At 44.2% G+C, this 115,659-nt stretch overlaps 1 protein-coding gene and 1 pseudogene across 1 annotated transcript; both read left to right on the top strand.

Moving 5' to 3' along the window:
* The first annotated feature begins 19,298 nt into the window (after positions 1 to 19,298).
* Positions 19,299 to 74,445, top strand: ampd1 (adenosine monophosphate deaminase 1 (isoform M)). Its single transcript, XM_043717000.2, has 15 exons — positions 19,299 to 19,427; positions 22,101 to 22,275; positions 27,490 to 27,655; positions 34,262 to 34,427; positions 40,880 to 41,099; positions 42,177 to 42,306; positions 50,194 to 50,388; positions 57,185 to 57,316; positions 59,417 to 59,580; positions 60,739 to 60,865; positions 62,876 to 63,039; positions 66,361 to 66,481; positions 68,254 to 68,427; positions 70,869 to 70,979; positions 72,942 to 74,445. The coding sequence occupies exons 1-15, from the start codon at positions 19,406 to 19,408 to the stop codon at positions 73,098 to 73,100; spliced, it is 2,226 nt and encodes a 741-aa protein (XP_043572935.2). The 5' UTR covers positions 19,299 to 19,405; the 3' UTR covers positions 73,101 to 74,445.
* Positions 74,446 to 110,513: 36,068 nt separating this feature from the next.
* LOC148145158 (uncharacterized) lies at positions 110,514 to 111,368 on the top strand (annotated as a pseudogene).
* The last annotated feature ends 4,291 nt before the right edge of the window (positions 111,369 to 115,659 follow it).

The following is a 115,659-nucleotide window of genomic DNA, read 5'->3' as shown; positions in this document are numbered from 1 at the left end:
ATCACACAACAGCAGGTTGTAGTCCAACAGATTTAATTGGAAGCACACTAGCTTTTGGAGCGCCGTTCCTTCATCAGGTGGTTGTGGAGGGCTCAATCCTAACACACAGAATTTATAGCAAAGATTTACAGTGTGATGTAACTGAACTCTGCACCGAAAGTCTTGTGATTTACACATAAAAGAAGTGAAACTATCATGGTATTTGAACAGATGAAAGACTCAACAGACAATCAAGGTATTTCTCAATGTATAATTTCAGTTACATCACACTGTAAACTTTTGCTATAAATTCTGTGCCTTACAATTGTGTCCTCCACAATCACCTGATGAAGGAGCGGCGCTCCGAAAGCTAGTGCTTCCAATTAAACCTGTTGGACTATAACCTGGTGTTGTGTGATTTTTAACTGAATTTTCTTGTTATCTGCACTATTAAAATGAGCCAGTAGAAGGAGCTTATGTTCAGCTCTGTGGCCAGGACCATGTCCCTTGTGCCTGCAGCTAAGACCAGATGAGGTTCTGCACTTCTGTTCTTGGGCTACAGGAATGGGCTGTGTAGTCTTAGTGTCCCACAATAGAGTATAAATTGAAACTTCTATAATTTCCATAAGCAATATACCAGGAAGGTCAGAAATAGAAACAGAAATGCTGGAATGTCAGACATTAGGAAGCAAATCAGGGGTTATGTGGTAAAGATAGGAAAGTGAAATTGAGAATTATGTTAGATTAGATTCCCTATAGTGTGGAAACAGACCCTTCAGCCCAACAAGTCCACACTGACCCTCCAAAGAGTAACCCACCCAAATCCATTCCCCTACCCTATATTTACCCCTGACTAATGCACCTATCACTATGGACAATTTAGTATGGCCAATTCACCTAACCTGCACATCTTTGGATTGTGGGAGGAAACCGGAGCACCCGGAGGAAACCCACGCAGTCACGGGGAGAATGTGCAAACTCCACACAGACCTGAGGCAGGAATCAAACCCAGGTCCCTGGTACTATGAGGCAGCATTGCTAACCACTGACCAACCGTGCCCATTATTGACCACCCATTATTGAATTATTATTAAATGGCGAAGCAGATTTGATGGGCTGAATAGCCTGCTTCTGCTCCTACATCTTACAGTCTTATCTGTGAACAAGGCGAAAGTTAATTTTTTTTATTGCCCACCTACTTAGTATTTCCAGCATTTTCTATTTTGTCCGAATACGCTGCATGTCTCACATTGATGTTACAGATGTTGTGGTGTTTTGATGTAACAACAGATTTATATCTGTGTTGCACCATTAACGTAGTAATATGTCTCTAGGCAATTCAGAGGGGCATTACCACAAAAAACATCACTGAGCCACATAAGGATATATTATGACAGGAGATCAAAAGCTTGTTCAAAGAGGTGGAATTTAAGGAGCATTCTTAAAGCAAAGGTAGATGGGGAGGTCTAGGGAGCGAAGCTGACAACTTCGGGCCTTGATGGGAAGGATGTAGAAGAGTTTGGAATTGGAAAATACAGCAAACTTGAGAGTTAAAGAGCTAAGGAGTGATATGGACATACAATGAATCATAGATACCCTGCAGTGCGCTGGAGGCCATTTAGCCCATCAATTCTGCACTGACCCTCCAAAAAGCATCCCACCCAGATCCACCCCATTCCTGTATTTGCCACAATTAATCCACCTAGTCTGCACATCCCTGGACATGACAAGATCCACCTAACATGCATATCTTTGGACTGTGAGAGGAAACCGGCGCACCCAGAGGAAGCCCGTGCAGACACAGAGAAAATGCAAACTCCATGGTTGCCTGGGTCCCTTGTGCTGTGAGACAGTAGTACTAACCACTGTGCCATAAACAGGTTGAGGCCATGGAGGTATTTAAAACAAGGATCTTCATTTATTTACCAAAACAAAAAAAGCTCCAAATCACAAAATTAAAACAGCGTAGTCCAGCAGATAGATTTTCAGAGCAAGCAGGACTGCACTGCTGAGTCCTTGAGGATCAGATTTGGAGAGCTTGTGGGTCCATGGCTGCAGAATAGACACTTGCTAAAGAATTATAACAGCAACAATTTGGAGCTGGTGTTCTCAAATAGGAATAAAGAGACACTTTTTTTCATTTGTTCGTGCATGGGATATGGGTGTCACTGACTCACGATCATTTATTACCCATTCCTAGTTGCTCTTGAGAAGGTGGTGGTGATCTGCTTTCTTGAACCACTGTACTCTTTATGATGTTGGTAGACCCATGATGCTGTTAGGGAACATTTTGTCCCAGCAACACTGAAGGAACTAAAAGATCAAGTTAAACTTCACTGTTACCCTAGCAAAGTGAGATAACTTTGCTATTGGCAGCATCTATCAGTTGACAAATAGACATTTGCCTGTTCTGCTTTAATCTGAAGAGCATCCTAAAATGCAACCTAAAAGATTTACAATCTTATAAAGCAAAGAGCAAAAGACCAGGTGCATTTGACTCCTTGGCTGCCTTCAACAGTCAACTCACCCTCCTTCCTTCAACTTCTCTTCAGTTCTTGATTGGTTCCATTCTTAGTGCTTCAATCACAGCCAGACCATTTCCACTACTGGCTTTTCCTCCCCACATTGCAGGCCAATGCTGCCAAAATTTGCACAAGCTCCATCTTCCGTCTCCCTGTTTTCCCAGCCAACACAGTTGACGAACTGCAGATGTGGAGTCAGTGTCCATGTGCATACCGATATATCCAACACGTCTTGACACTCTCCCTGCCTCTGTGCCATTATGAACCTTGACGTGGAGGTGCTGGTGTTAGACTGGGGTGGACAGAGTTAATATTCGCACAAGTTATAATCCAACATGTTTAGTTAGAGTACCAGCTTCATGAAGGAGCAGCACTCTGAAAGCTAGTACATTCATATAAATCTGTTGGACTATAATCTGGTGTTGTGAGATTTTTAACTTTGTCCATCCCAGTCCAACGCCAGCACCTCCACATCATACCTCCCACAACATTCCAAACTTAAAGTTTCATGTGAATGTAGATTCACCTTGGACCCCACCAATTTAACCCTGTTTTAAAGTTTTTCTAAAGATGCCCATTTCATCTGTATTTCAGTCCACCTGGAGTTGCAAGCCTTGAATTGCCAGCTGTGATTCATTTTCACATCTGATTCAAAAGATTATGGGTCAAATCCCACTTCAGAATACAATAAGAAAGGCTTCCAATGCAGTCCCCAGCTGAGGGAGTGCCACAATGCCAGAGAATCCATATTTTACATGGAGTCATAGAGATGTACACCATGGAAACAGTCCCTTTGTCCAATTCATCCATGCCAACCAGATATCCCAACCTAATCTAGTCCCACTTGCCAGCACCTGGCCCATATCCCTCCAAACCCTTCATATTCATATATCCATCCAGATGCATTTTAAATTGTACCAGCCTCCCCCACTTCCTCTGGCAGCTCATTCCATATATGCACCACCCTCTGCATGAAAAAATTGTTCCTTAGGTCTCTTTTATATCTTACCCCTCTCACCATAACCTCTAGTTCTGGACTCCACCACCCCAGGGAAAAGACTGTCTATTTGTCCTATCCATGCCCTTCATTATTTTATAAACCTCCATAAGGTCACCCCTCAACCTCCAATGATCTAGGGAAAACAGCCCCAGCCTGTTCAGCCTCTCCCTGTAGCTCAAATCCTCCAACCCTGGCGACATCCTTGTAAGTCTTCTGAATCCTTTCAAGTTTCACAACATCTTTCCGATAGGAAGGAGACCAGAATTGCACGCAATATTCCAAAAGTGGTCTAACCAATGTCTTGTACAACCACAACATGACCTCCCAACTCCTGTACTCAATACTCTGACCAATAAAAGAAAGCATACCAAACACCGCCTTCACTATCCTATCTGCCTGTGACGCTACTTTCAAGGAACTATCAACCTGCACTACAAGGTCTCTTTGTTCAGCTACATTCCCTAGGGCCGTGATACACATGCTATATATTGGCAACTGTGCTAGAGATGTTACAAACAGTGACTCCAATATCTGTACCTGTCGAATTAGATGCATCTCAGATCCCAGCTGTTTTCTTAGATAAATTTGAAAGATCCTAAGACACTATTTTGAACAAGAGCATAACATTAGCCCCAGTGTTTGGACCAACATTTATCCTTCACTCAATATGACAAAGGAAGGAGGTAATCAGGTTCTCGTCACTGTCATTCAGGGGAACTTGCAAAGTGCAAACTGACTGCTTTGTTTCTGTCATCAATGACTGCACTCAATAGATCGCCTTTGGCTGTAAGGCACCTTGAGGCATTCCACAGCTATGAAGGATGTTATATAACTGCAAGTCTTTCAGTTGTTTTGTCATCAATGCTATTACTAGTCTAAGCTCCTAATCCAATGTGCTTCTGACCAGCCTCCAATCCTCTCTAAAATTCAATCTATTCAATATACTGTTGCCTGTATTCTATCATTCACCAAAAGTAGAAAGTGAGGATTGCAGATGTTGGAGATCAGAGTGGAGAGTGTGGTGCTGGAAGAGCACAGCAGGTCAGGCAGTATCTGAGGAGCAGGAGAATCAACGTTTCAAGCATTAGCCCTTCCTCAGGGATGAGGCTTGTGGGTCAGAGGGCTGAGAAATAAATGGGAGGGGCCACAAGCCTCACTCCTGATGAAGGGCTTATGCCTGAAATGTTTATTCTCCTGCTCCTCGGATGCTACCTGACCTGCTGTGCTTTTCCAGCACCACACTCTGATCTCCATTCCCGGCAGTCCTCAACCTCGACATCATTCACCAAAAGCCTAATATTTAATTACATGTTCTAACACTGCAAACCTTGCCTGCTAACTTTCTGTTCTGACTCTCGACCTTTTGCACATGCCACATCTCTTTACCCTGACATCAATCCTGGCTGATTCTGTTACCCAAATCACACACTCTGGAATTCCCTCACTAATCACCTCACTCTATTGTTTCCTTTACCTGCTCTGCTGCTTTCAACACTGTCAACCGCTCAATCTTCCGATGGTAACTGCTTTTCTGTCCAGTTCTGCGGACTTGTCCTCACTGTTTAAGTTAAAGTACATGGAAAAGGGGGTAATATATGGGCATAGATCGAGAATTAACTGACAGACAGGATACAGCGAGTGGGAATAAATGGCACTTTTTCTGACTGTCAAGCAGTGACTAGTGGGGTACTGCTGCAAAGATCAGTGCTTGGGCCCCAGCAATGTGTATAAATGACCTGGATGCAGGAATTGAATGGATCATTTCCAAGTTTGATGATGACTCAAAATTGGGCGGGGTTGTGAGGAGGATACAAAGAGGTGATTTAGATAGGTTGAATGAATGGGCAAACACATGACAGATATTGCACAATGTGGATAAATATGAAGCTAGGCCCTTTGGTGTAAAAACACAGAAAGGTCGAGTGTTATTTGAGTGGCCATATACTGGGAAATGTGGGTGTACAAGAGGATCTGGGTGTCCTTGTACGTCGGTCAATAACAGTAAACATGCAACTTCATGGAATAGTATGTTGCCTTTCATTGCCAGAGATTTAAGTTCGGAAGTAGGAATGTTTGACTGCAGTTTTACACTGCCTTGCTGAGGCCACACCTGGAGTATTGTGAGCAGCTTTGGTCTCCCTACCTAAAAAAAGGAAGATGGAGCAGAAGCAGGCAATTCAGCCATTGTTTTTGTGTAGTGTTGTATGTGGGTCTGAAAGGGTTTGGATTGAGGAGTGCCATACGCACCTCACAATGATGATGTCATACAGACCTCTAGGCAGAGCAGTCGAGAATCTCGAAGGATGAGACCTACTATCTGAGAGAGACTCATTTTTATTAAACAAGGATTTCAAGGGACACGGGTATAGGACACGCTCCCCATATGGAGTTAGGCCACAGATCAGCCATGATCTAATTGAATGGGACAGCAGGCTCAAAGAGCTGAATGAAGACCAAATCACTGAATAAATTCAAGAAAGAGATCAGTACATTTCTATAATTTAAAGGCCTCAAAGGGTATGGAGGAATATAGCCTGGATAGAGGTTCAGCTTCATCCTATTGAATGACAGAGCAGGCTAAGGGCTCAAATGATGAAGGGTCAAATGGCCTTATTCTACTTCTCATTTCTATGCTTCAATGATTCAATGGTTCAATCATGGCCAGACCATTTCCAGTAATGACAATAAAGAACTTTTAAAATATATCGCTTTGACCAAGCCTCCAGCTACTTTTCCTCATTCCTCATTTAACGAGACAATTTGGTGGATTTAAGAGTGAAATATGGTGACGAGCAGCGAGATGTGATTCCTGTATTCTTGTAAAGGCTATGGTTCAAAGTCAGGCAAGCTGTAACAGCAGCTCCGTCTCACTTAGCAGTCCCATGTCCAAATGCAACAAGACGAGCACAACATCCAGGTTGGGGCTGACAAGTGACAAGTACATATTCATGCCAGGCAAATGCCAATAATGACCATTTCCAACAAGAGAGAATATAAGCATTGCTGCTTGACACTCAATGGCATTACTGTTACTGAATGACCCACTATCAAATTCCTGGGGGCAGCTATTGACCATTGCTGAACTGGACTAGCCACGTATGTACTGTGGCTAAAAGAGTAGGCCAAAGGCTAGAAATCTGCAGGGAATAACTCAACTCCTGGCTCCCCAAAGCCTGACCACCATCTACAAGGCACATCTCAGGTTGTGATGGAATATTCCCCACTTGCCTGGATGGGTGTAGCTTCAACAACACTCAAGAGGCTTGACATCATCCAAGACAAATCAAATGCTTGACTGGCATCACACTTACTCCCCTCACCATCAATGCTCAGTCACAGCAGTGTGTACTGTCTATGAGGTGCATTGCAGTAGTTCACCAAAAATCCTTAGACAGTGCCTTCCAAACCCATGACCACTTCCATGTAGAAGGACATGGCAACAGATACATGGGAATACCACCACCTGCAAGCTCCCCTTCCATGCCACACACCATCCTGACTTGGAAATATAGAACATAGAACATAGAAAAATACAGTGCTGTACAGGCCCTTTGGCCCTCGATGTTGTGCCGATCCAAGCCCACCTAACCTACACTAGCCCACTATCCTCCATATGCCTATCCAATGCCCGTTTAAATGCCCATAAAGAGGGAGAGTCCACCACTGCTACTGGCAGGGCATTCCATGAACTCACGACTCGCTGAGTAAAGAATCTACCCCTAACATCTGTCCTATAGCTACCACCCCTTAATTTAAAGCTATGCCCCCTCGTAATAGCTGACTCCATACGTGGAAAAAGGTTCTCATGGTCAACCCTATATAAACCCCTAATCATGTATACCTCTATCAAGTCACCCTAAACCTTCTTTTCTCCAATGAAAACAGCCCCAAGTGCCTCAGCCTTTCCTCATATGATCTTCCTACCATACCAGGCAACATCCTGGTAAACCTCCTCTGCACCCGTTCCAGTGCCTCCACATTCTTCCTATAGTATGGCGACCAAAACTGCACACAATACTCCAGATGCGGCCACACCAGAGTCTTATACAACTGCAACATGACCTCAGGAGTCCGGAACTCAATTCCTCTATCAATAAAAGCCAGTACGCCATATGCCTTCTTCACCCCACTATTTACCTGGGTGGCAACTTTCAGAGATCTGTGTACATGGACACCAAGATCCCTCTGCTCATCCACACTACCAAGTATCCGACCATTAGCCCAGTACCCCATCTTTTTGTTACTCTTACCAAAGTGAATCACCTCACATTTAGCTACATTGAACTCCATTTGCCACCTTTGTGCCCAGCTCTGCAGCTTATCTATATCCCGCTGTTTAGATTGCAGACAGATGGGTGACAGTGAGGGGGACTGGGAGGAAGCAGCCAGTGCAGGGACCCCCTGCGGCCGTTTCCCTCAAGAACAAGTATACCGTTTTGGATACTTGTGGGGGGGACGACTTACCAGGGGTAAGCAATGGGGTTCAGGCCTCTGGCACGGAGCCTGTCCCCGTTACTCAGAAGGGAAGGGTGGAGAAGAACAGAGCAATAGTTATTGGGGACTCGATAGTTTGGGGCACAGATAGGCGGTTTTGTGGGGGCGAGAGAGACTCACGTTTGGTATGTTGCCTCCCAGATGCAAGGGTACGTGACATCTCTGATCATGATTTCCGGGTCCTCAAGGGGGAGGGGGAGCAGCCCGAAGTTGTGGTCCACATTGGCACCAACAACATAGGTAGGAAGAGGGCTGAGGATGTTAGGCAGGCTTTCAGGAAACTAGGTTGGAAGCTCAGAGTTAGAACAAACAGAGTTGTTGTCTCTGGTTTGTTACCCATGCCATGTGATAGAGAGTTGAGGATTATGGAGAGAGAACAGTTTAATGCGTGGCTACAGGGATGGTGCAGGAGGGAGGGATTCCAGTATCTGGATAACTGGGGTTCTTTCTGGGGAAGGTGGGACCTCTATAAACAGGATGGTCTACACCTGAACCTGAGGGGCACCAGTATCCTTGAGGGGAGGTTTGCTAGTGCTCTTGGGGGGGTTTAAACTAACTCTGCAGGGGCATGGGAACCCAGACTGTAGTTTTAGGGTGCAGGACCTGGAGTGTAGGGAGGTTAGGAACATGGCATCAATCTTAAAGGAGGGTGCCTGTAAACAGGAAAGTGGCTTGAAGTGTGTATACTTCAATGCAAGAAGTATACGAAATAAGGTAAGTGAACTTGCAGTGTGGGTTGGTACCTGGGATTTCGATGTTGTGGCTATTATGGAGACATGGGTAGAACAGGGACAGGATTGGCTGTTGCAGATTACAGGGTTTAAGTGTTTTAGTAGGGTCAGAGGTGGGGGTAAAAGAGGGGGAGGTGTGGCATTGCTTGTCAAAGATAGTATTACAGCGGTGGAAAGGACGATGGATGAAGACTCGCCATCTGAGGTAGTTTGGGCTGAGGTTAGGAATAGGAAAGGTGAGGTCACCCTGTTAGGAGTTTTCTACAGGCCTCCTAATAGTCCTAGAGACGTAGAAGAAAGGATTGCGAGGATGATTCAGGAGAAGAGTGAAAGTAATAGGGTGGTTGTTATGGGGGACTTTAACTTTCCAGATATTGACTGGGAAAGCTATAGCTCGAGTTTGTTAGATGGGTCAGTGTTTGTCCAATGTGTGCAGGAGGGTTTCCTGACACAATATGTAGACAGGCCAACAAGAGGTGAGGCCATACTGGATTTGGTTCTGGGTAACGAACCAGGCCAGGTGTTAGAATTGGAGGTAGGTGAGCACTTTGGGGACAGTGACCACAATTCGGTGACTTTTACTCTAGACATGGAGAGGGATAAGTGTGCACTGCAGGGCAAGAGTTATAACTGGGGGCGGGGAAATTATGATGCGGTGCGGCACGACTTAGGATGCGTGGCTTGGAAAAGTAGGCTTCAAGGGAAGGGCGCAATTGATATGTGGAGCTTGTTCAAGGAGCAACTATTGAGTGTCCTTGATAAATATGTACCTGTCAGGCAGGGAGGAAAGGGTCGTGTGAGGGAGCTGTGGTTTAATAAGGAATTGGAATCCCTTGTTAAAGGGAAGTGGGCGGCCTATGTAAAGATGAGGCATGAAGGTTCAATTGGGACGATTGAGAGTTATAAGGTAGCCAGGAAGGATCTGAAGAGAGAGCGAAGAGCAGCAAGGAGGGGACATGAAAAGTCCTTAGTTGATAGGATTAGGGAAAACTCAAAGGCTGTCAAAGGTATGTCAGGAATAAAAGAATGACTAGGGTAGGAATAGGTCCAGTCAAGGATAGTAGTGGGAAGTTGCGTGTGGAGGCTGAAGAGATTGGGGAGACACTGAATGAATACTTTTCGTCAGTATTCACTCAGGAACAGGACATTGTTGCCGATGTGAATACTGAGTCACAATTAATTAGAATGGACGGCTTTGAGGTATGTAGGGAAGAGGTGTTGGAAATTCTGGAAAGGGTGAAAATAGATAAGTCCCCTGGGCCTGATGGCATTTATCCTAGGATTCTCTGGGGAGCAAGGGAGGAGATTGCAGAGCCATTGGCCTTGATTTTTATATCCTCGTTGTCTACAGGAATAGTGCCAGAAGACTGGAGGCTAGCAAATGTGGTTCCCTTGTTCAAGAAGGGGAGTAGGGATAACCCTAGTAACTATAGGCCAGTGAGTCTCACTTCTGTTGTGGGCAAAGTCTTAGAGAGAATTGTAAGGGATAGGATTTATGAACATCTGGATAGGAATAATGTGATCAAAGATAGTCAGCATGGTTTTGTGAAGGGCAGGTCGTGCCTCACAAACCTTATTGAATTCTTTAAGAAGGTGACCAAGGAGGTAGACGAGGGTAAAGCGGTAGATGTGGTGTATATGGATTTTAGTAAGGTGTTTGATAAGGTTCCCCATGGTAGGCTACTGCAAAAAATACGGAGGTATGGCATTGAGGGTGAGTTGGAGGTTTGGATTAGGAATTGGCTGGCTGGAAGAAGACAGAGGGTAGTAGTTGATGGTAAAGGTTCATCTTGGAGTCCAGTTACTAGCGGTGTTCCGCAAGGATCTGTTTTGGGACCATTGCTGTTTGTCATTTTTATAAATGACCCGGAGGAGGGGCTAGAAGGTTGGGTGAGCAAGTTTGCGGATGATACGAAAGTCGGTGGAGTTGTTGACAGTGAGGAAGGATGTGTCGTGTATATGGTTGTTCTTTTACTGACATTGAGTCAACATCCTGGAATTCCTTCCATAAGGACATTGTCAAAATGTGTTGTGCGGAAAAAACTCGGCCGGTCAAAGTAACATTTGAGGAGCAGAGTGGGTCGACATTTCAAGCATAAGCTCTTCTGCCCTTGGATGCTACCTGACCAGCTGGGTTTTTCTAGCACCACACCTTTTGACTCTGATCTCCAGCTTGTGCAGTTCTTACTTTCTCCATAAGGACATGGATGGCAGCAGTTCAAGAAGGCAGTTCACCACCACTTTCTCAAGGACAACAGCGGATGGGCAATAAATAAAGGCTCAACCAGTGACTCTCAAATGTCATGAATGAGTTTAAAAATATATATACTTTACTGATTGTAGACATGTTGTGAATGGTTTTGCAAAGTTTGACACCTTTGGTAAGTGTGGCTTTCAATTTTCCTCCTATCCATTCCTTCGGGCCTTCATCCTGAATAAAGTCAGTATCAAACTACTTTGTCCAGAATAAATGAGAAAATTTCATTTCACTTTGCATTTTTTTCCTGCAACACTGGTGCATGGAAATATAGTGAAAGACAAAGGATTGAAATACTCCAGTGTATCTCGACAAACCAGGGTTTCGCACTGAGAAGCTGTGCTTTTAGTATGGGTCCATCAGTTCTTTATACATACTCAAACCAGACATTTAGGTGACTTTTAACTGAATGTGTATTAGCAGACTGCACATGGTGGTAGGACTACAGAGTTTCATGCTCTGAGCTGTGTAAATTCCAGCCTTCTAACAGAGTCCTTTGACTTGTCTACTGAGGTCACAATTACATCACAGTATTCTGCTGAGGCTCATGTACACTTTGATTAAACCCTATCTCTGGCAGTTGTACAGTCCATTCGACTGCCAGATCCATGTTCCTGGAAACCATCCTGGAAAGAAATAGTGTGAAGTGTTCTTAACAAATCACCCAGTATCTCTGCAGTGTATCGCAAACCAATGAAAAGAATAACTCACAATTGATAGTTGTTGTTATGTGCAAAGACAATTTTGGATTTGATGGCTAGTTAATCGCGCTGCTTTTGCATTCCACAGGAAATGCAGTTTGGTAATTAGGATATTTGTTCCAAAACTCCACATCAACACAAGAACTCTGGGTAATGCATTTGAAATCAATACACAGCAGGTGCCCGAAACGTTGATTTTACTGCTCCTCGGATATTGTCTGATCTGCTGTGCTTTTCCAGCACCACTCTAATCTAGACTCTGGTTTCCAGCATCTGCAGTCCTCGTTTTTACCTTCAGATTTCTATACTCATTAACTTCTGAGCTGTTTTTGTGAGCTGCTAATCTTGATTGCTTTGTGCTAATCTAAAAAAAATCCAGGTGTCGATTACCCAGGGACAAAAAAATATAATTATCAAATCATTTTAATCTTTATGCACAGCGCCGGATGTCCTAACAGGTTAGGACACCAAGATCTATAGGTCAGTATCAATACATCTCTTCCAGATTCTAGACTAGTTGGTCTTAATTCATTCCTGATTGCCCACAATATAAAATGTTAATGCAGTAAAATGTCCGCTCCAAAATGCTGGAAAGTAGGACCAAATAAATTGATCTCAAGGAGCAATGTTTTCTCTGGAGAGTTGGCTAAGATGGAAGCACAGAGAGTAATGTACTCACTGCTATCTCCATCACCACGAAAGTGTGGGACGGGGTGTCACCAGGCTAAAGTTATAAATCATGACAAAAGTATCACATGAGCTTCAAGTAATTGAAGATGGGAAACAAATCAAAATCCCAAGATAGCTATAAGCAGCTTTAATCATCACCATGCCATGGAAGCACCTGTCAGTCTTACTTCAAGAACATCCTCAGCAGCAATTTCAGTCATGTTAGAAATATGATAGAGGAAGACGTACATTCCTATAGCACCTTTTGTAACCTCCAGGGCATGTTACACCCAACTTAAGTAGGTTTAACATGGTGCCACTGTCGCAATGTTAGAAATGTTCCTTTTCAAAGGTAGGTTCGTATATAAAGTGGTTTCTTGTGTTTGAAAGAAAGCTTTTCCCTCTTTTCTCGACATTTGCTTCTCAATCGATATCACCACCCAGCAGGCCCTGTCAGCAAATGCAGACAACAGGTCAGAGCTTTGCTGTCATACCTGCATCACAGGCTGCTTGTACTGACTGACAGCCTCATGAGAAATGGGTATGGGGTGGCAGAAGATTACTCATGCCTTGTGGAGCTGTATCTAAGCAGCAGTCAAGTGCCATCCGAAGTGGAAGAAAAAGATCAAAGGTGATAAATTAACATATTGCTCCAATACTGGAGAAAACCTGAGCCCTTTGTCAACATCTGGACTTAAACTGTAAAAGTGACAGACTTGAAAATCTCAAGGGTACAACCGATGACTTGGGATCAGGAATACGTTCTTCAAACCTTTCCACCAATCATGACTGATCTGTTTGTGATCTCAACGCCGCCTTCCTGTCTGTCCCCATATCTCTCGACTTCCTTATCCATTTCAAAATGCAAAGCAAGGCTCTGGATAAACTTTGTAAACTTCACTTAGAACTGTGAGCAGCAAGCTGATGCATCACTCTGAACATTAACCAGCACCAGGAGTCCAGCTGGGAAAGAAAGAGCAGCCTGGGAACCAGATCCTGTCAGTCTTCTGCCTAGTTCTATAATTATCTCCTTAATGTTGGGACCAGTTTGGAGTTGGGGACTCAGCAATTTAAGTAAGCAGACAGAAATGGGTCTGTAGTAAAACCTTTACAACCTACATCTTAAGGGCTAAGTCCATTTTCATTCATTGTCCTAAGTGCCAAGAAACTGGAAAATACAAGAAAATTGTTCATGCCAATTGCTAATATTACAAACTGACAGTCAGTACTTTCAGGGTTATTTCCAATGGTTGGTTCTTGCTAACAAAGATTGCTGTGCTGGTATCTTGTCTATCCCTGATTTCCACTGCTCCACCATTAACTGTCATGCCTTCACTGGCCCAAATCCTAAACTCAAAGATTCTCCCTTTAAACCTCTCTGTCTCATTCTGATCCTTTACTTCACTGCTAAAGGTCTATTTCTTTCACAATGCTATTGGTTGAGAAGTCCTAATGTCTTCTTATTGGGTTTGGCGTGAAATTGGATCTGGTAATGTTATAGTGAAACACTTTGAGATGTTCTACAATGTAAAAGGCACTTTATAAATTCAAGTTGCATTGTGTCACTGATTCAGTCATATTCTGTTAGGTATGTTGAAGAATCTTCTATAACCCAGTTCAGTGCAGATACATTCACTGTCCGCTGTGTAATAATGTTTTTTGCATAGAATCCCTACAGTGTGGAAGCAAGTTATTCAGCCCACCGAGTCCACACTGACCCTCTGAAGAGTTTCCCACCCAGACACATCCCCCTACCCTGTAACCCTGCATTTCCCTTGGCCAATCCGCCTATCTGCACATCCCTGGACACTATGGGCAATTTAGCATTGGTCAAACTGCCCGAACCTGCACATCTTTGGACTGTGGGAGGAAACCAGAGCACCCAAAGGAAACCCACAAGACACAGGGAGAATGAGCAAGCCCCACATAGACAGTCGCCCGAGGGTGACCAAGTATGTCATCAAGAAGCCCAAGGAGTATTGAAAAAACTGAGAAACAGGGAAGAAACCTGTCACTGGTTGGAGTCATACATAATACATAGGAAGATGGTCATTAGAGGGGAACCAACTCAATCCAAATACACCACTACAGGAGTTCCTTAAGATAGTGTTCTGCCATAACTATCTTCAGTTGCTTCATGAATGATCTCCCCTCTAACAAGGTCGGAAATAATGATTGCATAATATTCTGTACCATTCACAACTCTTCTGTGCTGAAACAGTCAAGGCCTGCACAACATTCAAACTCACACTCGTGACAGGCAAGTAATATTTGAGGCAAAGATCATTTCTAACAAAAGAGAATCTAATCACCTTGCCTAATATTCAAAGGTATTTCCATCCCAAACATTCACATCCTGAGGGTAACTATTGACCAGAAACATCATTGTAACAGCCCTGTTAATACTGGGGCCACACTGGCACACTGGCAGGTCAGAGTTTGGGAATTCTGCACCAGAGAGCTCACCTCCAACTTTCCCGAAAGCCTGTCCATCATCGACAAGGCACCTCACCATTTATAAGGACCTAGGCTCCTAATGAATGCATTACTATAACTGTAACTGTACATAGGTATTAGTCTCAATTAAGGAGATTCCATTTGAAAGACTGTGATGTTCCCTCAGCTACGCAGTTCTCTGAAGCATTGCCGAAGATTATGCTGTGGGCTACAAAGGCCCTCTGTAGTAAGGTAAGCATGGGTTAAAGTGAGAGGAGCTGCAGAAATATGTAAATTCTCTGTCATGGATATAGTGCTGAAAAAGACTCAATACCCTCATGAGGGCAGGAATCATAATTATTACTGAGATGCCAACACCCTTCAGTTTGACTTCACCAGCTTTCTGCCTACACTCAGTCCAATGTGCCTTGTAGCTCCATTCATTATCCTCTTCCCAAGTACTTAAAGAGTTAAATAAAAGCATTTGTTTAATTAACTCCCTGTTTTTTGTCTATCACACAGTGGAAGAACACTTGGGAAAAGGTTGAGTATGGAGAAAGTGAGCAATGCAGATGCTGGAGATCAGAGTCGAAACGTGTGGTGCTGGTAAAGCACAGCAGGTCAGGCAGCATCTGAGGAGCAGGAGAATCGATGTTTCGGGCATAAGTCCTTCATCAGGAATGTGGAGGTGGGGTAGGAGGCTGAAAGATAAATGGGGTTGGGGGATGGGGGTGAGGTTTGGGGCTGAGGGAAAGGTATCTGGGAAAGTGATAGTGATAGGTCGGAGGGGAGGGTGGAGTGGATATTTAGGAAGGAAAATGGACAGGTAGGACAGTTCAAGAGGGTGGTGCCGAGTTGGAGGGATAAGTACTCCTTTCAGGTAACAAAACCACTTAGTTGAAAGGCAATGAGGAACAGGCAGCAAATGATATTCTCATCAGTGACATCTCCAATCCATGGGAGAATAAAGAATCAAACAAGCCCTGCACCACACTGAAGGATTGGAGGAGTCTGTCTCCACATTCAGTGCCAGAATGTACCAGAGCCTTGAACTGATGTCCACTTGTGTGAAGCAGAAAACACACAGGGTGTTTACCATTGAAACAGCAACCCTAGTCCTGATACCTTCCCGATCTCAGTCCGTGCCACACTGGCTGCCTCTCCCCACGATGGCTGAGCCTACTCTGGGCAGGTACAGTGAGGTAGTTCTTGGAGTCTTTGGACCTCACAGGTTGCTAAACCGAGGCCATGTTCTCCATGAGCACCTCGGCAGTCAGAGCAAGGAGACAGGCAGCAGAAACTGGGATGGTAACAAACTCAGAGTAAAAGGGCAAGAAAGACCTTCACCTGGGGAATCACTAGGGTGTTGAAACAATCTGCCAGCATCATGAAAAAGGGTCAAGAACCATAAATATTACTTAAGTCTCCTTTGGTCAATCATCTCCATCGTTGCCTCTGGCCTTGCAAGTGAGTAGCAGCCTTGAGTTAAATTGTAGAGTAGAAGGTGAAGACAAACAGTAGGTGTCAGTAAGTAGAGGAATTGCTAACTGTGGGAATGCTATGTGTGGGGGCACGGGTGTTGTGTTGGTGGGTCAGCGCGTCCATCATTATATGCTGCCAAACCTCAAATTGTAAGGTCTTCCTGGCTATTTCAGACAGTTAGCTGTGAGGCTGGTAGGGATCCTAACAGTGTCCAGATCTTCCTTGCCATCCTCCCCTGGAGAAGGTACTGCAGTTTTCACCTCCCTCATCCTGCAGCTTCACTCCTCTCCACTGTGCCACGTGGCACACCCCATTATCATCCTACAGAATCAGATCAGTGCATGCTGCTGGGTGCCCTCAACTCTGAGCAGACAGCTGAACTACTCCTTCAGTAAGATCTCTCACTCTATAGCCTTGTGGTGCCTCCTTTGGTGCGGTGGGAGGAAGTCAGGGAAATGATGGCTTAGTGGTATTATCACTAGACTATTAATCCAAAGACTCAGGTGATTCTCCTGCGGCCTGGGTTCATACCTTGCCATGGCAGATGGTGAAATTTGAATTAAGGATCTAATCACAGAATCCCTACATTGTGGAAGCAGGTCATTCGGCCCATCAAGTCCACCCTCTGAAGAGCATCCTACCCAGATCCATGCCCCCTACATGATGATCATGAATGAATTGTTGGGGAAAAGCCCATGTAGTTCAGTAATGTCTTTGAGTGAAGGAAACTGCAGCCTTTATCTGGTCTGGCCTGCATGTGACTCCAGACCCACTACAACATTGTTAACTCTTAACTGCCCTCTGGGCAATTAGCATCTAGGGAACAGGAGAATCGACGTTTCGGGCATTAGCCCTTCTTCAGGAATTCGGGCTAATGCCCGAAACGTCGATTCTCCTGTTCCCTAGATGCTGCCTGACCTGCTGCGCTTTTCCAGCAACACATTTCCATCTCTGATCTCCAGCATCTGCAGACCTCACTTTCTCCTCTGGGCAATTAGGGATGGGCATTTAATGCTGGCCTAGTGAGTGATGCCCACATCCCATTAATGAATTAAAAAAAGATCATCAGTCCCATTTTGAGTATTTTTTGTTTCCAGAGAACCATTGGGAAGATTTGAATGGCATTGAATCCTGACAGTTTCCTGGATATCTTGCACAGATGTATATGATAATATTCTGCTGGTTACATGCTAGTTAGCAATAATGGGATTGTTTTTGATGAATGAAATTCCTGGGTGATCTGAGGCTTTCTAGGTTGTCTTTTTGGTGCAATAATCTGTGATTTCCTGGACAGGGGGAATCTAACCATTGCAGAAAATCTCACAGTCCTCTTCTTCTCACTGGCCTCAGGAGTTAAGAAAGCGAGATGTAAATGATGGCCTTGGCAAAGATGCTGGAAAATGTGATATAAAAGCACAACTCAGTGGATGCTGAAGACCTGAAACGAACACAGGGAATGCTGAAGAAACTCAGCAGGTCCGGCAAGATCTGTGGACAGAGAAACAGAGTTAATGTTTCAATCCGATACAAATCTTCTTCTGAAGAAGAGTCATTGGCCTCAAAATGTTGACTCCTTCTCTCTTCACAGATGCAGCCAGACCTGCTGAGTTTCTCCAGCACACTTTCTGCTTTTATCTGGAAGATGCAGTGGTTAGAAAAGATTGCAAAATCTTACAAGTGGCACCAGACTACCGGTGATAAAGTGTGGTGCTGGAAAAGGGCACAGCAGGTCAGGCAGCATCTGAAGGGCAAGAGAATTGCCCTTTAGTTCTAAGGAAGGGTTTTGCCTGAAATGTCAACTCTCTTGCTCCTCAGATGCTGCCTGACCTGCTGTGCCTTTTCCAGCGCCACACTTTATCAACTCTGACTCTCTAGCATCTGCAGTCCTCACTTCCTCCTGCCAGACTACTGGTGGAAGGAGTTAGAGACAAAGAAATTCAGGGCCGTGCTGACCTGGCCAGCTCCTGGCTGTGTGTGACCAATTCTCCATTCTAAGGATACCTTAATATAGGTCAAGGTGAGATATGAGGTATAAGCCTCCCTAGACCAACACAGCTAAGTCAGAACACTGATCTTTTGACACCCAGTCGGCAAACATTTCTCACTTAAATAGGGAGGCAGATGTCTAGGTTCACTATTTAAAGGCTTTGCACCCTGTAGGTCATTAATCCTCTCTTGCCCTTTCATTGCCTTGACCTCAGTGAGTTTCAGCCAACTCCCTCTGCCAGCAGTTAAAGTTAAATGGCAGAGTTGAATTTTCTTTCTCCTTTTGTATACTTAGATCACTGAACCTCCCTTGTCCCACTGGAATTACCCAGTACCTCAAAAGGTGAACAGGTCAGCTGTCAGTAGACTTGTTGTCAGGATCTTGGCATTTATAAAATCAAGCGTCATACAGCATGGAAGCAGGCCCTTCGGTCCAACCCATCCATGCTGACCAGATTTCCCAAGCTATACTAATCCCATTTGCCTGTAATTGGCCCAAATCCCTCTAAACCTTACCTTTCCGTGTACCTGTCCGAATGTGATAATTGTACCTGTCTCTCCCACTTCCTTTGGCAGTTCATTTGATACCCACACTACCCTCTATGAAAAAGTTACCCCTCAAGTCCCTTTTAATTTTTTCCCCCTCGCCTTAAACCAATATCCTATAATTTTGGATTCCTCTACCCTGGGGAAAACACCTTGGCTATTCACCCTATCCACGCCCCTAGTGATTTTATAAACCTCCACAAACTCTCCTTTGCAAGTTAAAAGATTCCCCCAGAAGTGTCCGTCTGCATTTGCACTCAACTCTAATTGCAATGGTTGGAGCTAAATTCTTTATTTGGGATCAATTTCTATAATATGCCTATGATTGAGAAAATCTAATAAAATAATTTTCGAAGCTGAGGACAGTAACCCAGTAACTACATAACAGTATCTATCACACAACATTCATCGACAAGGACACTCCTCCAGAAATAGTTACATGTATAAATACTCCTAACCTTTTATAGGAGAGGAGCAGGCAAGTTCAAGCAGCAAGCGAAAAGCAGACCAAACGCAGTGTAAGAACGTCAGATCAACATTGAATCCCATCTACTGCTGTGTTCTGCCTCAGACAGAGAAATCTCTGTGAACTACACACCAAGATGTCGAAAGTCAAAAAGCCAGGTACAAAACATTCACAAGTTCTGTGAGCTAATAAAAATAAAATACTGCGGATACTGGAAATCTGAAATAAAAACAGAAAGTGCTGGAGGAACCCGGCAGGTCTGGCAGTGTCTGTGCAGAGAGAAAGAGATTAAAGTTTAAGTCTCTTTGATGGCAGAGATTAGTCATACTGGACTCGAAGCATTAACTTTATTTCTCTCCACTCATTGTTAGATCTGCTGAGTTTCTCTTTTATATCTGTGAGCTAATACACCACTGTATGAAATTAAAAATGATGTGAGCTGGTTTTCAGACACATGGAAGAGCATCTAATCTGTTGCTATAATCATGTGGGGTCCAGGTCCATATATTGATCAGTTAAGTAGGAAATTAAAACCAATGCGTTCTGATCAAAATGCTTCTGTGGACAGATTCAATTGGAATCAGGGAATATGACTAACTTTTCATGTTATCTCTCAATATATGTTTGACATCTTCATACACTTTCCCTTCCTTTGGGGAACTGTTGGAAAGATTAGTAGGCTGATTTTCGACTTGTCCAAATCATCATGAGCATTCTTTCCACAGCCAAGAGAGGCAGGAGTGTGGAGCTACTTGTTCAGAGGCAGGGGTTCTATCTACTCAGACATTCCTGCTCAATAACTGATCCCTGTCGGAACAAAAATATATTAATCTTGTACTTTAAGGGATCTCTTATTTTTTTCTAGCTATATATTGGGTTGAAAAGTAGTTATATGTTCCACAGAATGTGTTATGAGGTGGTCATTCAATTTGGAAACTCAGAATGTGGCAAAATATAATTATTCTGCCAGGCTTTGGGGCAGCACGGTGGCTCAGTGGTTAGCACTGCTGCCTCACAGTGCCAGGCACCCAGGTTCGATTCCAGCCTCAGGTGACTGTCTGTGTGGAGTTTGCATGTTCTCCCCGTGTCTGCATGGGTTTCCTCCAGGTGCTCCGGTTTCCTCTCACAGTCCGAAGATGTGCAGGTTAGGCGAATTGGCCATGTTACATTGCTCATAGTGTTCAGGGATGCATAGGTTAGATCAACATTGAATCCTATCTATTGCTGTGTTCTGCTTCAGACAGAGAAATCTCTGTGAACTACACATCAAGATGTCGAAAGTCAAAAATCCAGGTGCAAAACATTCACAAGTTCTGTGAGCTAATAAAAATAAAATACTGCTGATACTGGAAATGTCAGGTAATGGGTTTGGGTGGGATACTCTTTGGAGGGTTGGTGTGAACTTGTTGGGCCAAAGGGCCTGTTTCCACACTGTAGTGATTCTATGATTTCTATTATTAAGGCATTGAGGTTACAAACATTGAAAAACACTGGTCATTATTCTGATTAATTCGTGTGTGAGAGTGTTGGTTCTATAGTCTATTAACAACAATTAGTTGGCTTTTGGACTGGACAGAGATCTATAGATTATTGGATCTTAAAGACATGAAATGATATAAGGATGGTATGGTATAGTGTTGCAGTATAAGATATGCGATGACCTAGTTGAATGATGCCACTGTCTTGATGGACCCAAGTGGCTGTTCCTAGCTCCTATGTAAATTTACTTTCCAAAGTCTTGCCTTTGACTTGATTCAAGGTCGCTGCATATGAGTTGGAAAGAGTCCAGAAAGCAGAACATAGACTTAAATAGATTATAAATTGATAACCTAGAGGGAATTTGTGTGAGAAAATCATGAAGATTAGCATTGGAAGATGAGTCAAAGCAACGAATTTTTACTATAAGTGAGTTAACAACTGAAGAAAGAGGACAGAAAGGAAGATTCACTTTCATTTTCAGAGAAAATCATTAGAAAATGTTCATAAAGAATGATTCATAGGCGAGACCATGGTCACTGTTCCTTTTCAATAAAGTTACGCTTAGCCATTCCAATATTGGACTTACTGAGATGCAACTGCAAGAGGACACTACACATGGTTTGCAGGGAGCCATCAGAATGAGAGATATAACTGAACCAGGATTCCTAAGGGAGAGTGTGATCCTTGAAAGTTTCCATGCCCAGCTGGCTTACCATCATTATTTCACTGGCACTGACAGAGATTAGAACCGGCTGAAACACAGAAAACAGCAATTAATACGACTGCCCAATTAGGTTGATTTACAGTGTCAAGCAGGATTGGTCTTGTTGATGAATATGGATATTTAGAGTTAGGCAATTTATTGTTAACTAATGTCACAAATGACATGTCCATTCAGTGCCAAGTGCAAAAAGGATGGATTATGCTGGGGTCTTTATACCAAAGTAGGAACAAAAGCTGAATTTTCCTGTTTCCATCTGATCTCCAAACCAATAGGAACATGGTTGTGTATTTTCTTTGTCCTAACTCTGAATAACTTTGTCATTTATAAAGCCTTCCAATATTAGTGCTGCCTTACAAAGACAAACCAATCACGACCACCCAATTGTTTTATGATACCTAGTACATGCCTCTGATTGACAGGTTGTATTCATTCTTAAAATAAATTCTGAAAGTATTACAATTCTATACAAAAAGTCTTAGTTTTTGTTTAAAAGCTGTCCAAGTTGAGTCGTAATAGGAATAGTCCTATATCTCTAACTTTTAATGGTGACTCCCTGCTACTAATAGTTTAATGCTCAGCAATTAATTACCTTTGTCATTTTAAGTAACCACCTGACTATCTTTTTCAGAGTTTGATGAAGAAGCACGGACCTTGGCTGAGAAGGTCTTCGCCCATGACGCTAAAGATGAAGATGAAAGAGATGAGATTTCGCCATTTGATATGGCTGACAATTGTCCAATTGGGCACATTGAGATGCAGCACCATTTAATTGACAGGAAAGCAAAGGAATCCACAAAGAAAAGGTTCTAAAATGCAAAAATTGCATTATAACATTTATACTTTGTACTAAATGAATCATCCTATGCTGCTTAACAACAGCAATTAAAATTTGAGTCAAAAAGTGTGGGGCTGAAAAAGCACAGCATGACAGGCAGCATCCGAGGAGCAGCAGAGTCAACGTTTTGGGCATAAGCCCTTCATCAGGAATGTCTGTTAAAATTTGATCAAGTCACAGAAGGCGATGGTAGGATAGGGGACCAAAGTTTGTGGGGAGCAACTTAAAGGGGCAGGGAGAGAGTTCAGAAGGGAAATTTTGTCGTTTGTTCATGGGTTGTGGCCATTGTTGGCTGGGTCAGCATTTATTGCTCATTACCAATTGCACTTGAGAAGACGGTGGTGAATTTCCTTTTTGAAGAACTGCAGTCCCTTTGATGTAGGTTGACCCATCTGTCTGTTAGGGAGGGATTTCCAGGATTTCAGGAATTCCAATATATCTAGACAAGGCATGTGGAAGCATGATCCACAAGTGGCAGAATCCTCAAAATTGGGAATGGAAATGGCTGAAATTGGAAGAGGATTTTGAAGGCTTGTGGAGTTTTAGAGGTGGTTACAAAGACAGAGAGGGGCTGAGGTTATGGAGAAATTTGAAGATAAGGATGAAGCATTTCGTATCATGCGTTGTGACTGGCTTACCAAAACCAGGAAGGAAGCAAATCAAGGAACAGGATTTACTACTGGAGGATAGAGTTGGAAGGTTGGAAAATTGTATTGACCAGTTCTGGTTGCCATACTATCAAAAGGATAGAGAGGCACTGAGAAAGTGCAGAGAAGATTTATATGAATACACCAGTAATATGTAAATGTACAAATCAGGAGTGGATTGTCAGGCTGAATATCTTTTCTCTTAAATGAAAGAAAAAGGAATGATCCCCACTAGAGGTCTTTAAAATTAAGGTTTTTTTCTTGATAGTTTGTATAAAGTGAGAATACATCCTCTTGTGAGGAAGAGCATAACTGGAGGTTGTAAATGTAAGATGGCCTCAAAAGGAGTTGGAAGCAGATTGTGTTTTAAGGCAGAGATGGATCGAATCTTCATTAGCAAGGGCAGAATGGATATTGGAGTTAGACAGAATGTGGAGGTATCAGATTATGCACAATCCCATAGAATGGCAGAGCAGACTCAAGAGGACAAGTGGCATACTTCTGCTCTTCAAAGGTTTTTTTTGTATATAGGATGGTCACCAGGAAATCCGGGAGGGATTTCAGAAGAAACCTCTTTACCCAACGAAATAGCAGCAAGCTAGAAGTCACTCCCATACGAAATCATTGAATTGAATGGTATTGATGCATGTAAGAGAAAGTTAGCCATATGGGGAGTAGGGAATGGGGCTTACAATGCTAGATTTAGATGAGGAAAGCTGGGAGAAGCTCAAGTGGAGTATCAAGACAGGCATAGGCTGTGTGGGCTGAATGGCCTGTTTCTGTGTTGTACTTATATCCTGTACAGACCGGAAGCTACTGTAGATCTGTAAGTATAGGGTTAATGGATGAACAGGGTTTGGTGCAAATTACTGGTGATGAAGATTTGAATGAGTGTATGTTTATAGGTGTAGAGACCAGCATTAGAATGACCAAGCCAAAGGGAGCAAAGTCTTGGATAAAGATTTCAGCAATGGGTGCCCTGAGACAGGCAAGGGATTGGGCAATGTTGTGGAGCTGAAAATAGGCTTGATGACTGAACCACTGGCTGGAAGCTCATTTGAGGATCAAACACAACATCAAGGTTGTAGATAGTTTACCTCAGCTTTAAGCAACCACCAGGGGGTGGGACAGAAACGGTAGTCAGAGAATAGAGTTTGTGCCAGGATTAAAAATACAAAAGTTTTGGTTTTCCTGATGTGAAGACATTACTTTGTAGATTGTGGAATCACTTGGCGTGGAGGTGGGAAGCGCATTCGGAGCTTAAGGCATGAGGAACTCTACCCAGTCTCCCAGCTGCTTGTCCAGTGTGATACAGTAAAACATATGTGCCTACAGGGGAGATAAAATCTGATATGCAATAGGAATTTATTATCCACATTTGACATTATTAAATATTCTATCAAGTTCACATGCATATTTTTATTTGTTTATTTATAATTCCCAATGGCTGAAAGGAGAGACGTTGTTGCAGCAGGTTGTTGATGACCAAGACAACTGCAAGAATACCAAGTTACAGATGATGACAACAATTTATATTACACGAGAAAAGGATACTGATTGGTTGGCAAATCTGATTGGCTGAGGCATTGCCATAGAGAAACCAATGAGAAACTATAGGCTTCCCAAGTTTCCGGGTAATTCAAAAATGATTCAAGACTTGAACATATTCCTTTTGCTTGCAGAGAATGGGTCCTTGCATATGAATGTATGTTACTTCGTGCAAGAATATATTAGCCACATTATGAGCTGGGCTGATTATCATCAATTGGTTTTTAATTATAATTATTAGTTCATTTTGTTTTATTTGTTAATTTCTGCTCAGTCTTTGTATTCAGTTGGAGCAACAGGTCAAGCACATAGCTTCAAATACTATTATGCAGTGCCTATGCTAGTGTTATTTTTCACGAGCTCATCACTGCCTTTATGTCCAATCAGATCAAATAGGGGAGGCAATGGCCTAATGGTATTGTAGCTAGACTATTAATCCAGAAACTCAGCTAATGTTTTGGTGACCTGGGTTCAAACCCTGCCATGACAGATGGTGGAATTTGAATTCAGTAAATAATCTAGAACTAAGGATCTAATGATGACCGTGAAACCATTGCCAAGTGTTGGAAAAACCCATCTGGTTCACTAATGCCCTTTAGAGGAGGAAACTGCAATCCTTACCTGGTCTGGCTGACATATGACTCCAGCAATGTGGTTGACTCTTAACTGCCCTCTGGGGCAATTAGGGATGGGCAATGAATGCTGGCCTTGCCAGAGATGCCCCCACCTCATTATTGAATTTTTAAAAAGGATGTTCTGTCTCTCACACAATTGAGAAATGTTATTTATGAATTTCAATGTCAGTATGATGCCAAATATGTAGTTCATCAATGACTGGCTGATTGAACCAAACAGCATGCTTCGTGTATTGTTTATAATGAGTAGAATGCAGCCAATGATTACAAAACCCAAAACAAAGCATTTAGTGTTAGGTTCAATTCTGTGGTTGGGCAGCATTTGAATAATAATCCTGAGCATGATGTTAGTTAAAACAATACCCAATTAAAGGTAATAATTTAAGTTTGTCATGCGGTTTATTTTCATATGCTGGAATCAGCATACATTCATATGCAAGAGACCCTTTCTCTAAATAAAATAAAAATCTTCGAGCTTTGTGACTTTTTTGAATTAGCCAGGTGCCTAGGGAGTCCTAGGGTCCCATTGCCTCCTCCATAGCAATGCTTCAGTCTGTCAAAAACAACACACCAATGACCAATGTGTATCATTCTCTCTTATCATATAAATGACCAAACTTCAAATGACCATGGCTTTCTTGCACTTGTGCTGATGAAGATGAGATGAAAAGCTCCCACTAATGAACAATATTGAAGTTCTGTACAAGCAAACCACAAATTTCTTAATTAGTAGTTTAGTTGTTCTCCTCTCTACAGTGGGATTAGTTTAGTTTCAAAAAGTAAAATTGAAGCAACTGAGATAGCAGATGTTGACTTTGTAAGATGGCCCTTGATTTGAATACTAGTTCCTTATGGCCTTATCGATTATATCTCACCTCCTTCTTTGTTTACAACTTATTCTTTTGAGGGTTGGTGGAGACAGGAATCACAAGTCATTGGTGGCTTCCTGTTATTGGGCTCAATTCATTTAGAAAGTGAAGGGAAAGATCTTGCAATTATTCAGGCCCCTTTTTACCTCCGTGAGTTTTCTGAAGTGATTTGAGATGAGTATCATCTTAAAATCAACTGCTGCTGATCTGAAGACAAATTTAGAAGCAATTTGTGTATATCAGGTAACCCACGTGGCAAATGAGATAAGTGACCTGTTATTTCAATGTTACTGCTTGAGAAGTGAGTGCTTGCCATTAATTTCACCCAATTTCCCTTGAATAATTTGATCTGTTACTAATGTTGGAACAGTAATGCATTGTGCCATTATACTTTTGATTGGTTTTTTGAAAGTAAGTTGTCCTGGACCAGACCAGACCTCCTCAAAATATATTAAGAAGGTTGCCTAGACCATAACGTTTTCTTATTTCAAAAGTAAATGTGAGGTCCTGTGTACCAGATGCAATATGACTGGTCAACCACTCAACATTAAGCGAAACACAATTTATTTAAACACTATGTTATAGTACAACAATAGAAAGAGGAACTTTTAATAACAACTCTATTGGAAAACGTGGCTGAATAATAGATACAGTACTTATTACTAATAAACTGTTTCCAATATAGCAACATCCCATAAACACACTCGTTAGCAAAAAGGCAAGTTCAGAGATCAGGTTTTCTCATGTGCAATGCCGCAGCAGGAAGAGAAATTCCAGTTTCCAGCTGTAACCGAGAAGGAGGTGGGGGTGGGGAATAGCTTCTACTTCTTCAAAATTCCAGCAGCTTTCATTGAATCTAAAAGCTTAAAGAAAAGCTAGAAATCCTAGTCTGTGAGAGCTGGCCACATCCAGCCAGGCTGCTTCTATTATTCCAACTTTTTAAAAACCCCAAGGCCTCACAAGCTGTTTATGTTACTACAGACTGATTGTCACCTCTTGTTCAATCTCTTTCTTAAAAGAAACCAGAACAAAACTCATCTCTTAAAGTAGCAGCATCATCACAAACTAAGGTCAAAATTGTTTGAAATTGAGGTTTAAGTTCCAAACAGCCAGAAACCCTATGGTACCTTTCCCAAGATAGCCTTCTTGATTTCTAAGATGACACACATTATTGTACGAATATTACTGCTAAGTTAAATTCTGTCTTTGCTTGAGACCCATTTTCCAGCAGAGGTGACTGGGTAGAGATCTATGACCCACTGACTGGAGTAATGAATCCAATTATAATGACCTGCCTGGATCCTCATTGGCTTCAGCACCTAACATTCAGGAATACATGTCGCATGACTCAGCACAATTGCACATACCAATTAAGCAATTTCTGGGAAACGATTTTTAGCAAAACTGTTTCTGGTGGAAACCAAGTTTCAATCTTTATTCTAATGAACATTGGTACAACTCTTGGATTGTGTCTTCCTGTTAGGTTGAAAATAATCATGAGAGGAAAGGCAATCGCTACAGCAATTCCAGTTCTCGAGGACCCTGCAATGGCACAGCCTAAAGAATCAGCTAATGAGATGGGGCTGCCCTCGTACACAGATGTGCCAGAATTCCAAAGAGTCACTATTTCTGGAGACTACGCGTCAGGGGTAAGGTTAACCCTGCCTCGTTGATTGGGGCTTTAACCTAGCACCATCCCCTCCCCATTGCAGAGAAGGGAATCTCTGCAATCCAGGATGTATAATGGGCAGGACTGGGTAATAAGGGGAAGATTGGCTTTGGAAACCTCAGGAAGTTGATGATAGAGGAAGGATCTTTAAATGCAAGAAGAGAGCCAAAGGAATGTAAGAGAGAAAAACATCAGAGTATGCACTGATAAAGTTATGCAAACAAGCCATACTGGGTTGGACAGCGTCTAATCAGCACTTCCATTCACTAGAGCTGCTATCAGTAAAATTCACCATGAAGCTGTCAGATTGTTCTAAAGTCCCCCATAGCTGTAGCAAAAACAGAATTGCTTCATTTGTGAAATTGTATATATGTCTCCGAATCAACCTGTTGCTATTATACACCTTTAGAGTAAGTAAGACTTGAGCCCAAGCCTCCTGTCCTAGAGGTAGGGATGCTACCCTCATTACAACATCTTCTTGTACTTATATGTGACTCCAGTCTCACACCACTACTAAGGAAACAGCCTCAGTTAAAAATTACAGATTTTTAAATTATTGAATTCAAGATTCACTACAGTGGAATTGAATCCCTAGGGCACTAATGACATTACCACTACACGATCAGCCCTCGTCTAATTGCAGCAGCTGAGAGAACTAATTCAAAGTAATGAATTACTTGACCTCATCCTCGTGAATTTAGTTGTCACGAAGGATCTTTCCATGAGAGAATTGGCAGAGGTAATCAGTGCAGAGTCCTCATGGAATCCATGCCCTGGAAGACACCCTCTATGATTTTGCAGTACAAAACTGTGTATTCTTGAGGTATTGTGGGCTGTGAGTACCAGCAGAAATGACTTGCCTGATAATCTGTAACCTCATTTCTTGGCTTATCACTTAATTGTCAACAAACCAGGTGATCAGCCCTCGTGTGGTGAGGAAATGTAGAAAAGATTGTCTGGAAGATCACCAGATAAAACTGAGAATGAGAATGTGGCAGGTGAAGAGAAGTTGGAGGTTGGTGTGATGAAAGACAAAAAAAAATGGTCTTGTGAACAGTTTGGTGAGAAACTAAAACGAAATGCTGGAAATACTCAGCATCTGTGGAGGGAGAAATAGCACTAATGTTATCTATCTGTGACCTTGCACCAGAACAAAACATTAACAACAGAAATTGCTGGGAATCTCAGCAGGTCTGGCAGCATCTGTGGAGAGAAATCAGAATTAACGTTGTGCCTTCAGTGACCCTTCCTCAGAACTGTTGCTCAGCTCTGAGGAAAGATCACATGACCTAAAACATTCGTTCTGATTTCTCTCCACAGGTGCTGCCAGGCCTGCTGAGATTCCCAGCAATTTCTGATTCACAGCACCCGCAGTTCCTTCTGTTTTTATTTAGCTAAAAAAACAGCCTTCTCAGAGTTAAAGCAACATATGACAAAAGTAGCGGTTATTTCAAGTTTTCCTAGAATTATATAAAATTTACAGTACAGAACTAAATTATTTGAGCAAAATAATTTCTGGTCCTGAATGGTATTTCCTGTACTCAGGAGCGACCTCACACTATATTCCATCTCATCCTATCAACATACCCTTCTATTCCTCTCCCACCCCGGTACCTGCTTAGCTTTCCCTCTCCTGTAACCAGGTGATTGCATGTGCTGAAGAACTTAAAGGGCTGGCTAACTTTAATATCAAAATCACACAACACCAGGTTATAGTCCAACAAGTTTAATTGGAAGCACTAGCTTTTGGAGCACTGCTCCTTCATCACTCCCTGATGAAGGAGAAGTGCTCCGAAAGCTAGTGCTTCCAATTAAACCTGTTGGACTATAACCTGGTGTTGTGTGACTTTTAACTGCGTCCACCCCAGTCTAGCTCTTCCACATCATAACTTTAACATTGCAGTGTTAAACCTGAACATTTATGTTCAGGGGTATAAACATTTGAGGGATCAGTTATTCTCTTGCATTTGTTCAGCAGCAGCCTAATCGATCCCTTTGGCGGGGATGTTAAAACTCTCACCAGATTTGTGCTTGATCTTTCACAAGCATCAATTCCATTCAGAGGGGTGTGAAACCATGCCTGGTATTTGGGATTTGGATTATCGCCTGCTTTAAGGGAGCCGTGAGTCACTGGTTAGCTCAGCTGCCTGAAAACCGGTTTGCAAAGCACTATGGATTTAGTTTCTGCCCTGGCAGAATAGTAGCCTGCCTCCTCAGCTGAGGTCTGGTGACCCTCAGGTCAAACTCACCATCAGTTGTCCCTCTCGAGTGGGGCAGTGTGTTGCAGGACAGTTAATAACTTCAAGAACAGTTGAGCTTTTTATATTGGATACTTGGGATAGTCACATCTATTCAATGTGGAGATTTCAGCACGAGTCAGAGTTCACACTGTAATAGAGTCTTGCTAAGGTCTGCCACCTATTTTAAGTCCACAGCTGAAGCAGCTGGCTCTCCATTATGAGGTGCCTCTGTCAGCTGAGGATGTTTCCATGCTTATATACTCCTGGATCAGGACACTAAATACTGCTCTCTCAACCTGACATTGAATTCACAGCCAACTGTGAATAGTTGGCTGATATAGTTGCAATCGATAACAATAAAAATAATTGACAAAATGCGAACTAGTTGATAGAAAACAAAAGCAAATGATGTTGATCCATTACAATTTATCCAAGCATAATTTGGTACTATACATCCGCAGGCATTGCTGAGTCATATAATCTATGTGCACACTTTAAATGTTCATGGCCTATTCATAATCATTCAATGTAAGAAGCAAAATACTGCAGGGGTTTGCAGTGGTGAAAGGTGCGATGGTATGGTGGCTCAGTGGTTAGTACTGCTGCCTCACAGTGCCAGGGATACTGGTTTGATTCCACCCTTGGATGGCTGTCTGTGTGGAGTCTGCACATTCTCCCTGTATCTGCGTGGGTTTCCTCTGGGTGCTCCAGTTTCCTCCCACAGTCCAAAGACGTGAGAGTAGGTGCTTTAGCCACTGGAAATGCAGGGTTATGGAAAAAGGATTGGTGTGGACTTGATAGACTGAATGCCCAGTTTCCACACTGTATGGATTCTGTGATGATCTGAAATAGGAAGAAAACAAGTCAAAAAAACTCAGGTTAGGCAGTGTTTATGGAGATAAACAGAGTTAATATCTCAGGCTGATGAATGTCAATGTTTGATAAGCACTGATGAAAGGTCATTAATATGAAATGGCAAATGTTTCTCTCCATCGATAATGCCTTACCTGCAGAGTTTCTTTTGATTAGCTTTTTTATTGTTCTTGACCTGGAATATTGCGACCTGGACTAAAAATAATGAATGATCTAATACTGATCATCTTAAATAGTGTGATGTGGGAAATTAGTGCAGTAAATGAATGATCAAATCATTTGAATTAAGCAACTTTAAAAGTAATCTACTGAGAAATTGAATTGTCTTTTTATGTATTTGAGTTTTAGAACAATCAGGTTTGTCTGATATCCTCACACACATTTGTTCCCATTTGGGGAATGTTGGAGAAACTCTGGAAGAATTCTCCGGCTGACTCTCAGCCTGTTGAACCACATCATGAATATTCCTTGTTTGGTCAGTAAGTTTCCGAGTGGGGATTGAACCCATTTCTGGCTCAGAGGAAGAGGCACTACTGACTGATCAGTAAAGATTCAAACACACCTTAGTATTTCTCTTATAGAATTAGCTACAAGGTTCTTTCCTTTATTTATTTATGAGATATGGGCATTACTGGCTGGAGACTTTGTTGCCCACCCCTTGTTGCTCTTGAGAAATGAGCTGCTTTCTTGAATAGCTGCAGTCCATGTACTGGATGTAGAGCTACAATGTCTTTAGGGAGGGAGTTCCAGGATTTTGATCCAGCAACACTAAAGGAACTTTGATATATTCCCAATTCAGGATAGTGAGTGGCTTCGAAGGGAAGTTGCAGCTGGTGGTGTTCCTATGTTTCTGCTGCCTTGTCCTTCTAGATGAAGATGGTCATGGGTGTGGAAGGTGCTGTCTAAGGATCTTTGGTGAATTTCTATGGGGCATCTTGTAGATAATACATACTGCTGCTACTGAACATCAAATTTCTTGTGTGTTGCTGGAGCTGCACTCATCCAGGGAATTGGGCATTATTCTATCATATTCCTGACTTGTGGCTTATCAATGGTGAATAGTAAGTTACTCTGGCCTACTTTTGCAGTCATAGTATTCATATTTCAGTGAATATCAAGGGATATTCTTTCTTATTGGAAATGGCATCACCTGACAGCTGTGTGGTGTGAATGTTACTTGCTACTGGTCAGCCTGAGATACTTGTCCAGATCATCCTACATTTGGATATGGTCTGCTTCAGTGCTGGAGGGATCACTAATAGTGCTGAACATTGTGCAATCATTGGCGAACATTCCCACTTCTGACCTTATGATGGAGCCAAGGTCATTGATGAAGCAGCTGAAGATGGCTGGGTCTGTGTGAATATAGCATCAAGAATCCCAAGCAAAATAGGAGTCTTTGGGAAAGAATGGGAAATCTCTGTACTGGTTGGAGTCATAGCCAGCACATAGGAAGATGGTCATGGTTATTGGAGGTCAGTCATCTCATCTCCAGAACTTCTCTGCAGGAGTTCCTCAGAGTAGTGTTCTAGGCGCAACCATTTTCTGCTGGTTCATCAATTACTTTTCAACCTAAGGTCAGAAATGTGGATGTTTGCTAATGTTTGTACAATGTTCAGCACCATTTGTGACTCCTCAGATACTGAAGCAGTCCATACAACAAGAAGTGGAAAATAACATTTATGCCATAAGTGCCAAGCAATGACCATCTCAAATAAGAAAAGATATAACCACCACCCCTTTTGACTTTCAATGGTGTTATCATCACTGAATACCCTATTATCAATTCCTTGGAGGTTACCATTGACCAGAAACTCATTTGGACTCACCACATAAACACAGTAGCTACAAGAGCAGGTCAGAAGCTAGAATTACTGTGGCAAGTAACTCACCTCCTGGCTCCCCAAAACCTGTCCACCATCTACAAACCACAAGTCAGCAGCGTAATGGAATACTTTCCATTTGCCTGGATGGGTTCAGCTCCAACAATATTCAAAAAGCTTGACACCATCCAGGACAAAGCAGCCCACTTGATTGACACCATATCAACAAACACCCACTTCTGCCATCACAGAGGCTCAGTAGCAGCAGTGTGCACCATCTACAAGCTACACTACAAAAGTTCAGCAACGATTCTTAGACAGCACCTTCCAAACCCACAACAGCTTCCATCCAGAAAGACAAGGGCAGCAGATACATGGGAACACTATTACCTGCAAGTTCCCCTCCAGGCCACTCACCATCCTAATTTGGAAATATATTGCTGTTTCTTCAGTGTCAAAATCGTGGAATTCCCTCCCTAGGGGCACTGTGGTCTACCTACTGCATGTGGACTGTAGCAGTTCAAGAAGACAGCTCACCAACACTTTCTCAAGGAGCAACTAGGAATGGGCAACAAATGCTGCCAGTCAGAGATGTTCATTTCCCTTAGTGAATAAATAAAAGGACTTGACTTCAGTCAAGTCTAAAGGGAATAAAAAAATTAAACAAGTTTAAATTTTCTTGAATTTACTAATCAATACAAGTTATAATTTCCCTGCATAATATTGTAGGTTTATAAATATGCTAGCTACTGCCATAAATATGATATGATTGAAGTGACCAGAGTGGATAATGATAGCACCCAAAGCAACCCAAATAATTACAAAGAAATATTGTGAATCTGCACACAATAATAATGCAATATCATTCCCAATTGGCTGATACCTCATAGAATAAGAATATACAGTATAATGTGGTTGTTCAGCATATAATGCCTATTCCAAATACATGAAAGAGCTCTAATTAGAACCACTCCTCTACTCTCTCCTGTATTATAGAAACTGCTGCCGTGGCAAGAGTTTCTCCCCTCTCATAATTTTGAAAATCATCTTCAAATCTCCCCTTAACCTTCTGTCCTCAATGGAGACCAATGCCCTCTTTAGTCTTTCCACAAAACTGATGTACCCCTCGTTCCTGGTACATCCTAACAAATCACATCTGCATCTGCATCTGCTCCAAAGGTTTTGAAAGGTTTAGGTGACATTTCTTTTTGAGTCTTGTCCATTTTTAAAGCCTTTGTTTACTGTTAGTTTGACAGGGGGCTATATTGATTCAAGGTGAAAGATGATTGTAGAAACTCAGGGGCCATGGGAGACTCCAAACTCCTCATGAGTCATAGAATCATAGAATCCCTACAGTGTGGAAACAGGCCCTTTGGCCAAACAAGTCCACACTGACTCTCCAAAGTGTAACCCATCCAGACCCATTCCCCTACCCTATTATCCTATATTTACCCCTGACTAATGCACCTAACCTACACATCCCTGAACACTACGAGCAATTTAGCATGGCCAATCCACCTAACCTGCACATCCTTGGACTGTGGGAGGAAACTAGAGCACCTGGAGGCAACCCACACAGACATGGGTAGAACGTGCAAACTCCACTCCACTCCAAACTCACGAGTTTGATTATTTACCATTTATGAACAGGTAACTGTTGAAGATTTCGAACTTGCCTGCAAGGGCCTGTATCGAGCTTTGACCATTCGGGAGAAATACATGCGGCTATCATTTCAGCGATTCTGTCGGACCACTGCACAGTTTCTGCGGAACATGGAAAATGAGCAATGGAAAGAGGAGAATGAAGTGCACCCAGGTAAGGAGAAGAACACTTGAAGAAAGATTCTCACTCACTCAGACTGTTTGTCTTGTTTCAGACTCTGATCCAACCATTTTCATTGCACGTCTCTGACAAAGCCAACTCTTGCACTGTTCTCAGATCACCAAAAGATCCATATGCTTTTATAGAAACATGGGAAATAGGTGCAGGAGGAGGCTATTTAGCCCTTTGACTCTGCACCACCAGTGTGTATGATCATGGCTGATCATGTAATCTCAATATCTCACTCCCGCTTTCTCTCCATACCCCTTGATCCTTTTAGCCACAAGGGCCATGTCCCTCTTGAATATATCTCACAAACCGGCCCCAACAGCTTCCCATGGGAGAGAATTCCACAGGTTCGCCACTCTGAGTGAAGAAATTCTTCCTCATCTTAGTCCTGAATGGTTTACCCTTTATTCTTAGACTGTGACCCCTAGTTCTGGACTTTCCCAACATCAGGAACATTCTTCCCACATCTAGCCTTGCACAGTCCCATCTGGATTTTATATGTTTCTATGAGATTCCCCCCTCGTTCTTCTAAATTCCAGCGAGTACAAGCCCAGTTGATCCGGTCTTTGCATGTCAGTCCTGCGATCCCGGGGATCAGTCCAGTGAACCTTCACTGATCTCCCTCAATAGCAAGAATGTTGTTCTTCAGTCAGACTAGGGGACCAACACTGCACACAGTACTCACCAAGGTCCTGTATAACTGCAGCAAGAGATCCTTACTCTGATACTCAACTCCTCTCACTATGAGGGCCAGCATGCCATTAGCTTTCCTCACCACCTGCTGCACCTGCATGCCAACCTTCAGCGACTGTTCCCCCATGGCACTCATTGATACTATCAGTAATGGTTCACTGCATTCTTAAACTGCAAAACATGATTGAATGACAACACCGAGACCCAAAGCAGTGGGAGAGAGGCTGAGATTATCCAGAAATAGTCACCATAAGCTTCAAAATTAGAAGATGAGAATGGTTGAGGAAGAGGAGGGGTTAGTTTCAGACTTTTGACAATCTGACAAGAACTGGCCTGTTTTAGATAGCATTCCACAGATAAAGAGAGATGATTTATTGAATGTTTATTATAATTTGGTGCTATTTATCTAAATTAATCCAGTTGTAGGGCCTTTACTGCTCAAATGGGGGACATTTGGTTTACATACTAAGTGCCACCCCTCTGTAGATTAATTCAGTCAGTCTGATTCTTGGCCCCTCCTTCCCATCCTAATAGCCCAGTATGCTTCTTTCTCTGTCCAATTACCTTTTCTAATAGTTCACCACCTCTGTTTCTACCACCCCCCCCCCCCCCCCCCCCCACCATGGGCAGCAATTCCAGTTCATTTTCACATGCTTGGAGCCAATCTGGTAAATCTTGTCTGTGCCCTCTCCATGAGCTTCACATCCTGCCTAGAGTGTGGTGAACAGAACTGAGTGCAATACTCAGATTGAGGCCTAACCAGAGCTTTATAAAGATTCCGCATATCTTTCCTATATTTACACTCTTTGTATCTATTTATGAATATTTTGCTAAACACATTTTCAACATGTCCTACCATCTTAAAATATCTAGGTGTCTGCCAGGTGTCTGTGATTATTTACACACTTCAGAAATGCTTTAAAAACCCTTGAGAAAATCTTTAGTCTAGATAGCCTCTCTCTAACACTTCTGCCAAAATGTGTCACCTCACACTGCTCTCTATATTAAACTCAATCTGCAGTTTGCCTGCCTAGCCTGGTAATCTATCCATATGTGAGAGTCATTAATTGTACCAAATATAAGTGGCAGACTAGAGTAGAACCAGCAACTGGGAGTGTGGAGTTCAATTAAATAAGGATTTACTTCAGTGAAGCTAATGAAAGAGTGGATTATGTGGTAGGTAGATTCTGCGGGGAGTGGTATATCAAAGATTCTTTAGCTATTAGCCATGCATTCTTGCTTTGCTATGATGATTTTGTCCATTATACCTCCTTCTATATATTGACGCCCTTCGTTAAATTACAAACCTGGATCGTAAACTTCCTTGAACTGTCTTCCAAATGTAATAAATCCAATGATCAGCCATGAATCTATTGAAAGGCAGAGCAAGTTCAATTGGCAAATGCCCTTCATCTTGCAACTTGTATGTTCATGTAAATATGTTCTTTAATCTTCCTTCTTCACATGGCGATCTAATCCACCGCCTCTCCCTTATCTCACATCGTTCTTTTGCCTTTTTTTGTAACAGTGGTGGTCACTATTGCACATACCCCTCACGTGTGGCAATTTTGATGAGGCTGAAATGATTTGAGATTTATTTAATGGGATCAGGAAGGCAGTGCCTAAGAAACAGGGGACTTACAGGAATGTATGTGGTACTACCTAATTCTATGATGTCATAGTTCTTCAGCTGAAGTTGTTTGTAGGCAGAATATACCCATATTCCATTGATAGATCCGATTTTCCAATGTAAAGTGTCCTTTCATCTCTACATTTAATGTCATACGGTTTTCCCTCAATACAAGGGTTAACTGATGAAACATAGAAAGTAATAGAGGGAATAAAGATAGATTTTTGGACAGTTCCATGTTAGGTTTGGAGCTTAGGGGCAGGAGCTCATATCTAGGAATCTATCAGTTGGAAAAGAATTCATCAGAAGGACAAGAACTTGGTCAAGTTTGTTGCTGTATTGACTGCTTTGGAAATACTTGCTCTGGGGGTGAATTAAAATGTTACTCATCAAATCATTGGTCTTTCATCAATTCAGCTAACTGTCTTTCTCTATCAGCTTTTCTCATGTTACATGTAAGTCCATGCTGGTTGTTGTAGTTCTGTTCGCCGAGCTGGGAATTGTGTTGCAGACATTTCGTCCCCTGTCTAGGTGACATCCTCAGTGCTTGGGAGCCTCCTGTGAAGCGCTTTGGATGTCACCTAGACAGGGGACGAAACATCTGCAACACAAATTCCTAGCTCGGCGAACAGAACTACAACAACGAGCACCCGAGCTACAAATCTTCTCACAAACTTTGACCATGCTGGTTGATCAATTTCTCCATATCCATTTATATGAACGATTTCCTATGTGTAAGGTGATTTATAATCAGATACTAATCCTCTCCATTTATCTGGGCTGGCAATGGAGTCAATATAAGCTAGTATGCTTGACATCTCTGGCTGGGTTCTTCTTAGCTCATAGAATCCTTACAGTAAGGAAGTAGGCCATTTGGCCCATCAAATCCACAGACCCTCTGAAGAGCATCCCACCTAGATGCACCCTTCACCTTATTCCTACAAACTGGCATTTCCCATGGCTAATTCACCCAGCCTGCACATCCCTTGACACTATGGGGCATTTAACATGGTGATTCCAGCCAATCTGCACATCCTTGGAATGAAGGAGGTAACCCACACAGACACAGGGAGAATGCACAAACTCCATACAAACAGTCATCCGAGGGTGGAATCAAACCTGGGTCACTGGTGCTGTGAGGCAGCAGTGCTAACCACTGAGCTACTGTGTTGGCCCAATGGAGCTCTGCTCCATTTTGTGGCTATTCTTTTGAAAGACAATTCCAATTATTCATGAGAGTGCTGTGCTGTTTTATTATCTCTCAACACTTTAAAATATGATATAAGCCAAAATATTTTTGGAGCTGGATCTTGGGATGTGAAATATCAGTTAGCAGAAGGATGTCAGCACAGCAATCTTGGTGTAAACATGTGAGCTGCCATTGCTCAAAGTGTTTACACTCTGGATGAGATGATTTGTGCTATCAGGGACCTTCTGTAAATATCCTTGACCTTGAGCTCCAAGCCGAGACTTGGGCCCGATGCACGGAATGTACCAACATCCTTGTCCCTGAAAACATTACACTGTTTAAAAGCTTCTAAGACTCAGTGATTGCCAACATTACTGGGTGGAGCATCACAGCCAACTCTCCCTGATCATCTCTCCTGACTGAGCTGACTATCACCTGAAAACACCCCGGCCTCCTGCCAACACAACTGCCCTTCACCCCACAGCCCGAACTCAACTACCCCTCTTGGTCCTCAGATATCAACCACCTCTCCCACACCCTGGCTGGCTCGATGACCAGACACCCAGCCACCTGAGGTAACATGAGATTCGTGTCAGTCATGATCACATGGCTGACACATGTCAAAGAGAAGGCACCAGTCTCGAATGAACATATGAAAAGAGAGATCTTAGGCACTACACTAGAGAACTGTATTTGAGAAGCTCCTATATACAGATGCATAAGAAGGAATGTTACAGTATAGAAGGAGTTCAAAAGCCTACCTTGGAGTTAGAGATAAGGAGCAATAGGCACAGGTATAGGAGCACAACACAGCCCAGAGATAGCCCAGATAGATATCTCAATGAGAGGCAGCAGCATTGGCTAAAAGCACAAAATAAATCACTACCTTCCTCACCCATTTCATTTCATTCAGCCGCTCACTCATTCACTAACTCACCCACACACTTACTGAAAAACTTCGACCTTTAAAAACTTACCTGGACATAGCAGCTACCTTTTGGAAATGGGGGGACATGCTCTGCTTTCTGACATAGAGTCATAGAGATGTACAGCATGGAAACAGACCCTACATGAGACGGTGCAGAAAATATTTACAAGGATGTTGCCAGGACTGGAGGGTTTGAGCTATAGGGAGAGGCTGAATAAGCTGGGGCTGTTTTCTCTGGACCGTCAGAGGCTGACGGCTTATCTTATAGAGGTTTATAAAATCATGAAGGGCATGGATAGGGTAAATAGGCAAGGTCTTTTTTCCAGCGTATGGGAGTCGAAAACTAGAGGACATAGGTTTCAGATGAGAGGGGAGACATTTAAAAAGACCCGAGAGGCGGTAATTTTTTCACGTAGAGGATAGTGTGTGTATTGAATGAGCTGCCAGAGGAAATGGTGGAGGCTGGTACAATTTAAAAGCCCATCTGAATAGTACATGAATAGAAAGGGTTTAGAAGGATATGGGCCAGATGCTGGAAAATGGGACTATTGTCAGATTGGGATGTCTGGTCGGTATGTACAAATTGGACTGAAGGATCTGTTTCTGTAGTGTATGATTCTATCACTCCATCTCTTACTGGGCCCAATGATCCCCTCCATGGAGAGGCTGTACTGATCATTTAGTGCTGCAGGTGGGATCGAAAGTTCCTGTTGTAAACTTGAAAAAGGGATGGTTGTAGTCTTCTTCATGGATAGAGTCAATGCGTTCAACATCAATGCACACAGGAAGATCTGGGCCTATATTTGGGTCTAAAAATGGATTCAGTATAACCACTGGACTATTTTGTGTACTCTGGATTAGGAATTATCCTCAATCATAGAGTAATAAGAGGAAATAGCATAGCCAGAGGCTGTTGAGACTATTATGTCTCAGAAAGACCTATCTAATAAGTTCAATACCTTTTTCTTTCCCCATAGCACTGAAAAGTATTCCCTCTGATCATAGTTTTATGGAATTGAAGCTTGGGTAGAATGACTGGCAATGATGTACTGTCTTTATTTCAAAACATGAACATCACAGGGTGTTTGTAGGTGGTGGCGGGCAGTATGGCTATAGTTGCATTGTTAAAAAGAGATCAATAGTGTCAGATTCAGAAGTGGTATCACCACAGCAATATTAATAAGCTGGCAAGGCAAAGAGGTTGGAAGTTAGAGACTAGTGATGAAGGAATGGTGGATCTCTTGGCTCAGAGTCTCGAAGCACAGTCAGCATCTTTCACTTGTAATTCCAAAATATGTTCTCTAAAAGATGCTGACAAATGGATGTGCATGTAAATTATAAGCTGTCTGGAGAGATAGAGACAGAGAGAACTCCATGGAATCTCAATTTTCAAACAACAGCTAGCCAAACTGGATAAGACACAAAGAAAAAGTGAGGACTGCAGATGCTGAAGATCAGAGTCGAGAGTGTGGTGCTGGAAAAACACAGCAGGTTAGGCAGCATCTGAGGAGCAGGAGAATCGATGTTTCGGGTATAGGCCTTTCATCAGGAATGAGGCTTGTGGGTCAGGGCTGAGAGATAAATGGGAGAGGGGGGTGGGATTGGGGGGAGATAGCTGGAAAAGCAATAGGTGGATAAAGGTGAAGGAGCAGGTGATAGAAGGGGAAGAGACAAGGCAGAATAGACTGGACTGTGCTTGCTTGTGACTACAAAGATAATGAGAGTGTTGATGGCACCCTGCTCAATAGCAAGGGCACATATCCACAAAGGAAGGAGGTCTGTCTTAAGTCAGTCTTGTTGCAACCAACCAAGGGGTGAATTAATAGATAGGGAGTCAGTTTGTCTCTCCTTACTCAGAGGCTCATCAATTTGGAATATTCTGTCTGGGACTGTAACAAACCAGGGAGTCTTTCTGGGGCCTGGCAACCTTTATCTTGTGCTTTGTATCTGGAATTTTGTTTGGACATGGACTACATATTTTCATTATTTTGTTTCAGTATTTACTCCACCTTTAAAGACAGGGGGAGACCCTTTCAGTCCAAAGGATTTTCCTGAAAACCTTGGCTACGTGTGTAAGATGACAGACGGAGTGATCTACGTTTACGCAAATGATGAATCAGTCAAGAGAAATGAACCCAAAGACTTACCATATCCAGACCTGGCCACCTTTATAGATGACATGAACTTTCTAATTGCATTGATTGCTCAGGGGCCTATGTAAGTCGCAATATCACTGAATACTAACCTTGTGAATTAAAATTCGTGGGAATTTGGTTTTCCTAATGGGTTGTAAAATCAAGGCACCACTCTACACCCATAACTCCATGTTTAATATTGGCACACTCGCTCACCATAGGCTAACCATTATTGTTCAGTTTTCAATGTCCAGATTTTTACACAATCAAAGGGATCCAGAACAATGTAACAATGGCTGGATGTGAATAGTGAGTCTATATCATAGGCTCCTAGCCTTCACACATCATCACCCCTCCCCATTCCCAATTTTCCTGGAGTCAGACCAGCTTCTTCAGGATTCCTGGTTCATAGATCTCAGAAGAGTTGTGAACCATTGTCTGGATTTGGGAACGTTTGAAAAGTAAGTTCAAAAGAGCATGATCACATCACTGCTATTGCCCATATTGTGCCTAGACAATTCAATACAATCTCCAGACCCTATCACACTCATTCACTGGGGAACCAGCAGTATCCAATGGGACAGGGTGAAAAATGGTTGCCCAATATGATTAGGCAGGATATGGTAACATTAACCCCAAGCACCCAGTTCCTGGAACTGAGTTTGATTTAAATGCAGAATTTTTTGTATTTTTATTTATTCACTGGATGTGAGCATCACAGGCTAGAACAGCTTGATTGCCCATCCCTAATTACCCAGAAGGCAGTTAAGAGTCAACCATATCACTGTGGGTCTGGAGTCACATGTAGACCAGCCCAGGTAAAGATAGCAGTTTCCTTCCCTAAAGGACATTAGTGAACCTCATGGGTATTTTGGACAATCAGCAATGGTTACATGGTGATCATTAGACTTTTATTTCCAAATTTTTACTAAATTCAACTTCTATTATCTCCCAAGGTAGGGTTCAAACTTGGGTCTCCAGAACATTAGGGTCTCTGGATTAACAATCCAACAATAATACCATTAAGTCATCGCCTCCCCATTATTGTATTAGTCCTGTTGGGTCACATGCGATGGAATTTGTTTGAGAACAGATTCTGTTTTATTTTGAAATGACTGGACTGAGATGGATTTTTTTTTCTCTGGGTTCCTTGGTTTAGGAAAACATATGCCCACCGTCGCTTGAAATTTCTGAACTCTAAGTTCAACCTGCATGAGATGCTGAATGAAATGGAAGAGATGAAGGAAGTGAAGAGTAATCCTCACAGAGATTTCTACAATGTCAGAAAGGTGGAGTGTTTCTTGTTATCTTGGCATGTATTATAAAAGTGACACGAGCGCCTTACACTATTTCTGAACTATTTTTATTTTATCTTCCCAAACTTCTGATTGGGGCACTCAAAAGCAAATGTGAAACTGAAATGGAAGTGTGGAAAAAAGGATGTGAAAGAGAGACATGTACAGAAGCTAGGCAGGTGTCAACATGAAGAATAAGATTAGATTCCCTACAATATGGAAACAGGCCCTTTAGCCCAACAAGTCCACACTGACCGTCCAAAGAGTAACCCACCCAGAACCATTCTCCTAACTACATATGACTAATGGTGCAGCATGGTGGCTCAGTGGTTAGCACTGCTGCCTCACAGCACCAGGGTCCCAGGTTCAATTCCAGCCTCGGGCGACTGTCTGTGTGGAGTTTGCACATTCTCCCTGTGACTGCGTGGGTCCCCTCCAGGTGCTCCGGTTTCCTCCCACAGTCCAACAATGTGCCAGTTAGGTGAATTGGCCATGCTAAATTGCCCATAGTCTTAGGTGTATTAGTCACAGGGAAATGGGTCTGGGTGGGTTTTCTCTTCAGAGGATTGGTGTGGACTGGTTGGGCCGAAGGGCCTGTTTCCACACTGTAGGGAATTTCATCTCATCTAATGCACCCAGCACTATGGGCAATTTAGCATGGCCAATTCATTTTTGTGGATGACATCAAAATTGGTGGGAGAGTTGACAGTAAAGAAGGTTATCTAAGATTACAAAGGGATCTTGATCAATTAGGTCAATGGGCTGAGGATTGTTAGATGGAGTGTAATTTGGATAAATGCGAGATATTGCATTTTGTTAAATCGAACAAGGCAGGACTTATACAATTAATGGTAGAGCCCTGGGTAGTGTTGTAGTATAGTGAGACCTAGGGGTTCAGGTACATAATTCTTTGAAAGTTGTGTCACAGGTGAACAGGGGTGGTAAAGATGATGTTTGGCATAAAATAAAAGCAAATTACTGCGGATGCTGGAATCTGAAACCAAAAGAGAAAATGCTGGAAAATCTCAGCAGGTCTGGCAGCATCTGTCAGGAGAGAAAAGAGCTGATGTTTCAAGATGCTTGGTTTGTTTGCCTTCATTGCTCAGACCGTTGAGTATAGGACGTCATGTTGAGGGTTGCACAGGACATTGGTAAGGCCACTTCTGGGGATCTGTGTACAATTCTGGTTGCCCTGCAATAGGAAGGATATTAGAGTCAAGATTAGAGTAGTGCTGGAAAAGCACAGCAGGTCAGGCAGCATCCGAGGAGGAAGAGAATCGACATTTCAGGCAAAAGCCCTCCATCAGGCTAATGTCCGAAACGTCGATTCTCCTGCTTCTCAGATGCTGCCTGACCTGCTGTGCTTTTCCAGCGCTACTCTAATTTTGATTCTAAGTTCCAGCATCTGTAGTACCCACTTTCGCCAAATAGGAAGGATATTGTTAAATTTGAGACAGTTCAGTAAAGATTTACCAGGATGTTGCTGAGACTGGAAGGGTTTGGGTTATAAGGAAAGGCGAAATAGCCTATGACTCCTTTCACTCGAGTTTAGAAGGTTGAGGGATGACCTTAGAGGTATGTAAAATGATGAGGGGCAAAGATAATGTGAATAGCAAATGTTTTTTCCTTAGAGTGGGGACTTCAAAACTAAAGGGTATAATTTTAATGTGAGGAGCAACATTTTCATACAGAGGGCAGTTAGTATATTGAATGAACTGCCATAGGAAGTGGCAGATGCTACTACAGTTATAACGTGCTGTACATCTCTATGACTCTATGACTATATTTGGATAGATACATGAGTAGAAAAGGTTTAGAGGGATATAGGCCAAATGCAGGCAAGTGGGACAAGTTTAGTTTTGGAAACGTGGTCAGCATGGACATGTTGGACCAAAGGGTCTGTTTCCATGCTGTAGGACTCTATGACAAGACAAAGGGAAGGAGGGAATAGGAACAGATAAAAATACTGAAAGATGACAGAACGACAAAAGTGTCAAGAGAGTGAAGGTGAAAAGTGACAGAGAATAAATGATGGGAGCAAATTAAGGGAAGAAATGAGTAAACAGGTTAGTTTCTGAGTGGCAGCCAGTGATTGCTGAGGGATCACAGGGGCCAGCTATTGACATATAAATGATTAGATAAGGGAACTAAATGCAATATCTCCAAGTTTACAGATGACACAAAGCTAGATGGCAGGGTGAACTGTGCAGAGGATGCAGAGATGTTTGGACAAGTTGAGTGAGTAAAGTTCTTCAGGCTAAAGGGTTCAAAGTATATTGGGTGAAGGTGGGAACAGGGTGCTGAGTTGGGTGATCAGCTATGGTCAAATTGCATGATGGAGTAGTCTCGAAGGGCTGAATGGTCTACTCCTGCTCCTGTTTCCTATGTTTCTATGTTTAAAAGTGAAGGTGGAGAGAGGTAGATGGATAGGCCATGTTTCAGTTTCTCCCTCTACAGGTTTTCTTCTGTAAAGTCCTAATGGATGTTTTGCTGGGTAGATGTGTTTTGTGAATGTAAGTTTAGCACTGAGCCTGATACTGTTGAAAGAAAGTAACATGCTGTCGAAGCTTTCCATCTTGTAGATATCAGGGGAGAATTGCAAGAATACCAAATCTCAAGAGAATAACACATTCAAAGTTTGTGAGAAGATTTGTAGCTCGGGTGCTCGTTGTTGTGGTTCTGTTCGCCGAACTGGGAATTTGTGTTGCAGACGTTTTGTCCCCTGTCTAGGTGACATCCGCAGTGCTTGGGAGCCTCCTGTGAAGCGCTTCTGTGATCTTTCCTCCGGCATTTGTAGTGGTTTGAATCTGCCGCTTCCGGTTGTCAGTTCCAGCTGTCCGTTGCAGTGGCCGGTATATTGGGTCCAGATCGATGTGCTTATTGATTGAATCTGTGGATGAGTGCCATGCCTCTAGGAATTCTCTGGCTGTTCTCTGTTTGGCTTGTCCTATAATAGTAGTGTTGTCCCAGTCGAATTCATGTTGCTTGTCATCCGAGTGAGTGGCTACTAAGGATAGCTGGTCGTGTCGTTTTGTGGCTAGTCAGTGTTCATGGATGCGGATTGTTAGCTGTCTTCCTGTTTGTCCTATGTAGCGTTTTGTGCAGTCCTTGCATGGGATTTTGTACACTACATTGGTTTTGCTCATGTTGGGTATTGGGTCCTTTGTTCTGGTGAGTTGTTGTCTGAGAGTGGCTGTTGGTTTGTGTGCTGTTATGAGTCCTAGTGGTCCCAGTAGTCTGGCTGTCAGTTCGGAAATGCTCTTGATGTATGGTAGTGTGGCTAGTCCTTTGGGTTGTGGCATGTCCTCGTTCCGTTGTCTTTCCCTTAAGCATCTGTTGATGAAATTGCGGGGGTATCTGTTTTTGGCGAATACATTGTATAGGTGTTCTTCTTCCTCTTTTTGCAGTTCTGGTGTACTGCAGTGTGTTGTGGCCCTTTTGAACAGTGTCTTGATGCAACTTCTTTTGTGTGTGTTGGGGTGGTTGCTTTCGTAGTTCAGGACTTGGTCTGTGTGTGTGGCTTTCCTGTATACCTTTGTGGTGAATTCTCCGTTCGGTGTTCTCTGTACCATCACGTCTAGGAATGGGAGTTGGTTGTCCTTTTCTTCCTCTCTAGTGAATCGGATTCCTGTGAGTGTGGCGTTGATGATCCAGTGTGTGTTCTCTATTTCTGTGTTTTTAATGATTACAAAGGTGTCATCTACATATCTGACCCAGAGTTTGGGTTGAATTTGCGGTAAGACTGTTTGTTCTAACCTTTGCATTACCGCTTCTGCTATGAGTCCAGAGATGGGTGAGCCCATGGGTGTGCCATTGATTTGTTCATATATTTGGTTGTTGAATGTGAAGTGTGTTGTGAGGCACAGGTCCAGTAGTTTGAGTATGCCATTTTTGTTGATAGGTTCACCGTCCTGTTGTCTGTTCTGTATGTCCAGCAGGTTGGCTACTGTTTGTCTGGCTAGGGTTTTGTCGATAGAGGTGAACAGTGCCGTTACATAGAATGAGACCATGGTTTCTTCCTTGTCAATGTGTATATTTCTGATGATGTTCAAGAATTCCTGTGTTGATAGTATAGAGTGTCTGGATCCACTGATCAGGTGTTTCAGTTTCTGCTGTAGTTCTTTAGCCAGTTTGTGTGATGGTGTCCCTGGTAATGATACTATGGGTCTGAGTGGGATGTCTGGTTTGTGCACTTTAGGTAGTCCATAGAATCTGGGGGTGTTGTTGCTTTCAGGTTTCATTCTTTGTAGGTCAAATCTGGTTATCTGTCCGTTGTTTTGTAGGTTCCTCAGTGTGTTGTTTATCCTATTGGTGAGCTGTGAGGTGGGGTCAAACTCCCTCTTTTGGTAGGTGTTGGTATCTGCAAGTAGTTGTTGCGCTTTTTGGGTGTACTCTGCTTTGTCCAGGATGACCGTTATTCTGCCTTTGTCTGCTGGTAGAATGATTATGTTCTTATCGTTTCTGAGTGAGTTTAGTGCTTCCCTCTCCTTGGTGTTGAGGTTATGTGTTTGTCTTTTCCTTGTTATCAGGGGTACGATACTTTGTCTCACTATTTGTTGTGTCTCTTCTGTCAGTCCATTGTTCCTGAGGGTGCATTCTAGTGCTGCTAGGAAGTCTGCTGTCTTGGCATCTCTGTGGTTGTAGTTGAGTCCCTTTGGCAGTATTGTTCTTTCCGTGTCTGTGAGCTGTCTATAGGAGAGGTTTCTAACCCAGGTGTGTGTTGTGGTGTCCTTTCTGTTGTGTGTTAGTTTGGCCAGTTTTTCTTTTAGTGCCTTTTTTTTTTGCGGTGTGTCGTCCTGTCTGTCCTATGGTGACAGCCCGTTCTATGGTCCGGGTCCATTCCTGATTGGTGGTTTTTGAAATTAATGATTTTTGGCGTGCAATTTCTTGTCTGTATTTGTGAAGTCTGTTGTGAAGGTCTGTAATCATTACCTGGATCATCCTGAATCCGTTCTGTTTGGCTGTTTCCCTGGCTTGTGGATTGTTGACTGGTGGTCTGTATCTGACACATGGTGGAAGGATTCGATTCTTTCGGCATTCATGCAGGAACCGGAGTGGTTCGTAGGTGGCGCTTAGGCGGTTAGCACAGGATTCCCATTTCCTGGCTTGTCTTCGCGTCTCTCGCCTGTAGGTGTTCAGGTGCTCGTTGTTGTGGTTCTGTTCGCCGAGCGGGGGATTTGTGTTTGTTCTAATCTTTCTAATCTACCAGGGACACCATCACACAAACTGGCTAAAGAACTACAGCAGAAACTAAAACACCTGATCAGCGGATCCAGACACTCTATACAATCAACACAGGAATTCTTGGACATCAGAAATATACATGTAGACAAGGAAGAAACCATGGTCTCATTCGATGTAACGGCACTGTTCACCTCTATCAACAAAACCCTAGCCAGAGAAACAATAGCCAACCTGCTGGACATACAGAACAGACAATAGGACGGTGAACCTATCAACAAAGACGGCATACTCAAACTACTGGACCTGTGCCTCACAACACACTTCACATTCAACAACCAAATATATGAACAAATCAATGGCACACCCATGGGCTCACCCATCTCTGACTCATAGCAGAAGCGGTAATGCAAAGATTAGAACAAACAGTCTTAACACAAATTCAACCCAAACTCTGGGTCAGATATGTGGATGACACCTTTGTAATCATTAAAAACACAGAAATAAAGAACACACACTGGATCATCAACGCCACACTCACAGGAATCCGATTCACTAGAGAGGAAGAAAAGGACAACCAACTCCCATTCCTAGACGTGATGGTACAGAGAACACCGAACGGAGAATTCACCACAGAGGTATACAGGAAAGCCACACACACAGACCAAGTCCTGAACTACGAAAGCAACCACCCCAACACACACAAAAGAAGTTGCATCAAGACACTGTTCAAAAGGGCCACAACACACTGCAGTACACCAGAACTGCAAAAAGAGGAAGAAGAACACCTATACAATGTATTCGCCAAAAACAGATACCCCCGCAATTTCATCAACAGATGCTTAAGGGAAAGACAACGGAACGAGGACATGCCACAACCCAAAGGACTAGCCACACTACCATACATCAAGAGCATTTCCGAACTGACAGCCAGACTACTGGGACCACTAGGACTCATAACAGCACACAAACCAACAGCCACTCTCAGACAACAACTCACCAGAACGAAGGACCCAATACCCAGCATGAGCAAAACCAATGTAGTGTACAAAATCCCATGCAAGGACTGCACAAAACACTACATAGGACAAACAGGAAGACAGCTAACGATCCGCGTCCATGAACACCAACTAGCCACAAAACGACACGACTAGCTATCTTTCGTAGCCACACACGGAGATGACAAGCAACATGAACTCGACTGGGACAACACTACCATTATAGGACAAGCCAAACAGAGAACAGCCAGAGAATTCCTAGAGGCATGGCACTCATCCACAGATTCAATCAATAAGCACATTGATCTGGACCCAATATACCGACCACTGCAACGGACAGCTGGAACTGACAACCGGAAGTGGCAGATTCAAACCACTACAAATGACGGAGGAAAGATCACAGAAGCACTTCACAGGAGGCTCCCAAGCACTGCGGATGTCACCTAGACAGGGGACGAAACACAAATTCCCAGCTCGGCGAACAGAACCACAACAGAATAACACATATACTGCATGAGGTTGAGGTAGCGATTGGTACCAATCAGGCTCCACTTGACAACCAATCAGTGGCGTCTTCTCAAGCATCATAAATTGCCTAATCAGCTTTCCACCACTACTTACTACTGCAACAGTATGAACCAAAATCACAAGCAGCATCCTCTATATCTGTGACATTATTCCTCCTCATCGTCTTCTGCATTTTTGTGACATTTGGTTGGCTTCACGTTTCCCTTTAATACTTTACCTCAATTGTCAATCTCAATGGTTACACAGTTACAAATCCAATCATTACCAGAGTAGCTCTATGTTTTTTATTGTCCCAACCTGCGAATGTTAGCTCAGAATTCCTCTAGAGATTCTGTCTCCTCAATGCTTGGCTGTGCTTCTCTTTAATGTGCGGATTGTTGCCACCTAGTGATGTTCTGGGTGTAGGGATGGTATCCACATGGGCACTGACAACCTAAAGTTCAATCTCATCACACCTCTTTTCTATATTATTATCCTTCTCTTCAGTGAGCAGTGTGGGTCGGATCATCAAGCATACTGAAGGTCGGGTTAAACTGATTTTGATTAAGCAGATACTGAAGGATTGCAGTATAGGGGTGCAGGCAGGAAAGTGAACTTGAAATTATAATCAAATCAGCCGTAATATAGGTGAAATGGTTTTACTTTTGCTCCTTTTACGTTCTTATATAAACCCTCTGTGTTTTAGGCTGCCCGTCTGGAATTCCACATCCTTAAAAAAGTGCCATTCTGTCCAGTTAACCATGAGTACACTACCCCCATAACGAGTCCCACATTCTTGTCCCCGCCTCCAGTCTTTGCCCCTGCCATTCTGCAAGCCTACAACCTCAATAATCCATTCCAACCTCGAACAGAGTGCATACTGGACGGCATTTCTTCATGAGCCTCTTTGACACAAAGACCATTGAGGGATGGTTGGCCCCTTGTTCTCGTGCAGAAATCACTAGCTCTGCTGCAAATATTGCTCAGTCATTTTCCTACTCCACTCATGTTTCATCAAGTCATCACTTCAAACCATTATGTCAAGTTTTCTAAGAAAAAGGTACCAGCTAATTTCTAAGTTGACATCCAATTCTTCACCCTTTTAGACCTTGCAGATATTGTGCACTCTGACCTTCAAACTTTAACACATGACAGAAAGTCTAACAATTGCCTATGTTACTTTCTCTCTTTTCAGGTTGATACACACATCCACGCAGCAGCCTGCATGAATCAGAAACATCTCCTACGCTTCATTAAGAAGTCCTCGAGGGTTGATTCAGATCGCATCGTCTGGACTTCCAAGGACAAGAAGCTAACCTTGAAAGAGCTCTTTGATAAGCTGAAGCTGAATGCCTATGATCTGACAGTTGATTCATTGGATGTGCACGCAGTAAGTGGGCTCAGTTACAGTTAGGGTCTTCCCATATGTGTTTGATGGAGTGTGGGTTAGGAGGAAGGATACAAGACAGAAGGCTATACTTATGATTGACTCCCCCTATGCACCAATCACTTGTGAGTGGTTGGAATGTGGAATTTACCCTGGATGAATACTTTTGAGAGTGAATGGCTAAGGCAGGGGCCTTAGAGAACAAGCTGTCCAAGCTCTGTTTTGGAACTTGGCTTCTTTTGGACATGATCTATCCTTCATGGACACTGCCTTTGTGTTTCCTTTGGAGATGGCATTTTACGAGACAACTCTTTGTGTTTCTGAACCTATTTACTAGCTTGCTTGATTTTCTGTAATGAAGTAACAGTAACAATGCAACTGATATGGAGGCATAAGTTCATAGGTTTATAAGTTCACAAGATACAGGAACAGACATAGATCATTCAGCCCATCGAGTCTGCTCCACCATTCGATCATGGCTGATATGCTCCTCACCCCCATTTTCCTGCCTTCTCTCCATATCTCTTCAACCCATTACCAATTAAAAACTGTCTAACTCCTCCTTAAGTTTACTCACTGTCTCAGCATCCATTGCACTTTGGGGTAGCGAATTCCACTGATTCACAACCCTTTGGGAGAAATTGTTTCTCTTCAACTCTGTTTTGAATTTGCTACCTGTTACCCTAAGACGGTAACCTCTCATCCTAGAATTTCACACAAGAGGAAGCATCCACTCCATATTTATTTTATTTACACCTTTTATCATCTTGAATACCTCAATTTGATCTTCCCTCATTCTTCTAAGTTCCAGAGAGTACAGGCCTAAACTATTCTATCTCTCTTCATTCGACAAACCCCTCATCTCTGGGATCAATCTAGTGAACATCCTCTGAACTGCCTCCAATCTTCACTCAAATAAGGGGACCAAAACTGTGCACAATACTCCAGATGAGGTCTCACCAATGCCTTGTATAGTTGCAACAATACTTCCTTACTAATCCTTTAGCTATAAAAGCCAACATACCACTCATTTTCTTTATTATCTGCTGTACCTGCATGTTAGCTTCCTGTGACTCATGAACGAGGATACCCAGATCCCTCTGCACCAGAGCACTCCAAAGTCTCTCCCCGTCTCGATAATTTGTCACTTTCCCATTTTTCGACCAAATGCATAACCTCACACTTATGCACGTTAAACTCCATCTGCCACATTTTAGCCCACTCTCCTAACCTATCTACATCCATTTGTAAGGTTTTTATTTCCTCATTGCAATTTACCATCCCGCCTATTTGTGTGTCTTCCACAAATTTGGCCAGAGAGCTTTCTATCCCTGTATCCAGGTTGTTAATGTAGATTGTAAATAGATGGGGCCCAAGGATCAAACCCTGTGGCACCTCATTAGTTACTCTTGCCATCCAGAAAAAAACATTTATCTCAACTCTCTGTCTTCTGTCCGTCAGCCAGTAACCTATCCCAGCTAATAAATTACCCCAATCCCAAATGATACAACCTTATGAATTAACCTTTCGTGCGGCACCTTATCAAATGCCTTCCATAACTCCAAATATATTACATCTGCAAGATCCTCATTATTCGCTTTGCTTATTACATCTTCAAAGAACTCTAGCAAATTAGTCAAACATGACTTGCTCTTCGTAAAATCATGCTGACTCTGATGGTTAGTGTTTTGACTTTCCAAATGTCCTGATCATGCTTCCTTGGTAATTGATTCCAACGCTTCCCAACAACAGATATTAAACTAACTGGTCTATTATTTCCCATATATTGCCTCCCTGCCTTTTTAAATAAGGATTAGCAGTTTTGCACTCCACTGGAACCTTTCCCATGTACAGGGAAATTTGGAACATTGTAACAAATTAATCACTATCTCCACTGCCACTTCCTTTAATACCTTAGGATGTAGGCCATCGGGCACGGGGGACTTGCCTACCGTCAATCTTAATAGTTTGCTGAGTACCTTTTCCCTGTCAATGTTGAATGTTCTAAACTCTACCCTTTCTATTGCCTCTGACTTGTCTGTTCCAGCAGGAATGGTACTATTGACCTCAAACATGAAAACCGAAGGAAAGTATTGATTCAGCATCACTATCATTTCAGTGTTCCCTACTATAACTCTCTGGTATTATTTTGCAAGGGACTAACATTCACATTAGCGACTCTCATCTCTTTCATATACCTATAGCAGCGTTTACTATCCTTTTTGATATTTTTGTGCTAGTTTTCTTTTGTAATTTACCTTAGCACTTTTTATTAATTTTTTATTATCCCTTTGTTTATTTTTGAAAGTTTCCCAGTCTTCCAGCCTACAACTGGCTTTTGCAATATGGTATACCTTAGTTTTCTTTATACTTAGATCTTTTTTACTCCCCTTACCATCTCTCTTTCTCACTGGGATCTATTTTAGTTGTGAGGAATTGAGCAGCTCCTTAAACAACTGCCACTGCTTATCCACTGTCTTACCTTTTAGCCTTCCTGCCCAATCTACTTGGGCCAAATCTGTTCTCATGCCGATGTAATTTCCTTTGTCTAATTCTAGAACACTAGTATGGGACTCCACTTTCTCACCCCCAAACTGAATTTTGAATTCAAGCATACTGTGGTCACTACTCCCTAGAGGATCCTTAACTATGACATCATCAATTAATCTCTCCTCATTACACAATACCAAATCCAGATACCCAATACCACAATACCAAGGCTGCTTCCTGGTTGGTTCCACAACATACTGCTCCAAGAATAAAATCACTAATACATTCAATGAACTTTGCCTCCAAACTTCCCTTGCTAATTTGATTCTTCTAATCCATGTGCATGTTAAAGTCACCCAAGATTGTCGCTGTACCTTCCTTGCAAGCTCTAATATTTCCTGATTTACACAGTGCCCCACTGCAGAACTACTGTTTGGGGACCTATAGATTACTCCAACCAAGTATTTCTTCCCTTTGCTAGTTTTTATTTCTATCCAGACTGATTCCACAGCTTGGCCTCCCATGTGTATGTCATTTCTCATTACAATACTGATCCCTTTCTTTACTAGCAAAGCTATACCACCTCCTTTTCCTTTCAGTCTATCTTTTGGAAATGTTGAGTACCCTTGGATTTTCAATTCCCAGACCTGGTTTCCTTGTAACCGTGTTTCAGTAATTGCTACTAAATTGGATCGTTTTTGGAAGTCCATGGACTTCCAGTTAACAAGGCATTGACAAATAAGAATCCCTTACTGCCTAGAAAGAAACTCACCCTCATACCTCTTAGATGTATAGGCCTCACCAGATTTCTTGTACGATTCTGGCACTAATCTTGCCATCGCTCACATTATTTATAAGGTTCTACCTATACTCTGAATTTTCAGCATTCAGCATGTGACAATCTACAGGTGCATTGGACTCGATCCCCTCCAAACCATGGAAGTCCATGGACTTCCAAAACAACATATCACATACCAGGCTTGCCATTTATTTACTAAATAAAAAGGGATGATGACAACGTGGAGATGCAATTGGCTGAGTAAGTGGAAACAGAGAGTCATGTAAAGCAGTTGTTTTTCAGATTGGAGGAAGGTATATGGTCAATTAACATCAGCAAAAATAGAATATCTAGTCTTCATCACATTGTTGTACATAGGGGTTTGGTGTGCACAAATTGGCTGCCATGTTTTAAGAGTACGTCATTCCCTGTAAATCCCTTTGAGATAATGATGTAAGTCTTTATTGTCATAAACTGTAATAAACTGAAACACCTTAAAGAGTGACAATTGGACTGTGTCACATGTATTCAAGGTACTTATGGATGGCAATGTGTTTCAAATTAGAGGGTACAGGTTTAATGTTTAAATCTTTTTCCACTAATGAAGGTCCAGTGGAACCTAACTCCAGTTTTAACATTGCTTCCTATGAGAATCAATGTTTCACAGAGATACAATTGATAAAGCAAAGAGCATAGAACTTAGAACAGTGCAGCACAATATAGGTCTTTTGGCCCTCGATGTTGTGCTGACCTTTTATCCTACTCTAAGTTCAAACTAATGTACACACCCTTCATTTTACGATCATCCATGTGCCTATCAAAGAGTCACTTAAATGTTCCTAATGTCTCTGACTCGATGACCATTGCTGGCAGTGCATTCCATGCACCACCACTCTCTGTGTAAAGAACCTACCTCTGACATCTCCCCTAAACCTTCCTCCAATCACCTTAAAATTATGCTCCCTTGTGATAGTCATTTCTGCCCTGGGAAATAGTCTCTGGCTATCCACTCTATCTATGCCTCTCATCCTCTTGTACACCTCTAGCAAGTGACCGCTTATCCTCTTTGTTCCAAGGAGAAAAGCCCAACTTCCTCAACTTTTCTTTGTAAGTCATGCCCTCCAGTTCAGGCAGCAGGCAACAATACAGCTGATGCCATTATTAGAGCCACTGATGTGACCAGTTCACATTTTGTTTTTATTTAATGTTGACTGGGATTTTGTGATTAATGGTGAAGAAAGGGTTTTTGCAGTTGATCTTGACCTCAGCTGCAAGCTTACCTCATGATGCTGGTTCAGGAATTCAGCACCTAGGAGGGTGGATAGCCTCATGGTGTGGGTCACAGTGTATCCATGCAGTAATCTGTGGCCCTGCAGCGAAAGGATGACGATGGGGCTGTGACAGGAAGCAATAAGCATGATATCATTCAAAACCAAATGGCTCCAGCATTTGTCATGTTAAAAAGTAATTGAAACCAAAAACTCATGGGATTTTCTTTTTATTCACTTGGGTGATGTGGATTTTGCTGGCATTTGTTACCCATACCTAGTTGCCCCTTGAGAAGGCGGTGGAGAGCTGCTTTCTTGAACTGCTGTAGGTTGACCTATAATGCCCTTAGGGAGGGAATTCCAGGATTTTAACCCAGCAACAGTGAAGGAACGAACATTCCAAATAAAGATGTTGTATGGTTTGGAGGGGACTCACAGGTAGATGCATTGTCTTGCATCTATTGCCCTTGTGCTCTAGATGATAAAGCTCTGGGATTGGAAAGTGCGATAATAGGCGAATGTCTGCAGTATATCCTGTAGATGGTACACTCTGCTGCCACTGTCCCCCATAGTGAAGGGAGTGAATGCTGAAGGTGGTGGATAGGGTGCCAGTCAAATCAGCTCCTTAGTGTTGAACTTCTTGAACATTGTTGGAGCTGCCCTCATCCAGGCAACTGGAGAGTACAAAATCTGAAATTTATGCATATTTTTAAAAGTTACATAAATTACTTCAAAAAGCCATGTGCATTAAGCATTTAAAATGTCATAAATCTTGTTTAAAAGGTTACTTACAGTAAAACATCTAAAAAGCCTGATGTCCTATTAAAGTCATTCTGAAGATTTGAGAAATCTGATGAATCTTGTTGCGTTTATTTGAGCAATTGAAGTGATCTGCTGGAAAGTTGAAAAGCCTACCCATGCCTGATGGTAAAGTTCCTTCTGGTTCCAGTGTCCTTAAGTCCATGTGAAATGGGAGGAGATTCCTAATGCTTTGAAATACTAAGTTAAAAACTCATACAATACCAGGTTATAGTCCAACAGGTTTAATTGGAAGCACACTAGCTTTCGGAGCGACGCTCCTTCATCAGGTGATATCAGACTATCACCTGATGAAGCTAGTGTGCTTCCAATTAAACCTGTTGGACTATAACCTGGTGTTGTGTGATTTTTAACTTTGTCCACCCCAGTCCAACACCGGCATCTCCAAATTTTGCAATACTAGACTGAGAACTTTTCAGTCAGAGCAATTCACCACAAGTGGGCAATCAGACCAGTTTCTTACTATCACTGTTTCTTTCATTTTAATCTGAATGTTGATAACTGATAATGCAAGGCCTCCAGAGCAGTATCAGTTGGCATGCTTACGAGCTGCAGTGCAACTCTGAATGTTGCTGAGCTCACCACCCTGCAATGATGGTGAATGCTAAAAGCTTCACTGTGATTACCTTTGCAAATTCCACCTAATTATTCCAGGAATTATCAGTGTAGGAGAGTACTACAGCAGTTAATTTTTCTGTGCAAACAACAGACCAGTATGGGCACAGAAGGTGTAAGCGCTCAGCAGTCCACACAGTAACTGTGAAGAAATAAATGTTGCTTGGATAATGTTTAATGTGGAAGAACCTTCCAAATCATTTGAAAGGAAGTCAGGTACATGGTTATTAAATACATACAGACCTTGTGAATGATTCAGTTATGAACAGGCTGTGTCTTTTTAAGAATGAAGCTTATAGTTATGTATACCTAATGAGTATTGGAAACAGGCCCAAAACTATAAAAAGCAATGATTAGGGTCATTTCAGTGGATTGAATCCAACAAATTGCGATCCCCTCTGAGATAGGTGAATTTTAGTTACATCTCATGAGACTAAGGGAGCTGTGTTTATAGCAGCTGTTGATAACAGTTTGTGTTTAGGTTCAGAAGATTAGATTTTGTGAGCCAGACTTGGCATTGCATAACCAACCCACGTCTGGTCCACTGGTTACATCAAAGTGAGAATTCAGATTGACAGACTGCCATAAAGGCTCAACTGGTTCAGGAGTGTTCTTTAGTGAAGAGATCTTTGCCTAGATTGGCCAGCATGTGACTCTAGTCTCAACACCACCCTATAGAGTAGCTTAGTAACATATTCAATCAGACCAACTAGAGACAGACAATGAATGCTGAATTTGTTAGTGATGTCCTCATCTGGAGAACAAATAATAATATAAATGTAGAATATAAAATGCAGGAACTGACAAGTTTGATATTACCTTTAATCAGGGCCGTCAGACCTTCCAACGCTTTGATAAGTTTAATGCCAAGTACAATCCAGTGGGTGCCAGTGAACTCCGTGATCTTTACCTGAAGACAGAGAATGCCATTGATGGAGAATACTTTGCTCACATCATAAAGGTAAAGTTGTATCGATTTCATAGATTTCTTTCCACCCCGATGTCTGTGTCCTCTGCTGCTCTAAGTCTCACTCAACAAGAGTTCTCTGTTTCCCAAAATATCAAACTTTGATGACCTCATTTTCAAGAGCCAATATGACATCTCTCCTCCTGTCTGTGAAAGCTACCACACTCTTTGCTCTTTGAACTATGACCTCTTTACATATCCCTCCTCCCTTCTGGCTACACCGTCAGTAGACTCTTCAACTCTCAGCTCAGCTCCCAGGCCTGATCATCAGAACTGGCGATGGGGACTGAGACTGAGCAAACTGCCCTGTAGTTATGTGTTTTTAATTTATTTTCCTGTTTAAGATAGTAAATTGGCAGTTCTCTGGGACCTTTCCAGAACCTACTTGTAAGGGGCTGATTTAAACTTGGCCAAGTTGGTATCTATGGGCAATGACGGGTAACATGATGTACCTATAATTCTGATTGAAAATGTGTTGCTGGAAAAGCGCAGCAGGTCAGGCAGCATCCAAGGTACAGGAGAATCGACATTTCGGGCATAAGCCCTTCTTCAGGAATGATTGCCAATTTGAAACAGAATTGGATGCATTATGGCTGCTCTGATCAGTTTCAATGGCACAGATATTGAAAGGGACCAAATGAACAGACAGAAGTTGTAAATTATTTTGGGGGATGCCAGAGGAATACTTCTGGGTACCCAGAATTCCATGCAGCTTCCTCTTCCTTATCCCCCTAGAATGGGCCATCCGATATTGCACTGGTCTGAATCCGGCACAGTGTGTTGAGAAAGCCATTTAGGAGTGAACAGTTTACCAGTTCAATTTAAATGTAGAGTGGGACTCTCTCAACTTAACATTGATTAATCAATCACCTTCCATGACCAATCTGATAGTTACCATTCTACCCCAATGTGTGAAGGTCATCTGTGATGGCACCCAGGGTCAAATAGCCCATTACCACTCAAAGGTCAGGCTGATATAAGGAGTAACATCTCTTGGGGAAGTATGGGATAGCTGCTGGATATCAGCAGCCCAGTGTGAATTGGTCATCAAGAGGGATGGACAGGAAATTAAAGACAGATAATCCTCCATATTCATCTGTAGTACAACCATCTTCCAATAGTCCAATTCTTCTCCAAATTCTTAAATTTTAGAGGTGCATTTACCTCATGAAAATTGGTGGGCAAGCTTTTCTTTGTTTAGTTGCAAAAAGACAATTGATGTTGCTCAGAGTCCAAAAATTACTCTGGAATTAATACTGCTCTCTGCATTTAAATTTCATTACCTAACAATTCTCTGTGAACCTAGAGTCTGAGTTGGGTTTGCAATTCTTCAGTTTATTCTTAAATTCCAACATTTGGACAATCTTCTCTGCTCCTCATTCTGTCTGTTTAAGAAGGTAACCAGTTGATGTACAGATTCAGATGATTTCTGAAAGCAGCCAGACTGGGATGACTGGGTCATGGAGCCAGACCCTGAGGGCCAAATGGTCCATGCTGACCAGGTTTCCCAAATTAAACTACTCCCTCCTGGGAATAAAGCTCAACCTACCACCCCTGGTGAGAAGCCCAGATTTTATGCCATGCAAATATCATTCCCCACTAACTTTGATGGAAACTCACATTAAGAAGATGTCCAAAGATGTGCAAGTTAGGTGGTTTGGCCATGCTAAAATTTGCCCTTTGGTGTCCAGGGATGTGCAAGTTAGATGGGTTAGCCATGGTTAAAAACCCCATGTAGAGTCACAGAGATGGGGTGGAGGGGTAGATCTGGGTGGGATACTCTTCAGAGGGTTGGTGCAGACGCAATGGACCGAATGGCTTTTTTCTGCACTGCAGTGATTCCATGATCCTAAGCAAGGTGGAAAAGTCGTGCTTGTTTGTGATGGCTTCCTGTTGACAGGATTGTGTTAAAAGCGCAGTCATTAATGTCTTTCCTCCCTGCTGTGGAAATGACTGTGACTGGAGGTACTCAATGGCAGAAACAGCTCTTGGTACATCAATGTGTGTTTCTGCTCCAAACCATTAACTTTCACAGTGTCCTGAGATACAACTATAGCTGCCACTCATACTAATGTTGTCTCTGTATTGTTGCAGGAAGTGGCATCAGATTTGGAAGATGCCAAGTACCAACACGCAGAGCCACGTTTGTCCATTTATGGGCGCTCACCAGATGAGTGGTCTAAGCTGGCATCTTGGTTCATCAAGCACAGGGTCTTCTCTCCTAAAATGAAATGGATGATTCAGGTCCCCAGAATTTAGTAAGTCAAAAGCTGAACCAGAAATGAGTGGCTTAAGAGTTTAGTTGTGTTGTTGGCTGGACTCTGATAGAGACAGGCTGCTGATGTATGGCAAACTGAAGGGAATGGAGTGTCCACAGGGCACTCTGAAGGGTTACAAAACAGGAGAGAAGCTGAGGTAAATTGGAAACTTGAGGTTTCTCTGTTGATCCCTGAATTTTTGTTTGCAGTTAGAATTGTTGGGTTTATTTAAACAGTAAGTTCTGGGCAATTTGAGTTCTGAGTTCCACAACTGCATGACTCAATGGAGGTCAAGACAGGTTTTCTTGTTTTGATCCATTCTTGGCAACTCCAAAACAGAGTGATTTGGAAGGGAGGGAGGGAAGTGAAGTGTGGTGTAGAATAGACTTTCACGAAAGGTGTCCCATCATCTTGGAATTCTGAACATGGAATATCAGGCCAATGGGAGGCTGGGATTAGTGTTCTCAATAGTGAGGCTGCCATGCCTTGGGTAGTCACTTGATTGTACTTTTATTTTCACAAGATATGGGAATTACTGGCAAGTCCAGCCTTTGCGTCCATCCCTTGTTGCCCTTGAACTGGATAGTTTGCTCAGTTTCAGAGCCTAACACAATTAAGATCAGCAGCACAGCTCTCTGTCTGAAGTCAACATGTAGGCCAAATTAGGTAAAGTTGGCAGTTTTCATTCCTAAAGGGCATTAGGGAACCAGATGGATTCTACAATAGCTGGCAGATTACCCAGATAACTGTCACGGTCACCAGGTTCCATTTCCAGATTTATTTATGAATTGAACTTAAATCGCACTTAATTCCTAAAGCAGTAACCTGGGCCTTTGGGATACTAGCTCAGTAAGATTGCCACCATGCCACCATCTTCTCAAACTGGAAAGAAAGTCTGGGTGGCAGAAAACGGACAATAACTGAAGAGGATTCCCCATGTGAAGGAAAACGTGGAACAATATTTGAAATATCTTGACAGTTCCAAATTGGCAATATTGCAAAATGCAATCAGTCTGCAGCACCGTGAAGGGGTTACTAACTTCCTCCAATGCTTCTGAAAGTCCTGAAGTTTCTGCTGATTTGTACCTATTTTGATTTTTTGTACCAAATCTGCTTGCTTTGTTTCTCATCATTTTTGTTTTAACTCTTACTTTTAAGTGATATTTTCAGAGCCCAAAACTTTGTCCCACACTTTGGAAAAATGCTTGAAAACATCTTCATGCCAATCTTTGAAGCAACGGTGAATCCTCAGGATAATATCAAGCTCAGCATCTTCCTGAAATATGTGAGTGAGGATCTCCAAACCAGTAAGACCTGTTGCCCTTTCCAAGGGCTCTGTAACGTTGTACATGATAGAAGCCTCTGATGGAGAGTCAGCAGCTCTTCATTGATTTCAATGGACATGAGGAAAGAAGTAAAGATAACTCCCATTTATCTATCACAACCCCCCCCCCCCCGACAATATTGTACCCAAGTGAATGTTACCTCAGAAGTTTTGAAATACACTGCACTGTTACTTATAAAACTTTCTGATTCTCCTCAATTTCGAAGCCTTTACTATATATCGTCACAGGGACAGTCATTCCATTATCGCAGCAAGCAAGTGTTGTGTGGCATCTTCTCTATTTGTACTTCAAATTGTTTCACATGAAACAAGTCCTGAGCATTGTTCATCTCTCTGAACCAAATTGCATGCACGCTAGCAGGTCATTGTTGTCTGGCGGATTAAACTTTGTGGATTTGTCTACATAACAACAGTCATTACACTGCCACCGAGCAAACAGTCACGTTTCCCAACCAGTGGCTCAGTGGCTCTCAGCCAGAAGGTCATATTCAAGTTCAAGTCCCTCACCAGAATGTCGAGCACAAACTCAAAAACTGATCTAGGATGACATCAGAGGAGGGGAAACGGCGGGGGAATGTGCCTGTCAACTTCCCAGCTTCCTCGGATTCTCTCAAAGCAGGCATGGTCAAGGGCTATTGCCCCATCCTGAGTTTAACTGAGCCCCGTAAAAAGCTGATTAATGTATATTTCTGCTAAAAACGGAAGGGAGTGTACAGCACAGGCCAGATGCAGTTTGTTGCCTCCATGTGAGGTCAGCGAGTGGGTGAGGGGTGTGCCCTCCAGATCAGGCATCTTTTCTCCCTTGCATTATCTCCATAGAGGCAAGTGCTACCCCTCAAATCTGCTCCTTTGGCAGGTCCTTGTTGGTCCTTGCAAGCCCTTGCTCTGTTTCTGTCTTTCTCCATTGCTGCTAATCTGGAGAGTTGCAGTACCAGCAGTATCCATCACATCCAGTGGGAGTGCTGAGACTGAAATGCTGTTGGCCAACTGACTGGCTGGTCACTCTGGGAAGCAGGATCTTCAATGCAAAGGGACCGATGCCCCTGACGCCAGGCAATTAATTACCCGATGGGCTTGCAATACCATCTGTGCGCCTGATTGTCAGCACATTTCCCAACCAGTGGCTCAGTGGTTAGCACTGCTGCCTCACAATGCCAGGGAACTGAATTTGTTTCCACCCTCGGGCAACTCCTCTGTGTGGAGTTTGCATATTGTCCCCGTCTCTGTGTGGGTTTCCTCCAGGTGCTCTGGTTTCCTCCTACAGTCCATAGATGTGCAGGTTAGGTGGATTGGCCATGCTGAATTGTCCATAGTGACGAGGGAGGTGTAAGCTAGGTGGATTAGCCATGGCACATGCAGAGTTACAGGGATAAGGTAGGGGTGTGGGTCTGAGTGGGATACTCTTTGGAGGGTTGGTGTGGACTTGATTGGTCGAATGGCCTAGGGATTCTACGAATTTCAGCCCTCACAGTGCAGTCCTAAGGGAATACTACAAAGAATACTACAATGGTTTGATACAAAATTAAACCATTTCCATCATATGGTCTCTCTGATGGATTTAAAAGATTCCATGCTTCTATTCCAAAGAAGCACAGAGGAGAGTTGTAGCCAATCTACAAAAGTAGATTATTCAACTGTTATTGCATTGTTGTTTGTGGGAGCTTGCTATGTGTAAATTTCCTGCCACATTGCCTACTTATAACAGTGACTACACTTGAAAATATTTACTTTGATATAAAGACACTGAAGTTGCTATATAAATGTTGGATTTGCTTTCTTTACATCAAAGTGATTAGTTTGATATGAAGGGGCTTGGGGTGGTTACGATAGATGGTGTTCAGGCAGCATGTAAATGCAAGTCTTTATTATAGAAGTGGAGAATTCTATACGATTGATAATTATTTTATGCTGGCTAATGAACTTCATCTCATCCTTTCCTAAATGCCCCAGATCACCGGGTTTGACAGTGTTGATGATGAGTCCAAACACAGTGGCCACATGTTCTGCTTAAAGAGCCCCAAACCCCAGGAATGGACAATGCCGAAGAATCCTTCATATTCTTACTATCTCTGCTATATGTATCTCAACATCATGGTCCTCAACAACCTCCGAAGGTAAAACTCTTTCACCAGGCATGAGCTGCAGTAGGAGACTGAAACGTACTGCTACATTTGTTGACTATTTATGCGCACAGAGAACATTGATTAATTGCTCACAGAAACACATCATTACGTCACCAATTACTTCCACCTCTGTAACATTGCCCATCTTGCCGGAGATACTGAGGTGGAAGTAAGTGGTAATGTAATGATGTGTTACCTCGAGACATGACTGTTCCAGTGCTTTCTAGGCCTCCTCCTTTCCACCCTGTGTAGATTTGAGCTGGTCCTTTTCTTAACTTTCACCATATCCTATTACTTCTACCCTTACCAAATCTATACTGACTCCCAATGGTCGTGCATCAATAATGTAACTATGCGACCAAAAGAGTGGGGATATGAGTTCAACTCCTACCGTAAAAGTTGGTAAAGTTTAAATTCAATGAGTAAGTCTGGAATTGGAAGCTAATATCAATAATAACAACTGTGACAATTGTCATTATTGTAAAAACCCATCTAGTTATACAGTACAATACAGCACAGGAACAGGCCCTTTGGCCCACCGAGCCTACACAATTCTGAATCCTTATTTAGACCATGTGTGGTTTCTAACCCTCTTTTTGCCTCATGTTCACGTGCCTATCAAAGTGTACCTTAAACTTTGCTAACGCGCTTATTTCCAGCACTTGCATTGTCAGTGCATTCCAAGCACCCACCGCCCTCTGCATGAAAGATTTTCCCCACATTCCCTAAACTTTCTCACCCTCACCTTGAACCTGTGCTCTCTTGTAGTTGACAAAGCCTCTAATTATCCAAAAACCTCTGACTATCCAAAAGCCTTTGACTATTAGTTCCCCAATACCTTTTATGGAAGGAAATTTGATGTCCTTATCTGGTCTGGCCTATATGTGACGCTAGACCCAGAGCAATTTGTTTTTTATTCCATAACCCCAGGTATTTACTAAATGAATGAAGTTATAAGTTTTAACTCAAAGCAATTTGCTGCACAAAAAATTGAAGCGTTAGTATTAACCACTACACTCTAAGTGTTGATTACATTAAAGATATTAACATTACAATGTACATAGTTACTTAATTTCTAAACCAAACTTCCTTCCACACCTATTTCATTGACGCCCACAAAACACGAGTCAAACATTCATCAAAAGATGGAAAATTAACTATTTGGCCTGAATATTGTTTCAATGCTTCATGAAAGGGACATGATTTCCTTAGGCTTCTGTTTACTTCCAAAAAGATTTGTCCTTTTGGGTGGCACAGTGGCTCACTGCTGCGTCACAACACCAGGGTCCCAGGTTCAATTCGGGCCTTGGGCGACTGGCTGTGTGGAGTTTGCACATTCTCTCTGTGTCTGCGTGGATTTCCTCCCACAGGCCAGGTGAATTGGCCATGCTAAATTGCCCATAGCATTAGTCAGAGGGAAATGGGACTGGGTGGGTTACTCTTCAAAGGGTCGGTGTGGACTTGTTGGGCCAAAGGGCCTGTTTCCACACTAGGGAATCTAATCTTAAAATCTCTCACAGTTAATCGCAAGCATCTTAATCATAGCTACACAGGCTCACAGCAATCCTGGTTATGTTTTTAATTCTGGAGTCTTTGTATCTAGAACTCTCTGTTTAGCTATCCCACAAACCCAGCTTAGTTAAGAATTGTTTGGCGAACAAGAGGTTTTAACCAGTTACTGATTTTCATGAACTCTGCTGGAACAAAATGTCCTTTGCTCTGTAGCCAGATTAATCTAAGCACTTTACAAACCATTCATCCCTACTCTTATCAATTCCTAGATTAGATTAGATTACATTACATTACAGTGTGGAAACAGGCCCTTCGGCCCAACAAGTCCACACCGACCCGCCGAAGCGCAACCCACCCATTCCCCTACATTTACCCCTTTACCTAACACTACGGGCAATTTAGCATGGCCAATTCACCTGACCCTGCACATCTTTGGACTGTGGGAGGAAACCGGAGCACCTGGAGGAAACCCACACAGACACGGGGAGAATGTGCAAACTCCACACAGTCAGTCACCTGAGGCGGGAAGGAACATAATTCCTAAGGAACATAATTCTTAAATTCCATTCCCCCCAACATTAAATATAGATACCTTGCCAAAAGAACATGGATTTAGGATTTCCTCATTATTCTACCTTTTAGAACGTGGCTTTATTTGATTATAATAATTGAAGAATTCTTATGATCTTTCTTTGAGGTGGGTAGGTGTGAGACAGTAGTTGTATTTGAGGATGGAATGTGTCAGAATATCATCACCTGGGATATTGTTCTGGCTGATTTTCACATCAGTGTTTCGCTATCTCCCCCATTCCACTTTGGTTTCTATTAGAATTTCCAGATTAAACACCGAGTACATATTGTGTGGAAGTGGTACAATGATGAAGTGAAACAGAATCTTGAATCGCTGAAGACATAAGTAAAGATCCCAGCGCTGAAAGGAATTTGTACAATGTAACAATTCTCTTCAAAATTGCTGAAAAGGAGAACTTTCACCCTTGTGTTAACCCAAATGTCAGACATATCCTTGGAAGGTGGTCACTCATGTTTTAAGTGATAATGGGTTCCCGTGGTTTACTGGTATAACTCAGCCTATCCATTGGTCCCAGGCAAACTGCTGAGTTTTTAAAAAAGCACATTAACAATGCTTTTGGAACAAATGCTTGTGAAATAAAACTCCCTCATTAGAGTAAGGACCATTTGTAGCTTGGCAGTTACATGGAGTGTTTTTACCACCCAAAAACATATGCTGGATGACAATGGTTATAAAGATTTTAATTGAATTCATTTTTTTGACCTTGAGCTACAACGTGATTTGAGCCCATATTCCCAGAACATTCACCTGGGGTTCTGGGTGATTAGCTCAGCGACATTGCCACTAAACCACAACCTCCACTTAATCGAAGTGTCAGCATAAATTAAATTGAGTGATGGTTGGCAAGGAAGTGAGCCAATTAAAAAGAATTAAGGGATTTATCCAATTCCTTTCTCATTCCAATTTGGCTGACTAAATTTTAAATTGCTATGTCAAAGACATTCAGTCCCCAGGTGGCGGCGTTCCCTTTTGAAAACTTCATTGAGGCTCGAGCTGCTATTTTAACCTGAATCCCGAGGTGGGGAGCAATGGGGAACAAGAGAAGCAGGAATATATCTGAATTATTGGGACTGTATTACCTGGCCAAAAGTGATAAATGATATCCTTATACGTTCAGAAAAATGATCAAAATGGATTTTAACTCTGTGAATGAAAGGGTTTTGATGCAAGTTAATATTAATGGTTGTGTTGTTGTCTCTTTCTTTCAGGGAGAGAGGGTTAAACACTTTCTTGTTCCGTCCACACTGTGGTGAAGCTGGAGCTGTGACACACCTACTGACGGCCTTCATGACAGCGGATAACATCTCCCACGGACTCAATCTGAAAAAGGTTGGGATGCAGTGAGATACAGCCATTGGGGAATGAGTGAGATCATGATGGTTTGCAGGGAATCCCAAGAAATGGTCTTTCCTCAATTTCCCAACTGGAGCAATCCATTCCTGTAGGCTGGCTCACTCTCATAGAATCCCAATGGTGCAGATAGAGGCCATTCTGGTTCTGGAGTGGATTCAGAGGAGGTTCACGAGAATGGTCCCAGGAATGAAAAGCTTAACATATGAGGAATGTTTGAGGACTCTGGGTCCACATTTGATGAAGTTTAGAAGGACGAGGGGGATCTAATTGAAACATACAGAATACAAAATGGCCTGGACAGAGTGGATGTTGGCAAGATGTTTCCATTGGTAGGAGAGACTAGGACTAGAGGGCACAGCCTTTAGAACAAAGATAAGGAGAAACTTCTTCAGCCAGAGAGTGGCAAATCTATGGAATTCACTGCTACAGAAGGCTGTGGAGGCCAGCTCATTGAGTATATTTAAGACTGAGATAGATAGGTTCTTGAGTATCAAGGAGATCAAGGGTTACGGGGAGAAAATGGGAGAATGGGGTTGAGTAACTTATCAACTATGATTGGCAGAGCAGACTCAATTGGCTGAATGGCTTAATTTCTGCTTCTAAGTGTTTTGGTCTTATGGTCATTCAACCCATTGAGTCTGCACCCACCTTCCGAAGAGCATCCCATACTAACCCTGTAACCCCACAGTTAATCCCCCTAACCTGCACGTCTTTCGACTGTGGGAGGAAAGCAGAGTAGAGACCACACACAGACACAGGAAGAACATGTAAACTCTACACTGACCAGGGATCGAGTTGAACTGGGCACTGTGAAGCAGCAGTGCTAACCATAACACCCCACCATGATAGGGCTTATAGAAGGCAGTGCAATGAGACAGCTAAGCTGCTGAGGTAAACAGGAAGGCTTAGACTAGCCTACTAGGCCTTTGACCACAGGCTGTTCCAACAAGTAGTTCCTGTCAGTGGATTCCAGGGGGTCTGGGATAGGGGTGGACAGTGAGGCACAGGGAAGCTATTTCCAAAGAAAGAGTTTCCATTCGGAAGGTTTCCAACTGGAGTGATCTCACATGAAAGACTCAGTGGTGGGTTTTCCAAGTGCAGCCAGGAGATCTACATGGTGAAGCAGATTAGAATACTCTCCACACCCCACCTAAAAAAAAGGTTGATGATGCCCATTCATGAAAAGGTGGCAAAACCCGAGGATGCCTATGTGTACAATTGACTGAACCTCTTATTGTAAATGTGGGAAATTACATCTCTACAATATTTAATGCTGTTAACAGCACCTACTGAAAGAAGGTCAGTCCATTAGGGGATTGATGTCCACAGGTTCTTTGTCACTGATAAACCAAATGTTTGTTCACCAATCAGTGGACAATATAAAGATTGGGAGAAAGTGAGGGCTGCAGATGCTGGAGTATGGACTGATGAAGAATTTATGCTCAAAGCATTGACTCTCATGCCCCTCAGATTCTGCCTGACCAGCTGTGCTTTTCCAGCACCACACCTTTTGAATTCAAAGATTGGGTTAAGAAAGCCTCCTGGACAATTCAATCCTTGCTTATCATTATTCAAATCCTCGATCTCATTAGTACAATTATTATCCCCATTCCTCCCAGACCTGCAGCTTGGGTTTGTTTTTATTGTTCTCTGGGATATAGAAGCATGTTCAGAGATATAGAAGCACACATTGAATGCAGAAATGCAAGTTATAAAGGTGACATTCAGAGGTCACATTCTTTTTTCAGAGTCCAGTGCTGCAGTACCTGTACTTTCTGAGTCAGATCCCCATCGCCTTGTCTCCTCTCAGCAACAACAGTCTGTTCCTGGAGTATGCTAAGAATCCACTTCCTGAATTTCTGAGGAAGGGGCTGATGGTCTCACTCTCAACTGATGATCCCATGCAATTCCATTACACCAAGGTAAGCACAACTTTTCTGGAGCCCAGACGAGACCTCCTCAAGATATTTTAAGGAGGTAGCCTAGACCCTAACTTTTTCTTATTGTAAAGATAGATGTGAAGTGCCGTGTTCCAAATGAAATGCCACTGATCAAACTACTCGACATTAAGCAAAGCCAATTTATTTAGACACTATAGTTAATATGTGAACAAAATAGAATTTAGAATAACTTAACTCTTTTGGAAAACTTAACTGAATAATAGATACAGTAACTATTACTAATTAACTGTTCCAATATAGTAACATCCCTTGCACACACACAGGACATGGGTGAAAAAAAGCGAAAAAGGAAAAGAAATATAGTAACATCCCATGAACACACCTCTTGGCAAAAAGGCAAATTCAGACACAAATTCTCACATGCAATTCTCCAATCCAGAGGGAAAAGACATTAAGAGGAAATTCGGAGAGAGTAGCAGCCAGGAGACATTCACTGAAGTTTCAAACTCTATTGAGTTCCCAACAGCTTCTGATGTTACTGACAAAGCAGATCCCAGAAATCCTGATCTGTGAGAGCTGGCCCCATCCATGCAGGCTGTTTAAAAAAAAGCCAAGCCCTCTCAAGTTGTTTTCTCAAGTGGTCTTAACTAGTCAGCTCAGCATCTCTCATTCAATCTCTCTTTTAAAAAAAAAACAGGATAAAATAACCTTTTAAAAGCCACAACATTGACGCAGAAGCCAGACCATTTCCAAAACAGACTTTGGTTTGCCCAGTGTTACTGTAAAGATATCTAGGTTTTTTTTCAGTAGTATCAACACTTTTAAAGTGTATGATAGCTCACTGGTGTAAATGCTTCACATGGTAACATATTAGGGTATAGAACATAGACCATTCTCCAATCTGTCTGAAGACAGCTGTTCTAGGCCAGGCAATATCAGAAATTCCACAATCAATGAAATTTAGGGAGCACAAGTATCAGCAAATATTTCCATTTTCCCACATTCCCCATTTGGAAGAAGGAAGATAAGAAATTTGCATTTGCATAGCATCTATTGCTCCAAAGCAGCAATGAAATGATGGCCATTTTTTTTAAACCGATATTGACTGAGCAATAAATATTGACTAGAGATAACATCTTTGCTGTTCTTCATGTAATGTCTGCATCATTCTGAGGGCAGGTGGAGTGTTAGTTTTACGTTTCATTTAAATATGGCGCTAGTAATATATTGTCAGCACTGCATTGGAGTAATAGCCAAAATTTTGAGCTCAAATCATTGGTGTGGGGTTTGAACCCGTAACCTTCTGACTCAGAAGCAGAAAGCTATCAATGCATTGGAAGAGTACATAGGTGAGTGGCAGCAGGCCATGAGGGCTACACATCCCCTAGGGTTACAAAGCCATTAACATTAAAGCCATTGGACGAAGGTCCTGGAGGCATCTGATGTTTGCCAGTCTGTGCCCAACACTGCCCTCAGGAGAAGACTCAGATGCAGAATGACCTGCTCATGTGAGCTCACAATTCAAAGTACTGGCCATCCTCAGGTATTTCAGATGTTCTTCAAAACTGAGCAGGTTAGGGGGTCAACTGTTTCTTTCACTTCTCATTAATATACACAGCAGGATTTACTGGGTGTGACAAGATTGACTTTTCTTTCCCCATTCTCCACCCTCTCCCTATTACCTAGCGGACTTGAGGTCATGAGTAATGCCTTTCCCAGAGCCCAAATCATAAGCTGGGGTGTGATACTTCACCAGAGATGGTAAATTGTGCCAGGGAATCTCCTATTCAATATGACTCCGTTGAAAAACAGACAGCAAACTTTAATTGATAAAGTCAACAGACTGTCTCACATTTCCAGAGCCATGAATGTTTGAACAGATTGTTATGTTGAGCTTCATATAGTCATACAGCATTGAAATCTGTTGATCTGTTACCATCTGTCAGCTATTGACAGCAGAACTCTCTTGGCCATTGTCTCAATGCTCTGTGATAGAAGAGTGGGCAAGTTAGGGCTCTTGTAGTGCAGTGTTTACCTCAGAGCTCGGAGGTCCAGTTTTCTGACATGTATCCTTTTATGTCAGCCAGGACTCCATGATTTGGACCAGTATAACAGTCCCAATCAGGAACACCCAGATCCTACCATACTAGAGATTTCAGCCGTCACCCTTTCTTTTTAAATAATGTTCTGCTTTTCTATTCTTCCTGTCAAAGTTGACAACCTCCCATTTGGCAGATATTTTGCATAGTCGATTAACTAGCTTTTTGTTCCACATGTCTTTCATTGAATTTTAAATTCAGAAACTGGCACAGTGACATTTGAACTCACATTTACCAAATCATTAGCCTAGACCTCTAGGTTGTTAGGTTAGTAACTTAACCAAAATGCTACCGTATTCCTGTATTCTACTGTTAATTGAATAGACTATTACTGTATCCTTACACTTTATAACTTGTTGGCAGGAACCATTAATGGAGGAATATGCAATTGCTGCTCAGGTCTTCAAGTTTAATACCAGTGACATCTGTGAAATAGCTCGGAATAGTGTCCTGCAGAGTGGCTTCTCTGAACAGGTAACTGGATATGACTTGGGGATATCTACATTGTACTTGTGAGCATTCCAAAGTCACTTTTGAAAAGTTAACTCTGTTACACGTTGACATGGGAAGGCAATGGGCTAAAGGCATTACTGCTGTTCATCCAGAAATGTTCTGGGAACATAGTTTCAAATACTGCCATGGCAGATGTTGGAATTTGAATTCAATTAAAATCTGGAATTAAAGTCTGATGATGACCATAAATTCATTGTCAATTGCTGGAAAAACCCATCATGTTCACTAAAGTCTTTTAGGAGGGAAACTGCTCTGCTTGGGGCAACACTGTGGCTCAGTGGTTAGCATGCTGCCTCACAGTAACCAGGGTCCCAGATGTGATTCCAGCCTCAGGGGACTATCTGTGTGGAGTTTGTACATTCTCTCTGTGTCTGCGTGGGCTTCCTCCGGGTGCTCTGGTTTCCTCCCACAGTCCAAAGATGTGCAGGTCAGGTGAATTGGCCATGCTAAATTGACCACGGTGTTAGGTGCATTAGTCAGAGGGAAATGGACCTGGTTGGATTACTCTTTGGAGGGTCGGTGTGTACTGGTTGGGCCAAAGGGCCTGTTTCCACACTGTAGGGAATCTAATCTTGACTGGTTTGGCCTACATGTAACTCCAGACCCACAGCAATGTGGTAGACTCTTAACTACCCTCTGGGCAATAAATGCTGGTCTATCCAGTGATCCCCTCATCCTGTGAATGAATGAAAAAGATTCTGGTCACATCACATTTTTTTTTGATTAAATGCCTTTCTCACTTTCAAGATGAAAGTTCAGCCTGTGTATGAAATATAGTCATACAGCAGAACTCAACTCATATCAAATATACATTTATAAATAAAGTATATAATGAAAAATAGAAGCATAGAGGTCAAAAGAAATAGTGTTATGCTAAACTTTTGTAAATCACTAGTTGGTGCTAGGTTGGAATACTGAAACTGTTTTTAGACACTGCACTTTAGGAACATGCCTAAGGTCCTTATGAGGTAGCAGAAGTGATTGGAGATGTGGTAGAAGGGTTTAATCCCATCCTGTCCTGTTTATAGCTTCCTGCCACAAGATGTACAGTCATGGTATCTCACACTTGTCAAGGGTTTTTGGTGAGGAGGCAGGAGAATTGGGTTGACAAACATATCAGCCATTATTGAATGGTGGAACAGATTCAAAGGGCTGAATGGCTTAATTTTGCTCCTATATCTTATGCTATGTCTTATTTCACACCAAAGCCAAAAAGGAAGCCATGGGTCATGAAACCTCACCATTTCCCTTGACAGCTCCTTGGCTCTGTCCAACCCTTGGCCATTTTCTCAGAGCTAGATGTGGGGCTTTGTGGTGGGGAGATGTTTGTCATGGGTCTACCCATCTGCAAAAGTGACATTATCTTATGAGAGGCCTGTTTCAGTATTTTAATCCTGGGGTCTTTCCACCAGGCCTCCAGGTTTCTGAAGGCAGCGGGAACCAGTCTAGCTGCCTGGAGGTGATCTTTTGGCAACAGATTAGTGGTCAGTGTTCCTGGCAGGCTCAAAGACTCTCCATCCCAACTTGAGAGGCAGTCCCCCAATCATGTAGGCCTGGATATAAGGCCATAGCTGAATTTATAATTTGAAATAGTTGGAGAGAGGCAACTTAATTCTCAAGTCTGCTCTCAATCCTCATTACAAACTGCTGCTTCGTTCAAGTTGAAAGGCAGCTCGTTTGTGTGAACCTTCCTCTGACCGATTCATTACTCTGGACTGAATTGTTTGTCAAACAATTTCACAATTCAGGCTGATACTGAGATTCATAAGGCTCCTGCCTGAACAGTTTGTACACTAATCATTTTCTGTTGTAATCCTTCTTTGTTCACTGTCTCCTTTCTGTCAGTTTGTTTGCCAAAAGGATTTCATGCTGTTGTCGGGATTGGAGCACAGATTTGAATGTTTATTTCATCTTACTTTTCAGGAGAAGGCTCACTTTTTGGGACCCAACTACCGCCGCGAAGGCCCAGCGGGAAACTGCATTCAGAAGACAAACGTACCTCAGATACGAATGGCCTACCGCTATGAATCACTCTGCTATGAACTGAACCTGATCAAGGAAGGACTGAAAGATCTGGAGTAAAAGAGTTGTTGCTACATCAGTGGGGGTTTACTGGTGTGTGGCTGTTCGGCCCTAAGCCATGAAAGCTGCTCCTGTAGTTCTGGAGCTGTTTTGAACTTAAGAGAGACTCATAGCATCTTCATGAGCCAATAGCAATATTTTGGGAAAATTGTTAGTCATTGATGTGAAATATTACTCAAACCTACAATAGATGACTTCCTGGCCTTTCAATGCATTTAAAGTGTTATCTTCCACTACAACCATGGAAACACCTCATAGTTTCCAGTCACTTGCATACTTATGCCTTTCTTCATTTCACAATCATTTGACCTAAAGTAATGTAATGATATCAAGCTCTATTTATTTTCAATCCGGTTTCATTAAGGTGTAAATGCACTGTGATTTGGAACTATGTGTTGCCTCTGTGGTAGCCGGCTTTCTGAACATTCTTACTTTGCATCAGGATATTTTCTGATCTGTCCACCTATTATTCCCTTATCAGAGCTCCACCTCTCTTTCTAGTTCCAAATGTGATAGATGCTAGACAATTTCAGAATATAAGCCCGACTCACGCTCTTTAATGTGTTGCTCTGCTGTAACAAACCCTTATTGTGGTGTGTCTTTTATTCAGCCTTTGGTTCATGAGCCAGTCACCCAGCAATTTCTATCAACCCAAGGTTTAGTGGACACTATGTTTCTCTAATGAAGGGAGAGTATCGCCCTCCTGTTGGGGTCTGCCTGCAATGGTACTGAAATCATCGTCACAACATCCATCTCTCTGTGTGGGAGAGGATCAGGAAAGTACAATTGGCCTCATGTTTTTGAAGCAGTGAGGGAGATTTCCAGGCTCTCAGCCATCAGCCCTTGACTAAAATGGATGTTCATGCATACCAGGATATTGCTTGGTTGTTAAAACTCCATTGGTTGAAGATGTTGATCACTGTTGAAGCTTACACACTGATCATAGAATCCCTAAGGTGTGGAAGCAGGCCATTCAGCCCATCAAGTACACACTGACCCTCTGAAATGCATCGCACCCATCTCACCCCCTCCCTGTAACCCCGCATTTCCCATGGCCCAACCACCTAATGTGCACAACTTTGGACTATGGGAGGAAACAGGAGCACCCGGAAAAAACCCACACAGACACAGGGGGAATGTGCAAATTCCACCCCGACAGTCATCCGAGACTGGAATCAAACCCAGGTCCCTGGCACTGTGAGGCAGCAGTGCTAACCACTGAGCTAACGCGCTACCGTGTCAGTGTTTGAGAGAATGGAGATCATTTTCCTCTTTCGACCATAAACAGAACAACATTCACTGCTTTAGGATAGGATGGGGCAAGCATGAAGGACCAACGGACGGGTTGGACCGTAGGGTCTGTTTCCATGCTGTACATCGCTATGACTCTGTGACTCTAAATATGGCAGATAAAACTCTGAGGTGGCAGCTCTTCACATTAAGACTGGGCTCATGTGTCAGTCATAGCTCTGGCATGAATATTTAGCTCCACATCAGCATGCAATAAAAATAAGTACACCTGAGCAAGCAAACTTATGTTGGTGGAAGTAGCCAGCAGCTGAACGGAGCTGACTGTCAATATGGAATATTAGTAACAGGCATCTGAATACAGTTGTAGTGATTGTAATGAGGTCAGCCAGGTGCATCTCATGAAATATGAGTTCCCTGATTGGGGCTGATCCAACAGGGAGCCGTGGCTGATAGATATAAACAGGGGTGTCAGGGGTTCTGTTCATTCTGAGAGCTGGCTCTGAGCTAACTGGGTCAGTGTCAAGGACTCTCCACATGTAAATGAAGGGTGACTTGGTGACAGGATATCGGCCTCTGTGAAGCTATTTCTGTGGTGAAAGAGAAAAAACACGTCCCTGAAGAGATTTTCTTGCAACAGTCGTCCTTGAATCGGGGTAGGCATTGCTGGCATCATGCCACTATTTGGGAAGCTTGACTCATTCAATTCAGCCGTCAAAGGCTGTGCCTAGTATGTGGAAAGAATGCGTTATTTTTTTCCAGGCAAATGACATTGGTCAGATGAAAAGCAAAGAGTAATTCTCCTGACAGCTTGTGGACCTGCAGCTTTCTCGGTTATTAAGCCTAACGTTTCCTGTGGCACCAGACACTAAAACTTTTCAGGAGTTGATAGATTTATTTAGGAATATTATGACCCGAAGCCTTCATTGTTCAGACATTTGAGTACAGATGAATCTCGATTATCCAAATATTGGGTTATCCGAAGGAGATCTCGAGGTCTCAGTGGACACATTACATCAAATACATGTTTCCAACAGTGATCGCGTCTTTTGTTTACGGTGATTAAATAGACACTGTCTCCAAATGACTGACTGCCCGCCCTCTCTCTCTCCACACACTTTCCCTGGAATTCTACACATGGGTGACCTTAAACCCCCCCCTTCCCAGATAATCTCTCCAATATTATCCTGTAAAGGGTAGAGGTGGAACCTGTCAAAAAGTTGCAGTGAAAATGTGTGTGTGTGTGTGTATGCGCGCTATTTGGAGACTTACCCCACAAAGGGAGCTGCAGCAGTCTTGTTTGCCCCGGAGAGGGGGTGGATGTGTATGGGGTTGGGGGGGGTGGTGGGGAGGGTGGGTGGGAGGTGGTGTTGGGGGCAGGGAGAGGTGTTGCATGGGGTTGTGAGGCAGGGGCGCGAGGTCGGGGGTGGGGAGAGGTGTTGGGGCAGGGGCGGTGTTGGGGGCGGGGGAGGTGTTGAATAGGGTTGGGGGCAGGGGGCGGGGTTGGAGCGGGGGGAGTGTAGGGGTGGGGGGGCGGTGTTGTGGACAGGGGGAGATGTTGGGGGTGTGGGAAGATGTTGCCTAAGGTTGGGGCGGGGGCAGGAATGGGGGCAGGGAAGGTGTAGGGGCGGGGAGAGGTGTTGTGGGCGGGGAGAGGTGTTGTGGGCGGGGGAGGTGTTGGGGCTGCGGGGAGGTGTTGTCTGGGGTTGGGGCGGGGGCGGGGGCGGGGATGGGGGCAGGAATGGTATAGGGGGCAGGGAGAGGTGTTGCACGGGGTTGGGGGTGGGGGGAGGTTTTGGACCCATCACGTTCGGAGAAAGGAGGTTCCCCTGTATAGGAGTTGCGGTTGTATAGGATGTTGTTGAGGCCTCTGCTGGAGCACTGTGTCCAGTTCTGGTCACTCTGTTATACAGAATGGAGAATTTGTGTTATAAGCAGAGGCTGGGATTTTTTTCACAGGAGCATGGGAGGTTAAGGGGTGACCTTTTAGAGGCTTATAAAATCATGAGGGCTTCAGATAAGGTGAATGACTGGTGTCTTTCCACTGGTGTGAGGGAGTTCAAAACTAGGAGGCATATTTTTAAAGCGAGATGGGAAAGATTTAAAAATGACACTAAAAAGGGGCAATCTTTTTACACAGGGAGTGGTTCATGTATGGAATGAATTTCTAGAAGAGTGGTGGATGTAGCGACTTTAACAACATTTAAAAGACATCTGCCTAAGTCCAAGAGTAAGAAATATTTGGAAGAATATGGACCAAGCACAGGCAGGTGGGACTAGTTTAGTTTGGGAACCTGGTCAGCATGGACCGTATTTCTGTGCTGAATGAATCTATGGCTCTACGCTATTACTTGCAATGTCTGTCCTCACTCGATCTTATCCACCTCCGCCCCCATCACCACCAACCTTGCATGCCCTGTGTGCTGCCTACTCACCTCATTCAGGACAAATGGAGTTTAATTTGGATAAATGTGAGATATTGCAAACAAAGGCAGGACTTATACAATTAATGGTAGGGCCCTGGGTAGTATAGTAGAACAGAGAGACCAAGGGGTTCAGGTACATTATCCTTTGAAATTTGCAACACAGACAGACAGGGTGGTTAGGAAGGTGTTTAGCATGCTTGCCTTCATTGCTCAGGTCTTTTGTGTATAGGAATTGGGACATCATGTTGAGGTTGTACAGGATCTTGGTGAGGCCTCTTCTGGAATGTTGCGTGCAGTTCTGGTCACCCTGTTAAAGGAAGGATATTACTAAATTGGAGAGGGTTCAGAAAAGATTTACCAGGATGTTGCTGGGAATGGACGGTTTGAGATATAAAAATAGTCTCGGAATGGACAGTCAGACTTCTCCGCCTGTTGGGTTCATGACAGCCCATAAACAGACAGCCAGGCTCAGACAGCAACTCACCAGGACAAAAGACACTATACCCATCATGTACAAGACTAACATAATTTACAAGATTCCGTGCAAAGACTGCACAACGCACTATATTTAGGGCAAACAGGCAGACAGCTAGCAGCCCATACCCATAAACACCAACTAGCCACTAAACACCACGACCAGCTGTCCCTATTAGCTATACACGTAGATGACAAGGACCACAAATTTAACAACACAACGATCAGAGGACAAGCTAAACACAAGACAGCCAGAGAATTTCTAGAAGCATGGCACTCAGCCATCGACTCCACCAACATACACATTGACCTAGACCCAATTTACTGGCTACTACAATGAACAACTGGAACCAGCAACTGGAAGCAGCAGGAATGAAACCAAATAAATTCCAGAATACACAATACAGCAGCGTTTCACAGGAGGCTCCAAAGCCCTGAAGATGTCACTTTGGCAGGGGACGAAACATCTGCAAATCAACTTCCCCCCAGCTCAGCGAACACACCCACAACCACGACAACCGGCATCCGAGCTACGAATCTTTACGCAAGTCTTGAACCCAGATTAATCAACTAACAGAGGAGGGATTAAGCTTTACCATGATAGGTATCTGTCAGGCCCCTTGCTAGCATTGTGTGACTTTCTTGTGTAGACTATGGTAATATTACAAGTTGATTTCTTCAAATCCAGAACTAAAACCAATTTACATGTTAATATGATTGAGGCCCCACCACATTTAATGCTTCAATTACCTGACTGACTATTGGTGTAGATTTTGACATCTGCGAGCTGGAGACATTAGGAACCCAGAGGTCCAATTTGCAATGTCCCAGCGCTTCAGAGAGCTGTACCCATCCCACCCTGATGTCCATGCTCAGTGCCGTACATAGCCCCATGCACACTCCTAACCTCTCTCCATCAGCACCAGCTCACACTATCTCAAAGTTTTTCTAGTTCCATTTCATTCTTCATCTCATTTGACTCTTTCTTTCAGGTGTTAAAGGTACTGACACCCATCCCCTCCTCTCCCCATCTCTCTGACTCTGTCCCTCCATCTAATCCCATTCCTTACCATGTATCCACTACATCCACTGACTGTCCCCTTTCTGATGCTGAATGAGCTGTGCTTAGCAAAGGACTTAGCAAAGGACTGAATGAGCTGTGCTTAGCAAAGAAAATAATTGGCTTAGCTATAACCCATAATGAAATGCTTGACAGAATAATAGTTACAATAACTATTACTAAACTGTTGCAGTATAGTAGCATCCTGTAAATGCGCCCTTGGCAAAAGACAAATTTAGCAAACACATTGTCTCTCATTCAATTCCAGTACAGGGAGAGAACCCCAAGCTTTTGGATGTAACCAAGAGAGGAGAGATAAACATCCACTCCATCAAGATCCCAGCAGCAACTGCTGAAAATCAGAACTAAAAATCCTGGTTCTGTGGGAGCTTGACCTCACCCATTCAGGCTGCTCCTATTGTTCCAGCTTTTAAAAATACCACAAAGCCTCACAAGCTGCTTACTTTGAGTTTTCAATAGACAACTCTGTACCTCTGCTTTAAAACCTCTCTTCAAAACAAACCAGGACAAAATACCTTTCCTGAAGCCATGGTAACATCACACTTTATGCCCCCAGCCATTATGAAGAGAAGCCATATTGGATTCATAATTTTAACTCTGTTTCTCTTCCCACAGCTGTTGCCAGACATGGTGAGTTCCTCCAGCATTTTCTATATCTGTTATGACCCATAATGGTCTCATGCACTAAACCTACAGTCTATCCCGCCACAGCCACTGGCTTCATTCTTTAGGCATGTTGCTTGGTGAGAAGTGAAGTACTTTAGCAGCAAGGCTGAGTGTCCCCTGGTGAGTGTCATGTACATTTTCATGGCTACTCTCGGGACTGAGGCTGGAAAATGGATCACCTGACTGCCCTCTGTTTTGGGCACTGCTACAGGGTTTAACAGAATTACTAAGTGAATGGAGGCTGAGGTAAGGGTTTAATTGAACTCTGGAATAGTCTGCATCCATTTACATTGATGTTAAGGCAAGGCTGAAGTTTTTAAAGGGAAATGATGTGTTAAATCTATACATACATAACGCAGATAACCCTGAAACAATCCTCCTTTCCAGTTTCCCTTCATATTCTACACTCTGTTCAGAAATGAGAATTATTTCTGTTTTACGTGCAGCTTGCCTTTAAGAGACTTCACCTTAAAGCCTTCAAGTGCTGTCTGTCTACATGTTGTAAATCTTCCTGCTGATTCAGCTGCTGTGGATCTGCACACACAGGAATGAACCGGTCACACTAATATCTGTTCTATAACTTAAAATGTGTTTTAATGTTTTAGATAGAGTCATAGAGATACACGGCACAGAAATAGACCCTTCGGTCCAACTTGTCCATGCCGACCAGATATCCCAATCTGACCTAGTCTCATTCGTCAGGACCCGGCCCATATCCCTCTATACCATTCCTATTCATATACCCATCCAGATGCCTCCCCCACCCTAGGGAAAAGACCTTGTCTATTTACCCTATACAAATAAGCTAATCCATGGAGTTAATCAATCCCTGATGAGCGATTAATAATTTGACGATTATCATTAACATGCCATGGTGAACAGCAGTGAAAAACATCATATGGATGAGGCCTATTGTCCTTGGTCAGTCAGCAAGCATGTCAGTATACAGATTAAATCCACAGCTGATTGCCTAAAAACAGGCTGTGGTGCACAAAGCAATCTCAATGGCTTTATTTCTCAGAGAGCATTCAAAACACAGTTCTTTTGGACTGAAGAATTGCATTAATATTCTGGATATGATTTATGCCTCAGCCAGCACCATTATCTGTTCCTCCTTTCTGCTTATGGGATCTTACTGTGCACAAATTGACAGCTGTCTTTGTTAGAGCAGTGACTACATTTTCAAAAATACATCATTGGCTGTACAGCACCTTGGGACACAGTGAAATTGCCCAAGTTCTTGCTTGTTTCAAAGACTAGTTTCCCACTGCCATTCACTTTTCCTTCATTTCAAATCAAAATATTTTCCAAGTCAATGGAAAATAAAAATTAACATGGTGCGTGCCTGACCCCACTGGCGGGGAGCCGATTTCACCCTCAGGTACTGGGGCCTGGCATCTAAAGTGTACAAACACATTTACATCACGAGAGGTTTGGCTCCTTTACCTCTCGGTATCATTTGGATGCTGCAGCTTGCAGTCTGATCCACTCCAGTCACAGTATTAAGTGACACCTTGGAAATATTCAGCCTGCCTGAAGCTAACAGGCCTGAATACCAGCCTAGTCCACCCTGAGAGATCAACCTTCACCAGGATGAAGTGGGCAAGAGTGATTGGCAGTTAAACCCCAGGGGCCTGCCCTAACCTGGCAGAGGTGAGTGAGTGTGAGTGGTAGGCAGATCTAGCTGAAACACCTTCTGACCCCGGTAGTGGCTCATGAGCTGCCTGACAAGTAGACTTGTGCCTTGCAGTGTGCCGACCTGCTCATTAGGAGGTTAGGAGCTCCCATTAACTCTGCCCATCCTGCTCAACATTCAAAACTCGTGTTTTTATTAAGAACTTGTGATGATCCGAGCGGTTACAAGGTCAAAGTTTTCTTTTTAATGTCCTGTGATGCTCCTGTGAGTTGCAACTGGAGCCTCTACTGGTCTATCACTCCAGAATAGAATCCACAGCAGCTGTCAATGCTTGAAATGTCAGGCACTGCCCACAACACATTGTCTACCTACTCATTATGTCCCTGTTTTGTGGCATAGTAACTGTCATTTACTTGCAGTGAGGCAACAGCATTCACATTAAGATAGCAGACTCATAGCCTGCCAGCGTAATTGGGGGATTTTACTGTTAGACCTGATTTTGCTGCCCAGATAAGATGAGCCAAGTCAGCCAGGTCTTGAGAACTAGCAGAGTGTAGGAATTGGGACAGATTTTTTGATGGCCGTACAGTGGTTATTCCTGTCTAGATAGGAGTTGCTTATGGGGACCCTATAGAATCTCTATTGTAGCCGACTCTGAATGAATTACCCGGGAAATTGAATTCTCTCTGGGCAGTTCCACTATGGCTGCAAGCCTCTGACAGTTTCCATTTAAATCAGCGAATTTGGAGGGTTCTGGAGATATTAAGTGAAATAAGTGTATTGAGTATACACCTACCACCCCACTAACCTCCATATACAGCGTATCATTCACCATCATTTCCGCCACCTCCAAACGGACCCCACCACCAGGGATATATTTCCCTCCCCTCCCCTATCAGCGTTCCAAAAAGACCACTCCCTCCGTGACTCCCTCATCAGGTCCACACCCCCCACCAACCCAACCTCCACTTCTGGCACCTTCCCCTGCAACCGCAAGAAATGTAAAACTTGCGCCCACACCTCCCCCCCTTACTTCCCTCCAAGGCCCCAAGGGATGCTTCCATATCCGCCACAAATTCACCTGCACCTCCACACACATCATTTATTGCATTCGCTGCACCCGATGTGGCCTCCTCTATATTGGGGAGACAGGCCGCCTACTTGTGGAACGTTTCAGAGAACACCTCTGGGACACCCGGACCAACCAACCCAACCACCCCGTGGCTCAACACTTCAACTCCCCCTCCCACTCCACCAAGGACATGCAGGTCCTTGGACTCCTCCATCGCCAGACCATAGCAACACGATGGTTAGAGGAAGAACGCCTCATCTTCCGCCTAGGAACCCTCCAACCACAAGGGATGAACTCAGATTTCTCCAGTTTCCTCATTTCCCCTCCCCCCACCTTGTCTCAGTCAAATCCCTCGAACTCAGCACCGCCTTCCTCACCTACAATCTGCCTCCTGACCTCTCTGCCCCCACCCCCATTCTGGCCTATCACCCTCACCTTGACCTCCTTCCACCTATTGCATTTCCAACACCCCTCCCCCAAGTCCCTCCTCCCTACCTTTTATCTTAGCTTGCTGGACACACTTTCCTCATTCCTGAAGAAGGGCTCATGCCCGAAACGTCGATTCTCCTGTTCCTTGGATGCTGCCTGACCTGCTGCGCTTTTCCAGCAACACATTTTCTGCTCTGATCTCCAGCATCTGCAGTCCTCAATTTCTCCTCCTATAGGAGTTGAGAGGTAATGTTGCGACTGTATAGGACATTGGTGAGGCCACTATTGGAATACTCCATGCAATTCTGGTCTCTCTGCTATTGGAAGGATGTTGTGAAACTTGAAAGGGTACAGAAAAGATTTGCAGGGATGTTGCCAGAGTTGGAGGATTTGAGCTATAGGGAGAGGCTGAATAGGCAAAGTCTATTTATCCTATCCATGCCCCTCATGGTTTTATAAACCTCTATAAGGTCACCCCCTCAGTCTCCAACACTCCAGGGAAAACAGCCCCAGCCTATTCAGCCTCTCCCAGTGGTTCACATCTTCCAACCCTGGCAACATACTTGTAAATCTTTTCTGAACCCTTTCAAGTCTCACAGCATCCTTATAATAGGAAGGAGACCAGAATCGCACGCAATATTCCAAAAGTGGCCTCACCAATGTCCTGTACAGCCACAACATGACCTCCCAACTCCTGCACTCAATACTCTGACCAATAAGGGAAAGCACAGCAAACACCTTCCTCATATCCTATCTACCTGTGACTCCACTTTCAAGGAGCTATGAACCTGCACTCCAAGGTCTCTTTGTTCAGCAACACTCACTAGGACCTTACCATTAAGTGTGAAAGTACTGTTAAGCTTTGTTTTCCCAAAATGCAGTACCTCATATTTTATCTAAATTAAACTCCATATGCCACTCCTCAGTCAATTGGCCCAATTGGTCAAGATTCTGTTGTATTCTGAGGTAACTTTCTTGGCTGTCCACTACATCTCCAATTTTGGTGTCATTGGCAAACTTACTAACTATACCTCTTAAGCTCATATCCAAATCATTTATATAAATGATGAGAAGCAGTAGACCCAGCACCAATCCTTGTCACAGGCCTTATTGGTCACAGGCCTCTAGTCTGAAAAACAATCCTCCACCGCCATCCTCTGTCTTCTACCTTCAAGCCAGTTCTGTATCCAAATGGCTAGTTCTCCCTGTATTACATGAGATCTAACCTTGCTAATCAGTCTCCCATGGGGAACCTTGTTGAACGCCTTACTGATGTCCATATAGATCACACCTACCGCTCTGCCATCTTCAATCTTCTTTGTTACTTCTTCAAGCAATTAAATCAAGTTTGTGAGACATGATTTCCCAGGCACAAAGCCATGTTGACTATCCCTAATCAGGCTTTGCCTTTCCAAATACATATAAATCCTATCTCTCAGGATTCCTTCCAACAACTTGCCCACCACCGATGTCAGGCTCACCAGTCTATAGTTCCTGGTTTGTCCTTACTACCTTTCTTAAGTAGTGGCACCACGTTAGCCAACCTCTAGTCTTCCGGCATCTGACCTGTGACTATCGATGATACAAATATCTCAGCAAGAGGTCCAGCAATCACTTCCCTAGCTTCCCACAGAGTTCTAGGGTACACCTGATCAGGTCCTGGGGATTTAATTACTTTTATTTGTCTCAAGACACCAACTCTTCCTCCTCTGTAATATGGACATTTTTCAAGATTTCACCATCTATATTCCTACATTCCCTATCTTCCATGTCCTTTTCCACAGTAAACACTGATGCAAAATACTTGCTTAGTATCTCCCCCACCTCTTGCTGCTCTTTGAGGGGTCCTATTCTCTCCTTTGTTACTCTTTTGCCTTTAATGCATTTGTAAAAACCCTTTAGTATCTCCTTAACTCTATTTGCCAAATCTATCTCATGTCCCCTTTTTGCCCTCCTGATTTTCTCCTTAAGTATACTCCTACTGCCCTTATACTCTTCTCAGGATTCACTCGATCTCTTCTGTCTATACCTGACATACGCTTCTTTCTTTTTCTTAGCCAACCCTTCAATTTCTCTAGTCATCCAGCATTTCCTACACCTACCAGTCTTGCCATTCACCCCAACAGGAATATACTGTCTCTAGACTCCCATTATTGCATTTCTGAAGGCTTCCCATTTTCCAGCCGTCCCTTTACCTGCAAACATCTGGCCCCAATCAGCTTTTGAAAGTTCCTGCCTAATACCATCCAAATTAGCCTTCATCCAGTTTAGAACTCTTAGTTTGGAAACTTCAAATTGGAAGGAAAACTGTCTTGAAGCTGTATTTACATCACAATGGAGGAATGTTTCGAGTAGCAGGGATTAGGGAGCGTGCGGTCATGCAAACTCAAAGATTGAGGCAGAGAAACATTCCTGCTCCTTCTGTCTTCACAGAAAATGTTCACTGTGAGTTATTTTTAGAGCCACTAACCTTTAGATTGCAGCCATATAACTTTGAGCGAGATAGGCCAGAGAACTCCACTATAATTGACAGAGTAATTTGATTGCGGGCTTTCAAAAGACTACGGTCGAGTGTGTGTTTTGGGGGCTGAAGTGAAGATGTGTTCATGGTGGAGACATTCACTCACAGGGATAATGAGCACTTGGGACAAGATACAGCCAGCTTTTATAGAATTGTAAGTCGTCGTAAATGAGTGCCTTCAGCAGGAGATGGGAGTGAGGAAATCGAAAATGTATCTTGTGCTGCAAAGCTGCTCCCACAATATTATTAACTATAATACTGCGCGTCAGTAAAAGCCTGCTGGTTACAATTATACACAAGATGTAGACTGTTCAGCTTCTTCTGCCTGCTCCCCCATTTGAAAAGGCTGTGATTCATCAACACCACTTTCTAATTTAGAAGCAGGAGAGGATATGACAGTCTGGATGCTGCTCTGTGCTGTGGGATAGACTAGAACAAAAGGATACAGTTTAGAATGAAGATGGTCATTCAACAAATTTTGACCTCAACACCACTTTACAACCTTTGACTCCCTTCTCAATCTATGTCAACATCGACCACAACACCACACAACCCTGCCATGGCAACCCCTGCAAGGCATGCCAGACCATCAACACGGCTACTACCATCCTTACTGTCCTGTTTTGACACCATCACCTTGATAACTTGTTATGATCTTTTTTAATTAGTTTGTTCAGCTTTGGATTATTTGTTACTTTGGTTAGAGCCTTGGCATGTAACTCTGATACCTATCATGTTAGTCCAGTCATTTGGTTTGTTTCCGATACAAACTTATTTTTAATTTTTTTGTAATTATCTCTCTGCCTCAATTGTTATTCAGCATCTGACAGTTTTGATCACCTGCAGAGACTTATTGTTCAGCCTGTTGACACTCCACTCACATCGTTTGTGCGATCGTTTGATCTCTCCGCCGATAAACTATGTGTCTGCGTGCGTCTCTTCACTCCACCTGACGAAGGAGCAGTGTTCCGAAAGCCAAAAACTTGTGATTCCAAATAAATCTGTTGGATTCGAACCTGGTGTAGTGTGACTTCTGACCTTGTCCACCCCAGTTCAACACCAGAATCTCCACATCAAGAATCGATGTACAAATATTCAAAGACCCTGCCTCCACTCCTTTTTGAGGAAGAGAATTTCAGAGACTGAAAGCCCTCTGAGAAAAACAAGCTCTCGTAAATTCTATGCTAACTGGGAGACCTCTTCTTTCTAAACTGCATCATCTCGTTCTCATCTATCCCACAGCAAGGAACTTATCCAGACTGGTATATCCTCTCAGGATCTTACATGCTTTAAAATGCCACAGATACAGACAAACTCTGTCCAACCTTTTCTCATAGGGTAACCCTTTCATCCCAGAAATCAGTGTAGTGAATATTCACTCAATTGATTCCAATGCAGCTATATCCTTTTGGACAGCACGATGGCTCAGTGGTTAGCACTGCTGCCTCACAGTGCCAGGGACCTTGGTTTGATTTCATACTTGGGTGACTGTCTGTGTGGAGGTTGCACATTCTCCCCGTGTCTGTGTGGCTTTCCTCTGAGCGCTCGATTTTCTCCTACAGTCCAAAGATGTGCAGGTTAGGTGGATTGGCCGTGCTAAATTACCCATAGTTCCAGGGATGTGCAGGCTAGGTGGATTGACCATGGGGAAAGCAAGGTTACAGAAATAAGGGGGGGGTGAGTCTGGGTGGGATGCTCTTCGGAGGGTCTGTATAGACTTGATGGGCTGAATGTCCTGCTTCCAACTCTAGGGATTCTATTCTATGATTTAAGCATTAGAATCTCCACAGTGTGAAAACAGCCCTTCAGCCCAACAAGTCCACACTGACCCTCCAAAGAGTAATCCACCCAGACCCATTCCCCTACACTATTATCCTGTATTTACCCCTGACTAATGCACCTAACCTACACATCCCTGAACACTATGGGCAATTTAGCATGGCCAATTCACCTAACCTGCACAGCTTTGGATTGTAGGAGGAAACCAGGGCACCTGGAGGAAACCCACGCAGACACAGGGACAATGCGCAAACTCTACACAGACAGTCGCCCAGGCTGGAATCAAACCCAGGTCCCTGCCACTGTGAGGCAGCAGTGCTAACCACTGAGCCATTGTGCTGCCTTGTCAGTGCTTGAAAGAGGTCATTTTCCTCTTTTGACCATAAACAGAACAACATTCACTGTTTTAAGATAGGATGGGGCAAGCATGAAGGAGCAATGAAAAAAATACATGAAGAAATATGGCAGATAAAACTCGCTGTATCTTACATAGCCCATCTCCTTAACTACCCAGTCCACCTCATGGCATCCCCCCAACATCCAATACTGAACTCATCTCACAATGCACTGTTCCCAGGACAACTTGCCACACAGCAGAGAGCTGCGAACAGACCAGCATTCCTTGCAGTATGTCAAATTTAAAAGGTTACCGTGCACCTAGATGAGCGCTGGCAGTCCAAAGCTGCCCTGCTCGGTCAAGGTTGTCTCTGGAATTTGTTGGGGATGATGAAGACAGCACTGCGATTCTCTGACAGGGACCTGGAGACTCGAGTTGAGGGAGAGGAATCCTCTTCCTGGAGGGCCAGTGCAGGAGGACATGGCACCAAACCCTAGCAGCATGGTCTGAGGTCGCCGCTTGGATCAGTGTCAGCTCCATGATCCAGTGACTTTTTTTTAATTATAAATCAAACATTTATAAAAACCACAGAATTTCTACAACATGGAAGCATTCCATTCAGTCTATCAAGTCCACATCAACCCTCTGAAGACTATCCCAGCAACTCCACGCTTCCCACGGCAAATCCACTTAGCCTGCACATCTTGGCACTGTGGGAGAAAACCGGAGTACCCAATGGAGACCCATATAGACAGTCATCCAAGGCTGGAATCAAACCCAGGATCCCTGGCGCAGTGAGGCAGCAGTGTGAACCACTGAGCCACCGTGTTGCCTGTCACTGCTTTTACTTTACATCCAGTTGCTTGCGTCTTTTGGTAATGTCAATGTTCCAACATCGGATGTCACTTTATATCCAGGCACAATGTTCTGCGGATAGATGTCCGTGTGAGAACGTGTAGCTTCATCTGGATCAAGAGGAACAAGGTGTACAAGCCATTGGCTCTTCTGGTCCTCATCCTACAACATCCCTGTTCATTCCTTGCCTCTGCCTAGAAGGGAATGAGATAACGTTATGACTGGGGCAAGGTCAGGAAGCAATGTATTAGGATGGTCAAGGATGAGTGCCCTCACAGGCCTGTGGCCTCTACAGTACGTGGGTCTGTGTGCAATGCTCTTTCCTTTTAAAAGCTCTGACATCATTTGATGCGGTCTCCCTCCCTCACAGGTCAGGTTACATACCCCCCACCTCCCAAAACCATTGCAGCCATTTTCTTCTCCATTGAGAACTGGCATGATGGAAGGTGATGGTGAGCACACTTCAGCAGGCGGCTTCAAGCCTCTGCCCCATGATACCGGTGAGATCCCAAACATCCAGATCTCCTTCCCAACAGCTCTTTTCATCAACCCCACAGGATTCACCCTGCCCCAGGTCCCCATCTTTTCCATCGACATGAGCCTGGACTTGGCCGACATTTCACTGCCTTCTGCCCCTGGCAGACGAGGTGACCGTGCCAGTTGTGCCCATGCATTGATTCTCCTTTGAAGTCAGTGTGTTCCTGACCATATGTCCCTTGCAGATACTGATGCCCGCCCCCCCCCCCCCCGCCCCCCCACCGTCCCCCCAATCCCCATTCCATCATTGTCATTCTCCCATACCCCCCGGTCCTGAAGAATAACTTGCCAAGTCTACTTCCCACTTGTCCCATTAACTCCCTTTCCCCTTACTTTCTCTGGACTGACTCAATGACTGACCATGGGTCATCCCTGGAGCAACTAACCAGACAGGAGAAATTGAGGTCTGCAGATGCTGGAGATCAGAGCTGAAAATGTGTTGCTGGAAAAGCGCAGCAGGTCAGGCAGCATCCAGGGAACAGGAGAATCGATGTTTCGGGCATTCCTGAAGAAGGGCTTATGCCCGAAATGTCGATTCTCCTGTTCCCTGGATGCTGCCTGACCTGCTGCGCTTTTCCAGCAACACATTTTCAGCAACTAACCAGACAGTCCTGGGTGAGAAGTACCCAGACTCCCGACGGTTGGGCGACTCTCCTATCTTAGCCGTATCCCAAGGGTTTCTCATTCCTGATGAAGGGCTCCGGCCCAAAACGTTGATTCTCTGCTCCTCTGATACTGTCTGACCTGTTGTGCTTTTCCAGCACCACCCTCTCAACTCTGATCGTCAGCATCTGCAGACCTCGCATTCTCCTGGCCCATAACAGGACAGAACAGTAGATGTTCTCTACATGGACTTAGGTAAAGCCTTTGACAAGATTCAGCAGTCCAACCCAGTACTACACCAGCACCTCCACATCAAGGTTCGACATGGCAGACTGGTTAGTAAAGGTTAGATCACATGGGATTCAGGGAGAGCTTTCCAACTGGATAAAAAATTGGCTTGATGGTAGGAGACAGAGCATGGTGGTGGAGGGTTGATTTTCGCATTGGAGGCGTGTGACCAGTGGTGTCCCACAGGGATCAGTGCTGGGTCCATTTTTGTTTGTCATTTATATAACCGCCTTGGATCTGAGTTTAGGAGACATGGTTAGTAATTTTGTGGAGGACATCATTGGTAGTGTAGTAGACAGTAAGGAAGATCATCTAAGATTATAAAGGGATCTTGACTTGAGGCTGAGGAGTGGCAGATGGAGTTTAATTTGGATAAATGCATTATTGCATTTTAGTAAAATGAACAAAGGCATGACTTACATAGTTAATGGTAGGGCCCTGGGCAGTGTTGTAGAACAAAAATTACTGCGGATGCTGGAATCTGAAACCAAAAGAGAAAATGCTGGAAAATCTCAGCAGGTCTGGCAGCATCTGTAAGGAGAGAAAAGAGCTGACGTTTCGAGTCTTACTGACCCTTTGTCAAAGCTGCTTTGTTGAAACTTTATTGCTGGAACAGCACAGCAGGTCAGGCAGCATCCAGGGAACAGGAGATTCGACGTTTCGGGCACAGGCCCTTCTTCAGGAATGAGCAGAGAGTGTTCAGCAGGAGAAGATAAAAGGTGCTTTGACAAAGGGTCACTTAGTCTCGAAACGTCAGCTCTTTTCTCTCCTTACAGATGCTGCCAGACCTGCTGAGAAAGATCTAGGGGTTCTGGTGCATAGTTCTTTAAAAGTTACATAAGAAGGCATTGAACATGCTTGCCTTTATTGCTCAGACCATTGAGTACAGGAGTTGGGACATCGTGTTGAATTTGTACAGGATGTTAGTGAGGCCACATTTGGAGTGGCCACTTTTACAGTTCTGGTCACCCTGTTATCAGAAGGATATTATTAAATTGGAGAGTTCAGAAAAGATTTATCAGAGGCTGGAGGGTTTGAGTTATAGGGGTAGGTTGAATAGACTGGGACTTTTTCACTGGAGTGTGAAAGGTGATCTTATAGAGATTTATGAAATCATGAGGGTGTCTTTTCCCTAGTGTGTGTTGTGGGGGGAGGGCTTGGGGGTGGGGGAGGGAGGTGGTTTCAAAACTGGGGACATATACTTTTAAGGAGGAGAAAGATTTATAAGAGACCTGGGGGATAAGTTTTTTCACACAGAAGATGATGTGAATGTGAAATGAACTGCCAGAGGAGGTCATAGATGCAGGTACAGTTACCACATTTAAAAGACATTTGAACAGGTACATGAATAGGAAAGGTTTGGAGGGATATGGGCCAAATGCAGGCAAATTGGGCTAGTTTAGTTTGGGAAATCTGGTCAGCATGGATGAGTTGGACTGAAGGATTTGTTTCCTGCTGTATGACTCAATGACTCTAGTTACTAGTGCACATTGCAATGTACATCTGTATCTCAGAGCTGCCATGAATGTTCATGAAGGGTTCTCGAATGCTGGATGTCAATGTTTGTGGACAAGGGATGTGTGGGTTGTGCTGCTGAAAGAGATGTCTCTATGTAACATGAAAGTCCTCTGGACCAAGTGACAAGCTGAATCTGTCAGGTCCCCGTTCTGATCGCCACGTCACGTTTTCTCAACATTTAGTTTGTTTGGTCTGCTTGGTAAGATAGAAATCTGAATATTAATGGGGTAAGTTGGATCGTTATTAAGGCATTTAACATGCAATAATTGCCCTTAATTAGTAATTCACTGTTACCTAGTGAGAAACCACCTCACCATTTATCAAAAGCATAAAAGAAAGAGTGGGAGGCTTCCAATGTTGAGGTCAGCATTGTCAAACTTCATGTTCACTTCAATCACAAATTTCACCATAAGCCATCTTGTTCAGATCCTGATAAAGATCCTGAGGAATAAGATATTCTGTAAATGTGGCCTCAACTCCACTTTCATACCTAGCCCCACACTTTCATCCCTCTTTTTGTCATGAATCTATCTATCTCCATACCTCAAAAATACACAGTCTGTGCCCATGCCCTTTGCTCTGTGGGGTGGCTGGGGAGAAAGCTGTTGGTGTTGCTAATGCTTTTTAATTCTTCTTTTCTCTTCTTCAATTGACTCGTGGACATGGGCATCACTGGCTGGGACAGTATTTATTGCCTGTCCCTAGTTGTTCTTGAGAAGTTTGTGGGGAACCGCCTTATTGAACTATTGCAGTCCATATGCTGTAAGTAGACCCACAATGCCATTAGGGAGGGAATTCCAGGATTTTGACCCAGTGACAGTGAAGGAACGGTGATATATTTCCAAGCGAGTGGCTTGGAGGGGAACTTGCCGGTGTCAATGTTATGATAAGGACATAAAGAATCTACAAGAGATATACATATGTTGAGTGATTCAGAAAATCTCCACTCAGCGTTTTTCTTTCCAAGAAGAACAGCCCAGCTTCTTCAGTCATTCCTATCACTGAAGTTTCTCATATTTGGAACCATTCCAGCAGATCGCTTTGGCACTCTCTTTCCAATGCAATCAAAACTTTCCCACAATGTGGTGCCTAGGATTGTAGACAATACTCATTCTGAGGCCTAACAAGTGTCTTGTACAAGTTCAACGTCACCTCCTCACATTTGTACTCATGTCCATGCTCCTGTACTCTAATAATAATGCAAAGAATACCGAATGGTTTATTACCTACTCTCTTCACCTGCTCTCTCACCTTTAACAATCTGCGCAGAATGATCTGTGCACATATATACCCAGGTTGAGCAGGAATACAAGTGCAAAGAAACCTGAAGGTACTTGACGTTTTGTTGGCTCTGTTCTGCCAGCAATCAGCCCACAGAGCTCATTGGATTAGGCTAGGCCCCAGATGCAAAACAAAAACTGCCACATTTAAATGGGCCTCAACGTAAATAATAATGGGATAATCAAACTTGAGTCGCCATTTTACATAGGTCATTTTACATGAGCTCACAAGATCAATTGCTTGTTTCGTGACCACACTGGAGGCTGCAGTTTACAGTTTGAGAAGCCCCACCCTGAAGGTTTTGTCACAGGATTTTACAAATCCAATTGATTCTCCCCCTCCCCGATTAAATAATTCTTTCTCTTCATTAGGGAATATGATACAAGCAATGGAGGTGTTTATAAAAAGTGCAGAAGCACATTGATGAAAACGTGGAAAAACTATTCAGACATCCCTGAATTAATCTTTAATTTCTGGAGACCCAAGGATAATTAGGAAGGGTTGGCAACAGCAAGTAAAAGCGGGAGAATACGGAGTGAGAGCCACGGTTCAGTTTGGAAACAATGGTTGTGGGATGTAGGAAAAATAGTGTTACTTCTGCAATTCTAATTACTTATACAAAGTAAATGAACTCACACTAGTGTGTAATTGTTTTAGCTAAGAGCTGAGTCAACAAGAATGGAAACGATGTGGAGGAAATACATAATTGTTTTTGTATTAGTTAAAATTGTATGCAAGAATGAAAAAGTGACTGCAAAACAATGGTAGATATTACAGGCGAATAGATAAGATGCTTGAAGGGAGGAAGTTAAGCTAGATACGCCTGTACAAACAGTAGGTATAAACATCTGTTTCCCACTTTTACAGAAACACAGGAACAAACCCCAATTAAAAGGGTCATGAGGATCAGGGGAAGGTACAGATGGAGGGAGTAGATAATGGTGAAGAAAGAATATGCCTAACAATGACCTACAGCGGGATGAGATCAAACGGCCTTGTGAGGCCAGAAATAAACATTTTGTCACAGACAAGGCCGGATAAGGCAAGAGATAAACAGGAGTAATGAGTGCCAATCTTAGGGAAGTGGAAGATGTAAACAGGGGAGGAGCAATGAAAAAAAAAGAAACCAAATTATAAATATTGTGTATTAATTGAATTTGGTGTGTGTGTGTCCCTTGCCTTGTAGACACTGGACATCACACCCTCTTGCAAGAGTAAAATCAAGGACACTACTGATTCAGATTTTGTCTCGGACTGCAATTATTGAAGTGTGTGAGCTTTGTTTCTCACAATGGTCATCACAGTCGATTAACTAGACAACTCTCACTCGCTAACCTCACAAATCCACACCTCATGAGGGGCCAACTAACGGTAACACCCAGAGGCATGTGGAACAATAGCATGATCACAGTATCATCAGAGAACGAAGAACAATGTCCTCAAAAGCTCAAGGACAATAAAACGAAACAGATACATTAACCAGACGAGGCTAAGTAAATGTTCTAAGACAAATGCATCAGGAACAGTCTCCTGTCTACTGAAAATTTCTTGTTTTTCTGAGCACAAAGGGTTTGTATGACCTTACTTACTTACTTGCAGTGTGGAAACAGGCCCTTCGGTGTTGCAAGGTTAATCTCTGCAATGTGCCAGTATTCCAATGAATTTGAAACATGCAAGGAATCATCTAATTGGAGTTGAAAGAAATATTTGGATGCTGAGAGCTAATTAAACGAGGTTAGATGATTGAGTTTCCATGAGGTCGGTCCAGGGCTTCTGCTATTCATACTTTTTAATGAGCTCAGTAGACAGAATCGAAGATTATATGTGAGAGAGAGTGGGAGGGACTAGGTGCTAAGTAACATTGATCAGCACTTATGGATAAATGGCAATGACAAATGACATCTTGTCTCAGCAAAGATCAAGCAATCTGTATTAGTTAGAACCCAGCAGGTAGGAGCTCGCTGTCAAGGGATTGCTAATCTTGCAGAATTTAGACTCAATTTACTTCAAAAAAAGTTGTCATTATCTTTTGCTGTGCAGCTGAGATGAGAAGATTACTGTGCAAGTTGGTCTGTGACGAGATTGCTGGCGGTATCTCATCTTTAGTTCAAGCCATGTTAATTCTTTCTGGGTTCTGCCAATGGCACTGAGTATCAGGGACACGCTCATCAGGTGTTGATCCCAGTTTGGTATCCAGACTGTTTCAGTCTTACACACGTGATTGCATTTGGATGTGCACTTATGATTGCCAACACAAGCACATAGTGTCTTCACATTTGTGTGTGCTTGCTTGTTTGATTGTGTGTGGGTGTATATGTATTTCATTTACGCGTTGATGTATATTGAGACTTGTGTTATATGTGTTTTAATGTAACTGCATGTGTCTATCTGTATGTATCAGTGTATGTCTGCACGTGTATGAAAGTTAATGCATATATCTTTGTATATGTACATTCTGTATGAATATATTTCTGTGCATATGTGTATATTTTTGTGACTGCATAGATGATTTTATGTACTTATTCTGTTTTGTATGTACGTTTATGCATATGTTTGTGTCCTTGTATTTATGGCTGTATGTTAGTGTGTCTATGTATGTTTGTTTCCATTTTTGAGCGTGTGTGTGTGTGTCAATGTGTGAATAATGTGTGTCTGTGTATATGTTGATATACATAGGTATTTGGGGGTGTGTTTTGTGTTATCACAAACAAAATTTGTGCTTCTTTTTACTGCCATGGTCAATGTTTGTTTGCAAGCTATCTGTGAATTCTGAACCTTGAAATGATTGTCCCAATTTAAACGACTCCAACAACAATGTTTTTTAAAAGAGTTTTAAAAATAAAGAAGGTTATTTATTATCACACAGTTACCCTGGATACTTAAAATGTGATGCCTCATTCACCTGCCTGTCACACATAAACTCAAAGATTAAATACAGATGAAGGTAAAACAATACAATTACAATATAAGATTATTTCAGTCTCTTTCACAGCAGGTCTGTAGCTTCTTAGACGAGTTAAAATTTTAGTTAAAGTAAAAATCCTGTAAGTCAGAGGATAATTAATAAACTGTGTGACTTCTTATGGTCAGATTTCTAGGAGATTGGTTATCAAGTAAACTCAAAATCTAAACATATTGGAGTGGGGGCAGTGAGAAATCCTCCTCCCACTGTTTATTACCTGAGCTGTTTAGATAACTACGGATGGAATTCCGCTGAACGATTTCTTGCTGTTATTTTCAAAGCAGATTTTAAAAATGCCATCCATATCATGTGACATGTGCAGGCTCAAATTCTCAAAATGGGCAGTGCATTGATTAAACATCCTGAGTTGTCATTTGATACCTTGAGACCCATCCAGCCTAGTTTGGATAAGAGAAATTATTATAATACAATGAAAGGTCAATAGGATCCATTTACACTTTCTAACACACGGAGTTTTAATGTTTCTCTTGATGTTTCCATGACGAAGCAGAAATAGAAGCTAGCTGGAATGTTGTAATACTTTTGATGATAGTCCAGCCTTAGACAAGGTGATGGTGTGAATTTGCAACCTGCTGTGAACATCTAGATTTAATTAGGTACTTACTTGAGCATCAAGACTGAAGCTGCTTAAAATACTAACATCAAAGCTGCCATTTTAATAGTCTGTTTGTGTTCAAAACATATTGGCTGAAAGTTTATAATATAATGAAAATGAAAGTGTATGTTATACATGTATCATTTTATGTGCTTATATGCAATATAGCAGCAGTGTGTACAATCTAAAGGATGCACTGCAGAAATTCACCAAAGATCCTCAGACAGCACCTTCCAAACCTATGACCATTTCCATTTGGAAGGACAAGGGCAGGAGAATACATGGGAACACCATCCCCTGCAAGCCACTCCAAACCACTCACCATCCTGACCTGGAAATTTATCGCCATTCCTTCAGTGTCGTTGAGTCAAAGTCCTGGAATGCTCTCGCCTAAAGGCATTGTGGATCAATCTACAGCAGGTGGACTGCAGCGGTTCAAGAAGGCAGCTCATCACCACCTTCTGGTGGTGGGCAATAAACATTGGCCCAGCCAGCAACGCCAGCGTCTCATGTCTGAGTAAAACAAAATATACCTTCTGTTTTTTATGTATTTTTGTATATATTTTTTGTGTATGTTTCCCTGCTTATGTGTGTGTTTATATGTGCGTGTTTGTGTATGTTTGTGTGTTTCCATACTTCTGTGTCAGAGAGTTTTGATTGTGATGCCCAGCAATAATTATTAATGTGAATAAAGTTCACTGGAGATTGCTCCAGTTCCTTCAAATAGATCACCAGCCAAGAGTCAACGCCTCCAAAAAATTAGGGGAGGATATAACTGCTGGTTGGAAAAATAAAGTATGTTTCCTTATTATATTACATCCTTGGCACCAATTAATGTAGATACATAGTTGCTTGAGTTAGCACTGATATTCTCAACCGCAATACTGTGCAGCCCAACAGAGCCACTGTGTTGGAATTATCTCCTCTCCTTCTGGTCCTCTGAGATCCCAGCATACCCTTTGAATAACCCTCAGCATCTCAAGTGAGGAGGCAATCAGGTTTTCTCTATGGACTCCCTGTATAAGATTTACTTTCACTATCCAATACATTGAGTATTTTTGGCAAAAGACACTTTGTCAAAACTTTTCATCTCATATCCATCAGGGCAATTTGCAAGAATACCATTTGAAAGGAAGTCTAAGATTGACACTGCTTGAGCAGACAGCGATTAGTAAGTGGACTCTGATTAGTGGAGGTGTTGCAATGGAAAATCCATCAGCTATTGTCAGCCTGGACCATTTTTTGTTAAATATGCTGATCCTTTCTCTGGCTTACGCTACAGCTCTGTAAGTGTTCTCCATAATGCATCAGCGTTCTCAAGCTGAAGTTTAATGCCTTGATCTCAGAGTCAGTTCTAGATGCATTCTCACTGCTGTTCGTGCTGTTCTAAGCTTACGGGATCTTCCAAATTTGTTTTAAAACAGAAACAGCAGAACCCATGGTGAGGGTGTAGATCTTCCAGTTATCTAGCTCTCCTCACACTAACTGATCATTTATCTGAGAATGTAGAATGTTCTGAGGATGGAGGTTTAGGGCTCTGATGAGGAAGAGAAGCATTTTGCCAGAGAATTGTTGGCTAAATTGGGATACACAGGTGTGAACCATCAAAACATTAGAGATCAGGAGCAGGAATTGGTCACCTAGCCCTTCCAGCCTGCTCAACCATTCAAAATGATCATAACTGATCCTCAATGCTATATTTCCACATTCTCCCAGGCCCCCTTGATGCCTTTAAAATCTAAAGTAATTGTCCATCACTTTCTTGATTATATTCATGATTCAGAGATGCCGGTGTTGGACTGGGGTGTACAAAGTTAAAAATCACACAACACCAGGTTATAGTCCAACAGGTTTAGTTGGAAGCACACTAGCTTTCGGAGTGACGCTCCTTCACCACTCCTATCACCTGATGAGGAAGCGACGCTCCAAAAGCTAGTGTGCTTCCAATTAAACCTGTTGGACTATAACCTGATGTTGTGTGATTTTTAACTTTGATTATATTCAGTGAGTTGGCCTCCACAACCTTCTATGGTTGAGAATTCCACAAACTCACCACCCTTTGAGTGAAGAAATGTTTCCTCATCTCAGCCCTAAATGGTGTACCCCACATCCTGAGACTTTGACCACTGGTTCCAGACTCCCCAGTCAGAGGAAATACCTGCCCTGCATCGAGTCTGTCCAGCCCTGATAGAATTTTACATGTTTCAGTCAGCTCTCTTCTTCTTCTTCCAAACTCTAGAGAATACAAGCCTATGTTAGTGACAGCATCAATCACAAAAAGGCAGTGGACCAAGAATTGAATTGAATTTATTGTCATGTGTACCAAGGCCAATGAAAAGCTTTGTCTTGCGAGCAATACAGGCAGATCACATGAATAAGTAGCATAGATAAGTAAATAATAGATAAACAGCGGCAAATGTTAAGAGTTTGTGAGTCCATTCAGTATTCTAAGAACAGTAGGGTAGAAACTGTTGCGCAACCGGCTGGTGTGTGCTTCTGAACTTTCTCCCCGATGGTAGAGGTTGTAGAAAAACATTGCCAGGGTGGGATGGATCTTTGAGAATGCTGGCAGCCTTTCCTGGACAGCGGGCCTGGTAGATGGATTCTATTGGGCCTGCTGGATGGATTCTACCAGAATACTTGATTGATCATACCGAAGACTGCAAAGAGGTGAATGCAGATAAGCAGATACCATAGTCTCAGTTGCAGTCACATAAAAGATGTTGGCTCAGGTGGTTAGCACTGCTGTCTCACAGTGACATGACATGGGTTGGATTTCAGCCTCAATCAAGTGTCTGACTGTGGAGTTTGCACATTCTCCCCGTGTCCGCATGGGTTTCTTCCCACAATCCAAAGATGTGAAGGTTAGGTGGATTGGCCAGGTTAAATCATCCATATTGTCCAGGGGTATACAGGCCAAGTGGATTAGCTATGGAAAATGTGGGGTTACAGAGATAGGGTAGGGGGATGGGTCTGGATGAGATGTTTTCTTCAGAGGATTGATGTGGACTCGATGGGCCGAATGGCCTGCTTCCATGCTGGAGTGATTCTATGACTCATACCCCTGTCTCTGACAAGGCTCTGGCTGCAAGTCCCACTCCTGGATTTGAGAACAAAAATCAAGATGGACACTGCAGCGCAATACTGAGGAAGTGCGGCTCTTTTGGAGGCACTGTCTTTCATGTCAGATATTAAATTGAGACCCCTGGCTATTTGCTTAGTGGGATGTAGAAGGTTTGATGGCCCCTATTTTGAAGAAGTGCAGTGAGGTTCTCCCAGGTGTTCTGGCCAGGGTTTATCCCTCATCAGTCACAGATTATCTGGTTATTGTTGTGTTCCTGTTTGTGGGAGTTTGCAGACCAATTCCAGATTGCAGTTTTGATGGTGGTGAGATCAATTACTGAGTGTAAGACTGGGCGGTGCTTTAATCTGCTGAGTTATTTACAGGTTTAAAAATGTGTTGCTGGAAAAACGCAGCAGGTCAGGCAGCAGCAAAGGAGAAGGAGAATCGACGTTTCGGGCATAGGCCCTTCTTCAGGAATGAGGAGGGTGTGCCAAGCAGGCTAAGATAAAAGGTAGGGAGGATCTCCTTGGGGTACATCTCTGCACACTGAAAGACAGCTGCAATACCCTGCAGTACCACACTCTGACCACTAAGCGGGGCTAATATCCCAGCCACCTCAAGTTTGAAAATTCATTGTCCATCAAATCACGGAAAGGATTCTGCAAACGATTAGAGGCAAAATGAAGGGACCCATATGTTGCACTTAAAAACTGACCAAACAAATAATATAACACTAAATTTTATAATGTATAACAAGTTTTTACACTTGGTTCCTCTCGAAACATCATGGAAGTTAAATATTAGCCAAATACCTGGATGAAACCTGTAATAAAAACTAGCCTATTTTCTGCATTCACTTCACAGACATTTTTATTGTTGGTGAGTGCAGTGCATTGAAAATTATATTGTGTGTTTTGTCCACTAAAGGCCATCATACCCATATCCTGACAGACCAAATCTGGAAAAGGAATAAAGAACCCATGTTTTGACAACTTGTGTGCTGTTATAATTCCCAATGCTTCATCCTGAATCTTACTGTTTCTTGCCAAGAACCTCACAGTGAGGGCTTACTGGAGCAAGGGACTTAGTGTTCCAGCAACAGATTCATATCTGGAATGGAATTCAACAGGCCAGATAGAAAGTCAGCAACACTTCTCTAGCCCAAATCCCAATATCAACCAAATTTATTCAACAGAATATAGATCACTTTGAAGGCAAAGGTAAAAGGGTAGCTTACGTTCCCATAACACCTTCCCATACCTCATTTGAAGTTTAATGATGGTTATCATACAAGGAAAAGTGGCAGCCATTTTGTGCACAGCAAGGTGGTGTGGAAGATACCCTATCGACCCCTAAGTATTTACAGACCAAGAGAGATCTCATCCATTTGTGTTATAATTGTGTTTAAGCCCATCAGCGGAATTATTTGGTAACATATCTTTATTTAGCTGTATTACCCAATTCCGAAACAGCGGACTTCAACATTACAAAAACTGGGAGGAATATTCAGGGCGGCATGGTGACTCAGTGCTGAGCACTGCTGCCTCACAGCGCCAGGGACCTGGATTTGATTCCAGCCTCGGGTGACTGTCTGTGTGCAGTTTGCACATTCTCCCCGTGTCTGCGTGGGTTTCCTCCGGGTGCTCCAGTTTCCTCCCACAATCCAAAGATGTGGAGGTCAGGTGGATTGGCCATAGTGTCCAGGGATGTATAGGTTAGGTGCATTAGTTAGGGGAAATATAGTGTAATAGGGTAGCGGAATGGGTCTGGGCGGTAACCCTTCAGTGTGGACCTGTTGGGCCGAAGAGCCTGTTTCCACACTGTAGGGATTCTATGATTATTCCTGACACCACAGGAGTTTGTGAAATCTCAGGTCTTTTGTGAATAGACCAAGGCATTGTACTGGAAGAGGTACAGTAGAGAGCCCCAGGAGGGCTATCTGCTGACAATTCCAGCACTGAGAGATTCTCTTCCTGTGTTCACTTTGGACTAATCCACAACCTGAATCCGAGACCCTCAAATGTAGTGGCTGTGCGGTGCCACTAGAGGGTAGCCTATTATTGTTCCTCATTGGCTGTTCTTCCTTTCCAAGTTAAGGCAAATAGAATTCACAAAGATTAAGGCAGGAGTTCCTCCTAATATCCTCATTGGCTCTGGGTAGGTACAGAACAAGGATCCTTTTCACAATTAATAGGTCTGGAACACCAGGGAAGGAACAGAAACAAATCTCAGGGGATTGGCAAAAGAACCGTAAGAGGTGCCAATTAGGAGCAGTAGGAGGCCATTCAGCCCCTTGAGCCCGTTCTGCCATTCTGTAAGAACCTGGCTGCTCTGATTGTAACCTCAACTCCTCTCTCCTGCCTGTCCTGCCCCTCACAACCCTTGTTTCCTTTAATTATCAATCAAAAATCTCTTTGTTTCAACCTTGAACATATGATTCCTGGCTCCACTTTGCTCTGAGGAAGAGTGATCCAAAGACTTAACCGCCTTCCAAGTGAAGAAATTCCTCCTGGTTTCCATTCCAATACCTGTGACACTTCTTGAACGGTCAGTGTTGCTGGTAGGTTCATGAAAACATTACAACCCAGAAGAATGATTTGGAGATGCCAGTGTTGGACTGGGGTGTACAAAGTTAAAAATCATGAGTTATAGTCCAACTGGTTTAATTGGAAGCACTAGCTTTCAGAGTGCTGCCCCTTCATCGGGTAGTTGTGGAGAATAAGATCGTACGACACAGAATTTATAGCAAAAGTTTATAGTGTGATGTAACTGAAATTATACATTGAAAAAGACCTGGATTGTTTGTTAAGTCTCTCATCTGTTAGAATGACCATGTTAGTTTCAGTTCTTTCATATGTAAATTGCAAACCTTTTTTTAAAAGTTACATTCTCATGTGAACTTTAACCCAGAAAAAGGCTGTCCAGTCTGTTGTTTCTGTGCTGTGTTTTTGAAATCTTTGTGAAATTTGTTCTATTCTGTGTCCCTTTCTTCCCAAAAGATTTATTTTCAACTATTTATCAAATTCTCAATGAAATGTCACGAGCGAATTAGCTTACCCTGCTCTTACAGCTGATGCATTCCCAATCTTATCAACTCACTACATAACAACGTATTCTCCTCATCTCCCTGGATCATGAGAGGAGGATATCAAAAAATTTATGAAATGGATTAAGTGAGCCCATAAAAAACATTAGCAGATTTATAACTTCTTTGTTTCCTCCTTATAAATGGGACTTGCCCAATTTTTAAACTGTGTGCTCAGTTTGAAATTCCCCCATGACAGAAAGCATCCTCTTTGTATGCACTCTGTCGAGCTCTGCCTTCAATACGATCACTTCTTCATGTTTTTAAATGCCTAACTATCTCAGCCTTTCCTCAATGGACTGTCCTTTCATCCCAGGGATCGGCCTCATGAACCTTCTCTGGATCGTTTCCAATGTTAATACCATACCTCTCTTAGTAAGGTGACCAAAACTGTGCACAGTGCTCCAGGTACAGTTTCACTAATACCCTGTACAATTGTACCAAGACTTCCTTACTATTATCCTCCAGTCTCTTCACAATAAAGGCCAATATTTGTGTGCCTTCAGAATCACTTGCTTTACCTGGAGGCTGACATTTTGTGATTCATATTCAAGGGCACCCAGATCCATCTGCTCTGCAGCGTTCAAACAATCACATGTTTTTCTATTCATCCTGCCCAAGTTGAAAGCCTCACTTTCTCCCAAATTATACTGTGTCTGCCAATGTTTTTGTGGGCTCACTTAATCTACTTCGTAGATATTTTTATATCCTTCTCACAAGATCCAGGAAGGAGATGAGTAGAATACATTGTTAAATAGTGAGTTGTTAGGATTGGGAATGCATTGGCTGTAAGAGCAGGGTGAGCCAATTCCCTCGTAACTTCTCAGTGAGAATTGAATAAATGCTTGAAAATAAATCTTTTGGGGAACGAGGTACAAAGAATGGAACAAATTTCACAGAGATTTCAGAAAGCCAGTACAGAAACAACAGGCTAAATTGCCACCTTCTGGGTTGTAATGATTCCATGAACTTACCGGCAACACTGACTGGTCAAGATGTGTCACGGTAATGGAAATCATGAGCACACTGGAACTCCTCGGGATGTAATCATGCCAACTAATAGTACCAGAACACAACTAAAATTCACCCTAATGTCACAATCTCATGCTTTATATTCTGAAATGTGCTGCTCCAACATTTAACAGTGAACCCAGCCTCAGTATGCTATTGATCCCAATTAAATTAGTTAACCTCATTAAATCAGAGTCTAATGCACTGCTAAATCTGATGAGTCAATAAAGTGTGGAGCTGGAAAAAGCACAGCAGGCCAAGGACCACAGGGGAGTCAACGTTTCAGGTCAGAACAGAAAGGTTCCCCTCCTCCTCTGATGCTGCTTGTCCTGCTGTGCTTTTTCCAGCTCCACTCTTTAATGACTCTGACGTTCCAACATCTACATCCTCACTATCTCCAAGTTGCTAAATCTAATGAATCTAAATGTAGAGAAAGAAATAGAGCTGATGTCTGGATCCATGATTTTTCATGTGTTGAAGGTTGATCAATGTTTCCGCTGACTCTGCCTGAGCTACTGTGCAGAAACAGCACTGTCAGTTTATACAGCCAGACCTGGTTCACCTGCCACTCCCCATGAATAAGGAATGACCAGCCACCGTGTCAAGGCTGACCTCAAAGGTTATGTCCCAGTCTCTGAGTAGATCTCCTCCCATTCACTGTTACTGGACACCCTCTCACCACATGGGTAGACCTTCCTTTACCCAAAGACTAGATCTCCCTCCCCATTGACTGCATCAACTTCTGTCGCTAGCACTGGTCCCCATTTGCCCAAGGTCACTGGATCTCCTCAAACAGATTAGATCACTCACACATTAACGGGATCTCCTCTCACACACTGACTGAGGATTTCTCACTCATTGGCTCTGAATCACAGTTTCGTTTCCCTACCTATATTTGATCACCTCACTCAGGAGAGACAGTGAATTGTCTCATGCCCAGGGGCCAGGAACAAGGAAATAAAGCCACAGCCAATGACCAAGGACTTGGCTTTAGGGACCTCATCATACTCTGGTCAGGGCTGGGCCCTCTGTACACAATGTGGGAGAGGGCCCTCTGTTCTCAGTCTGGGAGTGTGGCCTCTGTACTCAAGCAGGGAGTGGGCCCACGGTACACAGTCTAGGAGCGGGGCCTCTGTGCTCCGGCCGGGAGCAGGGCCTCCGTTCTCGGGCAGGGAGCGGGGACTCCGTTCTTGGGCAGGGAGTGGGGCCTCCGTGCTCAGGCCTGGAGTGGGGCCTCTGTACAGAGTCTCGGAGTGGGGCCTCTGTACACAGTCAGGGAGTGGGACCTCTGTACTCAGGCCGGGAGTGGGACCTCTATACTCAGGCCAGGAGTTGGGCCTCTGTACTCAGGCCGGGAGTGGACTCTCTGTACACAGTCTGGGAGTGGGGCCTCTGTTCCCAGGCTCGGAGTGTGGCCTCTGTATTCAGGCCGGGAGTGGGACCTCTGTACTCAGTCCGGGAGTGAGACCTCTGTACTCAGGCCACGAGTCGGTCCTCTGACTCAGTCTCGGAGTGGGCCCTCTGTTCTCAGTCTGGGAGTAGGGCCTCTGTACTCTGGCTGGGAGTGGCACCTCTGCACTCAGCCTGGGGGTGGGCCCTCTGTACTTAGGCCGGGAGTGAGACCTCTGTACTCAGGCCTGGAGTGGGGCCTCTGTACTCAGGCCTGGAGTGGGGCCTCTGTACTCAGTCTGCGAGTGGGCCCTCTGTACACAGGCCGGGAGTGGGTCCTCTGTACACAGGCCGGGTGTGGGTCCTCTGTACTCAGGCAGGGAGTGGGACCTCTTTACTCAGGCCGGGAGTGGGGCCTCTTTACTCAGGACGGGAGTGGGGCCTCTGTACTCAGGCCGGGAGTGGGGCCTCTCTACTCAGGCCTGGAGTGGGGCCTCTCTACTCAGGCCTGGAGTGGGGCCTCTGACTAAGTCTGGGAGTGGTCTCTCTGTACGACCGCCGGGAGTGGGGCTGCTGTACTCAGGCCGGGATTGGGGCGTCTGTACTCAGGCCAGGAGTGGGCCTCTGTACTCAGGCAGGGAGTGGGTCCTATGTACTCAGGCAGAGAGTGGGACCTCTGTACTCAGGCTGGGAGTGGGACCTCTGACTCAGGCAGGGAGTGGAACCTCTGTTCTCAGGCCAGGAGTGGGGCCTCTGTACTCAGGCAGGGAGTGGGCCCTCTGTTCTCAGTCTGGGTGTGGGGTCTCTGTGCACAGGCCTGGAGTGAGACCCCTGTGCTCAGGCCTGGAGTGGGGCCTCTGTGCTCAGTCTGGGAGTGGGGCCTCTGTTCTCAGTCTGGGAGTGGGGCCTCTGTACACAGTCTGGGAGTGGGGCCTCTGTACACAGTCTGGGAGTGGGCGCTCTGTTCTCAGTCGGGGAGTGGGCTCTCTGTTCTCAGTCTGGGAGTCGGCCCTCTCAATCAGTCTGCGAGTGGACCCTCTGTTCTCAGTCTGGGAGTGGGGCCTCTGTGCTCAGGCCTGGAGTGGGACATCTGTGCTCAGGCCTGGAGTGGACCCTCTGACTCAGTCTGGGAGTGGGCTCTCTGTACTCAGGCTGGGAGTGCGGCCTCTGTACAATGGCTGGGAGTGGGGCCTCTGTACTCAGTCTGCGAATGGGCCCTCTGACTCAGTCTGTGAGTGGGTGTTCTGTTCTCAGGCCGGGAGTGTGGCCTCTGTACTCAGGCAGGGAGTGGGGCCTCTTTACTCAGGCCTGGAGTGGGGCCTCTGCACTCAGTCTGCGAGTGGGCCCTCTGACTCAGTCTGCGAGTGGGCCCTCTGTTCTCAGGCCGGGAGTAGGGCCTCTGTACTCAGGCCGGGAGTGGGGCCTCTGTACTCAGTCCGGGAGTGGGGCCTCTGTACTCACGCAGGGAGTGGGGCCTCTGTACTCAGGCAGGGAGTGGGCCCTCTGACCCAGTCTGGGAGTGGAACCTCTGTTCTCAGTCTGGGAGTGGGGCCTCTGTGCACAGTCTGTGACTGGGGCTTCTGTACGCAGTCTGGGAGTGGAACCTCTGTTCTCAGTCTGGGAGTGGGGCCTCTGTGCACAGTCTGTGACTGGGGCTTCTGTACGCAGTCTGGGAGTGGGTCCTCTGTACTGAGGCCGGGAGAAGGCCCTCTGTACTGAGGCCGGGAGTGGGTCCCCTGTACTCAGTCTGGGAGTGGGGCCTCTGTACTCAGGCCTGGAGTGGGGCCTCTGTACTCAGGCCTGGAGTGGGGCCTTTGTACTCAGGCCTGGAGTGGGGCCTTTGTACTCAGTCTGCGAGTGGGCCCTCTGATTCAGTCTGGGAGTGGGCTCTCTGTACTCAGGCCGGGAGTGGGTCCTCTGTACTCAGGCCTGGAGTGGGGCCTCTTTACTCAGGCCTGGAGTGGGGCCTTTGTACGCAGTCTGCGAATGGGCCCTGTGACTCAGTCTGCGAGTGGGCCCTCTGTTCTCAGGCCGGTAGTGGGGCCTCTTTACTCAGGCCGGGAGTGGGGCCTCTCTACTCAGGCCTGGAGTGGGTCCTCTGTACTCAGGCCTGGAGTGGGGCCTCTCAGGCCGGGAGTGGGCCCTCTGTACTCAGTCTGAGAGTGGGCCCTCTGTACTAAGGCTGAGAATGGGCCCTCTGTACTCAGTCTTGGAGTGGGTCGTCTGTGCTCAGGCCTGAAGTGGACCCTCTGATTCAGTCTGCGAGTGGGCTCTCTGTACTCCGGCCGGGAGTGGGCTCTCTGTACTCAGGCCTGGAGTGGGGCCTCTGTACTCAGGCCAGGAGTGGGTCCTCTGTACTCAGGCCTGGAGTGGGGTCTCTCAGACTGGGAGTGGGGCCTCTCTACTCAGGCCAGGAGTGGGGCCTCTATACTCAGGCCGGGAGTGGGGCCTCTCTACTCAGGCCTGGAGTGGGGCCTCTCTACTCAGGCCTGGAGTGGGTTCTCTCTACTCAGGCCTGGAGTGGGGCCTCTCTACTCAGGCCTGGAATGGGTCCTCTGTACTCAGGCCGGGAGTGGGGCCTCTCTACTCAGGCCAGGAGTGGGGCCTCTATACTCAGGCCGGGAGTGAGGGCTCTCTACTCAGGCCTGGAGTGGGGCCTCTCTACTCAGGCCTGGAGTGTGGCCTCTCTACTCAGGCCTGGAGTGTGGCCTCTCTACTCAGGCCGGGAGAGGGCGCTCTCACCCAGTCTGGGAGTGGAACCTCTGTTCTCAGTCTGGGAGTGGGGCCTCTGTGCACAGTCTGTGACTGGAGCTTCTGTGCACAGTCTGGGAGTGGGTCCTCTGTACTGAGGCTGGGAGTGGGCCCTCTGTACTGAGGCCGGGAGTGGGTCCCCTGTACTTAGTCTGGGGGTGGGGCCTCTTTACTCAGGCCTGGAGTGGGGCCTCTGTACTCACGTCTGGAGTGGGGCCTTTGTACTCAGTCTGCAAGTGGGCCCTCTGATTCAGTCTGCGAGTGGGGCCTCTGTTCTCAGGCCGGGAGTGGGGCCTCTTTACTCAGGCCTGGAGTGGAGCCTCTGTACTCAGTCCGGGAGTGGCGCCTCTGTACTCAGGCCTGGAGTGGGGTCTCTCAGACTGGGAGTGGGGCCTCTCTACTCAGGCCAGGAGTGGGGCCTCTATACTTAGGCCGGGAGTGGGGCCTCTATACTCAGGCCGGGAGTGGGGCCTCTCTACTCAGGCCTGGAGTGGGGCCTCTCTACTCAGGCCTGGAGTGTGGCCTCTCTACTCAGGCCTGGAGTGTGGCCTCTCTACTCAGGCCGGGAGTGGGCGCTCTGACCCAGTCTGGGAGTGGAACCTCTGTTCTCAGTCTGGGAGTGGGGCCTCTGTGCACAGTCTGTGACTGGAGCTTCTGTACACAGTCTGGGAGTGGGTCCTCTGTACTGAGGCTGGGAGTGGGCCCTCTGTACTGAGGCCGGGAGTGGGCCCTCTGTACTGAGGCCGGGAGTGGGCCCTCTGTACTGAGGCCGGGAGTGGGTCCCCTGTACTTAGTCTGGGGGTGGGGCCTCTTTACTCAGGCCTAGAGTGGGGCCTCTGTACTCAGGTCTGGAGTGGGGCCTTTGTACTCAGTCTGCAAGTGGGCCCTCTGATTCAGTCTGCGAGTGGGGCCTCTGTTCTCAGGCCGGGAGTGGGGCCTCTTTACTCAGGCCAGGAGTGGAGCCTCTGTACTCAGTCCGGGAGTGGCGCCTCTGTACTCAGGCCTGGAGTGGGGCCTCTGTACCCAGGCCTGGAGTGGGGCCTTTGTGCTCAGTCTGCGATTCTGGCCTCTGTACTCAGTCTGGGCGTGCTGCCACTGTGCTCAGGCCTGGAGTGGACCCTCTGACTCAATCTGGGAGTAGGCTCTCTGTACTGAGGCTGGGAGTGGACTCTCTGATTCAGTCTGGGAGTGGGCTCTCTGTACTCAGGCCGGGAGTGGGCTCTCTGTACTCCGGCCGGGAGTGGGCTCTCTGTACTCAGGCCTGGAGTGGGGCCTCTGTACTCAGGCCAGGTGTGGGTCCTCTGTACTCAGGCCTGGAGTGGGGTCTCTCAGACTGGGAGTGGGGCCTCTCTACTCAGGCCAGGAGTGGGGCCTCTATACTCAGGCCGGGAGTGGGGCCTCTCTACTCAGGCCGGGAGTGGGGCCTCTCTACTCAGGCCTGGAGTGGGGCCTCTCTACTCAGGCCTGGAGTGGATTCTCTCTACTCAGGCCTGGAGTGGGGCCTCTCTACTCAGGCCTGGAATGGGTCCTCTGTACTCCATTCCTGAAGAAGGGCCTGTGCCCGAAACGTCGAATCTCCTGTTCCCTGGATGCTGCCTGACCTGCTGTGCTGTTCCAGCAATAAAGTTTCAACTTTGATCTCCAGCATCTGCAGACCTCACTTTCTCCTCTGTACTCAGGCCTGGAGTGGGGCCTCTCAGGCCGGGAGTGGGGCCTCTCTACTCAGGCCGGGAGTGGGGCCTCTCTACTCAGGCCTGGAGTGGGGCCTCTCTACTCAGGCCTGGAGTGGGGCCTCTCTACTCAGGCCTGGTGTGTGGCCTCTCTACTCAGGCCTGGAGTGTGGCCTCTCTACTCAGGCCTGGAGTGTGGCCTCTCTACTCAGGCCGGGAGTGGGCGCTCTGACCCAGTCTGGGAGTGGAACCTCTGTTCTCAGTCTGGGAGTGGGGCCTCTGTGCACAGTCTGTGACTGGAGCTTCTGTACACAGTCTGGGAGTGGGTCCTCTGTACTGAGGCTGGGAGTGGGCCCTCTGTACTGAGGCCGGGAGTGGGCCCTCTGTACTGAGGCCGGGAATGGGCCCTCTGTACTGAGGCCGGGAGTGGGTCCCCTGTACTTAGTCTGGGGGTGGGGCCTCTTTACTCAGGCCTAGAGTGGGGCCTCTGTACTCAGGTCTGGAGTGGGGCCTTTGTACTCAGTCTGCGAGTGTGCCCTCTGATTCAGTCTGCGATTGGGCCTCTGTTCTCAGGCCGGGAGTGGGGCCTCCTTACTCAGGCCAGGAGGGGAGCCTCTGTACTCAGTCCGGGAGTGGCGCCTCTGTACTCAGGCCTGGAGTGGGGCCTCTGTACCCAGGCCTGGAGTGGGGCCTTTGTGCTCAGTCTGCGAGTCTGGCCTCTGTACTCAGTCTGGAAGTGGTCCCTCTGTACTCAGTCTGGGCGTGCTGACACTGTGCTCAGGCCTGGAGTGGACCCCCTGACTCAATCTGGGAGTAGGCTCTCTGTACTGAGGCTGGGAGTGGACTCAGGCCCGGAGTGTGGCCTCTGCACCCAGGCCCGGAGCGGGGCCTCCGCAACCAGGCCCAGAGCGGGGCCTCCGCCCCCAGGAATTGGAGATTTTTGCAGGAATGCACAGCCCCTCCTTTGCTCTGTAACACCATTGCTGCTGTAAAGCTGTTTGTTTGTACCAATCTCTTTGGTGTGGTTTCACTTTGAGCTGACAGCATTGACTGATCTACGTCTGTGAATACAGCCCCTCATTAGTCAGTGCTCATGGATTCTCTGTGCTGTGAGTGTAAGGAGTCAGCATTCAGTCCTACATTATTTAAAGACTGCCATCTTCAACTACACAGCCCCTGCCCTGAGTCTGTTGACCATCTGTCCCCACCTTATCTAAGAGTGATGATTTGGAGATGCCGGTGTTGGACTGGCGTGTACGAAGTTAAAAATCACACAACACCAGGTTATAGTCCAACACGTTTAATTGAAAGCACACTAGCTTTCGGAGCCACGCTCCTTCATCAGTGTGATATTGGAGGAGAAAATGAGGACTGCAGATGCTGGCGATCAGAGCTAAAATGTGTTGCTGGAAAAACGCAGCAGGTCAATTGGAGGACACAATTCTAAGGCACAGAATTTATAGCAAAAATTTACAGTGTGATGTCACTGTAATTATACATTGAGAAATACCTAGATTGTCTGTTGAGTCTTTCATCAGTTCGAATACCATAATAGTTTCACTTCTTTCATGTGTAAATCACAAAATCCTTTTTTTAAAAGTTGCATTCTCAGGTTAGCTGTAACACTGGGTGTTAGCTAGACAATATGTTGAAGGTTCTGGATTAGTGGTGCTGGAAGAGCACAGCAGTTCAGGCAGCATCCAAGGAGCTTCGAAATCGACGTTTCGGGCAAAAGCCCTTCATCAGGAATAAAGGCAGTGAGCCTGGAGCGTGGAGAGATAAACTAGAGGAGGGTGGGGGTGGGGATAAAGTAGCATAGAGTACGATGGGTGAGTATGCAGTATGAATTATGCAGTTTTGAGCAAAGTACAATGTAATTCTGCAAGTACAAATTCACCCCACAAAATATGTGTGCATGTGGGTCTTTGTCTGTTTGTGTGTCTGTCTGGGTTGGGGGTTGGGGGTTGTGAGTGTGAGAGAGAGTGTATGTGTGTGTGTGTGTGTGCAGTGAGTATTGAGTGTCTTAAGTCTGTGAGGGGGTGCATGTGTGAATGTGGGAGTGTGTGTGCGTGTCTGGGGTGGGGGGTTGTGAATTTCTGTGAGAGAGAGTGTATATGTGTGTGCATGAGTGTAAAGTGGTCTCAAAACATATTAAAACAGCAATCCCCTATGGACAAGCCCTACGCGTACACCGGATCTGCTCAGATGAGGAGGAACGAGACGGGCACCTGGAAGCACTCAGGGATGTCCTCACAAGAACGGGATATGATACCCGACTCATCGACCGCCAGTTCCGACGTGCCACAGCAAGGAACCGTAATGACCTCCTCAGGAGACAGACACGTGCTGCAACTGACAGGGTATCCTTCGTTGTTCAGTATTTCCCAGGAGCTGAAAAACTACGCCATGTTCTTCGTGACCTGCAACATATTATCAATGTGGATGAGCACCTCGCCAAGACCTTCCCCACACCTCCACTGCTTGTCTTTAAATAACCGCCAAACCTCAAACAAGTCATTGTTCATAGCAAGCTGCCCAGCTCTCAGGACAATTCCATATAACCCTGTCACGGTAAGCGCTGCAAGATGTGTCAGAGTATGGACATGGATACCACCATTACACGTGGGGACACCTCCAGGTACTCATGTGACTCAGCCAACGTTGTCTATCTTATACGTTGCAGACAAGGATGCCCAGAGGCATGGTACATTGGGGAAACTGAGCAAAGGCTACGACAACGAATGAATGGGCACCGCACAACAATCAACAGACAGGAGGGTTCCCTCCCAGTTGGAGAACACTTCAGCAGTCCAGGACATTTGACCTCGGACCTTCGGATGACCATTCTCCTGGGCAGACTTCGGGACAGGCAACAGCGAAAAGTGGCCAAGCAGAGGCTGATAGCTAAGTTCAGTACGCATAGGGAGGGCCTCAACCTGGACCTTGGGTTCATGTCACATTACAGGTGACCACTATTGCACTATACAAACACACACAGACACTCCTACACACACAGACACACATGTACACAGACACGCACACAGACACTCACACACACCCTTACAAGCACACACACTCCCACACTCTCACAGGCATCCTCTCAGAAACTTAGACCACTCTACACTCATGCACACACATATACACTCTCTTTCACAGACACTCACAACCCCCCATCCCAGACACGCACACACTCTCCCACACTCACACATACACCCCCTCACAGACTTAAGACACTCTACACTCACTACACACACATATACACTCTCTCTCACACTCACAACCCCCAACCCAGACAGACAGACACACACACACACACACACACATAAACAGACAAAGACCCACCTGCACACATATTTTGTGGGGTGAATTTGTACTTGCAGAGTTACGTTGTACTTTGCTCAAAAACTGCATGAATTCATGCAAAACTCTGTTATCTCACTTTTCAGATTAGAATCAATCTAAACATCATGGCATAGACAGAGAACACGGGGCTAACACCTTCAACATGTTGTCTAGCTAACACCCATTGTTACAGCTAACCTGAGAATGCAACTTTTTAAAAAAGGATTTTGTGATTTACACATAAAAGAAGTGAAACTATCATGGTATTTGAACAGATGAAAGACTCAACAGACAATCAAGGTATTTCTCAATGTATAATTTCAGTTACATCACACTGTAAACTTTTGCTATAAATTCTGTGCCTTACAATAGTGTCCTCCACAATCACCTGATGAAGGAGCGTCGCTCCGAAAGCTAGTGTGCTTCCAATTAAACCTGTTGGACTATAACCTGGTGTTGTGTGATTTTTAACTTTACCTAAGAGTGAGTGTGTCTAACTCTCTGATGTGTCAGGAAACTCTTACATCAAACCAAACAACACTTATGCTGGAAATTTGTAACAAACACAGAAAACGCTGGAAACCCAGTGGTTACTGAAGAAGAACCTTTTACTGAACTCGAAATGTTAACTCTGTTTTTCACTCCATAGATGTTGCCAGAGCTGTTGAGTTTCTTTTATTTACATACTGTTATAGAGATCACTGATATTCCAGCCCTCCACTGGTTAGTGCATCCACTTTACTCAGTGTTTGGATAGTATGTGGCTGTTAATTTCAGTATTAACCCATCGTGAATACGTAATCTCATTCTATCACACTCTCCACCCCCTCCCTGCCCCCTCAATGAGGAAGACATGCCTGTGTTTCTGTCCCTGCCCATTGGTTCATTACTGTGCAAGAGCAGCCCAGTTGAAATCAGTGGAGCTGATCGGGAATGGGAAAGAGAAAGAATGGGAAAAGAGATCGGATTACAGAGAAACCCAGGCTGCTACTGAACTGAAAAGCATTTGGCTCAAAATGGTTGACTCTAGAGAGCTGAAAATGTGTTGCTGGAAAAGCGCAGCAGGTCAGGCAGCATCCAAGGAGCAGGAGAATCAATGTTTCGGGCATAAACCCTTCTTCAGGAATGAGGAAAGTGTGTCCAGCAGGCTAAGATAAAAGGTAGGGAGGAGGGACTTGGGGGAGGGGCATTGGAAGTGCGATAGGTGGAAGGAGGTTAAGGTGAGGGTGATAAGCCGGAGTGGGGGTGGGGACGGAGAGGTCAGAAAGAAGATTGCAGGTTAGGAAGGCGGTGCTGAGTTCGAGGGTTGGGACTGAGACAAGGTGGGGGGAGGGGAAATGAGGAAACTGGAGAAATCTGAGTTCATCCCTTGTGGTTGGAGGGCTACTAGGTGGAAGATGAGGTGCTCTTCCTCCAGCTGTCGTGTTGCTATGGTCTGGTGATGGAGGAGTCCAAGGACCTGCATGTCCTTGGTGGAGTGGGAGGGGGAGCTGAAGTGTTGAGCCATGGGGTGGTTGGGTTGGTTGGTCCGGGTGTCCCAGAGGGGTTCTCTGAAATGTTCCACGAGTAGGCGGCCTGTCTCCCCAATATAAGGAGGCCACATCGGGTGCAGCGGATGCAATAGATGATGTGTGTGGAGGTGCAGATGAATCTGTGGTGGATATGGGAGGATCCCTTGTGGCCTTGGAGGGAGGTATGGGGGGAGGTGTGGGCGCAAGTTTTGCATTTCTTGCGGTTACAGGGGAAGGTGCCAGGATTAGTAGGGGGTGTGGACCTGACGAGGGAGTCGCGGAGTGAGTGGTCTTTTTGGAATGCTGATAGGGGAGGGGAGGGAAATATATCCCTGGTGGTGGGGTCCATTTAGAGGTAGCGGAAATGACGACGGATGATATGATGTATATGGAGGTTGGTGGGGTGATAGATGAGGAACAGTGGGGTTCTGTCCTGGTGGCGATTGGAGAGGCGGGGCTCAACGCGGAGGAGTGGGAAGTGGAGGAGATGTGGTGGAGAGCATCGTCAACCACGTCTGAGGGGAAATTGCAGTCTTTGAAGAAGGAGGCCATCTAGGTTGTTCGGTATTGGAACTAGTCCTCCTGGGAGCAGATGCGGCGGAGACGAAGGAATTGGGAATATGGGATGGCGTTTTTACACGGGGCAGGGTGGGAGGAGGTGTAGTCTAGGTAGCTGTGGGAGTCGGTTGTTTTATAGTAAATGTCCGTGTTGATTCAGTCACCCGAGATAGAAATGGAGAGGTCTAGGAAGGGGAGAGAGGAGTCTGAGACGGTCCAGGTACATTTGAGGTCGGGGTAGAAGGTGTTGGTAAAGTGGATGAACTGTTAAAGTTAAAGTGTTCAGCCACGGGGTGGTTAGATTGGTTGAACACTTTAACTCCCCCTCCCACTCCGCCAAGGACATGCAGGTCCTTGGCCTCCTCCATCGCCAGACCATGGCAACACGACGCCTGGAGGAAGAGCGCCTCATCTTCCGCCTAGGAACCCTCCAACCACAAGGGATGAACTCAGATCTCTCCAGCTTCCTCATTTCCCCTCCCCCCACCTTATCTCAGTCCCAACCCTCGGACTCAGCACCGCCCTCTTGACCTGCAATTTTCTTCCCGACCTCTCCGCCCCCACCCTCTCTCTGGCTTATCACCCTCACCTTAATCTCCTTCCACCTATCGTATTCCCAACACCCCTCCCCCAAGTCCCTCCTCCCTACCTTTTATCTTAGCCTGCTTAGCACACCCTCCTCATTCCTGAAGAAGGGCTTATGCCTGAAACGTCGATTCTCCTGCTCCTTTGATGCTGCCTGACCTGCTGCGCTTTTCCAGCAACACATTTTTCAGCTCTGATCTCCTGCATCTGCAGTCCTCACTTTCTGCTACACTGACAGTCACACACACAAACACACTCCATCACTGTCACACACACCCTAACACCCAGACACACATCCTGACACCATCACATACTCCAATATTCACTCTGACACATATAAATACACCTCATCCCTCACACCCGCATAAACACACCCACACAGACTAGGTGTGAAGGTTCAGTTTTCAGTGAATGTGCACCTTCATTTCCAATTCCTTTGAAAGGATGGTATATTGAGAGCTATTTAACATAATCTACAACTCAACAATGTCTTTTCACAAGAAGTCTGACAATTTTGCAGACAGTTCTTTTCATCAGCCCATGGAATGGCTGGGGAATGTTAATCAGCCACATTACTCTGCAGTGGTCCCTGGTGGTCAGTGCTTTGTTCTAGCTGAATAGTTAAACTGTCCCAGCAATGTGCTCAGTGGGAGACATTTAACTTGAAACCTCTGGCATAGGGAGTGACCTGTTTGTTCTCATGGCGAACACAGTCTGGTCTGCCTTCAGGGCAAATGTGCAGCAAGGTCAAGGGGTCACGATATGCATTTCAGCGACAAACAACCTCACAGTGCATCATCAAATGTGCTCTCATTGGATAAAGCACTGAACCAAATTTCCGACTCCTCAAGCCTAATGTCACGAATCCACCACCAATAAACTGCCTCAGCTTCTGATCTGAACATGCCAACCCAACCCAATCCTAGACACTCAACAATCAGTGAAACTACATAAAGTACAGTCTGCTGTATGGAGGTGGGCAGGAAAATCAAAATGGAGGGTAGAGTTCATGGTCTGAAACTCTTGATCTCCACGTTGAATCCTGGAGTTTGTAAACATCTTCTTCCATCTTGTGTTGGGCTTCACTCTGACAGAAGTGTTAGCATGAGAGTTGGACAGTGTATTGAAATGGTAAGTGACTGGAACATTGGGCTTGATCTCTCGTTCCTGCATTAAAGACACAAAGATCTCCATAGGTTGATCTGTTCAACTTGGCTGGGAGAAGCCTGCTTATGAACTGGCCTATCCCATATTCACATTTCCC

This window comes from Chiloscyllium plagiosum, unplaced genomic scaffold, assembly GCF_037043375.1.
Source record: "Chiloscyllium plagiosum isolate Xiang-an unplaced genomic scaffold, Cpla_swu_hap1 HiC_scaffold_26, whole genome shotgun sequence".
Classification (NCBI taxonomy): Eukaryota; Metazoa; Chordata; class Chondrichthyes; order Orectolobiformes; family Hemiscylliidae; genus Chiloscyllium; species Chiloscyllium plagiosum.
Note: the sequence above shows the minus strand (reverse complement) of the source record. Positions and strands in the feature narration are given on the sequence as shown.

Bases quoted from the DNA above. Each gene is read 5' to 3' on its own strand.
- ampd1 (XM_043717000.2), top strand. From the start codon at position 19,406: ATGTCGAAAGTCAAAAAGCCAG. The intron at 22,276-27,489 runs GTTCTAAAATGC...TCTTCCTGTTAG, and splicing joins AAGGAATCCACAAAGAAAAG to GTTGAAAATAATCATGAGAG. The intron at 50,389-57,184 runs GTAAGTGGGCTC...ACCTTTAATCAG, and splicing joins ATTCATTGGATGTGCACGCA to GGCCGTCAGACCTTCCAACG.